General features: G+C 37.5%; 5 protein-coding genes, 1 long non-coding RNA gene and 1 pseudogene across 6 annotated transcripts; 4 read left to right on the top strand and 3 right to left on the bottom strand.

The window, feature by feature from the left end:
- Positions 1-37,042: 37,042 nt before the first annotated feature.
- On the top strand, positions 37,043-53,185 carry LOC104235087 (dihydrolipoyllysine-residue acetyltransferase component 1 of pyruvate dehydrogenase complex, mitochondrial). Its single transcript, XM_009788765.2, has 23 exons — positions 37,043-37,284; positions 39,190-39,240; positions 41,675-41,723; positions 41,800-41,833; positions 43,137-43,186; positions 43,282-43,326; positions 43,470-43,543; positions 43,780-43,849; positions 45,385-45,576; positions 45,674-45,718; positions 45,837-45,910; positions 46,318-46,387; positions 46,592-46,993; positions 48,842-48,902; positions 49,008-49,052; positions 49,138-49,221; positions 51,117-51,193; positions 51,266-51,328; positions 51,639-51,709; positions 51,794-51,854; positions 52,109-52,169; positions 52,309-52,389; positions 52,804-53,185. The coding sequence occupies exons 1-23, from the start codon at positions 37,169-37,171 to the stop codon at positions 52,860-52,862; spliced, it is 1,935 nt and encodes a 644-aa protein (XP_009787067.1). The 5' UTR covers positions 37,043-37,168; the 3' UTR covers positions 52,863-53,185.
- A 949-nt stretch (positions 53,186-54,134) lies between these two features.
- On the bottom strand, positions 54,135-57,862 carry LOC104235088 (uncharacterized). The gene is made up of 4 exons (XM_009788768.2): positions 57,524-57,862; positions 57,269-57,388; positions 55,747-55,977; positions 54,135-54,874 (listed from the first exon to the last, which is right to left on the bottom strand). Exons 1-4 carry the CDS (start codon positions 57,701-57,703, stop codon positions 54,509-54,511), a joined length of 897 nt encoding a protein of 298 aa, XP_009787070.1. The 5' UTR covers positions 57,704-57,862; the 3' UTR covers positions 54,135-54,508.
- Positions 57,863-66,271: 8,409 nt separating this feature from the next.
- On the top strand, positions 66,272-72,355 carry LOC104235089 (mRNA cap guanine-N7 methyltransferase 2). Its single transcript, XM_009788769.2, has 11 exons — positions 66,272-66,530; positions 66,666-66,744; positions 67,459-67,553; positions 68,155-68,226; positions 68,314-68,423; positions 69,239-69,361; positions 69,455-69,547; positions 69,993-70,061; positions 70,952-71,040; positions 71,140-71,237; positions 71,879-72,355. The coding sequence occupies exons 1-11, from the start codon at positions 66,429-66,431 to the stop codon at positions 72,017-72,019; spliced, it is 1,071 nt and encodes a 356-aa protein (XP_009787071.1). The 5' UTR covers positions 66,272-66,428; the 3' UTR covers positions 72,020-72,355.
- A 5,399-nt stretch (positions 72,356-77,754) lies between these two features.
- LOC138891135 (uncharacterized) lies at positions 77,755-79,215 on the bottom strand. The gene is made up of 2 exons (XR_011407456.1): positions 78,646-79,215; positions 77,755-78,572 (listed from the first exon to the last, which is right to left on the bottom strand). It is a non-coding gene; the product is annotated as an uncharacterized lncRNA (long non-coding RNA).
- Positions 79,216-79,928: 713 nt separating this feature from the next.
- Positions 79,929-83,125, top strand: LOC104235092 (uncharacterized; annotated as a pseudogene).
- LOC104235091 (pyruvate kinase 1, cytosolic-like) lies at positions 82,745-93,639 on the bottom strand. The gene is made up of 16 exons (XM_009788770.2): positions 93,466-93,639; positions 93,182-93,278; positions 92,072-92,169; positions 91,800-91,955; positions 91,024-91,101; positions 90,432-90,563; positions 90,046-90,126; positions 89,825-89,896; positions 89,629-89,718; positions 88,083-88,227; positions 87,835-87,923; positions 86,626-86,721; positions 86,438-86,505; positions 85,225-85,324; positions 84,240-84,299; positions 82,745-83,128 (listed from the first exon to the last, which is right to left on the bottom strand). Exons 1-16 carry the CDS (start codon positions 93,532-93,534, stop codon positions 82,976-82,978), a joined length of 1,584 nt encoding a protein of 527 aa, XP_009787072.1. The 5' UTR covers positions 93,535-93,639; the 3' UTR covers positions 82,745-82,975.
- Positions 93,640-96,203: 2,564 nt separating this feature from the next.
- Positions 96,204-98,990, top strand: LOC138869603 (uncharacterized). Its single transcript, XM_070147233.1, has 4 exons — positions 96,204-96,538; positions 97,166-97,716; positions 97,987-98,358; positions 98,689-98,990. The coding sequence occupies exons 1-4, from the start codon at positions 96,204-96,206 to the stop codon at positions 98,988-98,990; spliced, it is 1,560 nt and encodes a 519-aa protein (XP_070003334.1).
- Positions 98,991-144,179: the final 45,189 nt, after the last annotated feature.

Below are 144,179 nucleotides of genomic sequence, written 5' to 3'. Positions count from 1 at the left end.
AATATGAGGCTATGATTGCAGGTCTAAAATTGGCTAAAAGCCTGAGGGCTGAGGTTATCGAAGCCAAGTATGATTCCTTCCTCGTTATTAACCAGGTCAATGGAACATTCGAAGTCAAAGAAGACCAAATGTGTAGGTACTTAGATAAATTTCTAGTGGTGTTACACCGATTCAAAAATGGACGCTATAGCACGTGCCTCAAGATTCAGAATAGTGAGGCCGATGCATTGGCTAATTTGGTATCTTCAGTAGACTTCGAAGAATTTAATTCCGAAATGGTGGTGCAATTAATGAGCTCAGTAATAGAGGTCGGTCATGCTGAGGTAAAATCAACAAGTTTAAACTAGGATTGGTAGAACAAATACTTGGGCTACCTTCAAAAGGGGAAACTACCATCATACCCTAAAAAAGCAAGGGCCCTTCGGATTAAAGCTGCCAGGTTTTGCTTGGTTGATGGCTAACTGTATCGAAAATTATTTTTCGGACCACTAGAAAGATGTTTGGGCCTCGATGAAATTGATTACGCGATAAGAGAAGTCCACGAGGGGACTTGCGGAAACCATTCGGGATCGAAATTATTGGTCCAGAAACTGATAAGGCCGGGTATTATTGGAACGAAATGGAGAAGGATGCAAAAGACTTCATCTAAAAGTGTGACAAATGTCAGAGGCATGCCCCGATGATATATCAGCATGGGGAGCTACTTCACCCGGTCATTTACCCTTGGCCGTTCATAAAGTGGGGAATGGATATTGTAGTTCCTTTACCATGGGCATTCGATAAGGATCAATACATTTTTCTTATGACTAATTACTTCTCCAAGTGGGTTGAAGCACAGGCGTTTGAGAAAATTAGAGAGAAGGAGGTTATTGATTTCATTTGGGATCACATAATCTGCATGTTCGGGATACCAACCGAAATTGCATGTGACAATGGGAGATAATTCATCAGCAACAAGGTCAATAAGTTCTTTTAAGATCACAAAATCAAAAAGGTTTTATCAACCCCTTATCACCCACGGGCAAATGAACAAGCGGAGTCGACAAATAAGACTATAATGCAGAACCCGAAGAAAAGATTAACCGATTCAAAACGAAGGTGGAAAGAAATTCTGCATGAGGTCCTATGGGAGTATTGAACAACCTCGGGGCCGAGTACCGGTGAGATACCGTTTTCTCTAGTCTACGACGGAGATGATTTGATTCTAGTAGAAGTGAGGGAACCAAGCTCGAGGTTTAAATATGCTACAAAAATATCAAGCGACGAGGCCATGACCACAATTCTAAATTTAGCAAACAAACGGCGAGAAGTTGCCTTGGTCTGAGAACCCGAACGACGGGAAACTACCGAATTGGGAAGGACTATATATAGTCACCGGTATAACCTGAAGAGGCTCATACCATCTTGATTCTGAAAGTGGCATGCAACTGCAAAACAATTAGAATGTGGCACACCTAAAGCAGTAGTACTGCTAAGGTATGAATACCCAATTTTCTTTGAGGTTTATTATCCTGTGAGTTAACTCGTGCATGTACTCAATCTAAGTCAAGTCCAAGAATTAGGTCCGAAAGCACGTGTTGCACTTTTTTCCCTTAGACCGATTTTTTTCCGAAGTGGGTTTTATGGCAAGGTTTTTAACGAGGCAACAGGAAGCTTGCTACTTTAGTTTTGAAGACCAGTCTAGGACCGGGGACTGCTGGCATGGGTCATAGTACTCGAGCCCTCAAAATTCGGCCTCAAGTACTCGGAGACTATCACACCCCAAATCAAGATTCGAAGATCTGAGTTCAAAAATTTCGAAGACAATTTTATTCGACATCGAAAGCAGAGGCTTGAATAATAGGATTTATTGTAAGGTTCAAATGGTTAAATGAATCATACCCGGATAGTTCATTCTCGCCGTGGTGGATAGTTTTTGTATCTTCGATTATTTACATTATATTTGAAGTAATAAGGTGAGAAATTTACCTTCTATACTTCATCGGTTAACGCTTACATAAGCAACATTATAATTAAGTCACTTACAATAAAAATATTTGGGTTCAAAATTTTCTAAGCCCAAGGGCCATCATTAACCGGGAACATGAAATCCCAAAGGCAGTAAGAGTCCACGAGACCATGCCCAATCATTTAAAGACCCCTAAGCCGACAGGTCGCCTTAAATCGGGACTTCCGTATGACAAAAAGACTGGGTAAATCAGGTTACTAAATCCCAAAGGCACCAAGCCCATGAGGTAAGGCCTAAATATGAAAGGCTACTGCCAACTTAAGGTCGAAAACCATTGGATCTTCAACATCAATGTATAAACGACTCGAAGACGTCTGAGTTCGTAAGTATAAAAAGTAAGGTCCTTACACATTTTAAGTCTATAAAGATTATGTCCGATCTGATCAAATCAATTAGTTTCGAATTATGGCCAAGGAAAAGGCCACATTCGGCAAAGATTAACTGTGTCCTAATAAATCATTCAAATACCTAAAACTAAGACTTCATTTCATTTTTGTCAGATCCTTCGAAATCAAAGCAACTCGAAGCCATTGTTTGACCCGGACCTTATTTGGGCTTTAGAAGTCAAATGATTTAAGCGATGACAAAATTTATGCTAAGGCATTAATGATATATTAGTTATACTGAATCCGAGACACAAGTTATATATTCTAAGTCCTAAGCAAAAGCAAGTGCGAAAAAGTTAAAGGACACAATATATAGCCGAAGGGTAATTTCATATATTCATCAAAAAATATTTATATAGGCACGAGAAAATGGCCCCATACAAAATATACAAGTACAAAAAAAACAAAAAATAACACAAACTAACTAAGGCATTCCGTGCCAAATCTTCACCAAAGCCCAACTCAATATCTGATCCTTAGGGCTGGTACTTTTCTTTGGCCTCGGCTTTGAACCTCTTGGCCTCCTCAATCTTGGCCGCTACATCGACCTCCCCGACTTGGATCTCCTCGAAAGCTCCCTCCAAGATAGACACTTCACGTACTAGGCCTTCGTTATAATCCGGGCTTCTGCTATCTCGACATCAATCTTATACTGGGCCAGCATATTTGATAAGTGGAGATTTTGACTACTTATTAGCGCCTTTTAGCTTTTGTTTTAGTCTAAAACTGTTTAATTATGTTCGCGAAAACTGATGAAATATGCTTAATTGCAGGAATATTGGAAGATGAACTTCCGAGATAAAATCCAACTCAAGAAGGAGTATTCTGAACTCAAAAACACAAAAGGCATAGAAGCTCAGAAGTGCGGACCGCAAAATATCATTTGCGGCCGCAGATTATGAAGGAAAGATCAGTAGAGAAAGATGCAAAGTGCGGTCCGCACATACACTATGCGGCCGCAATAGCTAGGCCAGGAGCAAAGTTTAGAAAATGTGCATTCCAAGTCCATCAAGAGTGCAGACCGCACAAGAATTGTACGACCGCAGAAGAAGTGCTATGTGGCCGCATATGTAAAAGTGCAGACCGCAGAAGGGCAAGATGCGACCGCAGCTACAAATCTGCAGTCCGCAGAAAGAGTGTCTTGCGTCTGCAGATTAGAATCATGCGGCCAGAGATTTCTAGTCCTGACAAAGTTGAAGAATTTTGCAAACCGCATATGGAATTGTGCGGCCGCAGAACCTCCCCAAGGGTATTTTTGTCCGAAATTTCTATCCCTGTATAAATAGATGAGTTTCACATTTTTAGGTTAACTTTTGACATCATCAGCTACAGTAGCCGTTTCTCTTTACTTCTTTTAGTAATTTTTCATATTTTGGGATATTTTAACATAGATTTTATCATTTTAATTTTGCAATATGAGTTTAATAGCATTTCTTCTTCTATTTATTCAATTTCAAGCATGAGTAGCTATATTTTTACAAGGATTATGACCCAACCCTGATATGTAAACCTAATGGGTGATTAAGTTTATGCTTTTTTATGAATGGGTGTGTGTTATTTAGCTTGATTTATGCTTTATTTGTGGAATTAGTGGTTGCAAACATTAATTCATGTCTATTTGACTTAGTCTCTTCTTGAGAAAGAGAGATTTAGTCTAGGTTAACCTAGCTAACAAGGAATTGGGTCAATTGTAAAATTGACTAATCCAATTAAAGGGTTCAACCTAGAGATATTAACAACCCGACTTGACTCTTATCAACTGCTTTGGTAGATACCCATTTGGTCTTGAGAAAGCCAAATTGGGCAAACCCACTCTTTGATCGAGAAGTATTGAGTGGGCAACACAGTGTTGTAAGATATAATACACCCCAATCAAGTTTTTATCCCATTAGGTAAACACCTAGGTTATGGTCACAACCCTAAGCCTTTTTATATCCTTGAAAAACATCAAGGACAATTTCTTAGTTTTTCTTCTTAATCTTGCAATCTTAGTTTAAAATAGACATAGAGACAACCCAAATTTGTGGAAGTGTAACTTGAGATAGTTCAAGCTCATACATTACAATATATACTCCTTACTCCCACACATAGCTCCCTGTGAAATTCGACCCCAGCTCCTTGTTGGGTATTACAATTGTAATCGACCATTTCATAACCTTGATTTGAGGTGTAAATTGGACGAGTTCAATTTTTGGCGTCGTTGCCGGGAAGCTAAAAAACGGATTTAGTTATATATTTAGTTTTATGTGTGAATTATCTTTTTTTCCTTCTGTGTTATTGATTTTTGTGAATCAATTATAGGTACTACAATGGCAAACAATAACGATCAACTCGGAAACATGCCTTTGGGAGATGGGGACATTGATGATGACTAAGTTGATGAGGTTCCTCTTTAACCTCAAGCAAATAGAAGAGGTCGGTCGCCTCAAGACAACGTCCTAATTCCACCCCACCTCCATGAAGAGCGGATCCACACCGGGTGTTGCCGAATGAAAGGTATTCAAGTGCCATAGTCCCGCCCCACATTAGGGCGGGGCAACTTTCAAATCACAAATATAATGCTCAGATTTCTAAAGCAATGGGGATTCTTCTCCGGGAGTTCGAGTCAAAATGCATACAAGCACTTGAAAGGGTTTTTGGACACTTGTTGGGGGAGTAAACAGACAAACATCTCTGAGGATGATTTAAGGTTAAATCTATTTCCCTGCTCTGTATGGGGAAAATCCTTAGATTGGTTGGAGAGATTACCAAACCATTCCATCCATATGTGAGACGAGTTGGCGGAAAAATTTATTTCCAAGTTCTTTTCTCCCGGGCATATGGCTACTCTTAGAGAAGGGATTCTAGCATTCAAACAAGAGCACAATGAGCTGTTACATGAGATATGGGAGCAGTATAGGACAATGGTCAAAGAGTGCCCCAATAATGACATGACGGAAGCTATGATTCAATAAACTTTCTATCGGGGGATCAACACGACCAATCAGTGCGTGGTAAAACAACTTGCCGGAGGAAGTTTCATGACAACGCCATATGAAGAAGCTTGTGAGATTTTAGATGAAATGGTGGATACCTCCTCGACATGGCAAAGTCGGGCAAATGTTTCTCAAGATGATCCAATGTAATTCACCTCCATAAAGAGTTGCATGATCATGGACAAGCCATTGCTGAATTGACCACCACAATAAATCAATTAGCAAAGTCTCAACTTCAACAAGTGCAAGGTCCTAAGCAAGTCAATGTCATGGAGGGAGTAAACATGATGGTGAACAAAAGAAGCACCAAAGGTCCGCAAGTGCAAAGCCGAGTAGAGAATTATGTGCAAGAAGATAGTGGATTTGATCAAGATGAATTTTACAATGAACAAGAAGAGTAAGTGAAATATGTGAATAACTTTCAAGGGCAACGAAACAACTTCCAAGGACCAAGTCAACAATAATGACAACCTCAAAACAACCAAGGCAATTGGAATTCTAACAACCAAGGTAATTGGAATGGTGGGAACAATCAAGGGAATTGGCATAACAATAGCAATCAAGGAAATTAGAGTGGTAACAATTAAGGAAATTGGGGAGGTAATAATCAAGGCGGATGGACCAATAATCAAGGAAATCGGGGGTCAAGTTTTCAAAGGCCCTCGATGTATCAAAAATTGAGCAACCCGCCTCCTTATCCTTCCCATGGCCCAAGTTCTTCCAAAAATGAAATGGGGCGTATTGAAAATATGTTCAAACAAATGATGGAGAAGAATGCCGATTCCGATGTCCAACTTGCCTCCCATAATACATCTATTCGTAACTTGGAAGTTCAAATAGGGCAATTCTCTCAAGCTCTAAATACCCGTCCTAAGGGGGCACTACCAAGTGACACGGTGGTGCACCCAAAGGGTGGGAACAACACGGGACATGCCATGAATGTTATTACAAGGAGTGGAAAAGGTGGGAATGTACCCACCTCTAGTCAAAGGAAACTTGTGGATAATGAGAAAGTGGTATAAGAAGATGAGACCCCAAACAATGTGGTGCAACCAAGTGATGAATTGCGGATTGATATTGAGGACAATGTGGAAGAGACTCAAGAGTAAGTAAACCCGTCTAGGGATCACGTTGTTGACATACCGGAACCGGTAGTGTAAAAGGCTAAGGCACCATTGCCTAAGCCTCCTCCTTCATATCCTCAAAGGCTTGCCAAGCAAAATGGCGAGAATCAATTCAAAAAGTTCATTGACATGATGAAGAGTCTATCCATCAATGTGCCATTGGTTGAAGATTTGGAGAAAATGCCCGGTTATGCAAAGTTCATGGAGGTTTTAGTGACAAAGAAGCGGTTGATAAATTTGAAACTATCAAAGTCACTCGTCAAGTGAGCACAATTATGCATTTAATGGCTCCTAAATTAGAAGATCCCGATGCTTTCAAAATCCCTTATACCATTGGAAGTGCCGAGTTTTCTAAAGCTCTTTGTGATTTTGGGGAAAGTATCAATTTGATGCCCTATTAGGTTTTCAAGACTTTGGGAATTGGGCAACCAAGACCCACATCTATGAGATTACAAATGGCCGATCGTACCACGAAGAGACCCTTGGGAGTGATTGAGGATGTTTTGGTTTGTGTTGATAAATTCATTCTCCCGGCGGATTTTGTCATTATAGATTGTGAGGTTGACTATGAGGTGCCAATTATTCTTGGTGGACCTTTCCTTGCTACGAGGAAGGCTCTTGTTGATGTGGAAGTCGGAGAACTTACTTTCCGGGTTGGTGATGAAAAAGTGGTTTTCCATGTGTGCAAGTCCATGAGGCAACCCAATAGCAATGAGGTGTGTTCTTTTGTGGATTTGGTGACCGATATGATTGTGGATGAAACAAGTGTTGTGATAAATGTTGATGATACATTGGAGGTCGTCTTGGTCAACCTTGATGATAACGAGATGGATGGTTTTGTGGAATGTATGAACTCTTTGCAAGGAATGGGGTCGTATACTTATGAACCTTGCAAATTGTCCTTGGATCTTGAAAATAGGATAACTCTTCCTACAAAGCCTTCAATTGAAGAGACTCCTATCTTGGAGTTGAAGCCATTGCCTCCACATCTTTGGTATGAATTTCTTGGCTCTTCTTCTACTTTACCGGTTATTCTTTCCTCTTGTTTGACTAACGTGCAGGTAGACTCTACATTGGCGGTGCTATAAAAGAGAAAGAAGGCTATCAGATGGACATTGGTGGATATTCAGGGGATAGGCCCCACATTTTGCATGCACAAGATTAATTTGGAGGAAGGTGCCAAACCATCTATTGAACATCAAAAGAGACTCAATGAAGCTATGCAATAGGTTTTCAAAAAGGAGATCATCAAGTGGTTGGATGTCGGGGTTTTCTACCCCATTTCTGATAGTTTGTGGACTTCTCTGGTTCAATATGTCCCAAAGAAAGAGGGCATGATAGTGGTCACCAGTGACAAGAATGAGTTGATTTTTACAAGAACGGTGACCGGGTAGAGAGTGTGTATGGACTATCGTAAGCTCAACAAAGTCACAAGGAATGACCATTTTCCACTTCTCTTCCTAGATCAAATGCTTGATAGTTTGGTCGGTCATGCTTTCTATTGTTTCCTTGATGGTATTTCGGCTGCAACCAAATTCTTATTGCTCCGAAGGATCAAGAGAAAACTACATTTACATGTCCTTATGGTGCTTTCGCCTTCAAGCGGATGCCAAATGGGTTGTGCAATGCACTGACGACTTTTCAAAGGTGTATGATGACGATATTCACAGACATGGTAGAGGATTACCTTGAAGTCTTCATGGATGACTTCTCGGTGGTCGGGAATTCTTTTGATGATCGTCTTGAAAACTTGGATAAAGTGTTGGCAAGATGTGAAGAAATAAATTTGGTGCTAAATTGGGAGAAATGTCATTTTATGGTTGAGGAAGGCATTATCCTTGGCCACAAGGTCTCAAAGGATGGCATTGAAGTCGACAAGGCAAAGATTGAGGTGATTTCTAAACTTCCACCTCCAACTTTGGTGAAGGGCGTGCAGAGTTTCTTAGGCCACGCGTGGTTTTACCGGTGTTTCATTAAGGATTTCTCTAAAGTGGTGAACCAGTTGTGCAAGCTTTTGGAGAAAGATACTAAGTTCCACTTCAATGATGATTGCATGAGATCTTTTGAATTGCTAAAGTTCAAGTTGACTACTAGTCCCATTATCACCGCTCCAAATTGGAGTGTTCCTTTTGAGCTCATGTGCGATCCAAGTGATGTAGCGGTTGGGGCTGTTTGGGGGAAACGTATCAACAAGATTTTTCATCCAGTCTACTATGCTAGTAAAACCATGAATAGTGCCCAAGTCAACTATACTGTTACAAAGAAAGAGCTCATTGCCATTGTATTTGCTATTGAGAAGTTTCGCCCGTACTTGATGGGTACAAAAGTGATTGTCCACACGGATCATGCAACACTTTGTTATCTTATGAGCAAGAAAGATTCCAAAGACCAATTGATGAGATGGGTGCTTTTATTGCTAGAGTTTGATATTAACATCCAATATCGAAAAGGAAGTGAAAACCAAGTGGTTGGCCATTTGTCTCGTTTGGAGGAGGAGGGGAGGCTGCATGATGGCCTTGAAATCAACAACTCCTTCCCTGATGAGCAACTTTTGGCTATTTCAATAAAGGAGGTTCCATGGTTCGCGGATCTAGCAAATTTTCTTGTGAGTGGTATCATCCTTGTTGAGTTCTCTTCAAACCAAAATAAGGAGCTCAAAATTGTCAAGACTATAATTGGGATGAACCGTACCTTTTTCGGATTTATACAGATGGGGTGATTAGAAGATGTGTACTGGATCAGGAGCAAGGTGAAATACTTGGAGGTCGTCATTCTTTGCCATAGGATGGTCATCATGGTGAAGCAAGAACGACAACCAAAATGCTAATTTGAGATTTCTATTAGCCCACTCTATACAAGGATGCAAGTAATTTTGTCAAGCGGTGTGATGAATGTCAAAGGGCCGGCGGAATCTCAAAGAAAAATGAAATGTCTCTCACCACTATTTTGGAGATCAATATTTTTGATGTGTGGGGTATTGACTTCATGGGCCCTTTTGTGAGTTCATGTGGGAACTCCTACATCTTGGTCTCGTTTGACTATGTGTCCAAATGGGTTGAGGCCATTGCTCTACCCAACAAATGAGGTGAGAAGTGTGGTGGCATTCTTGAAGAATAATATTTTCACAAACGGGCTATCATAAGTGATGGGGGGGGTCACATTTTTGCGACAAAGCCTTTGATACATTACTCGTCAAGTATGGTGTCACTGATAAAGTCACGACTCCTATCATCCACAAACAAGCGGTCAAGTAGAAGTCTCCAACCGGGAGATAAAGAGTATTTTGTCCAAAACAGTGAATGTTAACCGGACGGATTGGTCCAAGAAACTTGATGATGCTTTATGGGCTTAGTGAATGTCTCCATACCGGTTGGTGTTTGGCAAAACTTGTCATCTTCCGGTGGAACTTGAGCACAAAGCCATGTGGGCTCTAAAGAAGTTGAATCTTGATTGGGATGTCGCTGCAAACTTGAGGGTGGCACATTTGAGTGAGTTGATAAGTTCCGGTACCATGCCTACGTAAGTTCGTCCTTATACAAAGAGAAGATGAAATATCTTCATGACAAGTACATTTGGAACAAAGAGTTCAAAGAGGATGATCTTGTGTTGTTGTTCAATTCATGGTTGAAGATGTTTCTCGAGAAGGTAAAGTCTAAATGGAATGGTCCGTTTGAAATTGTGGGTGTGACACCCTTTGGTGAATTGGACTTGAAGAACAAAAATGATGAGGTGTTTCGAGTCAATGGTCACCGGGGAGAGCATCATTTGGGAAAAGTAGGTGATGGCCACGTTGTGGCGGTGAGTCATTTCAAGTGTTGGTAGTCAGCATCGTGTTGTGATATTAAATCAGGCGCTTTTTGGGAGGTAACCCATGTTTCTTTTTCTTTTTCTTTTCTTCTTTTGTAGATAGGTATTATATTTGTGCTAACTAAATTTGAAGTGTGTTGCAAGGATGAGTGTGCTTTACAGGAACTGTGCTTCGAAAATTGGCTAAGTATGGAAAGAAGTGTGGACCGCACAATTGTGATTGTTATAGCAAAAGGGAAATACGGCCACAAAATTGCAGCGCGGACAACACAAATTAGAAAGGGAAACTGCAAACTCTCTGAAGTTTGGTTTGTTAGATAAATGGCCAAAGTGCGGTCGCACATCAAAATATGTGGTCCGCATCAGAAATCTACGACCGCACCACAAATTGTGCGGATCGCAGACCACCAAAGGCTTTTGAGCCCCAAGTAACGGAGTGCGGACCGTAGGAGGAATTCTGCAGCCTCACTCATCCTCTTGTCCCTTAGCCAGACCCATTTCATATAAATAGGAGGCCTAGGTCACTGTACAATTTTTTTCCCTCTCTGAGCTCTCAAAGTCCTAAAAAAAATTGAAATCTCTTGTTAAAGTTGTTGCTCACAAGCCTAACATCTATTGATCATGCATCTATTGCATTCTTTCATCTTTGGTATGCATCATAATTTTGATTAACTTCTTTAAATCTTTAGATTTCTAGTAGAATTTTGAACCAGTTGTCTATGAATTTATTTGAACAATGTTGTGGGGTGAATATGTTGTGGGTATACTCATAATTGTTTGGGGGTGGGTGAATTGATGTTCAAGCTCAATTATAAATACCATGTCGAATTTTGCTAAAATTAAAAACCCTAAGAACTCTGTTCGTTAAAGTTTTGAAATCTGCGATTGCACAAGAAATTGTGTGGTCCGCAGAAGTGGATATTAAGGGCATTGGTCAAGCATGAATCTGCGGACCGCACTTGAAATTGTGTGAACCACAGAAATTTCACTGCGACCGCAGAAAAGTGAGTGCGTCCGAAAAACAGCCTAATCTTTGTCATCAGAGAGTTGGCAATTTTGGGATATCTGATATGCGGCTGTAATGATAAAAGTGCAGACCGCACTCCAGTTATAGGTCGCACTAACAATTGTGCGGACCGTAGTTCCAGTTTTGCGGCCGCAAGATCAAATTGTGCGGTTCGCACAGCCCAGTTTGCGGTCGCACTTGTAATTGTGCGGACCACACTTCCCCACCCTGCAAGCTTATCTTACACTGTGTTCACTGTTTGTTTGAACTTGAACTACAACTAACACCTGCTGCTGCTTGTTACCAATAATGGTTAGATATCGAGGTCGTGGAAATACTTCAAAGGGGAGGGATAAACCTTCTAGGGGCTGAGGCAAAAGTACTTTACCCCTTGCCCTCCAAAAGATTATAACCAAGAAGGTTGCAGTCGGCCAAGCTAGAAATGCAGATCCTGCCGAATCCAATTCTTATGCCCCATCTAGGGAAGCATCAGAGGGCAACTCGGTTGAAGAGCAGTCAATTGTCCAGTCAAAGCCTCTAAGAAGGTATCAACTATGGGACGAGCCTTCTACATCTCAAAGCTATTTAGAGGGGTCAAAGAGTGACAGTCATGCTTTAGAGCCCTGCTCTACACCTGCCCCTGAGGCACCAGTGACCTTAGTTGATGATATTCCAGATGACGGCCGCGAGGGAGATACTATAGTTGCTGTCATTGAGAGGTCGAAGAAGAAAGAAGTCTGGAAGGACCGGTTCGTCAGTCTAGCTGCCTTCACTAGCTTTTGAGAGTGGTGACCGATGAGATCGCTCACTCTTGAGCGACAGTTCCAACTGAAATACCTTGACAAGTACAATCCGATATTCTTGAAACAATTCCGAGAGTGGAAGGGGTGGATGTGGTTCATCCAGAGTGTGGTGGACGCAAAAGAGTATCTGGTCCATAAATTCTACGCCAATGTGGCGCGTATAAAGAAAGGGACCAAAGTGACAAATCTAAAGGTGAGGTTTGACCAGCACACACTAAGCTCCTACTTGGGTTTTGAGGATGTTGAGCCTACACATTACCTGGAGAAGTGTGCACTTGGAGATGCAGCTCGCCCATAACTAGCTGAGATTCTAGCAGCCCCGGGGCTACCACCATCATGGATCACAACAGGGTTTCCTATTTAGCGGAACACCCTGAACTTCGAGGCAAAGGGATGGAAAACTTTTGTATGCAGCAGACCAGACTCGTGCCAAAATGAAACAAACCTTCCTATTCCACGGGCCATTCTAATCGCCTGCATCATGGCCGTGTACCTGATCAATATGGGTGTCGTGATATCAGCCAACATGTCTGTGGTTGCCAGGCTAGATGACACCTCCTACTTGTATCCCAACACCATCACTGAGTACCTTATAGATGCACGGGTGGAGCCAAAAGATTTTGATACAAAGGTGAGGGCGAAGAAGCCCTTCTCATGGTGATGGATGCACACAACCCTAAGAGAAAGGGTAAGCCTACTACCACTATTAGCCAGTTTGATGAGCCATTAATGGTACCTATACAGACAACCGATATGCCATTCACTTCAATAGAGCCTTCGGCCAATACAGTTGTCATGCCCCCACCTTCAACCTCAGTACCTTCCACCTCGGCTTTAAAGCCTGTGCCTATGCCCACTCATCCACTATCTGTGCTACGAGTGTCCTAGATATTGACGAGCCTCAACAACTGGATGCAGACAGCCACTGCAAAGCTATCTGACATATCCAATACTGTTGCAATGCAGTCATCTATTACGGCACCCCAGATTCATCCGACAGTGGAGGAGACTTTGAAGAAGCTCTTGGAGAACCAGACCATCATAATGAACATCTTGGTAGAGCATGGATTGGTGATTGAGGAGCTGGGAAAACAAGTAAAGAAAATGAGGAAATTCCAGGCGTCCAAGAAATCAATTGACAGGCTGCGGACAGAGGTGATCAAGATTGCAGCAGCTGGAGATCTTTCATTTGACATGTTGATAGATCTAGCTCTTTCAGCACCAGTAGTTACAGTGTCACCAGCTGGCTAGTCTGAGGAGCCAGACCTGGCTGCCGACACTGCTGAGGCGGTACGCTAGATGTTCACCAATCCAGATACTCCCTAATTCGAGAATAATGAGATCCATTTATAGGAGACTGAGGGCGGTGACACTGTTGTGGACACAGAGATGTCCAAGGCAACATAGGGAGTTTTCTTCACTCTTACCCTTCCTTACTCTTATTTTGTTAAGCATTGGGGACAATGCTTATTTTTATTCGGGGGGGGGGGGAGTTTATTTGATCTATTTGGATGATTTTGAGACATTTGGTTTGTAATAACTGATAGTATTTTTTTCTCCTTATTCTGTATATATTCTCTCGTTTTTCTCATGATGTATATATTCTCTCTTTTCCTCTCTCATTATGTGTATTTGTTACGCTTTCAGTAGTTTGCTTTGTAGCTTATTTATTTTGTTTTCTTATTAGTTAGTGTTTAATTTAGTAGATTCTTTTTAATTTAATAGCTTCTTTTTATGTTTTAGTGTGCAATAAGCCTTTGGTTTTCTTAATGTAACGGTTCTTATCAAAGGTAGTTTTTGTGTGAACCGGGTGACTCTTCCCAGCAATAGATGGTGTGACAACCTTCTTAAGGGATTGAGTTCGTCTTTGATGTCTAGTTATTAATAGTGTAATAATAAATTAAAAGACCTGATTAAGTCAAACTCGAAGAGTCAAACATGATTCATTTGGCACCAACACATTTAACTACGTGCTTATGGTTAGAGACAATGATTTTTAATAGAAAATTAAATAGCTCTAGTTAGTGACATTGTGACTCTTGTGTTGACTTTGATATCATTAAGTGGTCTAATTGGACCATAGTGATCTTCAATCTTGAATGTGGTCGTTGTGGGCCCTCGACTCTATCCTCTTTAACAATCTAGCTGTGTGAGGGGTGTGATACTTTGTTGCTAGTCCGAGTACTTGTGCGGAAGGTCTAGAACTTGCCCCAAATATTTTTTAAGGCGAAATTGTAAGTTTTGCTTGGCTTGAGAAGTGATTATAGGCTTTCCCTGGCTTGTTTGAGTTTTCTACTGCCTACCAATGATGTCATCCCTAGTCAAATCCTTCGAGCCTTTAGCCTTTCTCCTTTGGAAACCATGTTACAAGCCTTTGCCCGTTCTATAGTGACCTTCTTTTGGCACCCGAGCTTTCCTTAACACTCATGTGAAATAATTAGCTAAAAACGTAAGTTTGGGGGAGAGATGAGGAAATTTAAAGAGGGTATTAAGTCACAAAAAGAGAAAAAGGAACGACGAGAAGGAAAGGCAAAGAAAAGAAAATAACAAAAAAAGAATGCAAAAAATGAATAAATGAAAGAGTTGAAGGGATTCAAAGAAAAAGCAATGATCCCAAACATGGAGGAATATGAATGAAATGATCAATAAAGAGTGATGTTAAGTCTCTCTAGTCCCCAAGGAAAAGAAAAATGCCTCAAGGAATCGGTAAAGTGTGAGCCGAGAATTGAAAGATGGAGTTCTTAAGGAAGGTGTAACCACTTATCTATATTGTATCAATTCCTAATCCAAAAGCCTTCATTACATCCTGAAAGAAATCCTACTTGATCGAGCCGAGTGAGCTACATTAGTGGTGATTTACATGAGGGACAAGCTTATGGTACCGGAAGCCGTACTTGTGACATTTTCTTGAGAGAGATGAGTGAACCTTTCGTAAATATTTGAATTGAGTGCTAAATTCTTAAGTGAGCTTGGCAAATGGAGAGTAGAGGAGGAGAGATTTGGGATCCACCATGACCTAGAAGATATAGCGAAAGTACTTGATGAGCTAAGTCAACCCTTGATGCTTGAATGTCACATTAGAACTATATGTGCATAAATGTTTAACTTGTTTCCTTGTCAATAATGCATGAGTGGTATGGGTAATTGTTAGTCCCAACTAAGGTGTGAATGATTCACTCGTGGTCGACTACAATGTCCTTTAACTTTTGGAGGTGGGAACTATTTTATTTGCTTTAGGACAAAGACTTAAGTTTGGGGGAGTTGATAAGTGGGGATTTTGACTACTTATTAGCGCCTTTTAGCTTTTGTTTTAGTCTAAAAGTGTTTAATTGTGTTCCCGAAAACTGATGAAATGTGCATAATTGCAGGAATATTGGAAGATGAACTCCCGAGATGAAATCTAACTCAAGAAGGAGTAATCTGAACTCAAGGACACAAAAGGCACAGAAGCTCAGAAGTGCGGACCGCAGAATATCATCTGTGGCCACAGATTATCATTTGCAGCCGCAAATTATGAAGGAAAGGTCAACAGAGAAAGATGCAAAGTGTGGTCTGCACATGAATTGTGCGGCCGCAAAAGCTAGGCCAGGAGCAAAGTTCAGAAAGTGTCCATTCCAAGTCCATCAAGAGTGCGAACTGCACAAGAATTGTGCGGCCGCAGAAGAAGTGTTATGTGGCCACAAATGTAAAAGTGCGGACCGTAGTTACAAATCTGCGGTCCGCAGAAAGAGTGCCTTGCGGCCGCAGATCACAATCATATGGCCGCAGACTTCCAGTCCTGACAAAGTTGAAGAATTCTATTGACCGCACATGGAATTGTGCGACTGCAGAACCTCCCCAAGGGCATTTTTGTCCGAAATTTCTAGCCCTGTTTAAATAGACGAGTTTCACATTTTTAGGGTAACTTTGGACATCAGCAGCTACAATAGCCGTTTTTAACTTATTTTAGTAGTTTTTCATATTTTGGGATAATTAACATAGATTTTATCATTTTAATTTTGTAATATGAGTTTAATTAGCATTTCTTCTCTATTTCTTCAATTTCAAGCATGAATAGCTAAATTTTTACTAGGGTTGTCACCCAACCCTAGTGTGTAAACCTAATGGGTGATTAACTTTATGATTGTTTATGAATGGATGTGTGTTATTTAGCTTAGTTTTTGCTTTATTTGTGAATTTAGTGGTTGCAAACATTAATTCATGCCTATTTGACTTAGTCTCTTCTTGAGAAAGAGGGACTTAGTCTAGGTCAACCAAGCTAATAAGGAATTAGTTCAATTGAGAAATTGGCTAACCCAATTAAAGGGTTCAACAGATAGTAACAACCCGATTTGATCTCTTATCAACCTCTTTGGTAGATATCCATTTGGTCTTGAGAAAGCCAAATTAGGCAAACCCACTCTTTAACCGAGAGGATTGAGTGGGCAACATAGTGTTGTGAGCTATAATACACCCTAGTAAATAAAATGAGTGTAAAAGTCTAAATCCCATTAGGCAAACACCTAGGTTGTGGTAACAACCCTAGGCCTTTTTATATCCTTGAAAAACAACAAAAATAATTTCTTAGTTTCATTTCTTAATCTTGTAATCTTAGTTTAAATAGACATAGAAACAACCCGAATTTGTGGAAGTGCAAATTGAGATAGTTCAAGCTCATACACTACAATATATACTCCTAACTCCCATGCATAACTCCCTGTAGAATTTGAGTCCGACTCCTTGTTGGGTATTACTATTGCAATCGACCGTTTCATAACCTTATTATGATGTGTGAATTGGACGAGATCAATATCCCAGACCTCTGAGATCTCATTTGAAGAAACTTCCAATTTGGACTTCAAAGTAATATACTCATGGCTAAGAGTGCCACGCTCTGCAACAGCTGAGGCGAGTTGTGCTTGGAGCTTCTCGTTCAGCCGAGACTATTATTCGGCTTTGTCTTTCATCACTCGGAGTTGTACTTTGGTCGACGCCAAGTCCTCTTTGGTGGCATCCCACTCCAATACTAGGCGATCCATTTTGACTCTCATTTTATCGGCTGAAGCCTTGACCTCATTTATCTCAGACTTAAGTTGGTCGATCAAATTTATCTTTTCCTGGACATGTAAGGTTGCAGCGTTAGCATTGGCATTTAACCTCTCATTATCAATCTCGAGCACTCTTACCATATCAACTAGAATGGCAGGGTCCTGTTTTACTTTTGAGGCCTCCTTCTAGGCCTTCTCCAGTTCGGCCTGAAGGGCAAAGAGGTTGGCCATATCCCTAAGGACTTTATCTTTTTGCTCATCGAAAGCTTTGTACATATCTGTTTGCCAGACTTGTTCCTTGAGCTCGAATTCAAGATGGCTCACCTCCATCTTGGTTCGGTGGGAACTCTCGTGATGAAGTACCGAGGAATAAGATATGGAAAGAAAACCGTTAAAATAGTTATGGCAACGGGAACTTGTTGAAATAAAAAGGGAAGAGGATATACCCGATTCAGCGTCTGCTGAGCCTCATTGAAAAGGCTTGGCCCGTCTACCTCGTTCATCTGCATTTGGTCTTATTTGGTTACCAAGGAACAGAGATAGTTGGCCACTTCGACCGGCCTAGATAACATGCTAGTATCCACCGGCTCCGAGAACATGCTTGTCTTCTTTCGCTTGGGATCCTTACTTGGGGTGGAAAATTGCTTCTCAAGCATGGAGGTCGAACTCGTCCCACCTGATTCTGGCTGCACGAGCCTTCTCGGGATCTCCAGGTGGCCAAAGCCAGAGTATTCCTCTAACATACCAAAGTCCACGCCCTCGAAAAATGAGTTGATGGCATCGTCCACAGCCTGAGACGTTTCAGTCGGCTTCTCTTCGGTGGCCCGAGATTCATTTAAAGTGGCCTCCATACGAGGTGGTGACTCTTGAATGTGGATAACAACGTCATCTTCAAAAATGTCTCATCTCGGGATCGGAGAGGCTTCTTGCGAAACATCAGCCGCATGTTCTTCTTCGGGCCCCCGAGCTAAGAGGGATTCAACCTTATGAGCATTCCCCTCAGGGGTCACCAACTCTTGGTCAGCATCAATCAGCTCTTGAGTCACCAATTCCATGTCCTCGTCATCCTCGAGAAAATCCTGGAGCTGACGAAGAGCTTCGGAATTTGGGACCCGGGCATCCGAAGTATTTTTAATGCTTTTCCTGACCCTGAGCATGATTTTTTTTCTTGACCTCGGGAGGAGAGTACGAGGAGTTGGGGATCTCTTATTCTTCGTTTTTTCCTCCTTCTCTGCAGCAACTTTGGCAATTGGCTGTAGAGAGGTGGAGGGTTTCAAAGACGGGGCCGAGACCATAGTATCGGTGATTTCATGAAACTTGGTGGTCTTTGGCAAACCTGTGAAAGAGGAAATGGGATATGTCAATGATGGAATAAAGAACGACAAGTAAAAAAATCAACCAGAGAAAAGCACTCACCACGGGAAAGAGCCTTTCACTTGCCTTTGGAGGGATTATACCACTTACGCTTGGAATAGGTGAGTTGCTTGCATATACCCTCGATCCACTCCCTCCAATGCGAGATCACACTGGGGACTCAAGGGACAACTGCATATCAAATTAGAATGACTACGTCCTTGCCTTCCCATTTGCAGTCCTCCCAGACAGCCTTGAGCACCTCCTCGATGATGGAACAAACATACCTCCATGCCTCCTCACCCTGATCTCCTTGTGCAGGGGCTTTCTCGACTTTGAAGTTATTATCTATGGAGCAACCATCGAGGATAAAATCTCTAAGGGGAGGTCCCAAGGCTACCACCGGAGGCACTGCCTCGATGTCGGAGGCCGAAGAAGAAGTCGTCGGTGCAGTGTTTTGAGGTACCAATCTTGAGGTTTTCGCTATTTCTACCTGAAAATATGAAGATTTGAAAACTTTATATGAAGATTTGGTATGAATATTTGAAGGTAAGGTATGAAGGTTTGAAGATGAACTATGAAGATATGAAGAACAAGTTATGAAGATTTGAAGGATCGATGAACGGATGAAGATATGAGAAACTCGAGGATAACTTAAGGAAATTAAAGTCAGCAAGTAAAAAAGTGAAAGTGAGAAACCAAAATGTTATAGGGAAAGAGTAATAATTATGAGACCTTTCGAATTCGGTAACTAACAGGGGTGTTCAACTGACGACCGACGCGTGTACAAAGTCAGAGCAAAGTGACTGATGGGACGTTTCGGTTCGTCAGCTTGCACATGATTTACGAGAGAATGAACTGTGGTCAATTAGTCCCTTCTCATCGGTCCAATAATTTACTCTCCAAGAAGTGATGGGACTATTTGTGTACGGGTAAAATCAAGGATAGAGTTACCCTCGATCTCCCATTGTGAAACGAGGAACGACATTACTTGTTACTGGCTCGAGCGATACCGAAGATACCCATAGATTGGAACCAGGGATGGATGAACGATACAACGGGTCTCGAGCATGGCCAAACCCGGAAAGAATCAAGCTTGAGTGAGATGAACATCGAGGGTAAAAGAAAGATAGTTAAAGGAGACAAACGGGGAGTCGAAATATCCTCCATCAGCCGGATATTGCGGCGTGGATCACGCTCGGTATTGGATGCTGATCATATTTTCGTGGGAGAGAAGAAAGGAAAAGATTTTTACCTTATTTAGACTTGTATTAGGTTAAATTCCTCTACTATATAAAGAGGAGGACCCCTTTATTTTTTGGCGCTATTTGCATGCATATTCAAGGCAATAAAATTCACTTTGGCTATCTGCAATTGTTTTAAGTATTCTTCAGTTGTTCTCTGGTTTAGCCGGATCCGAGCTATATCTCAAGTGCTTGATTGTGACCGATTGTTAGCATTTAAGCTGAATACAAGGCTTAATTACTACATCACTTTGGTTTGATCGTTTTATTTTATTTCAATTCAATTATTTATTGTTCTTTGATCATTTGTGTTAAATTAAACCATATATCCTTTAAACTGCGTACAAATTTAATTGTTAGAGGCAGCTTCAAGTACCTTGGCTTGGTTATCTAGGGGGAGGGGAGATCGACGAGGATGTCACACATCGTATTGGGGTATGATGGATGAAGTGGAGGTTAGCATCTAGAGTCCTCTGTGACAAGAGAGTGTCACTGATACTCAAAGGTAAGTCCTATAAAGCAGTGGTTAGACCGGTCATGATGTATGAGGCTAAGTGTTGGCCTGTTAAGAACTCACATATCCAGAAGATGAAAGTAGCAGAAATGAGGATGTTGAGGTAGATGTGCGGGCACACTAGGATGTATAAGATTATGAATGATGATATTCGGGAGAAGGTGCACGTGACTCCTATTGATGACAAGATGCGGGAAGCGAGGCTCAGATGGTTCGGGCATGTTCAGAGGAGAAGCCCAGATGCTCCGGTAAGGAGGTGTGAGTGACTGGTTGTGGAGGACACGAGAAGTGGTAGAGGGCGGCTTAAGAAGTATTGGGGAGAGGTGATCAGGCAGGATATGACGGGACTTCAGATTTCCGAGGACATGACACTTGATAGGAAGATGTGGAGGTCGAGTATTAGGGTTGTAGGTTAGGAGGTAGTTGAGTCTTGCCTTACTTCGTACCTTTACGAGACTAGTCTCGTAGGATTTTTGTCTAAGATAGCTAGTGGCAATGTTGTGTCTTACTATTTCGCTTTTCAGTGCATGGCCTATTTACTAGCTATCGCTTTTGCTTTGCATCTTTCTTCTGAATTTCATGTTGTTTCTATTTTTCCTATGATTTCTCTGGTAATACTAATGTTGTCTCCTTTTGTTTTTTTGTTTTCTTGAGCCGAGGGTCTTTCCGAAATAACCTCTCTACTCCTTCAGGGTAGGGATAAGGTATGCGTACACACTACTCTCCACAGACCTTACTAGTGAGATTTTACTGGGTTGTTGTTGTTTAGGGGTAAACAGTGTAGCAGCAGTATATCATCATATTCTACTAGATCATGAACCAAATCCAACTATCCTTTATTCAAATTCTTCGGAGAATTTTACAAACTCTAAAGATAAACAAGAATATAAAATGCAAATGAAACTAAAGGAAATTCAAAATAAGAAGAGTAAGATACTAAGACGTGCTAAAGTAGAGAAGGATTACAGTTTTTTACTTATATATTTGTAGTTTTTTCATTTTTTCCCTTTATCATAGTTTATGTAGAAATGTTATTTGAACACCAGTATTTTCTAAAATCCAGCGGAGATGTCACAATCCAAAAGCTATTGACTCAGACATGATTGTCGAAATTGGTTGGTGGTCTTGGTTTTGGCGTTTTCGAAATTAAAAGTTGACAACTTTAAATGTTTTGTTTAAATTTCATTTGAAAATATATATCTTAATGATTTAGCCTGCCATATTTTGGGGTGCCTTTTGACGACTTGATGGGGTATTTCTGTCACGTGCGAGAATCTCATTTTTATATGAAGCATCTGAAATGCAGTTTTTTAGGGTTGTTTGATCGAGTTCAGAGGTATGGATGAAATCTCGTAAAGTATAAAGACGAAATCATAAAACATAACAAATACAAATATTTATTAGACTATTTCATCTTTTTAAAATAGTAATGAATTGCTTGGACGAAAATGCAATTATCTAATCATATAAAATATTTGTTACTTTTCATAAATCTCCCGATCTCCAATCGTTACACCTATAAAACCAAATGAAACAATTCCATCAAGTGATTTTCCTGAACTAGATATTGCAAACGCAATCTACCAAAGCATTCGATATATTACTGAGTTTTTCTCTAATCAGGCAGCTAGATACATACTTTTGGTGCCCAAAAATATCGTCGTTTCTTTTATAGTTCTGTTTTTTTTATTTGCATTAGTTCGAGTTTAGAATTTAGCAAGTGTATTTCTATCTCATTGAACGCTAAATTTGTCTTGTTCACTTCCTGTGTTTCTTGTTAAAATTCAGCAGCAAAAACTTATTTATTTGGTTGAGATTAATTTGAGAGATTTACAGGACAACAAAAAGTTTCTAAAGTATTAACTTGAGGTTCCATATTTCTTACCCAAACTCAGCTATTTCACTTTGTTTGACCAAAAAAGCATTGAACCCTTTTGTTAAACTAATTATAAGAGATATACAAGATAAATCTTAGCCAAACATAATTAACTCCATATCTAAATATATTGAGTACAAACATCGAGAAAGAGTAAGAATGTATAATATTTCCTAAAATAATTATCATACATTAACTGTAGATGATAGGCTTACAGGTGTGTGTTTCATAATCGCAGAGACAAAGAAGGAGAAAAGAGGGAATTGTCGATGACCAAGGGGTTTCTCCTGTTGATTCCATGAGGGCAGTTATCGAAGTCTCTTCCTCCATCTGGGCTCAACTCCCCCTATATATATTAACAATTTTCCCTTTATCCAATGGTCTTTGACCAACGTACTTCCTTATGTTTGTACCCTTTATCATTCGCCTGAATAATACGTATGTTCTGTAATGTAAGCTTTCCGACGATTTGATCCCGACAATGACCGAGGTGTTCTTTGCTATCTCGCCCCGTGGACGTGATTATGGCTTGATCGACCCCTTATCGTTCCTCTTAACGGCAACTATCCTATGGTCAAATTTTGACCCATACATACTTCAACTTGGAGGATCCAAAATATAGTCCTTTTGGAAGTAGAGAGTATTGAGAGAGAATTGAATGTGTTTAAGCTGTTCGTTTGTGTAAACCATTGTAAGAGTATATTTTGTGAGATTATTCTTACAAGCTTCTCCGAGGCAAAAAAAAATACTTTTTTTTTCTTCAAAAAAAATATTTTTTTTTTCAAAGTTAGAAGTGTTTGGCCAAGTTTTTAGAAGATATTTTTTTTACCGACAAATCTGTGCTCTAAAATCAAAATATTTGAGCACGGGATTTAATGGTCCAAGTGTATCTTGTCTTTACTACGATTTATTTTCCTTAATTAACAATAATTGTAGTTTTTCTAATATTTGCGGGTTCCTTAATTTTCTTTCTTCCCCATAAAGGAAATAGGATAATTATGTGGTATACTATATGTATATGTATATGTATTTTAGAACTCCTTCTAACGACTTATGCATTTTGTTATCATTTCCAATCGGATGATCCATTAATCCAACTAGTGGAGGATTATAAATGGATCAAACAGTTACTTTTTTATGCATAAAATGATTATTAGTTACTAGTTGGATTTCTTCGGGACATTTCCCACTAAGTGATTTATATGAATCATTAATTTTCATTTCATGGAGCTTCTCCCTTATTCATATAATTCCGTATTTAAAAAAAACGTTTTAATTTTAAGTAAAATAACTGGCCCTAGTAGTAGCAGAAGCAGTTTTGGAGAAGCGAGAAAAAAAATAATTTCTCTCCATACACTTTTTTGAAAATTACTTTTGAAAAAAATACACTTAAAAACACTTTTTAAAAACTTGGCCTAACATTAATTGCTGCCCATAAGTATTTTTAAAATTAATTATCCAAATACAAACTACTCCTCTTCAAAAGTACTTTTAAGAAAAATACTTTAAAGAAAAAATACTTCTCAAAATAAGTTGATTTTAGAATCTTGGCCAAACAGACTAAAGGCTTATCGAATAAACTCCCTTTGTGAAAGTAGATCCACAGTTCCAAAGGATGTCAATTGATAGAAGATAGGGACGATTGGGTGGCAAACAATGGGTCAGGTCGAATATGGGCGGATCGAAAAAGGATAATAGAAAAATGATAAATTATCTGATCTGACCCATATTTAATACGAATAGAAAATTAGTTAACCGACGAATAATATGGATATCCATATTATCCATGGCTTCTTAAATATGATCACTTTTGGAAGATTTTTACTCTCCCAAACTTGAGGAACCCCTAATTTGAGTTTTTACAAATGCAAAAGTTAAACATATTAGTTTTCCATTGTTTATCCATTTTTTAAGTGGATAATATGGTTCTTATCCATATTTGATCCGTTTTTTAAAAGTTAATTATCTAACCCATTTTTTAGTGGATAATATGAATAAATAAATATTTTTTTAATCTATTTTGTCACCACTAGGGAACAAGTTGGAAGAGGGTAAGCTCAACATAAAGGAGTTAAGAATAGTAGGAAGAGACGTTCTTTTTTCATCTAGAAAGTTGTGCTGGAAAAAGGACCGGTATTTGAAAGTATTCAATTCGGAGAAGCTGTACCAGGTATACAATTCCAAAGGGGTTAAGCTAAAAATGTGTGTGAATCAACCAACAAAACTTAGGGTGAAGTGTAGGGATTTATGCAAGCATATATTGGCTCCAAAACAAAGGACGATTTTGTGGTAAAAGCTTGGCCCAATACATAGACAACCTCTTAAAGTTGTCCATCCTTTTTACTTAGATACTTTATTTAAGTCCGTTTCATTTGAACACTCCAACCACAGCTTAAATATATCATTTGAACACAAAATGCTGACATGACAAGGTAAGTGTTTCTCACATTTTCTAAGCGTGTGAAATCCTTCCAAAAAACAAGTTCCACATACAAACTCCACTCGTCCGGTGAAATTTTATTCTTTCCGGCGAAGTCTCATTTTGTTCTCAACAGTTAAACGTGACTTGAATCAGATCCGCCTAGATTCGAGCAGATCTGACCGAAAATAACAAGTTTTGGTAACCTTTTTGCATTGGTGTCTTCTTCTCCTCTTTTTTTCTTTTTCTTTTTGTCTACAGGTTATAGATCTAAAAAAATATGGTGAATTACACCATCTTTAATCCGGTCGGAATTATTTCCCGTATTGTAGTTTTGTCGGATTTTTGTTTTTCCGACAACCTTCATGCTTATGTTCGTTGAATTTATGATTGAGTCTCATCTTTGGTACATTTAGATTGGGTTTGATTTCACTATCCTCAACTATTGCATCATATTCTGTTTGTTTGCCAATGATTTTAATGGTCATTTGTTGCTACATTTTGAAGGGGAAAAAATGGCCAGGGGTTATTGGGGAAGATGACAAACGGATAGGGTTAATATAAAATACACGTGTCTTTGTCTTATTCGTCAATCTAGCATGTGAATTATATGCTCCTTTTGTGTTTGGTTGCCTAAGAATTTTGTGTTCAAATGACACAATTAAGTTGTGCTTGGAGTGTTCAAATAGAACGGGTTTAAGATTGAGTGTCTAAGTGAAAAGAGCAGACAACTTCGAGGATAGTATTTGGCCTAAAAATTTATAACTCAATAAACAAATCATGGGTAATCATGATGTGGAAATTAGAAAAATATTTTGTTATAGAGATTGAAGTGGTAATTAAGGTACTGTTCTGAGAATAAATTATAAATGTGATGTGAAAGTTGGTGATTTGGGAAGTAGATCTTTTTAAGTTTCTTTGATAATTTTTATGAAGGCATTCATTGAGATTGAAGGAAGTGCATGCATTTTGTGACAATTCACAAAATGTTTCTTATTACTCCCTTCATTCACATTAGTTGTCCACTTTAATTTGAACTTTTCACGTCATTTAAGAAATAATAATAAAATATGTATTTTATATTTTTACCCATAATAATGATAGCATTTCCAAAAGTCTTGAAAAATAATTTTGGGAAGGAGAAGTACATAAAACGCCCATTTAAGTTGTCCTCAACGATCAACGGGACACTCAACTGACCTCTTTATTATTTAGACACTTCAAGTGTCTATTAAGTAGATCGAATAAATACCCCAATGCAATAAATAATATACGTGAGTTACACTTGCCGATGACGTGTCAAATAAGCCAATTAGTGAACGACACATGTAATTTATAATAAAATCTTAACACATATATAATTAACCAAAAAAGAAAATGAATTTAAAGAAGGGAAAAAACTCTTTCCCCTCAGTTTAACCAAAGCAGCGCTCCCCTTCCCCCCAAGCTTTATCTTCTTCATTCCACCCAAAACCAGTGTCAACCCCCCCCCCCCCACGCACACACACCCCTGCATTCATCTTCTTCCTTCTGCCCCTCTTCTCCGTCCCCATCAACTTCATCTTCTTCTCGTTCTTCTTTCCACCTTCTTCTCCCACACACCCTACACAAAATTTACCCATGTATATTCAAAATCTAAAATCTTTCCATAAAACTAATACAAATATGAAACAACAAAGAATAACCAAAACAGAGAACCCACTTGTAACACTCCTCAAATTTATAAAAAAAGTTTCGAGACACGCTAATTATAGAATTTCCTTCTTGCCTATAGTGAATATATATATATATATATATACACCCACTTAAATAATTGGATATATAATTAAGGAAATATTAATAATTTTAATATTATTAATTATTAAATGTGGGTATCATTAATTATTAGTTAAATTAAAAAAAAAGGTGGGGGGGGGGGGAAGGGCCTAAAGCCCATAAGATGGGCACTTAAAAACAAAGGCTTTTCAAGCCTTAACCAAAACACTGCCATCGTGAAAGTAGAAAGCGGAAGCCACGAAAAAAAACAGAACACTAAGTTCTGTTCGCTCACGAAACCAAGCACGCAGGCAACGAAAAATACTAGGGTTCTTCATAACTCACTTATTCTTGAACTCGGGTATGTAAAATCCCCTATTGTCAATTACCCTACATTAATAATAGGTAAAAATTGAATAGCTAATTCCCTTCTTCCTCTATATCATCAATAAATTTCATAATTAGGTGCAGTACTTTAAAATTGATCAAAATGCACTGGTTGTTGTAGAATCGATTGTTTGACTGGTGTCAATTGGACTGGGGTCTACATATTGGCTCAAGGAGTATTGAGGTGAGTTGATATAATCCTTTACTAAAGTGGTTCAACTCACAAAAGCACACACACAAGGTGTTTGATGAATTGTATAAAAGAGTTAATATATACTTAATTGGAGTAGTAAGTACCTATTAGCTTAGAATTATTTTCTAGCTAAAGTTTAGATGACTATTTGGATATATGTGCATAAATTTCAGATTTGTATATCATTCTTACATGCCATTTTCATGTTGAAAATTCACGAAGGATCAAGAAAGTCATCTCCTCTTTACTACGTATTATTATTAGGTTATCAAGTTAACTATGTTATATGGACTAGCTATGAACGAAATAAAAACCAATCTAGGTTTGTGCAACAGTATTGTTTAGTATGGTACTTGCGCAGATTTTACTAAAGTTTTGTGTATGTAAACAATGTAGGACGTAACATTTGATGAGTATGAATATAAAGAAGAATTCAGACAAAACATTTTTAAGGTTTTAGATGCCAGTGTTTTATTATATCATTTTATAATGGCGGTATTTGAGTCAATTTGTACCTATTTCTATTATTTTATTATTGAATATTTAATTCATTCCTATGTCATGCCTTACATTTAAGGATACCGGTATGATTATCTGTAAAAAAAAAAATTAGACTTGAAAAGTCGCAAGGAGAAGTTTTAGAAAGAGAAGATTTTTGGAAGTATCCTTTATTTTGAGAAGGGGGTCATCGTCCAGGCCGAGGGTCCTGACCAAGGCGTTGACTTCCTGAAACTACTTGTGCCAAAGTAGGGAGCACACGAGCCGAGGGTCTCGTTGCTGAGAATTTACTTAGTCATGCTAAGAAGCTATGATACATGAGCGCTGAGAACCATGAAGCGAGTGACACCTCGTGGATTGGGCCTATTCGATCAGGTTGGGATCGAACTTGTGCCGATCATACGGTGACTGAGACAGAATTAAGTCAGGATAGTTGGAACTCCCAAAGTATAAAGAGAAGTAATTTTTTTGAAAAAAGAAAAGAATGTTTTTTATAATATTCATAAACTGCTATTATGCAATTATTTAGAACTACTCTTATAAGCTTTACGTTTTACATGCATTTAGAACCTTTGCTCATAATGTATATGTTATTAAAGTTTCGCCCCATGTTGTTGAGACTCACTGAGTACAATGGATGGTACTGACGTTCTCTTTTGGGAACCTACGTTGGTCTGCGGTACAAAGTAGGAACCGGATTTGCAGGCGAGCAGGCCACGAGTTAGGACTTCCTTCTCTTCCAGTGCTATTGGTGAGATCCGCTTTTGTTCGTGGAGTATTCCTTAGAGTCATCTTTATTTAGTTGTTTCTTTGTTACTTAGAGAACTGGCCAGGAAATCTCATGTCCTGAGCAGTGCGTCAGTTTATCAGTAGAGGCTTCATAGATATAGTCGTTGGGTTAAGATTCAGATGTTTTTGATAATAACTTAGCAGTATTTCATTGGTTACTATGAATAAAATTTTGGAGCTGATTAATTTAAATATTTAAATTAATCAAAAGTATTTGGTTAGAGTATTGCCTTGTTGCATATAAAGTTTGGAGTTATAACAGATTTGATAAGCAGAGATGGTTCGCTCAGTCATGTTTAGTGATCGAGTGCCGGTCCCGGCTTATTCAGAAAATGGGTCGTGACACCACTAAAGAATCATTGACGGACCTTGTCGGAAAAAGCTCATCTCTTTCGCCGAAAGAGAAGAATGGATTTGGTTAGTACGAAGTACCAAAAAAACAAATCTGAATCAGATGGAATTAAGCCGATTTTGTGCTTTGTTTAAGATAGTAATAGTTAGTAATAGTCAATAAACTAAATTAAAATTTGGCTGAAAGCGTTGTGAAGCTTCTGTCCATAAAATGGAACTGATTATAAACCCCAACCAAATCCTCATCCTGTCCAAGAACCTCCATTTTGAATAATATTTCAAATTGTTTAATTGGTGTGATAATATATTTGGTAATTTTGTTATTTTGTAATGGAGGCAAAGGTGATTTAGGGTAGAGGAGGGTGTTGAACGGTGGAGGAGAGAATTGGAGGAGAAGGGGATGTGAAAATTAAGTGGGGTCCACATTATTTTAGGAAAAAAAAGAAAAAATATAATTTTAGGTAAACAATTCGCATCTGAGAGAGTGCATTTCACGCAATGGGGGCTGACATGGTCGGTTGTTTAGTTGATCTTCTTTTGTGAATAAATAAAGTGTCTAGCTGAAAATGGTCTCAGTTGAGGTGTTCAGATCGTTGAGTACAACTTAAAGGGGTTGTTTATATATTTCGCCTTTTGGGAACGAGTAGTTTATGATAAGAGTAAAACAGGAAAAAAATAGTTTTTCTCTTGATTTAGTATAATGGATAAACACTACTAGAAATCCGGAAAAAAACGAACACAAAAAACGACCAAAGTTGGTCGCTTATGGCCCAAAAAGCGACCAAAAAGCGACCAAACACGCCTGGTAGCTATATTGATGGTCCCTTTTATTTAGCGACCAACTTTGGTCTCTAAGCTAAAAGGGCCAAATATTCTGATTTTGACTTTAGTGACCAACTTTGGTCGCTATATTAATTTAATAATATAAATTTGGCGACCAAAGTTGGTCTCTACATATGAAATACATTGTTTTTAATTTATCATTAATCATTAGAAAGCGACCAACTTTGGTCTCTAATCCAAATATTATATTTTAAAATCTGGACAATAGAGACCAAAGTTGGTCGCTAAATTCAAGAATTTAATTTTTTTTTAAAGATAAGCGACCAACATTTGTCACTATATTTCCATAAATTGTATTTTTTTAATAGAAATCTGGGCAGGTAGCGACCAAGGTTGGTCTCTATTGCCCAGAAAATTATTTTTTTATAGTGAAAAGCGACCAAATAGAGACCAAAGTTGGTCGCTTTTCTTGGTATATTTTTGGCAGAAACTGTCTGTTTTGGCAGCTACACCACCTGCCAGCTTACCAAACATCCTAAACAGGCATTTTATGCCAGCAACAACAACAACAACAATTAAAAGCAACAATCAATAGAACTAACACATTAAGCTAACAAAACTAAGTTAACGCTTATTACAAGCCCATTCGAACTAAAAAGAACTAACACAATAGAACTAAATTTTTTTGTCTAGTTCAAAGTATATAAAGTACTCAAGGAGTGTTCTTTCAGCATCCTCGTCCGAAAGTTGGATTGCCTCGCCCGATTCATTAGGTGGTTGACTGCGTATGAATTCCCCCACGTCAGCTGCATGTGAAGCGAACCTATATGAAAAATTATATATATTGAATTAGTATTTCAAAATTTATATAAAAGTAAATCAAAATACTTAATGAAAAGTAAAAAACTTACATGTATATAGTCGAGGCTCGACCCTCCTTTCTGAATCAGTCTCTTTCTTCTTCTTTACAATACGAGTTTCATTGAATAGCTCATCTTACTTCATTGGCATCATAAAGTTGTCTGGTGGCTTTGGTGATTATCCTCATGGTACTATTACTCGGGATGAACTTGGATACAGAGAATAACCTGGATACAATACTTGACAAGGTGTGTCTTTGATCAATTGTTGATCTCTATAGCTACAATGATAATGAGAAGGCAACGACGTGTGTTTCAAAATAGTGATGGTGTAGGTAGGATTTTAACATTTCCTAAGTAGATAAAAGAGGTTATAGAGGAATTCTGTACTTCATTTTCCATGAAGAAAAGAAGTTTAATTGAGAGTGACAAGGTTGATGAAGACGGAATGTTTTCCGTTGGTCATGGCAGTTCCCATAAAATGGGGATCATAAGACTCTATGATGACAGAGATTATAGGAAGTTTTGTTCTAAATTTTCTTTCAAATCTGATTCGTACAAGCTTAATGTGATATTGGTGACATTTCTTCGGATTCAGACAATGATTTGACCGACAAAAGTATGTAAATGCTCTTAAAAAGAATTAAAGGTAAAATCTTTTCAGCATCCTTCTCTACCAAGAAAACGTTTTACATTCTTTTTAAGAGCATTTCTATACTTTTGTCGGTCAAATCATTGTCTGAATCCGAAGAAATATCACCAATATCACATTAAGATTGTACGGATCATACTTGGAAGAAAGTTTAGAACAAAACTTCCTATAATCTTTGTCATCATAGAGTCTTATGATCCTCGCTTTATGGGAACTGCCACGACCAACGGAAAACATTCCGTCTTCATCAACGTTGTCACTATCAATCAAACTTCTTTTCCTCATGGAAAATGAAGTACAGAATTACTCTATAAGCTCTTCTTTTATCTACTTAGGAAATACTAAATTCCTACCTACACCATCACAATTTGAAACACTTGCCATTGTCTTCTCATCATCATTGTCGCTAATGAGAAGAACAATTAAAGGCACACTTTGCCAGGTACTGTGTCTTAGTTATTCTTGGTGGAAGTTCTATAGCATGTCTAATAACGTCATCAACCTCTTCTAATAATCCTCCGGCAATCTAAAATTCCAAAACATAAACTAAAAGTTCAATTCATATTCTAAACCTTCAATTCATATCCACAAAAGTTCAAGTCATATCCTAAAGGTTCAACTCATATCCTAAAAAGTTCAAGTCATATCGTAAAATTTCAATTTATATCGTACAAGTTCAATTCACAAGAACAAAACCTAAAAACTAAAAGTTCATCAATTCTTATCCTACGAGTTTAAACATAAACTAAAAGTTCAATTTATATCCTAAAGGTTCAATTCATATCCACAAAAGTTCAAGTCATATCCTAAAATTTCTATTTCATATCCTAAAAATTCAACTCATATCCTAAAATTTCAATTTATATCCTACAAGTTCAATTCACAAGAACAAAACCTAAAAACTAAAAGTTATATTCATATCCTACGAGTTTAAACATAAACTAAAAGTTCAAGTCATATCCTAAAGGTTCAATACATATGCTAAAGGTTCAATTTATTTCCTAAAAGTTCAACTCATATCCTAAAAGTTTCAATTCATATCCTAAAAATTCAACTCATATCCTAAAATTTCAATTTATATCCTACAAGTTCAATTCACAAGAACAAAACCTAAAAACTAAAAGTTATATTCATATCATACGAGTTTAAACATAAACTAAAAGTTCAAGTCATATCCTAAAGGTTCAATACATATGCTAAAGGTTCAATTTATTTCCTAAAAGTTCAACTCATATCCTAAAAGTTTCAATTCATATCCTAAAAATTCAACTCATATCCTAAAATTTCAATTTATATCCTACAAGTTCAATTCACAAGAACAAAACCTAAAAACTAAAAGTTATATTCATATCCTACGAGTTTAAACATAAACTAAAAGTTCAAGTCATATAAAATTCAACTCATATCCTAAAAGTTTCAATTTATATCCTAGATTTCTATAAACCCTAGATTTTTATAAAATGTTAAATAATGATAAATACAACCTAAACCCTAGGTTTCTATAAAATACAATGTTAAATAATCAATTGAAACACTAGTCATTTGAAACTAATTCATAGCTAATAAACAAAACATTATAAGCTTACACAAAAGATATAAATTGTAATTCTAACCTAGAATTTTTATGAGGTGGAGAAGGAGAGAGACGCAACAACGGCAGAGGCGACGACGACGGGGCGACGGCAGCTGGGCGGTGGTCGTTGGTGGCGTGGGTGGGCCTCTGGTGCTGGGAGTTGGAAGGGGGGGGGGGGAGTGTGAGAGAGAAAAGAGAGATTTTGGGAAAATTTTAGAAAGAATGGGAGGGAATCCCGATTTTGACAGTCTGGAATTAAAAATAGCGACCACAGTTGGTCGCAATTTTGGTAGGTAAATCAGTTTTGAATTTTTAGAAATAGCGACCAAAGTTGGTCGCTATTTCTAAAAAAATTATATTACTCTTAATTCAATTTAAAATTATATATATATGTAGTATAAATTTAGGATTTTAATTCAATTTAAGCTATATATATATATATATATATATATATATATATATATATATATATATAATACAATTTAAAATTATGTACATATGTAGTATAAATTTAGGATTTTAATTCTATTTAAGCTATATATATATATATATATAATACTACCTAATACACTTATATTACATATATATATAAGCTATATTCGATATAATACTACCTAATACACTTATACTTAGTGCATAGTATAGCGTAAGTATATATATTATATATATATAAGCTATATTCGATACAGTATTACCTAATACACTTATACTTAGTGCATAGTATAGCGTAAGTATATATATATATTATATATATATATATATATAAGCTATATTCGATACAGTATGACCTAATACACTTATACTCAGTGCATAGTATAGCGTAAGTATATATATTATATATATAAGCTATATTCGATATAATACTACCTAATACACTTATACTTAGTGCATAGTATAGCGTAAGTATATATATTATATATATATATATATATATATATATATATATATATATATATATAAGTTATATTCGATACAGTATTACCTAATACACTTATACTTAGTGCATAGTATAGTGTAAGTATATATATATATATATATATATATATATATATATATAAGCTATATTCGATACAATATTACCTAATACACTTATACTTAGTGCATAGTATAGCGTAAGTATATATATATATTATATATATATATATATATATATATAGCTATATTCGATACAGTATTATCTAATACACTTATACTTAGTGCATAGTATAGCGTAAGTATATATATTATATATATATATAAGCTATATTCGATATAATATTACCTAATAGACTTATACTCAGTGCATAATATAGCGTAAGTATATATATATAAGTTATATTCGATATAATATTAGCTAATAGACTTATACTCAGTGCATAATATAGCGTAAGTATATATATATATATATTTACCTAACCTGTCCAGGACGTACCTGCAGTCAATTAGCATAGTACTAGCACATACAGGTACTTTCAAGACTTCTTCAGGAAGTTTTTGTAAATCCCAAGACTACTTTTAAATAAAAGATAACACATTAATTTTGAAAAGAAAAGGCTACAGATTGAATACACACACACACACACACACACACATATATATATATAGATAGATAGATAGATATATATATATATATATAGAGAGAGAGAGAGAGAGAGAGAGACGCACGATTCGTAGTACTATTCATCCCTTGTATTACAAAAGTATTAACGGCTTACATTTATATTATTTAGATAGTAAATACAAAAGTGATTTTTAATTTTGACCATTGTTGACCTGAATAGAGACCAACTTTGGTCGCTATTTATTCAAGAATTTAGTTTAGCGACCAAAGTTTGTCGCTATATTTAAATCAGATTTAATTATATTTCATATAATATTTAAATTAATAATATAATTATTAAAATTGTATAACCGTGTCCCATTTAAGCGACCAAAGTTGGACGGTATCTTCCTACTCTTTAAGTTGCGACCAACGTTGGTCGCAATTTTTATATTATATATATTTATATTTTATAATATTTTTAAAATAATAATATAATTATTAAAATTTTGTAGGTGGGTCCCACTTTAGCGACCAACATTGGTCATTAATCTCAGTAAATGTTTGACCAAGAAAGTCTGACCAGTCCAGTCAACATTTTGACTAATATTGCGACCAAGTAGCGACCAACCTTGGTCGCTATTTTGTTTCTTTTATTTATTTTATTATTTTCGCTAGTTTAGCGACCAACTTTGGTCTCTTTTTCCCACAGACCAACTTTGGTCGCTAAATTTTGGTCGGTTTTTTCCGGATTTCTAGTAGTGAAATAAAAATAAAAATATATTTTTAATATAGTGGACAAATAAAAGTGAACGGAATGAGTACTTATCTTGTGGTTAAATATTTAGAACTTAGTTTGACTTTGTTGAAGACGGACTTTGATCTAAGATACAACAAATACCTAACTTTAGTTACAACATGCAAAAAGTATATCGCTCCTCCCATTAAGATCAAAGTTATTGTCATCGTAAGGGCCAGAATGGGAGTTGGTGCCCAAGAAATGATTAGCATTGAATATGCAAACATGATTAGCAAAAACAAATATGCAAACATGAAGACAAAACCCTCAAATATTAATTCATGATAGGAATTAGGGGTGTCAATGGTTCGGTTCGGTCGATTATTTTATAAAATCTATACCATATTAATTTTTCGGTTATTCTATTATGTATAACTAAAATTAGACTTTTCGAAACCGTCCCAATCATGTCGGTTTCTCTTCGGTATCGGTACGGTTTGGTTAATTTTCGGTATTTTTTTAATATCATGTAAAATTCACCAGTAGAAGTAGAATTGCAATAACGTACGTTCTTTTATAGGACTTAGCAAAACTCTCTAGACATTTTTACTGTTTAAAGGGTGATGAATTAAAAAAATAATATGGCTAGAGTATAGATCCATCAGCTATTCTACAACAGCGTAAAAGAAATCAAACAAATGCAAAGAAAATATTAATCACACGAGTTGAAAGATATACCAAGCTGGGACTCAAGAATAAAGTCTATAGAAGATTAAATATTCAAAAAGATAAATCTAAATTATATGAAAGGAAACATATTCAATACATTGTAGTTTGCTACTCATAATTGCTAGAATACTTTGTGTCTTGCTAATAAATATACTTGAAATAACTTAGTTTAAGTAGATAATAGGTTTTACAGCTTGTTGGGATGGTTGTTACATATCATTTCATAATGTATCGTATTGTATTGTATTGTATTGTATTGTATTGTATTGTATTGTATCGTTTGATGAATACAATGTTTGGATGGATTGTGTCGTTTTGCCGTCGTTTCATGGTATCATGCACCAGTAATATGATGAATAAACTTGCAATATTATAAAGAAAAATTATGAGATGGTATATAAAAAGATAGGGTAAATGATAAAATAAAATTATTTAATAATAATGAAGGGTGAGATTGAGAGAAAAACACAAGGAAACGACGCGACCACACCAAATCGGTCGTTACATAAAGTGGCACATTCTATCGTTACGTAACGACAAGTTTAACGATACGATACAATAAAATTTAAGTAACAATCAAAACAAACATTGTATTTAAAGTAACAATACGATACGATACAACTGGTAACAACCATCCAAACAAGCTGTTAGGAATTAGTATTTTGAGTTTAATTACTTGTTGGCTTGTAATAGTTTTCATAATTCCAAGGCTCAAAGAAAATTTAATGCATTGTTATTTTTAAACTTACTAAATAAATATATTTTCTACATGTAAAATTTATTCGGTACGGTTCAGATTTTTTTCGGTTTATTTTTATAAAATAAAAAACCTACCCTAATTATCGGTGCTGTTATTAATTTATATTAAAACATACGGTTTCTTAAAAAGAAACCTAAAAATCGGTTCGGTGCTGTACGATTCGGTCGATTTAATCGGTTTTCGAATACCCATTAACACCTCTAATAGGAATGGGGCATGAAACATTAAACACAAGTAAAATTAGTTACAATTGTTTAAACTCCAATTACTTTTTCTCACTTTATGTTTATTTTGTGTCAAACTTGCAACAAAAGTGGACCAAATTATGAAATCCCAAAGGCATCAAAATCAGACCAAAGAATCGATGCCCACCAAACCTCTACTTTTTCCCAGCCTACCATTCTCATCGTCGGACCATTACTTTTCCATTTCCGAACTCAAAGAAAAAATAAAAATAACAAAAAACAGAAAAAAGATCTAAAAAAGCTAATTATGTATCCATAAGTAGAGATTTATTCGCACTTGATGTTTATATTTATTCATATTATATTATATTTCTTTTGATCTATCCAAGCTGGATAAAGTTATTTGGTACCTATTATTGATGAGACGTAGCATGTATCCCATAAAATTATTCAACACCAACAATAAGATCAATGTAATGCCACGAACGGGTTATGTGGAGGGTAGTGTACACACTTACCTTGTGAATATAAAAAGATTATTTTCGAGCAATAAAATCAAAGTCATATCAGTATTAAAAAAAAATACAATAATGATATCATATGAAATTAGTCGATTGTTATTAAAAAATAAAAAGTCATAGTAATAAATTATAATGGATAAATTATAAATTAAGGTTAGAATATAGTTTCATCAACTATAGTTTATGGCTAGTAAGTCTTTTAGTGAGGCGAGAAGCCAAAAAATTAGAAGAAAAAACAAGTTTGTGTGTGTTGAATCAACATATTCATAGCGGGATACAATAGGGATATATAGAGAAGTTGAAGAAAGGAAGCGTGGATCTGCGAACGATCGATGGCGCTTTCCAGACTTCGTCATCCGGTGATTCTCCGAGCTCCTTCTCTTCTCCGTGCTCGCCGTCTTCTCGCCGCCGGCCCATCCAACTCTTCCACTTTCCGATCCCTCCATCAGTACGTTTTTCTCTTTACATTTTTGTCCATTTTTTGAATTCTAGCTCGTATATTAAGAATTACAAATTGCTGAATGTTTTCGTGGATTATAGAGATTGGTAGATGAGAAAAGTTAATCTGTGTGTGTTCAAATTCTGGCAATACGTATTTGAGATTGACAAGTCTCGCAAGCACTTAGTCTATTGCTTTTTTTTTTTTTCTTTTATATTATTCATTTGCTCTTTTATTTTGGTGCTTTCGCATTTTAGTTGATCAAGGAAATGGACACCTGTTGAAATTAAAAATAACGAAGAAGCTATAGGGGATGAGTTGAGGACAAAAATGCATTTTTTGGTAGTTTAGGCATGCTTTAGATTAGAAATAGCTAGTGCAGCGGCCAGCGCATACATGGTGGGTTCAACCGCCTACTGGTCTTTGTGGCATACATGCCTAATGCATTGCTCAAATGATAATACTTTGTTCCATTTTGACGAACCTTACTGAACTGTTTGAGACCTCAAATTTGATAGATTTATGTCCTAAGTTACTCTTTTTTTCCTGTTACTGTTTAAGTAATTTGAAGATGTTCGTCTTGTCGATCGACAAATCTTTAAGAAGAATCTGAGGAGAAAGCGGATTTTCCTTCATCTAACATGTTCCAAAGTTTCTATCCAATGTTGTCAAAGGCTCATTTGAGGTGTGCTTAAGCCCTGAAGCTCGGAGAAGGTGAGGGTAGGCTCTTCGGCCACTTAGGCTGCACTACAATGTAGGCAAAGCACTATGGCATGCACCTCATTGCCCATAAAATTCTATCTTGAATAGAACAGTAGTAAACAATAAATATATCTGGAAAAAAAGATATATTAACTGTTAAAGAAATCATTATGAATGAGGCTGTGACTTTTTTCTTGCATTGCATATACATTTTTATATTTTCCTTTGTTGCGCCATTTTCAACAAAAGCTCTCACTTTGCTCGTGCTTTGCGCTTAATGCCCAATAGACTTGGTGCGCTTTTTAACGCTCTTCGGCTTTGACAACACTGCTTCTATCTTCATTTGGAGGGTGAGGATTGGGGTTCATTATGGTGGAAAATTTCAGTCGTGAAAGAAGAGGATTATGTTGTTTTTAGGGCGTGTGCAAGAGTCATTTCATTTAATATCCAGTCAGATTAAGGGTATCTAATGCAATTCAAGAAGCACGCCAATTAGTTTGACTATTATATAACTATGTATCGTGGGAAAAGTGGCTTGCAATATTGGTTGTAGTTTGGCAGAAATAAAATGAATATGGGTGTCTGTTTGGGTGCAGAATCACGAGTAACTGAATGTTGTACTTTGCATAGAAGACAAGATATCAAAGATAAAGTAGTAAAAGGAGTTACAAGAAAAGCAAGCTAAAATAGTAACAACAATGGAAAGGTTTCATGAGTGCTCTAAACTTGAAAAGGATTTGGCACACAAGACAATTAAGTTTAGTTTAAAAATAAGGAAAGGTTTTCCATCTGTTGATCTTTCTGTTTCCTTTCCTCATTAACTTTTTTTGATATACATATATCAAGGTCCTTTGTTATCCATATTGATTTGATAGGTCAAATACTTTGAATTTTAGGTTTTCTTATTGTTGAGGTAAATCCAAGGCAACATTTGGGATTGCACCCCTTCAATGTAGTTAAGTTATGTTCATTATTTTAAAGAAAAAGTGGAGTGATGCACCAACTTTCTAGTACTCTTCGTAATGTACAAGGGTTGTGTACCTGTTTCTGTTTGAATATCAATCATTTTAGCTTCAGAAATTTGTACAAGAGCCTCACTTTTCATTTAATTTCAAACCATTGATTGTAATAGGTGTTCAAACTTATTGAGAAGCTTTCTTTTTAAGCACTTCACCTGGATAAAGTGTGCATTGTGATGTTCATTATTTGCAGTGTTTCTGGGGTGCTGAATCAAATTCCTGATGTGGATGCTACGTCATTAAGGTTTGGATGTTAAGAATTTTTGTCCGTCCATTTTAGTGCTTAATGAATTGGAATATGCCGTCCCACTTCAAATTTCTCCATATAATGGGACAAGTTTAACTGACATAACTTTGCTAGAGAACTATCATAAAAGATGAATGAATATGTAGAACTTCTTCTATTAGCTAGTCATTGTTTTTCCATTTTTTCAAATATTATCATGGTCTAAGTGGTTGTCTTAGATCTAATGCCAAGTCAAAAGCATCAATAAAGCATTAAGCTAGGTAAGCATCTTTTCTGGGGCCTTTGAGTCTCAATCATAGTCCAACCAAAGTCAACCCAATTTTCCAGATTTCATGTAGTCTAGTTGGGCTGTTGAGAAATGATGGATACATTGCCCTAGAGGGGCTTATCATAATGACTCATTGCGTTTTACCCTCACTATCATGCCTATGGATGCATGAATCCCACATTGACATGTTTATGCTAGTGAAAAACACTTGTAGGGCCAACATAAGCATACTAGTACCCTTGTTAAGATACATCCGACAATATAAATCTTTTTTTTTTTGGCGCAACGGCAAAAAGTTGCCACCTTATGACCAGGAGGTCACGGGTTCAAGTCGCGGAAACAACTTCTTGTAGAAATACAAGATAGGGTTGCGTACATCAGACCCGATGTTGTCCGACCCTTCCTCGTACCCCATCATAGGGGAGCTTAGTGCATCGAGCTTTCCTTTCTTTTTTACAAGTTCAAGATGCTGGAGGCGCACCAACTTTTTTTACAGATTTACGTCAATGGGGATGATACTCCCTCGATCTCAAAGAAAAACTTTACTCCCTCGATCTCAAAGAAAAACTTTCTCCCTAAACTTCTTGTTTTGTTTTTGAAATCTTCTTGAAAAATAGAAGGTTGTTTAAGGAATTATTTTCTTTGAAATTAAAATGAAAGGACATTGCAATGATGCAAAGTTACAAGGAGATGGAAAAGTAATAATAAAAGCTTCACCAAAGTAGTTATGGATCCTAAGACCTGACTCATTAACTCCTAATGTTTGATAAGAAGCTGATTTATCAAGTAAACTTGTCTACTAATTTTGTTGTCAATTATGTCGAGAAAGATACACGCTTCCCAATGATGGCCATAAGTCTTCTGTATCCACGTCCCGGATTTTAGAGAATCGAGTCTCTCTCTATCTCTCTCTTTCTTCCTCTCTCCACGATCAAAGATCAAGCAAGCAGATGCAATCAAAGAGCATCACCACTTTCTCCATATTAGACTTTTTCGACTATTGATACATGATACAGACTATCTCATTTTTTATTCTATTCTATTTCCGAAAGGAAAAAAGAAGGTGACTCAACTTTTCGAGGAGGGACTTCATTTCACTTTCATTGAAGAAAGCAAGTTTGAGGTTACGTAGGTAATAACTGGCTTATACAAAGGTTAATGAAACTGAACCCATATGGCAGAAAGCAGAAGCAGTGGATCGAATTCGCTCTTCAAGAAACTGCTCGTTCCATATCTTCTGCCTGTCTCATATGTGTGGAACCTGGTCTTTTTCGGTTCCAGCCTCTCCCTCAAATACATGGGTAGGTAGGGGCTGGGTGAGAAATGGTTCCCTCTTGCCAATAGAGCAGAGAGCTTACCTTTTCTTTCTATTAGAGTCGCGAGCTTGTTGTAGTCGGTCCTAGGGAGAACCTTGCTGCTTACTTGCTACCTCGATAGAAGGAGGGATTTTTATCCTCAAACTCAAAGGCCGTTGTTGGATGCTTTCTACACTATGTTGTTGTCTGACTGGGACATATGTTGTGATTAAGATGATGCGCATCTTCATAAATTGGCGGCAATGAAAGTGATAAAGTTCTAGAGACTCCTTAATAAATTCTTCTATTCTTACTATGGGCGCTAATCGGGTTTCTCATATCATATGCAAAGTAAATAAAATTCCGAGAGATTGAAATTTTGACTATATAATGACCAACTAAAGTTTGACTTTCTGCTGTGGTTTTTATTTTGCGGTGCCTATAGTAGCATAGTTTCTTGGTTAGTCCTCTGTCTTGCATATTACACTCTTGGGATGTGTCATACTGGTGGCAGAGCCGGAATTTTCACCAAGGGGTCTCAAAATATAAAAAATTAGATACACCGAAAAGTTTAGGGGAATCAACGTATAGTATATATAATATACAGAAAACAGAAAAATTTATCTAGCAATACAATGTAATTTTCTGACGAAGGGGTTGAATGTGGCTCCGCCACTGATGGTTTAGCAGAAAACCAACTCAATGGACTAATAAGGATAGACAAGATTCTTTGCATGGAGATGATATGGTTCCTTGACGGATTAAGTTGCATCAATATTAATTATTAATCAGTTGACGGTAGATTAATCTTCTCTGTAATTGTTTTTCCTCAAACTTTGTGGGTTCACTAACTATGAAGTTCCGCCAGGCCTTTACATTTCCGTCTGCTCAGTAGAGTTCATGACATACCATCTAAGGTTAGTTGCAATACTTGTCTGCCAATTAAATTTCATTATTTTATGTTTTTCTGATTTAATGTTGAAAATGTTGCAGTTACAAAGTGGTGTTCGGTGTCTATCGTCAGCTGGTAAGTACATTATACAAATGATGTTGCTCCTACTTTATGCCATTATCTTTCCAATATGCGTAGATTGCCTTTAGTAGCTTCTACTGTCGTATCTTGACTCACAAGTGCCAAGACTGAATGAAATCAATAAGTTGTGCATTGGAAAAGAGCATATAAAAAGAGAAGTAGAGTACAGCTTTAGAATTAGAAATTCTTTCAACTTCTGTCATCTAAGAGAAATTGAAGAAAACTTGGAGATAGGTCCTTTAAAGTTGGTGCTTTTTGTAACATTTGTTTGTAGGAGACCATTGTTTTGCTGACGTGCTTATCTCTTGTCTCTCATTTATACTATTTTTTCTATGAAAAATAATGCCCCCATATCATCATTTTATTACATAAATAGGTATGTGCTTCTTGTAACTTCCATGTTATTGGATAAATTGAATGATAAAGAGATAGAATAGTATATATCTACCAAAAAAAAAAGAGAGATGGAATAGTAGTTCATTTTCTATGACCTGATGTGTAAATCTGGTGTTTTGGAGGCCGTAGATTTAGCTGTGTTTACTTCTAGGTACCTTCGTATCTTGTACTTAGAATATAGTGGCTGCTCCATCACACTTATTCATTTGGAAAGACGTCTGTCCCTTCTAGATATATACATGTATGTCTTATGTGCTAAACACTTGTGACCTTCTCACATGGGACAGATAGAGAAGCCTAACAAGGCAATTTTGGTCCTAGGTGGTGCAACTAAAATCTAAGGTGTTTCCTTTCCAGCAAGTGTTTGGTTACTATGTGTGTATCTTGTGTACTCCAAATATTTGATTTCGCCATCCTCTTATCAGTTTAATATATGCTTTGTGCCCATTGGCCCACATGATATTAACTCAATTCCTTATCATACGGTTAAGAGCCCAAAGATAGCAGTGGTGCATTAGCTTGTAACGTAATGCATGAATTTTGAAGAGCAGTTAAAGTCTTCAACTTATATATGGGATAGGGTAGTCTTCTTAGTTTCATAAGGTGTTAGGCACAATATCCTCTCGAAGATGTAGGCTTTAGGTGTGTAGTCTCTTGGAGAGACCGTCTTGTCCGATAAAGCTGTGATGCTACTTTCCCCATAAGTGAATCTGTTTTCTATTTGAGAAAGAAAGTGGAAAGATATTTGGTGCCCTTTGTACACGTTAAAAAAATGAAAAATATTTCATTTTTATACAACTTATATTTGAACAATGTGAAAATTTACTGATAATATGAGATTTATGAGGCAGAAATGAGGGCTTTGTTAAATGTTGTAATACTCAATTTCCCATTATTGCAGAGGCTCCTTTGCATACAGAGGTGGCAATGCCAGCTTTGTCCCCTACAATGGTAATGGCATTATTTCTATGAATGATGAAGTGTTCTGCTTGCTATTTCCTTATTATTGTGGTAATTCTTAACTTGCCTGTTCATCTCATTGCCAGACTCAAGGTAATATAGCAAAGTGGAGAAAGAAAGAGGGGGACAAGGTCAGTTGCTTTTCATGGTTACCTGAAGTTAAAGTCATATCTCAAGTTCACGTTAAAACAGAGATAATGCCATCTAAAGTTTAAGGTTCAACAATTTGAAGTTCTTTGTTATTACACTCAGTTGAATTCTGATTTCCTAACAGATTGAAGTGGGGGACATACTATGTGAGATAGAGACTGATAAAGCAACACTTGAGTTTGAAAGTCTTGAAGAAGGGTAAGCCTATATTCCAGTTGTGCTGTATTTATTTATAATTTATCTGATGTTCTTTTTACAAGGTAAATAATGCTCTTTTCTGCTGTCATCATTTTCTTTAGTTTTGTATGTAATTAGTGATCTTTACTGATTCTTTTGCTGTTCCTAAATGCCATAATGACTCACTCTAATCATCAGATTAACCAGTGCACCTCTTTAATGTTTTTGCTTTTGTTGTTTTGGGATATCATTTGCAGTTTCCTAGCAAAGATATTGGTCCCTGAAGGAACAAAAGATGTACCAGTGGGGCAGGCTATAGCAATTACGGTATTAAGAGCTCTCAGATATTTCTCCTGCCACTTTTCCTCTTCAATTTCTCTCCTGTGATTATCTCCTGTCAGTCAAGCACAACGGAAATATAATTGAAGTGATAATGCTGCAGTTTTCTTTTCTCGCTTTTCCTCTGAAGTTCTTTGGTGCAAAATGAAAAAAGAAGTCTGTGTTAACTCAAGAATTTTCATTGTCCATTTTATTTGCACAAACAGCAAGGGAACTTAAAAATCTCATTTTGGGAAGTGTGTATTCTCTCTGAAAAGTTTGTTCAATTCTTCCCCTTTCAGAAGAAAAGAAGCATGGGCTTCTTTCGTAGAAGAACTTTATTGTCTTGGTTCAAATTCAATATCTTTTCTTTCACTTGTATTTTTGATTTAAATTTTCCTATTCGTAGCTATAGCTGGATATATATTTTGAAAGCTTAGTATCATACTCTATAAAATTGAAACCATTGGTTAGAAATTCAATTAAAAGTTCTTGATTTATAAAAAAAAAGTTCCGTTTTCCCCAAAAGATAAGTATGAGAAAGATAAGTGCCGGAGAATTTTGATGGAGTAGGATACCTCCTTCCTTCCCCTGTACTAGAAAGCGAATGGTATAAAGGATCTCATATTCAAGTGTCGAACTTGGAGGAGAAAGTAATGTTTGAAATAAATTGATAGTGTCCTACCTAGAGAGAAGCGATAAATTTGGTTCTTGGTCTTCTCTATCTTTATTTGGAGAACATAACTGTTTCAAAGTTCCTTATCAAAAAAGAAATTAAAAAGCCAGAATTGTTTCTAAGTTATTCTTGACTAAATTTAACTCCATTTTCGTAGTTGCAGACCAACTGTACTAAGGAGCAATTTAGTGTTCTTTCTTTCGATGTTTCTAAATTTTGAAAGAGTTACCAACTTAGAGCTTCTTTATTTGTCAAGTGAACCTTACTGGGTGAACTTGAGAAGGATTTCCCCTACACGGTTGAGATCAAACAAAAATAGCGAAGACCAGAATGTCGGCAAGTATTGTAATCTCAAAAGAAGATCAATAGGAGAGAGTGTTCAATAGGAGAGGTAAACTCAGGTGGAAACAATACAAACTTTTAACAGAAGTGGGCAATCCCCATTTGGAAGGATTGTGTATAGTCTCCCTAGTCCTTTATCTATTCGAATCAGATCCCTTTTTCTGTTTTAATTTATTTTTGCAAAAAGTGTAGCTATAAAGGCAATAACCATCTTATAACTAAGACATGAAGATGTCGTATTAAATGTTTTAGGAGTCTATTAAAAAGTTCTTGTCTTTTTTACGTTCCTCAATTGGCAGCTTATTTTGCTATTCTGATGGTTGAATTGTAACCAATCTCTACCTTAGTGTGACCCAAAATCCATTACCTGTGAAATTCAGGATGACTGTCGCCTTTATTGCTTAATTCTGGCAATGTTCTTCAGCCTAACTAGATTGGATGTCTCATTTCCGACATGCTTCTAAACGGCTTATATGAACTGCCATTTACATCTGGTTATTGTAAACATTTTCTGCTAATTGAGTAGGTGGAAGAAGCAGATGACATACAAAAAGTCCCTGCTACTGTTGCTGGTGCATCAGAGGTTAAAAATCAGGTATCGTCTCAAACAGATGCAGCAACGGGAGACAAGGTTCCAGAAGCCAGTCCTGTGAATATCAGCACATCTGAACTTCCTCCTCATTTGGTCCTTGATATGCCAGCTTTGTCCCCAACCATGGTATGGACAATTCATAATGGACTCTTGAATTTCCACACTATACTTGTTTATTTTTCCTTTCAGTGCTGATAATCTTTCTTTGAACTTTTACTTATAGAGCCAAGGTAACATCGCTAAATGGAGGAAAAAGGAAGGTGACAAGGTTGGTGTTGCATGATATGAGGCTAATGAATTTATCACTAAAATACAATGACCCAGACATCAGGCAGTGATGATTAAATTGCATATGCGAATAGTATCTTATTTTTCTTTTGATACAGATAGCGGTTGGTGATGTTCTCTGTGAGATAGAAACTGACAAAGCGACCCTCGAGTTTGAAAGTCTCGAAGAAGGGTAAATTTCCTATCACATTTTAGATAAGACATTTCATTGCATGAGAATATGATGCCTTTAGAGATTTCTGTTATCTTTTACTGTACTCTATGAAGAAATTTTCATTATCCGAAAAAGCAGCCTTAAAATATTGAAGGAAGAGTCCTTCCTGCACTGTTCGTATTAACATTACATAATAGACAAGGCCTTCCTAGTTATATATTAATTTTTGGGAGGAACACATGAGGTTGTTCATTATGGTTCTCATATTTCCGAGTCTTCAAAGTAGGGGACATTACATTCCATCTGTATCCTTATTGCGCTTGCAGATTGTGAAAATTTCTTCCTCTGATTTAATATTGGTTTTACAATTTCATATGTTCATTTTGATGCCCTCAAAAAATTATTTTTATTTGGTATAAATGCAGATTCTTGGCAAAAATAGTGGCACCTGAAGGTTCAAAAGATGTGGCTGTTGGGCAGCCTATTGCAATCACAGTAAGTTGCTAATGCTCCTCTCTTTTCACCAACTGAGAAAAGTTACCGAACTTTTTTGTTGTCTTAACAATTAGAAGATGCAAATCAGTCGGTACAGATATGGGTAGGGACTTGTCTTAGTTCTTCTTGTTAATTTGACCGGTTAAAGTTACTTTCTAGGCATTATAATCCTTTTGTATGGAATTAATTCTTTTGTTTTGCAAGGTTGAGGATGAAAATGATATTGAAGCAGTGAGGACATCAATCAGCAGCAACAGTGTCGTCAAGGAAGAAAAGGCGATCGGTCTGGATGCCACAGCGAAACCTAGAACTCAGACGACGGGTTTCAACAGAATCAGTCCAGCTGCAAAGATGTTAATCATGGAACATGGTTTAGATGCATCATCAATTCCAGCATCTGGTCCTCGTGGTACCCTGTTAAAGGGAGATGTTCTCGCTGCATTGAAGTCTGGAAAGGGATCAACCAAAATTTCGTCAACGAAGAAGGCAACTCCATCTCCCCCTATGGTCGACCAACAAGCTACTCCAACAGAGTCACTTGGGTTGAAATCTGATGAACAACAAAAAGATGCTTATGAAGATTTACCCAATAGTCAAATTCGCAAGGTACTACGAACTACGATCAACTGTTATCTAATCCTGTATCCTATAGTACTTCTTAGATAATAGAGCTTTAATTTTGTTGCATAAGTTATACTCTATCATATTTGCTAACACATTGGGAAGAAATGTAAGGAAGATCTTAACTCGTGGACAAGACTCAGTTTCATCTATCTATAAAAAATAGAGTCTCTTCAATTCTAAAACGTGGGTCAGAAAATAAGAGATGAGAAAGGATTTATTAATGATTGATAATTTGATGAATACAGGACACACCAACTTAAAGGTTTAAACACAATACACATTTTATTTGCCCATTGTAAGACTATCTTTTTTCAATTTAATAAAGTAATAAAATTTTATTAATGAAGGGCATACATACGCGTTTACAAGAAATATACCAAAAGGTAGAGAAGCCTCAGAAAAAAATATGGTTCTCTATGAATAGCACCCGATCTTCTATTGTTTAAGGAATCTCGCGGGTGCACCAAACACAGGTAGGGAAAAGAGGCTACTCATCAGATGTACAAAGTCCTTCTCTACTCCAGCAAAAGCTCTCCTAGTTCTCTCTCTCCAAATGGTCCATGTAAGTGCAAGTGGAGTGATATCCGAAGCCCCGCGTCTTCTTCTCCATCTTCTGAAAGTCCAGCTAAAGAATACTTCTTTAATCGTGCCTGTATCACCCATTGAAGGCCGAACCAGCCCTGTATTTCCCACCACAAGCGAGATGCAATCTGACAATGTAAAAGGAGGGAAAGACAATATCTAACTAAAAAACTTAACTCTTCCCACATTCTAACTCTTAACTTGTTGCACTAACACTTAACAATCTAAAACACCTCTTCAACTTAACAAATTCCTCCCTGCTCACTCCTAGGGCTGGACATCTGGCCGGCAAACTAATACAGGGTTCCAACATTATAGCAAGAATAGAAATTTGTTTAGCTCTGATGCCATGCTAAGCATTGGACCTTTTGCCAAACTCAACCCCAAAAGCTAGCTCAATAGGTGAGGATATCTAAGACTTTATCAGGAGATGACAACCCATTTCCTCCACCAATGTTGGACACTTAACAAATTTAACACTTCGAAGATAAATGGTGAACATACAAATATGGAGGGGAAAAGGTGAATAGTAAAAGATAAAAATAACTTGTACAAGAAATTGAGAGTCGAAGTGATAACATTTAGAAGTTTGTGTGTTATTATGGAAGTAATTTTGGTTTTTTTGTTTTTTGGGAAAAGTTTTGTTTTATTTGGAGAAAGCAGTTGTGTCTTGTTAACCAAATAAATGTGATAAACCTTTTTAAAAAACTTGTAGTGGCCTAAAAAATTTAAGATGGCAGTAATAATGAAAGTAGAATTTCAGAATTCAGTGTTCTTAGATATCATTGCACCTCTAGACCTACTGAGTTTTCCTTCTTGAACGAGTATTCCTTAAGAATAACAAATTGATCTGTGAGATCTGAACTTAGAAGGTTCAGTTTGCAAGTCATCCAAGGAGAAGTTGAAATATGAAGAAATATTTTCACATTTAGAAGATTCAACATATTACGACTTAAAATAAAAAATATGCTAACAAATCAGTTGCTCAAACAAGGACGCCAGGTAGGGTATTAGCTTTTCTTTTTCCCTCTTTTCTGCTGAATTGGTCAAAAGTATGTTCATTGTGGTTTTTGCTTTATTCTTGGGCTCCGCTTTCTACTGGGCTTATGCGTCTACATCGTTCTTATTTTTCACTATGCATAGGTCCCATTCTCTTCTTGATGCTTCTACATGTTCTTCTACTTGCTTTATCAATGTATTTTTCAAGTGGAGTTCCCATTCTCGTTGCTCAATCCTTATCTTTTGCAGGTGATAGCAGCAAGGTTATTGGAATCTAAGCAATCTACCCCTCATTTGTATTTGTCCACAGGTTCTGTCGATCGTCAAGTTCGAAGTGCTTTAAAGTAGTACCCTTAGTAATTTACTTGTGTCTAACATGTGGAACTTTTATCAAATTAATTGTCATTTCTAGCAGATGTTATATTGGATTCCCTTCTCTCCTTCAGAAAGGAGCTTAAAGGTATAGAATTAAAGTGTTTAATTTGCCTTGTTGCTTTTGCTGATATTCCTTCATAATTTGTTTGGCACATTTTTAACTTGTGCAGATAACTATGATGTTAAAGTCTCGGTGAATGACATTGTCATCAAAGTGGTTGCAACAGCATTAAGAAATGTACCAGAAGCAAATGGTGAGATAATATTAATATTTCATTGCTAATTAAAGTTCTTAACTTATTTCATATTAACAACTAGAATGTAGGACGATGTGAAGCATAATTATATATGAAGCCTAATTGCAAACTCATTTAGTATGTGGAAGCAAGTTTTCTAGCTTTGTTAGAGGAATGGCCATATCTTTTTTCTCCATTTTGATATTTCCCTATCAGTTCCATTTAGTTTTTCCATGTCAGGGAAAGACCATGTGATCCCTGAAAGGAGGTGTAGGCGGGAGAAAAGATAGGTTTTCTGGTAAATGCGGTTGGTATCTGTTGCAACATGCACTTAGATATCCTAAAAGTCTTTTACAAACTTATATTTGTCGTGTTCTGTTTTAAGTACTTCAGAAAATTAAGAGTTGTATTTCGGTGTAGTAATGAAGATTGATAATGTTGCATTAACGATAATTTACTTGTCTTTTTTCCCTTTGCCACAAATGCTTAAGGAGTATCAAAAAATTTCTTATTCGGTAAGTCCAGAAATGAATATTGACCTTTTGAAGTGAAGCTATAAATGTATGTATTTCTATTAATATAAATGAAGCATGCTAGCTCTCTTATTTTCAAAGGTTGATCTCCTACCATGTTTACAGAGAAGCACTTAGATGAGAAGCTTAACCATTAGGCTTCATCCTAATATGTGAAACTATTACCTTCCACAACAAAATCATGTACTACCGCTGCAGTCGGGAGTGAAGCCTCTTAACAGTTCAACTTTTCTTTGCGGGAAAGAGTACTCACTTTGTAAAGTAGAAACTCTTTCTCATTGTTCCAAACTTTTTTCCTCACGAAGTAGGAGACTTTTCTAGTTACAAATTACAGTATGCTCTATTAATATTAGCAGATGCTACTGTTACAAACTAACAGCTCTCTATGAACACTTGTTCTCTCTTTGTTCCTCTTCTTATAACTCAAAAGTTATCTATCCATTGACTTTAATACTGTGGAAAGTCAAAATTGTTAGTCAGACGGGCTCAAGAATTCTCCAGAGATATTCTCTCATTTTGGTATATTTTGTAACTTGTTGTGGAAAGAGTTGAATGAGTTTACAGTCTACCTGTTCCTTTAGAGTTAAACTGTCATAGCACCCAAGGGTGTGATCAGTGAAGTGGGTTGAGAACCATAAGATCTTAGGTTCAAATCCCAGCGAAGGCAAAAACACTAGGTGATTTTTTCTCATCTGTCCAAGCCTTGCTAGACAGAGTTACCCGGTACTTGTGCTGGTGGAGGGTTGCAGGTACCCATTGAAATTAGTCGAGGTGTGTGCAAGCTGGCCCGGAGACCATGGTTAAAAAAATAAAAATGAGACCACTACTTCCATGAAAGTTTTGTAGTTTTGGGTCTTCTCCCCAGCATACATAATAACTTTTGATGTCGATGTCCATCTATTGGTGTTTGTCTAGGATACTGTAAAATGGTAACTTGACATTTTCTCCCATTTATCTCCGTACATCATGATACCATCTATACCAGCAATTGAGAGTATAACAGTTTTGCTGAACTTTTCTTCTCACAATACCCTTTGGCACTCCCTTACAAGCAAGAAAAGCTGAAAAGGTTGGGGAGGTCACTATATTTAATTGATGGCTATTTTCTTCAAATATAGTCTCCCGCTATCCCAGATTGATTAATTCCCAATCTATGCTTGTTCTTCCTTGAATTTTACTAGTAAACTTTAAATTATCAGCTCGCTATATGAGGTCCCCTGTACCTAGTGAATTCTATTATTTCCTGTCACTGGGTATTTTCATTGTATGATCTCCAATAGATAGCTAGAACAATTACTTCCTGATGACTAGCTCACTAAGGAAGCTTTCTCCCCTGAAATGTTAGTTCCCTGAAAAGGTTAATCTGTAAATCCATGACAGCTTACTGGGATGTTGGAAAAGGAGAGGTGGTGTTTTGTGATTCTGTTGACATATCAGTTGCGGTTGCCACTGAAAAGGTATGCAACATACTACAATTTCTTTGGACCTCATACAAATCTTGTTCTCATCCCATTCTCTTTGAGTTACAGGGCTTGATGACCCCAATCATCAGGAATGCTGATCAGAAATCCATATCCTCAATTTCTGCGGAGGTAAAAATGGATATAGTGTTGAACCGTTTTAATGCTAGCCACAGTATTTACTTTTAAGTTGGGGATATTGAAATTCTGCGGTATGTCTAAACTATAGAATTATGACGCTTTGAAAGAAAGTGCATTTTTGCTCTCAGAAGTTAGCACTAGAAATATGGTACTTTCTGCTGTTCTTAGAAGTTAGCACTAGAAATAATGTAATTTCTGCTGCATGTATAAACTGTTTTTCACCCATTTTTATTTAGGAGTCTAATATCTCAGCTTATTCTGGTATCTTACCTTCTAATTATCGTATGCTTGTGCATGAAAGATCAAGGAGCTTGCTGAAAAGGCACGGGCTGGAAAGCTTAAACCTAATGAATTCCAAGGCGGCACTTTCAGGTGAATAATCGACCTTGGGTACTATGTATTGTATAGAGACAATTTCCTTGGTCAGGCGTTATATCTTCTCTGTTCTTTATGCAGCATCTCAAACTTGGGCATGTTTCCAGTGGATCGGTTTTGTGCAATTATCAACCCCCCTCAGGTTCTTATACTTTTCTGCGTTAACATGCGGGAACACTCCTGCATGAAAGATATATTTTATCTGCTTTCCCTTGACTCAATAGATTAGATTTCCCATATTGCCCTCCCCTGAACTGTTAAAAGTCCTAAACTTGATGCATTAGATTTTATAACTTAAGCTTAATAGGTCCGTCAGAACAGGTCATTTCTGCCACTGCTCATAAATCTGCTTTGCCATTAGCTTGGAATCCATAACATCGTAATGTCTTTCCTCAGGCTGGTATACTTGCTGTTGGTAGGGGAAATAAAGTTGTTGAAGCAGTGGTTGGCGCTGACGGTAAAGTTCTGACTGAAAATTCTTCTGGCACAATTGTTTCTCTACTGCAATTTGTTGAGCATTGCCAACCCAACTAGTTTGGAATTGAAACATAGTAGTAGCAGTTGTTGTTTGTTGATCTTTGCTTCTTTCTTTCCAGGAATTGAGAAGCCAGCTGTAGTTAACAAAATGAGTTTGACTTTATCTGCCGATCATCGTGTCTTTGATGGAAAGGTTGGAGGTAAGTGCAAACATTTGATCTCTTAAACCTTGTAAACTGATAGTTGACAGAGGTTGGCATTACTACTTGTTGCGTGTTTGCACTTAATCTTGCAAATCATCGCCAAATAATTTCAGGTCCTAAGTTGATTGTACCATCAGTCTTGACTATCCAAAGTTCGTAGTTGTACATTTAATAGATGAGCATGCAAGATCAACCAAAGTTTTGTTGTTTGTAACGTCCTCTAGTTATCCTTGGTTGTCAAGGCACCAGACGCTAAAATCTTCTTACAGTATATTGTGTTTCTTTTGTGTCTTTTGATAATTAAGGAGTGTATTCAGTTGCCATCCAAGTGGAGTTTATCTTCTTTTTTGTTTCTTTCTTCTTTGCTGTTGCGTGCTGATGGGTGAAAGCAAATATGGATCAATCTTGCAGGTGCTTTCATTTCGGCATTGTCTTCTAACTTCAGTGACATCAAGAGGCTTCTAGTGTAATACAATTGAAATTTACTTTCAAGTCTGGGAACAAAATATACTACAGGACAACCTGTGCAGGCGGCATAGATCTTTCAGATTTGCCTTTTTCAGATCTCAAGCTTTCTTGTATTTACTGGTGCCATTTTTGTTCTTGAGGATGAGAATGATTTGAGGTCCATAAAATTGGACTAGTTTCAATACGAGTGACAACACCGTTTCTTCAGTGATATTCTCGACAAAGTTTATGACAATGTCATACTCCTATCTGCTTTTCCTGTAAAGTTGTACAATAAAGTGCCTCAGTATTCTTTACCAAAATAAAGAGCTGCTGATTCTTTTTCCCCCCTTCTGGCTTGGTAGAGTTTTCAAGTTGTTCCTTTTTTTTCTTTTGTTTGTACGAGTATATATGGTGTACTGGCTTTGATATTGGCGCTTTTAGAACAGAAGCTTCTAGTCGTGGTTGTATCAGCCGATCTTTTTCCAGAAGGATCAAGTTTTAATAGTCTTTTTGGCCAAGCTTCTAAAATCATAAGCATTGTGAGAAGCATTGTTTTTGGCTAACTAATTCAAAAAACACTTTTGAGTAGCAAGTAGTATTTGGCCAAATTTTTAAAAGTATTTATAAGTATATTTTTCTCAAAAGTGCTTTTGAAAGAATGCTTTTGCACTTTCTCAAAAAGTGCTTATGCTTTACTCAAAAACACGTTTTTCCACTCTAAAAGCTGTTTTTCCTCCCTAAAACCTTAGCCAAACATTCTAACTTATGAAAAAGGCATTTTTGGCCCCACACAAAAAAATAACTTTTGACTAAAAAAGAAGCTTGGTTTCCCAAGAAAAGGAAAACAAAAAAAGAAGAGTAATTTGAACTGTATTAGTAAATATAGTTGTTTTCCAATTTTGGAGTGAACTCTACTTAATCACGGAGTACTTGCTATATATACCTTTAAAATGGAAATATAAAACCACAACGGTGCAATCAAATCGAACAACCTAAACATGCGCAAGAATATGGGAGCTAACAAGCGAACTAAGAGGATAAGAAAAGTTAAAAATCGAACCAGAACTAGGTCGTCATGATTCAACCAAAGTGGCCACGTTTCTCGTGGGCATTTGCCATTGCCTGACTGATGGCAGGGACTGAAAATTTACTACTTTGCCCCTCTAAACAGCCCTCGAGATGGCTGTCAGAGAAATTCCTGGGAATTATTTTAGTTCAATGCCACGAGACCGTATGTGAGCTTCGATTATAATATTAGAGCTGAGAAAACATGTGTCACAAGACGAGCAACGTACAACAGCAACCAAAATCTCTTGCTATATCACCAAACAGCAGTTCAAAGAAAAGAATATTGGTTGTCAAGTTCGGTCATAATGACCTTCCAAAGCTTCCAATTTTAACTGTCAGTTCGATATAAAATTTTAAATTAAATACAACACCTGATAATGAGAAGGATCCAAAGAATTGCTGCTATGGTATTGTCCCTTGCAGTTGAGGGTCCAGTTAGAAGTGTCCTCCTAACACTGAAGTTATAATAATCCACTGTAACAGGTGCTCTTAATATCATGAAAATTGGAAACAAAGACAAACTTCCCTAACCAGAGTCCAATTTCCCTCCTGTAGCCTTTAAGCATCATAAATTATAGAAACCAGAGAAGAAGTACCTTTATTCCATTGTGTAGTCTTTAATGGCAAGAGGTTCATACCATTGTGGACCGAATCCAGCAGCTTTTCGTGCTTGCTCATTAAAAGGAGGCTTTAAAGGCCCTCTGAAATGTGTCCTTACTGTGGAGTGGAACCTTTGAATGACTTCATTGTCTACATCCATGGTGTCACTGTTTTCTTGTGACGGGAGGTCGTCTGGATTTGGATTTCTTGATCTCAAGCAAAGATACTTGAACCATTTTACTCCAGCAGCACAGTGAGTTATTTCTTCGGGATAAACCACATTCTCTAATAATTCAGCTGTCTGATTATCACCGCCATTGCGGAAACGGGATATTGTTGTTGGTATCACATCAAGTCCTCTGGCCTACATTCTCAAAAAGTGTGAAGTCAGCAGTCTGGTATGGAAAAGTGAAAGCAATGCTACAAAATAGAATGACGATGAACTGCATAAAACAAGCTTTTGATCAATACCACTGTTGAGAAACTTGTTGATATATAAGATATATTGGAAGTCCACACTATTCATTTAAGTTTTGCTAATACTTCAATTCTGTCTAAGACATGCATATCCATCACAGATGCCTTAAATATGTCTAACTGCGTGAAATCACTTTATTACACCCCTGTTTTCATGTTAAGCTGGAAACTGCTCAAGGATCACTAGTGTTAGCGATGAATGTTATGTATGGAAGAAAAGAATAACTGAGGTAATAATGATATCGCAATGCAAAATTCAGCAGTTTGTTAATATCTCAGCTTGTAATGATCATGAATCTGATCTATTGGCACCAGATTGATATAGCTTGCTGACCATTCAATTATAATCACATTATAATTGATATGTTACATAAAATGAAATTGAAGTGACAATAAATAGTTGAAAAAGATCATGAACGAGGGAAACTTAAATTCTTCCTTTTGTTCAATTTTTGGTTGTTTCATATATGATTATCATACATAAACTATAAAGTTACAGTGAGCTCTTGCATTATGAATGTTTCGCATTTGAATGGATAAACTGCATAATGCAAATGAATTTTCTGGAATGAACTCTTATCAGAGGGCTTATGAATTTTTTATCAAAACTATTGACAAAATTAAGACATAAAAACTTGGTTCAAAAGCCAGTGACTTCCAATGAACTCAATCGAGACTCCACAAAGAAAATGTCTTTTTGTTACTTCATTCATGAATATCCTGATTTCTTTTATCGTGTGCAAGAGATGGAGATAAAACCTCATGAACACAGTGTTCAATAGCCAAACGAGCCAATAGATCTTTGGAAGTTGCAATGGCTGAATCCCACAGGCCATCATGAGCGGGTAAAGCTCCATAGAAAGATCCGAGTTCCTTAAGCCGTGCAGCAAGCAGAGTAAAATGCCGCCCTTCATCTTGTGCAACTTTTACAAAATCAGTGAAAAATTCTCTTGGCATCGACTCTTGCTTGCCAAATCGAGCAATTATATCCTGTTGAACGACCAATGGAATATATAATCATACTGGGAAAGCTAATACGTTAATTGCATTTGAGAAGTAACTGGTATTCAAAAATGCATATATCCAACAATGAATCATCAAATAGAGGTGTACCATCCACCACGCTAGGTCACAACAGCGCTAACAACCTTGTTTGATGTTCACTATCCATGAGAAATCGTATGGTGAAGCAGGCCCATTTTCTTCAACTTAAGCTATAGAAACACACACACACACACACTAAGTTTCAATCTGGTTGTCACAGAGAAACTTGTGAGTGCAGTGGTAAACCCCACTCTTGTTCCCGTTTCTAGTGCAAAACAACCCATTCCGCCTGAGAAACTATATCTAGTCTACCATTTTCTGAACCAAGTACTATATCCATTAGAATCAAGCGTATTACCATCATACCAAAAGCTACATCTGATAGCAAGAGTGCAACTTATTTCTTAACCAAAGCCTTCAAGCAAGCGCCATGTGCAATCACGAGTACGACCCGGGCCATCCCTGACCAATCATTTGGGCCTTGCCATAGGCAGGATGTTGGCGTTACCCAGCAATATCTAGAAATCTCAGCATTCATTAACTTGCTCTATTACTAATTTATCTTATCAGCAAAGACCCTACGAATGTCTTCACAAGCTAATAAAGACTAAGAGCCCGTTTGGACATACATTTTTTTTGCTTTTTTTCAAAAAAAAAATTGAAAACAATGTTTGGACATACAATTCTTATCATTTTTTCCTTTTTCACTTGAAAATCTATTTTCAAATTTGAAAAAGTGGTTCTCACCACTTTTTCAATTCAAAATGGGAATTTTCAAGTTTTTAGATTTACAAATTTACCCCATATTTTTAAACAATAGCATTTTGATTGTTTATGATATATCTTTTGTTGATTTTTTGGGTTGCTACTTCTTTTTCTTTGTAACATCTGCATCTTCTTGATGCCTTTGGCTAATAATATTCACTTACTTCATCAAAAGCAAAAAAAAAAAAAAATTAGCATTTTGATTGTTTATTTCAAGTAGGATAATCAAATTGGGGTGGTTTTGATATTTTTTACAAGTTGTGGGGTATTAATCATGTTTTATGGTTTTGAAAAAAAAGACATCCAAATATGTTGCAAATTTTTTACTGAAATTCCAAATTTGAAATTTTTTTTTGGAATCATGTCCAAACGCCTACTAAATGCTTGTTTCCCCAAAAACTAAAATATACCTGGGAATACATAACAGAAGCAAAAAATAGAGGAACTCAAGAAATGAGGTGCTTTTTATTACCCAAGACAAGTCAATAGCCCAGCTTTCAGTGTGAACAAGACTGTGTACAATGGCCTGTCTACTCTGCAAGCTTCCCGCTTTCCCAAGCTTTGGCATGAGACTTGGCGACACCAACTTCACCTATTCAGCATTATAAGCATTTCCCAGTAAATTTCACGCACAAAAATAGCAAAACAAGCATTTAGCTCTTAGACATTTCATCGAACAGGTGGTAGGCATAGGAAACAATAATTCGAGCAACACAAAAAACATTACATTTGTGAGACGGGCTGGGCGATCAGGAACAGGGAGTTCAACAGAATGATTATAAGGCAGAGAAATGAGGCCTTTTAGCCATCTGTTGGCTACTTCATCGCCGATACGAGCCTTCTCGACTGGGTCAGCTGTGTTCAGAATTCGCAGTGCAGCTTCAACGAGAGTCTCTTCTGTGCTCATTACTCGTTATTTCTCTTGTTTGGTTTTTGATTGTAATACGAAAGGAAAATATGGCAAATAGAAGAATTTTCTGACCTTTTGATTGGAAGTCAGGAACCGGTTGGAAATGGAAAAGCAAGAAAAAGTACAAAAATCATTGAATATCATTGACCAGTTTCTATATTTAGTTTTATTTCAGGTTAATATTATAGTACAAAATAACAATAAAAAAAATAGAAAGCATATGATTTAAAGTAGACATACTAAGGGGTCGTTTGGTAGGGTGTATAAGAATAGTGCGGAATAAGGTATATTAGTAATGCATGAGTTAGTAATACAATCATTAGTTATGCACATAGTAATTCTTATCTACTGTTTGGTGTGGTGTATTAAAATTATAATGCATTGCATAATTTTTAAGAAAAATAATTGTTTACAAAATGCCCTCCATATTCTCTAGCTTTAAGGGACTTTAAGGATAATTTTTTCTTTAACCATACTAGTGCATGCATTAATTGCCTTGGTATTATTAGTGTCATGGTTTTCTATGCATTACTTATATATATGGTAATACCAAGTATGATATATAACTAATACAAATATTAGTTATATACAAATTAAAGAAATGTACCAAACAAGGTATTAATAATGCATAAAGATAATACTTGCATTAGTTTTACTAATACCTCCTGCTAAACGACTCCTAACATACTAAAGACATATTCTCAACCATTGCTGTTGCATATACAATCTTTTCTTCCATTACATTTTATATATTGTTTAAAATTATATAGTTTCCGAGATAACTTTTTTTTTGTATACAATATTAGGCATATTTCGTCTCTTTAATCATCTGGTGCAGGGTTGACGGTAATGTCCTCATGATGTGTATCCATGGTCTGCCAAGCAATGCATTATACCTTATGTCGCCATTGAGGACTTGCAACTTTGTGTTCTAAACAATGCCGGACATGTCGATTGGAAGGGTGATTTCTCCTTTTGTTACTTTGCCGGTCATGTTGAAGCCGTGGAAGATCCGGGAAGCGGGTATGATCTGATCGAGCAAGCCAAGCCGTTCTACTACCCCTGACCTGATCACGTTGGCCGAGCTGCCTAGATCCACAAGCACACGTTTAACTTGAATGTTGTTTAAAAGAAATGAGATTACCAGCGCGTCATTGTGTGGTTCTGTCAAGGTCTCGAGATCCTCTTTGCTGAACGCGAGGGTGTCTTTGGCCATGCGGTCTCGGATCGGCCCTTCCATTGTGGCAGATATTTTTGTCCGCATGATCATGGGCCCTTGGGGAATGTCGATCCCTCCAATAATCATATGGACGACATGCCGAGGAATCTTTTTTGTACCCAGGTTGGGACAACCACACCATTTTCTTCTTGGTTTTCGAGGTAGTTGTTTTCATCTCTATTTACTGTGTTAGGCATTTCGACCTAAAATTTGAAGATCTTGGACAAGAACAGGTGTGAAAGATAACTTGTGTTATGTGGCGAAACCAGCAAGAAAATAATCACTATTATTTTTAGCCCCACGGTGGGCGCCAAACTGTTTACCGTGAAAATGGTAATAATAATTAAATTTGATTGTGGAACTCAAAAAATATGTGATCTATTTTTATGCTAGTTGTTAAGCAGTTGATGCTATGTATGTGAGACTTAGAAATGAAATGAGAGTTAGGAATAAGGTGATAATTAAACCGATAGGTTGACAGTCGGGGCCTCGAGGTCGATTCCGGAGCTCGGCTGGGAGCTATCGAGGGGGGTCGAAGTGTGGCTAACAATTATAGTAAAATCAACGAAGGCTCTTTATAGCTAGAAATAAATGATGAACAACAATGCAGATAATAAATAGATGCAATAATATCAGGAGAATGTGTTAGGGAGCAAAGAGAATATTCTTGTTTATTTAGTATGGAGCAATCAATCCTTACAATGTGGTAAGGACCCCCTTTGTGTAGTAAAATGAGGGATCCTATCATAGTACATACGCATTTATTATAAAGATATAGAGATGAGACAACTAATCGACGTCATGATGCGGACTTAGACTAGCCTGACAGACTTTGTCGGCTCTAGCTGTACCCTTTGGGAAATCCCCTCTTTTCCAATATAGCCGTTGGCCTGCGTTGCCCCGAGGTCGAGCATCGACAGCCCTCGAAGGTGTACCTCGACCCCAGTATGGAGCCTTGGGAAGTATGTTCGCGGGGCATCATAATGACGAGGAAATTGGTCCCCCGATTTCACCGTGCACAAATACGACAGTAATAGTAATTATATTTTTATCTTTAATTTGTAATGAAGGATAAAATTAAACAAAACTCGATAATTGAAGAGTAAATTTAGATATTTTTATTATTTTCATCATTTTTTAAATATAAAATGCTAAGGGAATAAATCCAGAGCACGAGTGACAATCAGTATATTTAATTTGTAATATAAATATAAACTTTGATTTTTGAAAATTTTATCAAAAATTATACAATTGAAACAAACTGTTTGATGTCACTATTTTTGTAGTTAGAAATATACAAAAAAAAGGTAATTGAAAAAAATCTAATTAATAAAACTGTTATGAAACAATAAAAGAAGAAGAGTATTGCAGAGAAAAAAAGAGAGGAAATTCTTATTGAATTTTTGGGATAATTTACAATGGGGTAAGACCCCTCTATTTATAGGAAAAAAATGACTTAGCCACAAAATAAAACTCTCTACAAGATAGACATTCACTCTAAATAGAATTCTATTCATAACACTCCCCCTTGAATGTCTACTTGATAAGTAATGTGCCTCGTTAAAACCTTAACTAAAATAAAACCCAATGGGAAAAAAATTTCTAGAATAGGAAAAAGAGTACACATATCTAATAATATACCTTTTGGTTGTCTCGTTAAAAACCTTTTAAGGAAAACCCAGTGGGACAAAACCTAGTAAGAGAAAAAGAGTGCAACGCGCATTAACTCCCCCTGATGAGATCATCAATTCACATCCTTGAGTCTTCGCATCCCGATTTTGTACACTAGTTTCTTGAAGGTTGACGTTGGTAGAGATTTTGTGAACAAATCAGCCATATTATCACTTGAACGAATCTGTTGCACATTGATATCACCATTCTTTTGAAGATCATGTGTGAAAAATAACTTTGGTGGAATGTGCTTTGTTCTATCTCCTTTTATGAATCCTACCTTCAGTTGAGCTATGCATGCTGCATTATCTTCATACAAAATGTGGGTAACTTGTCACATTTCAAACCACATTTGTCTCGAATAAGATGTATTATAGACCTCAACCACACACACTCTCAACTTGCTTCATGAATAACAATTATCTCAGCATGATTAGATGAAGTAGCCACAATTGATTGCTTAGTCGATCGCCAAGATATGGCAGTGCCTCCACAGGTAAATACATAACATGTTTGAGATCGTGCCTTTTGTGGGTCAGATAAATACCCAACATCAGCATAACCAACCAGATCGGGACTGCAATTGTTACCATAAAATAAGCCCATATCGGTAGTCCCTTTTAGATACCACAATATGTGTTTGATTACATTCCAATGTCTCCTTGTAGGAGCAGAGCTATATCTTGCTAAGATATTAATTTAAAAAGTTATGTCAGGCTTTGTAGTATTAACAAGATACATTAGTGCACAAATTGCACTAAGATATGGTACTTTAGGACCAAGTAGCTCTTCATTCTCTTCTTGAGGCCGGAATGGATCCTTATTCACATCAAGTGATCGAACAACCATCAGAGTACTTAATGGATGTGCTCCATCCATGTAAAACCGTTTCAATACCTTTTCTATGTAGGAAGATTGATAAATAAAAATTCCTTTTGCCAAATGTTTAATTTGCAAACCAAGACATAATTTTGTCTTTCCGAGATCTTTCATCTCAAATTCCTTCTTTAAATAATCAATTGCCTTTTGGAGTTCTATAGGAGTTCCAATAAGATTTATGTCATCAACATATACGGCTAGTACAACAAATTCCGATGTTGTTTTCTTTATAAAAATACATGGGCAAATGACATCATTTATATAGTCTTCCTTTAATAAATACTCACTAAGACGATTATACCACATTCGTCCTGATTGCTTTAGACCATACAATGATCTTTGCAATTTGATTTGAAAACATTTTCCGGGACTTTGAATTATTTGCGTTTGGTATTTTAAATCCATCGGGAATTTTCATAGATATCTCATTATCAAGTGAACCATAAAGGTAGGCAGTAACCACATCCATTAAATGCATGTCAAGCTTTTCATGGACAACAACACTAATGAGATAGCGGAAAGTTATAGCATCCATAACGGGTGAATATGTCTCTTCATAATCGACACCAAGCCTTTGTGAAAATCCTTGTGCAACAAGGCGTGCCTTATATCTTTGTACCTCGTTTTTTTCATTTCTTTTGTGTACAAAAACCCATTTATAGCCAACAGGCTTAACACCATTAGGTGTTTGGACTACAGGCCCAAAAATTTCACATTTTGCAAGTGAGTTCAACTCTGATTGGATTGCTTCTTGCCATTTTGGCCAATCAAGTCTTTGTCGACGTTCTCCAACAGATTGAGGTTCAAGATCCTCGCTTTCTTGCATAATGCTAGATGCAACATTATATGCAAAGACATAATCCACCATTATATCCACTTGATTCAACTTTGTCTCAATATCGATTGGATTTATTGATAGTTCCTTATTTTCTTGAGCCTCGGACTTAGTGGATTCCTCATGAATCTCAGAATTTATTAAATCGTGGATTTCTTCATGAGGTTCTTTAGTAGTGTCATTTTGATCATTTGTTTTCCTTTTTCTAGGATTTCGATCTTTGGAACCTAATGGTCTGCCACGTTTTAGGTGTGCTTTTGACTCATTAGCTATGACACTAGAAGATTGTCCAATAGGGACATCAATACGGATTGGAACATTCTCTGCAGGGATATGTGATTTTATTATCCTTTTCAAATCCGTAAATGCATCTGGCATTTGATTTGCAATTCTTTGCAATTGGATAATCTTTTTCACCTCTTTTTCACAAATAGAGGCACGTGGATCAAGATGAGATAATGATAGGTTTTTCCACAAAATTTCCCGTTTGGTTTCACCAACTTCTCCCCCTAATTTTGGGAAAAGTGTCTCATCGAATCGACAGTCTGCAAATCATGCAGTAAACAAATCCCCCGTCAATGTTTCTAAGTAGCGAATGATGGAGAGCGATTCAAACCCAACATATATTCCTAACCTTCTTTGCGGACCCATTTTGGTGCTATATGGCGGTGCTACAGGCACATATACTGCGCATCCAAAAATTCTTAAAATGGGATATATTAGGTTCATGACCCAAAACTAGTTGCAACGGAGAATATTTATGATAATTTGTCGGTCTGAGACGAACTAGCATTGCTGCATGCAAAATGGCATGACCCCAAACAGAAGTGGGCAGCCTCGTTTTCATGAGTAATGGTCTTGCTATCAATTGCAGACGTTTAATTAAAGACTCTGCAAGACCATTTTGAGTGTGAACATGAGCTACAGGATATTCCACTTTTATCCCAATTGATAAGCAATAATCATTAAATGCTTGGGATGAAAACTCAGCAGCATTATCAAGTCTAATAGACTTAATTGGATTATCGGGAAATTGTGCCCGTAATCGAATTATTTGTGCCATTAATTTTGCAAACGCGAGGTTGCGAGATGACAATAGGCACACATGGGACCATCTAGAAGATGCATCTATTAAGACCATAAAATATCTCAACGACCTACTATGTGGGTGAATAGGTCCACAAATATCCCCTTGTATACGTTCCAAAAACGCAGGGGGCTCAATTCCAACCTTTGTTGGTGATGGTCTAATAATTAACTTGCCTTGATAACAAGAAGTGCAAGAAAATTCATCATTTAAAAGAATCTTTAAATTCTTTAATGGATTCCCATTTGAGTTTTCTATAATTCGTCTCATCATAATCGATCCAGGGTGTCCCAATCAATCATGCTAAAGTACAAAAGTATTGGAATCAATAACCTTTTGGTTTACAATAGAATGTGCCTCAATTGCACTAATTTTTGTCCAATACATGCCACAAGATAAAGATGAGAACTTCTCAATAACCCTCTTTTGGCCAGAGACATTCTTGGTAATGATGAGATATTCAAGATTATTCTCATCTATTGTCTCGATATGATATCCATTTTGACGGATATCTTTAAAACTCAACAAGTTCCTCTTGGACTTGGAGGAGAACATTGCATTCTCTATGATAAGTATTGTTCCCTTAGGCAGAGTTATAGTAGCTCTTCCAGAGCCTTCAATTAATTTACTACTACCAGAAATTGTAGTAACATCTGCCTTACACATATTTAAATGAGAGAAATATTTCTTTTCTTTGAATATTGTATGTATCGTACATGAATCAATTAAACAAATATTTTTACAATTGAACTTTGATCCAAGTTTGCGATGTGAGATATCCATATTTGCTTCCCAAATAATCAATGCAATTAGTGTATGCTAAAGTTATAATGTAAAGGATATTGATATAAGAAAATCGACTTTTACATTTGAACTATTATTTGTCTTATTAAGTTTCTGTAACTTATTATCCCTTAATACTCAAATTATAACTTGAGTATTAAATAAGCCACTAATTAATGTATTATGGGTTTTACCCATAAAGAAACGTATGTATGATAAATTCTTTTGAAATCACGCCCGTATATTGATAGCTCTAAAGAAAACGTATTAACCTCTGCTATACTCTCAACAATGCCAATTGGATCCATTTAGATTCATAGACTTTCTTTCATCAGCTTTTCTAAAGTAGGACACATTTGTAGACGGGTGGAACTCAGTTGATTAGAGTTCGTGCTGATAACGTGTGATAAAACAATAAAAGTAGAAGAACAATATTGCATCTTATGTGGTATACATGGCAAGTGAATGGGCCCATATTCACTTTTGATATTTCTAGCGTTTATGGGATTCAATCCCAATTTTAGTTGGTCTACTAATTAATGAGAACAAACAACCTAGGAAAATTCGTGAAGAACTTTCTAGTTCTTTAATGTTTACTCATTTGAATTATCTTTTATTTTTGCACATCATACTTAAATTGATATGACTAAATCACCTATGCCAACTGGATATCAATAAACTCCAAGTTTATTATGATATGAGTTTTATATCAATAAAGTTCTACTTTATTGTGGCATTCTTTTATTTGTGTAGTACAAACTGAAGAATAAAGCGGGTAACTTTTCACATACATATTACCCCGCTACAAGTTGTAGTAATAGAAGATATTAAACCTTTCCTTTATTTATAGTCTCAGTATGACCAACCGCTTTCGCGAATACTTTAGAAACTAAATAAATTTCTTTGAGACTTACTACAACACAATATCTTATTGATAATCAATTTTATTTCTCCAAAATAGTGGTAATTGGCTCTTCCAGAGCTCTCAATTAATTTTGTACTACCATATATTTATCAACATCCATACGGTCATATATCTCTTTCAAGGAGAAAGTTATACTATTATGGTCATGGTCAAAATTATATGCAAGATATGTTTCTTGCATTATTGTTGCCCTTTAATAATTACATTGCCAAAATATTTTGGCGTACAATAGGTACGTGACCAATGACCATTCATGCCATAATATCGGTATTATTTTCTTGTATCATCTCAAACCTCCTTCTAGAGGTGAGTGTGGTATATTCGCTACCACTAACACGTTCATATTCTTTGAAGAATGAATATATATCCATAAATCAGATGTTGTCACATTCACATCATGAATGGACCATAATCATCTATATATGCTTTATAAAATCTTATGTCAAATCAATGACAAATATTACTTTCACAAAGTGAAAGATTATTTTGAGAATCCTTATTATTCCCATTATCACAATGATGACGATTATAATTTCGTCTATTGCCACGTCCACATCCATTGATACCTTCACGGTAATAATTTTGTCTTCTTTAGACTTATCACATATTGCTATCACATTCTCTTAAGGGAATGAGAATGTAGCAAATTCAATGGGACGAGTTTCCAATTTTTTGCCCACAATCATACATGAATTTGATCATGGCAAGGCATAGAAATTTTACCACTTTGGGTGGTTATAATTTCTTTCAAACTCCATTAGAGTTACAATCAAAATTTATCGTCTTTCTTTGTATTTAAAATCAAATTGTAGAATGTCAAGAATTTGAAAGAGAAAAGTAAAATGCTTAACTTAAATCCAGAATTTAATCATGAAGGAAGTTCATGGAACAATTGACAATCATTATGCTCAATCCCAAAGCTTCTACTCAATTGGTTAGAGTCTCGTGCTGATAACGTGTTATGAAACAATAAAAGAAGAAGAGTATTACAGAGAAAAAAAGAAAGGAAATTCTTATTGAATTTTTGGGATGGTTTATAATGGGGTAAGACCCCTCTATTTATAGAGAAAAAATAACTTATGCACAAGGTAAAACTCTCTACACACGTTCGCTCTGAAATAGAATTCTATTCCTAACAAACACCACTTTTTTTTTTTTTTTTTTTAAATCTCGACATAAGACATTTTATTTGATTGTTCATGTTAATAGTGTCATTCGTGAAACAAAAGTAGTCCTAGAATTCACAATTTCACTGCCTATTTCCGAGCTAGCTACTGAATCAGAGAGTATTGAATAGGGTTTTGTGTAGGAGAGGTTTTGGAGATGACGATGGCGAGTCACAGACTCGGTGAGTCCACTCACCATCGACTACTCGACTTCGTTAAAACAGCGCTTATCAAAATCTTCGTCTCCCCTTATGCCACTGTATGAAATCTACTCTCTCTCTCGTTCATCACACTGTTTATTATGCTTGCCCAATTGTTGAATGTTACATATAATACATTTATGTAAATAAGGAAATTTCTGATTTAGTGTTTTTTACACACACATGATATGTAGGTATGTGATATGTATTGTGGAAAAGTAGCTGATGTGGAGAAGTGGGATGAAGCTCGAATTGGTCACTACATCGGTATTGGTATGATCAGTATTACTCACTCTGTTTTGAATTATTTTCTTCTTTTCTGAGATACACAACACACACACGCATAGTATATATATTTGCAAACAAACACACACAAACCAGCAGCCCTAAGATACTATTAGCATAGTGTGAAACTGTCTTGCTTTGGGTCATGCCCTATGCTTTTTGGTAAAAGGCCTCACACGATTACGAGTATTCCTACATCTTATATGTAGCTTCGTCTTCTTTTCACTACCAATGCTAGTTACCAATGTTGGACTTTTGTTTATACATCACATATATACCCATACATAATATATTTGTTTTATTTATTTTATTAGACACTCTTCCTTTTTCTTTCTTCCTAAACGATTGACATACTTAAACATTTAGAGACTTTAATTTTAACATTTCCACTTTATCCTTAGTAAAATACTACACTAATAGCGTAAGAACAAGATTCTAAGCCTATGTTTGGTATATATTTAGCTTATATGTCAAAGGTTATGTTGCTTGGACTCTCCGAAAATGTCTCCGGTGCGTGTCGGATCCTTCAAAAGTAGTGTATTATTTGAGGATCCGACACGGGTGCGACAACATTTTGGAGAGTCCGCGCAACATAGTACTCAAAGGTCCCCTGTCAAACACCTTCATATAAACTGAAGCAGAAAGAGTAATACATTAACACACAACGTTCATATATAAAAATTTGAGCTTTGTGTTGAATAGATGTGGCAACGTCGGGGGTGAACGAAGTGAAGGAAGCGTGGGAAAGTCAGCGGAAGGCGTACACATCTGAGTTCATTGAACTTGACCCTTGTATTGTGAGTCCAACAATTGTTTCTTTTTTTTTTTTTTTTTTTGGTATAATTTACTTGGTGTATGCTTATTTAATTTATGAATCCGGGATTGTGTTGGTTTTCTTTATTAGGTTCTGTTTGGAATGTGGGTTACTGTTTTGTAATTTACTTGCTTGATCAATTTCTGTCGTCTGTTTGAATGACCAAGACTGTTGATGTGATATCTAGCTCCAAGGTTGAAATAAATTTTATCTGAAAAGATTGAATCTTCCTGCCTTCCTGCTTTACTTTTATAGTTTGTATTTCAAGTAGTCAATGTGCAAGTACCTTTTTAGTCTCTTGCCCTTCCTTCTGTTTCGCTAGGCATTTTTTTTAGTGCCTTAGTTCTTCTTTTCTCCTTCTCCTTATTTGTGTGATTGGTTGCTGTTCAGCAACACAAAGCAAATTGTTGTTTAGTTAAATGTTTTATCCAATTAATATTGCTTTTATTGTGGGGGTGTCATTTCCCTCTCTTGTCCGAGATGGTTACTGAGTTCTCAGCCATTTTGTTGTATGTTTCTTTATGTTAAATTGCATGACTGGTGTAGTTGACATTTAATTGCATGCCAGTACATTTGTTATGCAGGAAGATATAGACTCCTATTGGCAGGACAAGGAAAAGCAAGCCGATATTGTTTTCTGCATGCACAATTTACAGGTTACCTGCTCTTGTACTTGTGTCTTTTTTATGTACACTTCTATCACCTATTAGTATCATTAAATTTAATCTGATATTTACTTGCAGGTGTGCTTTGATAGTGAAGAGAAAGCAAGGAGGCTATTGCATAATGTATCATCTTTGCTTAAACCTGGGGGTTACTTTCTTGGTATTACTCCTGACTCATCTACTATATGGTATGAAACTAAAACCGCATGGTTGACTTACATTGTTGTAGTCTTTTTTCTTTTCATCTTGCTGAAGTGGGGTGTCTTTTTAATGCTTAAAATAGCTTATTTTATTTTGGCTCAAGTTTCCGCTTAGTCTTGTTTGGTTGTTTGCACCCATGTGACCTTGTGGTTGTTGTAAGGGAAAATACCAGAAGAATGTTGAAACATACCATAGTAGGAGCCCATAGGACTTCCAAATTTAACTGTCTCAGCTGTAAATTAGGGTTGTTGTACTCTCATATTTCTTGAAGAGATGAATGGAGAATAACAGAATGTCTAGTTGTATGCACATTTTAGTAAGTCACTAAGTCATGATTCTTCATAGTGAAAATTCACATTATTCAACAAACTGAGAAAGGAAAAAGTTTTCTTCTGTATTTACCTTGATTTTTTATATTCACATTATTTAGATCTACTGGATGAAGTATGTCATATAAGTTAGAGGCGGACATAAGAATCTATAGGTGTTTATTTGTTGTGCTTTCTTTTATCTATTTTCTAGTCTTTTTTTTTTTCTCTTGGGGGGGGGGGGAGTTTAAAGAAAATTAGGGCTCTATAAATAAAAGACCATTCCAGGCGGTCGAAAGTTTTTTCCCCTCTTATATGACATCGATATGCATTTATTTTCAGTAATATAAGGATACAACATATGTAGCTTGGGGACTTTTCTTGTGTTCAAGGCCTTGTTGGGACTTAATTGATGCTGGTTCCCTATTTATGCTATTTTTCTGTTTAGTCTTGTTTGGTTGTTTGCACTTCATTTGACCATCTGGTTGTTGTAGGGCAAAATACCAGAAGAATGTTGAAGCATACCATAATAGGAGCGGGGCGATGAAACCAAACATTGTACCTAATTGCATTAGATCAGAAAATTACATGATTTCTTTTGAGGTTGAGGAAGAGAAGTATGTAAGCCACTTAGTGTTCAGTTTTGTTTCATCCTACTTTGTATCGCTTTTGAGGCGATTGATTATGCCCCCTTGTGAATTGGATTTCAGGTTTCCTTTCTTTGGCAAGAAGTACCAATTGAAGTTTGCAAGTGACATCTCTGCTGAAACCTATTGCTTGGTTCATTTCCCTAGCCTGCTTAGGTTCATGTCTTTCAACATCCTCTTTTAAATTTCGACTTTGTTTTGCTGTTTCCTTTTACCTTCGCCCCGCCCCTTATCTCTATCTATAGCTCTCTTAGGACCCTGTGTCCAATCCCCGCCTCTTCCCATGATCCACAATCAAACTTATGTGATCAAATGTTCATCCATAAAATCATTCTTTTTCTGGACATGGGAATAACCAAACCTGTTCTCTCTCTTTCTCCTCTCTTGATATGAATCTGGGTATTCTATTCCAAAGTTTTACGAACATCATAGGCTATCTGTCTGTTTCTTTGATTTGTTTGGTTCAATTTTTTGAGCTTCAGATGCCAACATTTTTATCTTGCACTTCCAAGATGAGAAGAAATAGTTTAGCTTTTCTCATTTTCTTATCCTTCCAATGTAGATAAATCCTGTAATTAACTTGTGAAGTCATATTTCTCAGGTTGGCCAGAGAGGCTGGTCTTGAGTACACGGAAATTCAGAACTTGACAGATTTTTATGATGATAACAGGTAATAAATCGTAATCTACAACTTCACCATCATGCCTCTTTCATTCACTTGTTCAACATCTTAATCTATCATGAAATTTACCGAAATGTTTAGCACATAATTGATGAAGCACGTAATCCGTTACCTTTTTAGTAAACTGATGAACTTAATATGTACCAGTTAACGAGCACTTCTGTATTCTAAGTCTTTTAAAGCTAAACTTTTAAATCTTATAATTTTTAGGTAGGGAAAGTATGTACTCCATAGCAACACTCATTATGTCAAAAAGTAGTTTATACATGCCTTGAGTACTCACGGAGCACTCAGGTGGATCTAATACAACTTGTGTACATCAGAGCAACTCTCTTCATGTTATGAAATGCTTTGTACTTGTCTCACCAAGTGTACATAGTATTTCCTAGTAAATGCGAAAGAAAATGGTTAGCCATCACTTCAACCTTTTTCCATCGTTTTACAAATATAATGGGTCGTTGATTGCATGGTAGTTTTCTCTTTCTCATTGTAACTTTTTTCCCTACCTTGGTCTTTTTGATTTTCTCTTAAATTTCGTTCTTCCTTGTAGAAGGTTTATGTGAGGGTGGTTATCTGGATGGGAATAACTGAGCAAACAGTGGATAAACCTCTGTGCAACCTGGTATTAGTGCTTGAATTAAGTTTTAGCATGACACGGTTTTATTTGTTTCAGAGGGAATAACTGATTATGTGATAAAGATGCATCTATTTAGCCTTTTCAATCTCGTTTTCTTAGATTATTAAAAGTGTCTGTTTATTTAGACCATTGTTTCAAGCGTCTTTAGGCTCCATAGATAAAGTTCTTGTCTTGCAAATATGATCTGATAAATTACTTTATCAGAAGAGCTGATTCTTCCTTCATTTTACTTCGTTCATAGAGCACAAGTTCTTGGGATGCTACAAGATGCAGGTCATAACATTATTGATCCCAGGGGAAGACTTCTTCCCAGATCATATGATGTTTTAGGTAATCAGTCTGTTCACTGCATTGACCATTTACTAAAAACTGGTCATATTCCTACATTTTTCACTCATATACCATCCTTGTGGTGTTTTTCTTATGCAGGTCTGTTCACCACATTCATATTTCAAAAGCCTGATCCAGATATTGCACCTCCACTTACGACTCCCTTTTTGCCTGTTGGAAGCCACAATCCTGATGAGGTAAGTTACCTTTAACTTCAGGATAAACAACAACTAATTCTCAGTCCCAAACAAGTTGGGGTGAGCTATATGAATACTCATTTCTCCATTTAAGCTCAACTCATGTCATCATCATATCAAATAAAATAGAAGTGAAAAATAAGTCTTAACTATAAACATATAGATACTAGTAATAACAATAATAATACTAGAAGTTCTCTAACAAGTCTAAAGCCTATTCCCAATTAGTAGATATCACCTGTATGGATCTCAGTCTTCCATTGTATCCTATCTTTTGCCAAGTCTGCATTGATTCCAAGGATTTGTAGGTTTTTCTAGAGTCTACAATCTACATTAACTTCAGGATAGGACTAAAATTTCTGTCCACCTTTAAAGCCTTTGTTCAACTTCATAAGATCTTTAAACTGTGTTTAAAAAACATAATCATTCATGGAAATTCCACTTAATTTGTTTTTGGAAGTGAACGATTTGGGTTATTGTTCGACTTAGCAGCATCTCGGTTATATATTGCCATTGTTGCAATGTTATTCCTAGTGGTTTATTGGCAGAGAACATCTCTGTCTTTTGCTATTTAATATTGCCATTGTTGCAATGTTATTCCTAGTGGTCTAGTGGTTAACTAAAATCTCCTCATGTTTCAGATGGATTGGCAAGTCATTGGGTGGAATGAAGAGGAGAAGAGTGGACTGACTGATCCATCTATAGGGTTGGGCAAGATAACTGAACAAAAAGGGATTTTAGGTCCTGGTCCGCCCGAATTACGATTCCCTGAAGCTATTTGATGTGATTGGTGTAGACATTGGATAGCAGTTGGAAGGACCGTGTCGGTTTCAGTCATTTCATCTCGTTCATTTTGTTCGACCAGGGATAGAAATTTTGGTTTGTTGATTGGCAAGATGTTAACGTGAGTATTATTTTGTTGTACCATGGATAGACATTTTGGTTAGTGATTGGCCTGATGTATATAGATCCCTTTCGGGAACTAGATAGTTTCGATGTAATTAACAATTGAAGATTCATCTTCACTGGCTTCACAAATATGTAGAAATGACACCAGGTAGCCACTCTAAAGGGCTACTATTTAGGAATTAGCCAATGCATCTTGATTTTCAGTTAAATTTTTCGGAACTATCCTGAATTTAAGATTTTTAGTCTAAAATTTCTGGACAAAATAAGTACTTGCTAATTCTTAAATGGCAGCCCTAAGAATGGTTGTTGGTGCACTTCGCTGACAACAATTGATCTGCCCCTACTTTGTATGTGGACTAATATGATACGGGCCTTAAATACATAGATGTTATGCAGTCGTATTAGCAGATGATAAGTGATTTCGAGGTTGCAGTTGTTGACTGAAAATATTTCTCAAATTTGTTGATAATTTGAACATTTGAATTGGCACTAAGTTCTGGATCAGTAAACACACACACACACACACACAAAATTGTTTGAGTTCTGTTTGCCCGAATGCTGAAAAAATGCAGATTTTTCACCACTTTATTCGTTGTGAATGTTGATTTTCCCGTTTGGGTTTTTCTTCCTTTTCCGGCATAACCATATTGAAGAAATGTAATGCATAGCTCATATTTTGTTGACAAGTTAATTGATTTTTTCATTTCTCAAAAACTTTGATTCTCATAAATGGAGTCTCTTCTCATTTATTTTGTGACAAATGTGTAAAAGATAACTATAACAGGTTTACCAAATAGCACTGCGATTGACGTAAAAAGAGAAAACTATTGACAAAATGATATACGCCCGGCGGACTCGAAGCCACAATCTCCTGATTAGAAGTCAGGCGCCTTATCCATTAGGCCGCGAGCGCTTCACGTGTCCCAGAACTGGACTTAAAGTTCTGTCGAATTTATGTATTGAGTCCGTTCCGAATTCAAGAAAAAATGATTTTTTTTAAACTTATGGCCATAATATTTGTGTGAGTATAAGATTTTGAAATTAATGACTTTAAATATACAATAATATTTGTGTGATTATACAAGTTTCTCAATAAGGATAACATGAGAAGTGTATAGATAGTTGATTGTAATTTTAAAAGTGCATCACTCTTTTTTGGAACGGCGTAAGAAAGAAAATGTGTCACATACAAAAAGATCTAATATAGTTTTTAGAGAGTTCTGACACCTCTCAACTTATAGTAGGACTAGTTTGTCTATATCATTTTCGGAAACAAAAATGATGTCTATATCTATACCTTAGTATCGTACAAAAGATTTCACATATTTGGACAATGGAGACAATTTTCTTTTCCTATAACGCTATGCATGTTTACATTTTTCAAGTCATTATTTCTTAATCATTTAAAAGTTCTTCGAGGAATTTATTCAATTACAAGATTAAGCATGACATTTTTCTTAAACAGGGATTTAGCATATGGCATATAACATGCAAACTAAGAATTCGTAAAGTACAACCAGAATTTCAAGGTTATTTATAAGGTTCATCTTGTTAGTAAACTGTATTTGTAAAATAATTCTGAAAAATATAAATAAACATAAACAGAAATGAAAAACAGAAATAGAATTCTAATCCGAGCCCACTGAGTTCACAGTGTTTCCTTAAGGAATTTAATCCCCTCCTAGTACCCAAGGTTGTGGATTATTTCCTTCCAGGATAGAACGAATTACACACTGGTGTAGTGATACTTTAAACCCTAGTGTTTCAGCGAACACAAAGTTCGGTAGCAAATCACACTTACTGTTGCTTTGTTTGATGTTAAAAGTATGCAGAAGAAGGAGGAGAATCGTATGGAAATTCTGAGCAAAATAGTCTTGTATTTATAGCCAAAGTTGGGCTGAAATCTAAAGAGGTGCAACTCTTTAGAATGACTATTTATGCAAAACGACCACAACATAAATGTCATAACATAAATGGCTATTTACTCAACAATAAAGAGGGAAATAAAGAAGGAAAATTGAAGAGGGTAGTTTAATTTTCAGATACACAACTGAAAAACAGATTGGATTTAATATTAATATTTATTTTAATATTAATATTCTGTTATTAAAACAAATATTTAATAATATTTCTATTAATATTTGCTAGTAACAAATAAATTTGGTCCAAAAAATTAATCAATCAATCGATCATTTGACCAAATCCAAATCCGAAGCCGAGCCGAGCGACGACGACGACGACGCGAGGCTTGCATTCTTCTCAACTCGTTAAGAGCTAGAAGAAGAGCAATTTCTTATATACCCATAAAAAACCTTCTTCTCTTCCAATATGGGACAATGTCTCTTTGCCAAGAGGGGAAACTTAAAATTTCACTCAAAAATTTCATTTCCCTCCATTTCTCATTCACCCTATTTTAAGCATATCATATACTTAAAATCCCAACCCCCCACATGAATGGGGAATGGCTATATCACGAAAACATGCATGAAAAACTGTGTGATTCGCAAGCAAGGATTAATTGCATCTGGCTAAGTAGGTTTATCTTTGAACTTTCCGTAGTGAACTTATGTCGGATATACTCGGTCAATCGGTAGATTTGATATTTTTGAACCGTCGAACTTTGGTGTATACCTAGACAATCATAAGTCACACAAACAACCCTTAACCGTCTTTGGTTCTCATTGTTGTGTTCGTTTCAGCCATGAACACCGCCTGATTTCATATGTGCGTGGAGAACTGGCCTTACAAGGTTCTCCTTGAAGCGGCTAACACTTCACACTTACATAGGTGATTCTTAAACGTGTCATCCCGTAGATACACTATTTGATATACCCCATATCAAATTTAGAAATCATTAAAAAGCCTTAATGTTTTATCCTTGGTACTGAACATTGTCTCATCACGAAAATGGACCAAAAGTTTAGTTGACAATGTTGAATCGTCATTAATGACTTTGTTTGATCTCCTTGAACCTCTAGATATTGGGATCTCTAGTCTTCATGGTAGAGTTACCGCCACTATGACTTGTTCTCGGCCACAGTCTCATTCTCTTTGATGATTTCTCAACTACCTCTCTAGTTAGGCCTTTTGTAAGTGGATCCGACACATTATCACTTGACTTTACATAATCAATCGTGATAATTCCTCTAGAGAGTAATTGCCTAACGGTTTTATGTCTTCGTCGTACATAACGAGATTTACCTTTATACATAATGCTCCCAGCCCTTCCAATTGTCGTTTGACTATCGCAATGTATGCATATTGGTGCCAACAGTTTGAGCTAAAATGGAATATCTTCCAAGAAATTCCGGAGCTATCCAGCTTCTTCACCGGCTTTATCTAAGGCTATGAATTCAGCCTCCATTGTAGAGCGGGCAATACAAGTTTGTTTGGACGACTTCCAAGATACCGCTCCTCCACCAATAGTGAATACATATCCACTTGTGGACTTGGAATCAATTGATTCGGTGATCCAATTTGTATCACAGTATCCCTCAATGACCGCAGGATATTTACTGTAGTGCAAAACAAAGTCCTGGGTATGTACTAAATACCCCAAAACTCGTTTCATGGCCATCCAATGAGATTGACTTGGATTGCTCGTATATTGACTCAATTTACTTATAGCACAAGCTTTATCTGGCCGTGTACAATTCATGATGCACATTAAGCAACCCAACACACGAGCATAATCCAATTGTGATATGCTTTGGCCTTTGTTCTATGTTAATGCAAGATTCACGTCAATTGGAATCTTTGCAACTTTAAAGACCAAGTGCTTGAATTTTTCAAGTACTGTCTTAATATAATGAGATTGTGACAATGCCAGACCTTGAGAAGTCTTATGGATTTTAATTCCCAGAATTAAATCAGCAACTCCCAAGTCTTTCATATCAAACTTGCCAGTTAGCATGCGCTTAGTCACATTTATATTGGCAATGTCATTACTCATTATCAGCATATCATCCACATATAAACAAACAATGACTATGTGATTTGGAACATTTTTAATGTACACACATTTATCACATTCATTTATTTTAAAATCATTTGACAATATTGTTTGGTCAAATTTCGCATGCCATTATTTGGGTGCTTGTTTTAGTCCGTAAAGGGACTTAACAAATCTACATACCTTCTGTTCTTTACCCGGAACCACAAACCCTTCAGGTTGTTCCATGTAAATTTCTTCCTCCAACTCTCCATTTAAGAAGGCTGTCTTAACATCCATTTGATGAATTTCAAGACCATAAACTGCAGCTAACGCTACTAACGTTCGTATGGACGTAATTCTTGTAACTAGAGAGTATGTATCGAAATAGTCAAGACCTTCTCGTTGTCTATACCCTTTGACCACAAGTCTTGCCTTAAATTTGTCAATATTGCCATCATCTTTCATTTTCCTCTTAAAGATCCATTTAGAACCCAACAGTTTATTTCTAGGAGAAAGATCAACCAATTCCTATGTATGGTTGTTCAGTATGGATTCTATTTTACTATTGACTACCTCTTTCCAAAACAATGATTTCGAAGAAGACATAGCTTCTTTAAATGTTTGAGGCTCATTTTCCAATAAGAAAGTCACAAAATCTGGTCCAAATGAAGTAGACGTTCTTTGACGTTTACTACGTCTTGGATCCTCCTGGTTAAGTGTGTTTTCTTTTGTTTCTTCCCGAGGTCGTTTAGATCCTTCACCAATCAACTCACATTCCTTTTTATACGAATATATATTTTCAAAGAACTCAACATTATCTGATTCTATAACCGTATTATTATGAATGTCGGGATTTTCTGATTTATGAACTAGAAATCAATATGCTTTACTATTAGTCGTATATTCAATGAAAACACAATCAACGGTTTTCGGTCCTATTTTTACCCTTTTGGGTTTAGGAACTTGCATTTTTGCCAAACACCCCCCTCACTTTAAAATAATTCAAGTTGGGCTTCATTCCTTTACATTTTTCATATGGAATAGATTGTGTTTTGCTATGGGGTACTCGATTTAGTATTTGGCTAGCCGTAAGAACGGTTTCCCCTCACAAGTTCTGTGGCAAATCAGAACTTATCAATAATGCGTTCATCATCTCCTTTAATGAATGATTCTTTCTTTCTGCAATCTCATTGGATTGGGGCGTGTAAGGAGCCATTGTTTGATGAATAATTCTATATTCTAAACATATTTGTTCAAAAGGAGATTCATATTCACCACCCCTATCACTTCTTATCATTTTGATTTTCTTGTTAAGTTGTGTTTCAACTTCATTTTTGTATCGCTTGAATGTGTCTATTGCTTCATCTTTACTATTAAGTATAAACATAGCAATATCGAGTATTATCGTCAATAAAAGTTATGAAATACTTATTTCCACCGTGAAATGGTATTGACTTCATATCACAAATATCTGTGTGAATTAAGTCTAAAGGATCTGAATTCCTTTCAACTGACTTATAAGGATGTTTAACATACTTAGATTCCACACATATTTGACATTTTGATTTGTCGCATTCAAATTTAGGCAATACTTCCAAATTAATAATTTTCTGCAAGGTTTTATAATTAACATGACCCAAACGTATATGTCATAATTCATTTGGCTCAAGTAAGTAAGATGAAGCTGAAATTTTATTATTATTTTCAACAACCATTACATTCAGCTTGAAAAGGCCCTCAATGAGGTAACCTTTTCCTACAAACATTTCGTTCTTACTTATTACAAACTTATCGGAAACAAAAACACATTTAAAATCATTCTTAACAAGAAGTCCAGCAGAGACTAAATTCTTCCTAATCTCGGGGAACATGAAGGACGTTGTTCAAAGTCACCACTTTGTCGGAAGTCATTTTGAGAAATATCTTCCCACATCCTTCAATCTTGGCCTTTGCAGCATTTCTCATAGAAAACGTCTCATCGGGGCAACAGGAGCATAAGTAGCAAAAGCTTCTCTAACAGCACAAACATGGCGAGTGGCTCCAGAATCAATCCACCATTCTTTAGGATTGCCCACCAAGTTGCATTCAGAAAGCATGACACATAAGTCATCAACATCATCATGCTTTTCAACCATGTTTGCTTGACCCTTCTTCTTGTCTTTTTTGGAGCATGACACTCCGTAGATTTGTGTTCGGCTTTTTCACAGTTGTAGCAATTTCCATTGAACTGCTTCTTGCTTGGGTTGTATTTTGGTCCAGAAGCCTTCTTCCTCTTTTTGTTCTCTTTAACAATATTTGCTCCCATTATTGTTGAGTTTCCACAGCCTCTCTTTTCAGCAGCTTTGTTGTCCTATTCGATTCTCAACCGAACAATGAGATCTTCAAGGGACATTTCCTTGTGTTTGTGTTTCAAGTAGTTTTTGAAGTCCTTCCACAAAGGAGGCAACTTCTCAATCATCGATGCTACTTGGAATGCTTCATTGATGACAAGACTTTCAATGAAATTTCTGTTAGTAAAAATACTAAGATTACTACTTTCAACATCAGTATTAATTTGATTTATACCTTCAGCAAGGAGATCGTGAATAATCACTTGCAATTCCTAAACTTGGGTAATAACAAACTTGCTATCTACCATTTTGTAGTCCAAAAACTTTGCAACAACGAACTTCTTCAACCCGACATCTTCGGTTTTGTATTTCTTTTCAAGCGCAGTCCACATTTCTTTTGACGTTTCCACGCCACTGTAAACGTTATACAAAGCATCCTCCAGCCCGCTTAGAATATAATTCTTGCACAAAAAATCTGAATGCTTCCACGCCTCAATCACGAGAAAGCATTCAGTTTCTGGAGTTTCATCGAAGAACACAGGAACATCTTCCTTGATGCTTCTGGAGACTTAGAGTAGTCAAATAGAAGAACATCTTTTGCTGCCAGCGCTTGAAATCAATCCCGGAAAATTTTTCAGGTTTGTCCGCTAGTGCCAATGCTGCCGGTGTTGTTCGGCTCGTTGAGGCATTGATAGTCACCATTAGAACAGCTTGGTTCACATTATCATTAGTCATTTCTGTAAAAGAATGACACAAGCGTTAAAATCACGTAGATTTTAATCTCCAATAGAGTACAAAACCACAAAGGTTTTACTCTCCAGAAACAAAGAGTACAAATACAGAAAATATATTAAATTCCTTAGTAAACTGTATTTGTAAAATAATTCTGGAAAATATAAATGAACATAAACAGAAATAAAAAACAGAAACAGAATTTTAATCCAAGCCCACTGAATTCACAGTGTTTCCTTAAGGAATTTAATCCCCTTCTAGTACCCAAGATTGTGGATTATTTCCTTCGAGGATAGAACGAATTACACACTGGTGTAGTGGTACTTCAAACCCCAGTGTTTCAGCAAACACAAAGTTCGGTAGCAAATCACACTTACTGTTGCTTTGTTTGATGTTAAAAGTATACAGAAGAAGGAGAAACTCATAAAATCGTATGAAAATTCTGAGCAGAATAGTCTTGTATTTATAGCCAAAGGTGGGCTGAAATCTGAAGAGGTGCAACTCTTCAGAATGGCTGTTTATGCAAAACGGCCACAACATAAATGGCTATTTACTCAACAATAAACAGGGAAAATTGAAGAGGGTAATTTAATTTTCAATTACACAACTGAAAAACAGATTGGATTTAATATTAATATTTATTTTAATATTAATATTCTGTTATTAAGACAAATATTTAATAATATTTCTATTAATATTTTACTATTAACAAATAAATTTGGTCCAAAAAATTAATCAATCAATCATTTGACCAAATCCAAATCCGAAGGCGAGCCGAGCGACGACGACATGAGGCTTGCCTTCTTCAACTCTTTAAGAGCTAGAAGAAGAGCAATTGCTTATATATCCATAAAAAACTTCTTCCTCTTCTAATATGGGACAATGTCCCTTTGTCAAGGGGGGAAACTTAAAATTTCACTCAAAATTTTTATTTTCCTCCATTTCCAATTCACCCTATTTTAAGCATATCATATACTTAAAATCCCAACACATCTATAGTCTAGAATAAGATGTACTGCCTTATTTCATTATTGTTTTGTCAAATCAATTCTATTTCTTAAGCTCTCTTCCTTTTTTGAAAAAAAAAAATTAAAAAATTAGAGCACTCTTCCTATCGTAATGTACGATTTCCTTCAAGTTCTTTTTTTCCTTTTTCCTTTTTGTGGGCTAAGAGTATTCTAATAGAATCTTTTCAAACTCTCCAACCGACTCTTCTCCTCTTTCTTAGTTATTGACCGTGCAAAGCAAGTAAATAAAAACACAAAAAAAGTAAGAAACTAAACTTCATATCTTGTAACTTCCCCGTAATTTAACTCTAATTATCCAAAAACAAAATCCTAAGTCGGTTACAAATTGTGTAGCCACCAAGTAAACCATCATTACATATATAGTAATCCAAAACAAAATTTCAAATCAAAATAGTTCTCACTTCACTGTGCATGGCCCTAAACGTCACTTCATCATAATCACCTTAATTCCTCCTTCAACGTTAGTATCAATTACCTCAACCCTTAGTATCAATAATGGCTCCTCCTCCAATAACAAAAACAACGCCTCAGTACCAAACAAATTGAAATTGTGCATGCGCATACCAAACAAGTTGGAAATGCTCGTGTGCATGGGAATGCGCACGCGAATGCCAAACAAGCGCATGTGAATCCTCACCACAACAAAAACCAATATTATTTTCTCCAATGGGTCTCACAGAGAATTTTTCAGCAACTTCTCTGTCTACTGGAAACCCATGTTTAGATTTCTTCTTTCACGTTGTCCCTAACACCCCACCTCAAGAATTATTGAAAAGATTGGAACTTTCTTGGAAACGTGATGCTTTGACAACCCTTAAGCTTATTTGCAATTTAAGGGGTGTTAGAGGCACTGGCAAATCAGACAAAGAAGGGTTTTATACTGCTTCTTTATGGCTTCACAATTACCATCCTAAAACCCTAGCATGCAATATTAAAGCCATTGCCGATTTCGGGTATTTTAAGGATGTGTTGGAGATTTTGTATAGAATTCTTGAGGGTCATGAAGGTAGAAAGAATGAAAAAGCAGAGTGGATGGAAAAGAAAAGAATTGGTTTTTTGGAGGGTTTAAAGGAGAAAAAAGATAGGGTTCCTAAGGGAAAGGACCAAAGAATTCGACTGAAAAAGACTATGGCTAAGGCAAAGAAATAATTGGACAGATGCACACAAGATTCTGATTTTGAATTCTTGTATGATAGTGTCTCTGGTTTCTTTGCTGATGCTTTGTTGGAAGTAATGAAGTTGTACAATGAGGGGAAGCTTTATGAGCTTAGCCTCGCGGCTAAGTGGTGTCCATCTCTTGATTCATCATATGATAAGTCATTGCTAATGTGTGGAAGTGTTGGAAGAAAATTATTTCCTCGCGATGACTACATTGAATACCAAGATCTTGAAGACGCGCATTATGCTTATCGAGTGAGGGATAGATCGAGGAAAGAAGTACTCGTGCCACTCCACAAGGCATTGGAGATTCCAGAGGTTTATATTTGCGCGAATAAGTGGGAAGAGCTTCCTTATAAACGCGTACCCTCCGTGGCCATGAAATTGTACAAGAATTTGTTCTACAAGCACGATCAAGAACGCTTTCAGCAGTATCTTGAAGATGTGAAGAGTGGGAAAACAACAATAGCTGCTGGTGCTCTGCTTCCACATGAGATAATTGCCTCGTTGAAAGATTCCACGGGGCCGGAAGTTGCAGAGCTTCAATGGAAAAGAATGGTTGATGACTTGGCAAAGAAGGGCAAATTAACAAATTGCATGGCAATTTGTGACGTCTCAGCAAGCATGAATGGAACCCCAATGGAGGTTTGTGTGGCTTTGGGGCTACTTATTTCTGAACTTAGTGAAGAACCTTGGAAAGGAAAATTAATCACATTTAGTAGTAATCCAGAATTACATAAGGTGAAAGGGAAAATTTTGTCAGCGAAGACAAATTTTATTAGGAGAATGGACTGGGGTGGTAATACAGATTTTCAGAAAGTGTTTGATAAGATTCTTGAAGTTGCTGTGAGGGGGAATTTGAGCGAGGACGCGATGATAAAGAGGCTATTTGTTTTCAGTGACATGGAATTTGATGAGGCTTCACCAAGTCCATGGGTGACGGATTATATAGTGATACAAAGTAAGTTTAAGAAAAAAGGCTATAATAAGGTGCCCGAAATTGTGTTTTGGAATTTGAGGGATTCAAAGGCAACACTAGTTCCTAGTAACCAAGAAGGAGTGGCACTTGTGAGTGGATTTTCAAAGAATCTCGTGCCTTTGTTCTTGGAGGAAGGTGGGATTTTGAGCCCAGAAGCTGTAATGATGCAAGCTATTTCTGGTGAAGAGTATCAAAAGCTTCTAGTCTTTGATTGAATTGTTAAAAAAAAGAATTTGAGATTGTGATAAGATGTGCTCTTTAATTTCTATCTATTAATAAGAAATTCAGAGTTCCTATATAGTTGTGTTCATCTTCATGTATTTCGTTTTATTTTCCTTTGACTATTCCTTCTCAGCAAGATTTAAACTGGAAAATATTTCTGTTCCATATAATTGTACTACTGTTATACTAGTTTCCATATTTACACAACATACGGATAAGAAAAAAATGAGATTTATTGAAGAGGAAATCTCCTTAAAAGATAATATTCTTACCATGCAAATTGGTAAATATTACTTACAGTTGATTAGTTCTGTTACAGGAGCAATTATTATAGCCACAGCTCAACCTGGTTTTATAGCTCCAGCAGATAATTTTCATGCATTCTATTAAGCTAAGAATGCTTCTGATGTTATGCAGCCGATTGAAAGATACAAAGATGTACAAACCTAATTCTCAAGCTCAATAATCTTCACCACAGATGAGTCACCAACTTTCTGGAAAACAACAACTCGGTCATGCGGCTTTATAACACCTGCTGTTTTCCCATGGTCCAGTGCAACCTTCAATACTGACTCATCGGTTGCATTTGTGGACTCAGCCTGCAGAAGGAAAGGACAAAGTCAATATTTCGGCCACGACATACCGAACATTCTAACATTAAGAAAGAATGTTACAATAACTATGAAGTTAAGAAGGTCAGAAGGAAGATTATGCACTTCTCAAAGTTTTTTCCCTCTTGTGAACTTTTCCCTTTCTTGATTAAATATAAGTTGATTATATATTACACTTCTAATTTGTATGCTTATCAACCTCTTTCTACATTATCTTTCTTCCTGTTATACTTTTTCTCAGCATAAGTAAACTTTCATTCACCTTTTTCCCTTTCTTTTATTCTTTTACTATTTTTAGCCTTTTTAATTGACCGTTCTGTTAGCTTCACCCTTATATCCGGTGACTGATCCAGTGATACTTGTCTCTTTTCGGTGACTATTCTAGCAGCACGCACACCTCTTTCCGGTGAGTGATCTAGTCAAACTATGCTTTTTCCTAGGGACCGTTCTGACGGCACCACTTTTTTCAAGCCTTTTTCAATCAATAATCAAGTCATTGTTCCACCAGTCAAGTGTTTGTTAGAGCGTGAAATGCTTATGAAGATAATTCCAAATACAAAATCTACATCATCTCTGACAACTACAACTGTCTCACGTATTCCACAGTTAACAAATGAAATCCATGCAGACTTAGCAAAATACAAAACACAATGGAAGATAAAAGATCCATGTAGGCAATATATATACTAACTAGCTGAGATTAAGTCTTACCAATGTTGTTGCATACACATTAGGTGTAAAGTTTGTTAGGAGTCTTTTTAATCTTGTTAAAGATTTGTATATCAATAAAAAATGTAGAGAATTTCAAGTGTTAAAGAACCTAAATATTCAATATTGGAATGAAACGGGTCAACATGGAGCGAAATACATAGTAAGGATTCATAGCCAATCCCAACTAACTTGAATGATGTGTTAGTTGTCGTTCTATTCTCTTACCTTTAATATTTTTCTCACAAGCTCACATAATAATACAGAAACATTTTTAATCACACTTCACAATTTCATGTTTGTTAACGTCATCTTTTAATCAGAATACAGACCTGCAGTAGCTCTAGAAAGAAATCACTTATTTAGGGAGGAACAAAAGAAAAAATCATACTGGATGTCTTGGATCAGCAAGGATGGGGAAAAGCCCTCTGACAATAAGAGACTGCCTAGCCTGTCATTTGAAGTCATCAATGCAATAGCCAAACAAAATCAGTTTCATTTTCTATTTGACAATGATAAAATCATCAATAATAATATGAATTAAAGAATGAAAAAAGAAAAATAAAGCATCAGAAGAAGAGCTTTATTGGCATTGCAAGAAACCTTTTCTTACACTAAGTGTCAGTCTGTGTGATTAAGAAATAGAAGAGAAAAGTTTGCGGTCTAACAGGATTCCACTACTTGCCTCACATCAGAATTAGTGGGTATCTGTTTGAAACGGAGTTCTTGCAAAAGAACAAAAAGTTCTTGCAAACACTTAGAGCCCGTTTGGACATGATAATTTTTTCACTTTTTTTTGAAATCAGTGTCTTGCCCGTAAAATTTTCAATTTTCACTTGAAACTGAATTTTGGAATTTTTCAAAAATTTGAAAAACTCCAAAAAGCTTTTTTTCAAAATTTTCATTCAGATCACTCACAAAACTTCAAAAACAACCCAAAATTATATTCATGTCCAAACACAACTCTAATTTTCAAATACCATTTTTTGAAATTTTACAATTCTTATGTCCAAACGCCCACTTAGTTTCAATTTTTCAAGCAAACACCATCTTAGCATATGGCACATTCATAGAAGGTAGAATGAATCAGATCCATCCTAATATGGATGTCATTATTGAACCATCTAGGAGAAGAATAACATATCATCAATGAGTGAAAGCAGATGCACTATATTTTGTTGGCAACGAATCCATAGAGCAGGAGCTTGACTTGTGATATGATAGGTATAATAAGATGCAGACTTGCTGATATATATAGGTATAATAAGATGCACCTTAATTAAATTCAGTTTGGTCGGGTAACATGATGAGAAAAACTATTTACATATAAGTTGAAAAATACCTAAAAAGAAAGTCCTTTATGAAACATTGATTACCTGAAATGCACCACTGAATGTCCACCGAAGCTGGTTCGTCTTGAGACGAGGGATGACAACAGACAATACTGGCATCGGTGGCCTATACTTAGCTATCAATCTGCGTTATCAGTAAAAGGTTATCAATTAAATTTCTTGCACCATACAAAGTGGCATGCTTTTGCTGGCTTGTGGTTAAAGAGGCTGTTCTAACACATGACAGTCTGATGCAGAGTGATACAATTGTGTTCTAAATGCTTTTTGTGTGGGAGTGACATGGAAACAAATAGTCATCTGTTTATCCATGGCAGAGTTACCAGTACTCTGTGGCAACTCTTTATGAGTATGAAAGGACTCAGATGCCTAGGAAAACTGCCGAGTTGTTAGCATGCTGGAATGATCCAGACAATTTGTGAGACAGAAAAGATGGTGGAGAATTATCCCAGCATGCATCTGGTGGACAATATGGAGGGAAAGAAATTCAAGGTGTTTCGAAGATTTAGCTAACTCCGAACAGAAGATCTAGATGAATTGTATATTTTTGTTTCACTTTTGGTGAAAAGAGACCCTAGTAGAAGATGTAGATTCAGTAATTGACATCATTGGGGCATTGTAACTAGTACAGGACTAGGTTTTGCCTTTTGGGTTTCCTGTATTTGGTTCCTCTTAGCAGAGTCTTTGTGTTTATAACTTGTTTGGCCAAGCTGCAAAAATCAACTTATTTTGAGAAGTGCTTTTCTCAAAAGGACTTTTGGGGAGAAGCAGTTTGTGTTTGGATAATTAATTTGAAAAGCATTTCTGAGCAGCAATTAGTGTTTCGCCAAGCTTTTAAAAACTGCTTCTATTTTCTCAAAAGTGCTTTTCAAAAAAGTGCTTTTGGAGAGAAGTTACTTTTCTGCTTCTCAAAAAAGCTTCTGCTTCTACTCAAAAACACTTTTTTTTTCTTCTTAAAGCTTGGCCAAACACTTCAATTTTCGGAAAAAAATACTTTTAAAAAAAAAAAGTGCTTTTGGCTTAGGAGAAGCTTGGCCAAACAGGCTATTACTCTTTTGAAAATTTATATAAAATCTGTTACCTTCTTCCAAAAAAGAAAAGTGACGCCATTCTCTGGTGAGAAGGCCTGGTAGAGATGTCTTTGACAAGAAACATAATTTGCATCAAAGCATAGCAAATATGATGGTCGGGGAGAGGGAGGGAGAGAGAGAGAGAGAGAGAGAGAGAGAGAGAGAGAGACCTCGCAGCTCTCCCTGAAGAAGTGAAGCAGATAATAACAGACGCCTTGACCTTGATGGCAGCACGTACCTGAATCAAACAAAAGTAGTGCAGACAGTATTCATGTCAATACCAGAGTCTTGAAGTCTATGACACTGTTTCCCTCCAGCCTAACGAAAAGGCTCAATATGAGCAGTAGAAACAACATACCGCAGAGGAAGCAATAGATTCCAAGTGAGTCATTGGTTCTCCAACATACTTAACAGCCCTCTTAAAGTAGACATCTTGATTATAAACCTTTTCCGCCTGGAAAAAGGAACTAACGTGAGCAGCAAAATTTACAAAAGAATCTCAGAATTATCATCTGACTACATTGGAATCAACAAGACATCGCCTTTGGATGGCATAGGGTGCATTTTAAGGCAAATATGAACCGAAAAGAAAAGATTATGCCGCAATATCAGCCTTAACACCGATTGCTTACGGATTTGTTCCTCTCCCGTGCCATTTTGGCTAAATACAAACCCGACTAGAAAAAACGTACTGGCTTAACCAGCAAACCATTAACCAGACTCACAACCTATAGTTAGTTCATTCATCTCCTCCCCGACAAAATGTGGTAGAAAATACACTCGAACCATGGTTCCAAGTTTGAAATTGAGCTTCTTTCAGTATTTCTCTTATTTGGAAAGTGAAATTCATCACTGAAGAGGTCCTTAAAAGACAATTAGATGGTGAATATATGTCCCTGTAAATACATTTCCTAATTCATAATTTCTTCCATAGCTGCATGCCTAATTCACATCATGACAGCAACCGATCCCAAAACTTGCACCGAGCAAGGGCTATTTAAGATTATTTACTGGTTATATGGCCCATGTTTATGCTGGAAAAATAGATGTGCATGTGAACCTATCCATGTAACTTTGATGTTAAGTCTTTTCCGCTTATGAACTGAAATCCTATCAAACATCTGGAACTTCCGCTGTACATGATCAAAGTGATCATGGCGCACTCAATATCACTTTCGGCCGTTAGGGGGATATGCTTTAGAATATTAATCCGACCTTCAAAAGGAATATAACTTCAACCATTCCACCAATAAAGAATAAACATTGAATTCAACATAATTGTGCTTGCTGTGCGGTAAAATCAAGATCAAGTCAACATAGCTTTTACTTTTTATGGCATCAATACAGCCGAAAAGATACAGTAGTCTATTAACTATTATTTCTGATATTAGATGTACTTTGCACTCCATAAATATCACTTCTTAAATCTTACCAAAAATGTGAGATCAAGTCAGAAGATTTCAGTAGAAATTGTACTCCAAAGGTAGATCAGGGTGTCCATCGACAATTAAAATATTCAAAATGGTGGCATAAGCCATGTGTAGAACAGCAACGAGGTAAGACTTACCTCTGCACAAATTTTACCAACAATAGAAATAGTCTCAACAGGATATAGGCCTCTCAAGGTCTCTGCACCTAGAAGAATTGCATCACTACCTGGGATGAAAAAAAAATGATAAGAAGAATCTCACATACGAGGCCAAAAAGATACGTTTATACCTGCCACAAGTATTTAGCATATATCCAATGTTGTTCACATAGGAATCTAGTATATCAAATTAATGTGATAATAGGCTTGTCAAAGACAGAAGCTACCATCCAATACAGCGTTGGCAACATCTGTTGCCTCAGCACGAGTGGGTCGCAAGTTATCAGTCATACTGTCCACAACACGAGTTACCACAGCAGGCTTCCCAGCCATATTGCACTTGTGAACAGCTGCCTTTTGAAATAGGAACACCTGGTAATTAATAGAATTTGGTTAGAATAAAAGGAGTCCATACTATGATAACTGCAAAAGTGACACAATCAATGGAAAGGGCAGCATCAATCTAATGAAACAAAGAAAAATGCAACACTAGACCCATCAGGCACTATTCAATTGCACGTAATTATTCAAATATATCGTGAGCCCCCGTATAGTTCTGCAAAAGGACTTTCTTTTAATGTGCATCGCCTCATCTCTTCTCTATCTTGAAAATAGTAGCAAATCAGTGGTCGACCTTTATATAGCATAAAACGTTTTATGAGGCTCACCATTACTCTTCTTGATACAACTTTTCCATATTCTATTCCCGATAAGAACTCCATATTACTCATTCAAGCTAGTATTTGATTATAGAAAATGTGTGATAATGAGCTAACTTCGATGAATTAAAGTCAAGCTCCATCAATAGAGAATTTGAATTCCAGCTTGTTATTAGGTGCAACAACTGTTCCCTATTGTAATAAATGAGAAGAAAACACAAATTGACGATGTTGTTTTGGCTTGGCTTTGTTAGATGTCATTCTCTAATGTAACTACAAGTTGAACCTCTCCCCCACTCCATATATAGTGAATGTCACTGAAAACATCAACTATAACAACTACCAAGAAGCAAGAGTGACCTCCTCGAGAATTCTGCAAGTGGAAAGATGAAAGGTATCTGGGAATTAAGAGTCAGGAATGGAAGATTCTGACACCAAACTATCAATCATTACATGTTATTAAGATACTATTCAGGAGTCGTTTTGCTCCATTTTTTACCCAGAAAACACATTAAAATTATATAACCGGCTCATTATATGTTGCCTCAACATTTCAGAATGTGTTCGGATATTATGGCTTAAATGGGAGCCTTTGGTCATTTAGCCCGCTTGTTGAACACCGTTTGGCTTTTTTTTTTTTTTTTTTTGTGGGGGGTGGGGGGGGGGGGGTTTCAACCTTTGATTTGAAGTTTGAGTGCAAAACATTTTTATGGTAGATTATAACATTTTTCTTGAATCGATAACAAAAAAGGAGTCATGGATAATCGCCCTCTCTAGGAAAGAGATTGGTGCAGATGAAACAGTGTGACATCTAAGCACAGATCAATTCATTAAACTATCTGAAGGCATAACATATTTTAGTATTCTACTTTAGAGAATAGTGACTCATGGATATACCATCAAAAAGGCCCCCACTCATAATCCAAAATATTACTTTTCATCCCTACTGGACAATTCACTCACATCCACCCAAAACATTCTCTGTACCATTTGGTGTTTGAATTAGTAGATCGTTTAAATGTCCATTAATGGTATGCCACTTTAATGAGGGGCCTGTTTATTGTCGGCAACAATATCATATGTCATCGAAAAGACTGAGGAGAATTAACTGGACCTTCTCAGGCGGTAGATCTATCCCTAAATTTCCACGAGATAGAATGATGCCATCAGCTTCTCTGAGAATCTCGTCAAAGTTGGCCATTCCCTACAAGCAAATGCAAGGGAAATTTTACACGAACTGCAATATCAAATCAATACTACCATGCAGTTTTTTCTATGAATAAATCCCAAAGTATCCAACGGGTACTGACCTCCACATTTTCTATCTTCGCAAAAATCTGTGTTTGATTTAGATCACCCAACTTAGATAGAAATTCACGAGCCTGAACAAGAACATGAAGAACCGCTAGATTGTTATAGATATATTTATTCACTTCTGAAGCAATAGCATCGGATAAGTCTAGATCTTACATAGGCAAGGGAAATGCTGAAAGTAATAAAGCGAAAAGTAGAACTTTATAAATGGCCTTACATGTCGAACATCTTCGGCATGTCGTGTGTATGACAGTGAAAGGATATCTATTTTGTTCCGAAACGCCCAGGTGCTTATAACCTAAAATTATTGCAGGATATCCAGCAGAAAATTTACAGTCAGATTGACTAGAGAATATCATAGTTCTAAAAGAAATTTGGCCAATAAGTTCTGCAGAGTTGATTTTTAAACTGGACAATGTGAACCTAAACGAGCAAACAAATTTCCATTTGCCATTCCCAAAGTAACCATAAGCATTTGCTTTTTCTTACTGCCTACACAAAATATACTTGGAGTCTCTCAGGCCAATTTGATGTGGCATAAACTTAAAAAGTGTGAAAGGCTAATTGGAGAATGATAGTCTTTGATATTAGGTAACAACAGACCTTCTTATCTTTGTCAGTGAGAGTTGGCAAATCAATACGGATCTGGGAGACATGTAACGTGTACAATGGTCCGGCCAAGGTTGCAGAATTTTTAATCAAGCAAATGACATCCTCTCCTTTCACCTCTGTAACCTGCAAAATGGGGAACTCTTAAGATCAGAAATTACCTAGTTTAACATCGGCCACATGCTGCACATCTCTTTCACAAGGATTCCTGCATCAGCAGAAAGTCTAAATGGAAGGCCCATGTAACTCTATGAATACCAACACTATGCTGTCACAAGTGAAAGCAAAGTACCATACTGTGTAGCATTGGCGCTCTCTCTCTCTCTCTCTCTCTCTCTCTCTCACGCACATAGATGCACGCTCTCACACATACACACACAATATTTTTCATTTTGTTGAATTGATACAAGGCATGCTGTTTCCACACACACACACATTATTTTGGTGTTGTTGTGTGTTGCGGAAAGGGGTAGAGGGGAATGCACAGTGATCAGTGACAAAGTTTTCTCAATTTTCTGAAATGAAATAAAAAAGATCATCTCGCGGGTTCAAACATTTTAAAAATTATTCGTCAAGGCCGCCTCACCTCTAGCCATACTGAGGTAGTCTCACTTCCCGTAAACAAGTACTGACCAATGAAAATAGTATCTCCATTCTTCACTGACTGCAAAGATATGAAAATTTAGCATCAGAACATGTCATGGTTCATGCAAACAAATGCAAAGACGTGAACTAAAATAAAGATGCTTCTACGTTTATGGTCTCAGATGTATTTTCCAGCTACCACTCTAACTTTTGAGGTTGGATTTTATGCTTGATCCACGCGCCATCAGTTGATTCTCCAATTCTGCAAAATCCTCGGCCTCCTTAATCCAATATGTCTCTTGATCACTAACCCCTAGGGATAATACTACATCCTTGGTTTAGGTCCACAATGCTAACCTCCATCCAAATTAACAGACCCCATCTGCTGATGTTCACAAAAGGGATCACCTAACCTAAATTTCCGTGGATACAAACAACAACAACAACAAACCCAGTGTAATCCCACAAAGTGAGGTCTGGGAGGGGTAGAGTGTACGCAGACCTTACCTCTACCTTGTGAAGGTAGAGAGGTTGTTTCCGTTAGACCTCAGACTAAATTTCTGTGGATAAAAAGTAAAAAGTCCCAATGTTAGAATTAACATGATGTGAATGGAACCAGTCTAAAATCTTCTCCTCCTGCTATTGTTTCCCGTAAAAATCAATTCAATCTCTATTGTAGTGTAATATATGTAGTGCCAAAGGAAACCTGGGAGATGCAGTTCCAATAAACTTCCAAAAAAGGACACATGTAGTCTCTTTTGCCTCTGTGAAATTCACCTTTGATAGGCCACTAAAATTTATAGGCAGTAGATTTGAAGTAGCCTCTTTATCTTGATCAGGTGTCAGGACAACTAAGGAATCTGCCTGAAGTGAAATTGGGTTTTCGCTCTTATTGACAACTTGTAGTTCAGGACCACCAGTGTCTAGCATAACCTGAAAAGAGAAGGAGAATAGTTGACCATAACCAATTTTAGAAGTTAAAATATTTATGGTCATATATAAAACAGAGAAGTTCAACTTGGTATGAATAGCAGGAGCAATGAGCTTACTGCACAGAGCTTCTTTGAGCTTTTGATAGCTGCCTTTAGATTTTCCAATGTCTCTTGGTGAAATTCTGCATCACCCCATGAAAAGTCGAATCGTGCCACTAATATACACAACAAGAAAAGTATTTGCTCAGTGGTTCAATGGTCTTGATCAGCTTAGTTCCAACCATTCAGCTTCTTTCAAGCTGAAGGAGCACATGAAAGGCTACTAAACAAGCTTTTGGAAAACACCAATTTCCTATATATTCTACCAATCAGTTCAGAGCTGACCTATATGACTAGTTATATTTCCCTTCCCTGAATCATATCTAACCGTACGTGGTAGGATGTAAGAAGCAAGTATGTTTACAAATGTAAAGCAGGTAACTTGTGAGAATATTATCCATAGTTTTACTTACATTACAGAGAAATCCTTTCATTTATCAGATAAAAACAACTATAACAACAACAACATCAACAACAATATTTTTGTTTATACAATATATAAAATGCCAAAGTCTAAGCAACCAAGGGTGTGGCATATTGGTAGGCCCTTTAGTGTCAACCTCTCACACCTCCTCACCGGGACGTCTGTGCTCTCCTCCTTACATGACCAAACCACCTAAGCCACGCTTCCCGCATCTTGTTCTCAATAGGGGCCACAACCACCTTGTCGCGAATAACCTCATTTCTAATCGTATCTAACCTGGTAAGCCCGCATATCCATCTCAACATCCTGATCTCTGCTACCTTTATCTTCTGGACATGAGCGATCTTGACTGGCCAACACTCAGCCCTATGACTTGCTATTTTCTTTGTTTTTGGAGTTCTTTTTAATTTCAATTATTTCATCAAAAATATTCATTTTAATTACTCAAATTGCCAATTTAACACTACATACGCATCAACTCTGCCACCATAGCTAGTGATAAATATGATATGCTTCCTTTTCATTTCATGTAAATCCATTTGACTAATCATAGGGTTTAAGAAAGAAATGAACACTTTTGAAACTTTTGGTCTTAAATATGAGAAGTACAATTTAAACTGTTTTCAAATTTAAAAATGAAAAATGATCATTCTTTTTATTAAAAAGGAAATATGGTCACATAAACGGAATGGAGGGAGTAGTACCAGACATTCCTGCTTTGAGGCAACAAGAGATAATCTCTACCGAACGTGATTTCGGACCAAGCGTGCCGACAATTTTTGTCATTGCTGGAAAAAAAGTCTGCAAAAAACAATAATCACTTCAATCTCATATCCTCCACAGCACATTATGGAAAAAAATAATTCTCGGAATAAACACAAATTCTACAACTAAAGAGCTTCATAAAACCTAAATTAACCAATATTATGAAGTTACAGAAAATCAATTAATCAAACAAGTCAAAATTCTAATAGTAGAATTTACTCACAGGCTTCGATGGCTCGAGAATTGAAGCCATCCGAATAGGTTCTTCTAGAAGCAAGTTCGTGGAATGCATTTTTTCCGGTAGCCGGTCACTGCAACTGAGCTTAGAGAGCTTAGAGTACAGTACAATAATGGAGGTACAGAAAATAGTACAATAATGGTAGCAAAAATGCTTTTGGAAAGAGAGGACGGGAAATGGATATTTAAATAACTTTTCGACTTCTCAAAGGCCATTTTAGATTCAATTTTTTTTTTTTTTTGAAAAAACAAAGCCAAAATATATGGTAAAACAGAAGCTTTTAACTTTTTTTTAAATAAAATATATATTTAAACATAATTTTAATTTTAAAAAATTATTTTTTTTCAAGTTTCAATTAAATCTATGTTCAAATACTAACTTAGTTTTTTTTTATAGTGAAGTGTAATATATCTTTTTAGACTATCGATATATTTTAAATATGTAATAACAAATTAGTGTAGTATTATTTTTTATTAGGTAGTTAAATTCAAGATTTAAACTTAATGAGTTAAGCTTTTAAGATTCTTAGAAGTTCTCAATACCAAAATTATGTGTTTATATTTAATATTTATTAAGATTTTAGTAAATCATATATATATTCCGTGTCGAAAGTATTTCAGATAAATTCGTAACTAAAAGGCTACATCCGACTCTGAGTAGTTATTAGTTTTGTTAGGTTTTTAATAGTATTTATTATAAGAATTTACTTAATTAATTTATGAGTGATCTGATATATTTAATAGTATATTTTAATACACAATATACATAAAAATAAAAAGTAATTTTTGGAGGAAAATATGTGGAATTAACATGGTTGGAGCTATGTGGCCACTGATGTAGGTGGAGTTAGCACCTGTCACTATTCAGGACAGATTGTGGGCTCACGCTACTCTATAAATGCTTTTATTTTTTTCCTTAAGATAGCAAATAAGGAATCCTTTGTGTGATGTGTAATAAAAGTCGTGCTCTTGAAAGGTGAAGAAACTGCTTTCCATTTTTAGTACAAAGTTATGCAAAACATCATAAATAAATAAATAAAACACACGGTTTTATTGCGAATGGTTTTGAATAAGGAAAGTTCGATACGAGCATAATAGGAGGTGAACGACTAAATACTTGTTTGTTTATATCAACTTTATAAATACATGACATATGTCTTTACAAATATATATATTCTGGCCTTATTTTATTATTTAACCATGATAAATTAGTTTGTTAGATGTAAATATCTGGTGTGAATAAATTTTTATCTTAGTCATATCGACCTTCTTAGATTCAGGGGCGGATGCAGTGTTTGATTACGGGTTCAATTAAATCCATAACTTTCAACGCAGAGTAAAAATTTATAGTGAAAATTCATTAAAATTACAACAAAAAAAAGTAGATATGAACTCATAACTTTAAAAATATAATAGGTTCAATGCTAAAAACCTTAAAAATTGAACTCATAGGATTTAAATCTTGGATTCGCGCCGAGCAAATAAAGCATTTGCTTTTGGGGCCCCAAAAAATTAGTTTTCCAGTAATTAATTTTTTAGCTTAATCTTTTAATAGAAAATATTGGATTTGGTAGTGAAAAGAGTACAAAACTTTTATAAGAAAGGAAAGAAGTGGCCAAAAAGGACAAGTTCTAAAAGGAGATACGGATATTACATTTCGTTTTCATTTTTAAGGTCATATTTTCCTAATTTCTCTTTGTAATTATGCCTTTTCTCTTCTTTTCATATATGCGCTACATATTTGTCAAACAGAAAAATTAAAGCACGTTGAATAACTTGAACTGCAATTCTATTTCATTCTTTTGAAAGTTCTCAAGCATATCAAAGTAAACAAAGTAAAATTAACTTATTTTGTTATCAATTATCAACTTCTAAAATTAGATTTTATTATTATAACTTTTATTGTCTTTTTAATGTGATATTTTTATTTTCTATATGTCTATTTCATAGGTATATATTATTATTTTATTATATAATAAAGTAGAATTTAAATATGTGAACAAGAAAAACTGAATCACGTGCATCTCAAAACTCAAAAAAAAATTAAAAAATTGAAACTTTGATATAATTACCACAAATGTGTTATTGGTAATTTTTAACAAACAATAAAATACTAAATTAAAAAATATAGACTGTCTTTTTAAAATAAACATGTCCTTATTCATTTGAGTTAAATGATAATGAATCCAAAAAGGAGAAAAAGAAAAAAAAATATATAAAAGGATTAACCTTACTATCAATTAATAAATTATTATTAGAAAAAAAGTTTGATTATATTTCAACTTTTGACCCAAAAAGCAAGAAAAATGTAGAGCAAACTTCATTTGTAGCCACTAGGGCCAAACTTATATCACCCGATAGTCACAAAATAACCCCTTACAAGTAATAGCCTCAAAACAATAACAAAGGCTAGCAACTGACAAAGCTGCAACTATACGCTCAACGCAAACGAAAGGAAAGCAGTCCTAATCGATTTTGTATCCTAAATTCAAGCGTTCAGTATGGGATCTTCAACCTCCAAACACTATAAAAGTCGCCCAATTATTCACATTGTGAAAAAAAATTCTAGGGTTTCTGAAGATTAAATCCAGAGAAGAGCTCCCAAAATTCACGCTGAAATTCAAAGTTTTTGCACAATTGCTGCCTACAATCAGCTTAATAGAGCTGAGATTTTGTTCTTAAATTATGAAATTGATACAAAATCGACAAAGTCAACTAATGTCTATGGAGATTGTGAATGTTGGAACTACCGTTCCAACTTTGATTCCGATTTTACTTCAATACAGTGGTGAATGGGTAAGTGAGAGTAAATTTGTTAATTTCCTTATTAATGGTGTGTTGATCAATTCGGACTGTAGCTATGATTATTTTGTTGATGAGATATACAAGCAATTGGGTAAAGATTCAATTACGAGTGCAATGGAGATAAAATATACAGTGAAGGATGGCTATATAGCAATTCCAATATACAATGATATGAGTGTGCGCTTGTATATGGAGATGAAAAAGAAAAACCTGGATATCACTGAATATCCATTATGCATAACATTGAAAATTGTGTATTCAAGTGTTGAATGCTCATATTCAAGTTCATACTTGGGTGACAACTTACTCGCAATCAGTTAGAAACTTACTCGCAACAACTTCAGTTGGTTTACAATGTCAGAACGTAGAAGAAGTATACAGAACTAATATTGTTGAGATGATGGATAATCATGTAAAGGAAGACAAAATTGAGATATTGAAGGGAAATTGTATAATAAACAATCCACAACATGAAGAAATTACAAAAGGTCAGTTGTATTGGGACAAAGATACACTCATTAGTGTAATGAAGCACTACGCAATACGAGAAAAATGTTAATTTATAGTGGATAAATCATCTACAACAAGGTATGATTTCTACTTATGAGATTGCACTTCTCTGTAATTTTTTGTATACAGATCTGTATAAAAAATGTATAATTATTGTATAGTGAGATTGCACTTCTTTGTAATTTTTTATATACAGATCTGTATAATATATAGTGAGATTGCACTTCTCTGTATTTTTTTGTATACTGATCTGTATAAAAAAATGTATAATTATTGTATAGTGAGATTGCATATGTATACTGCTTGTTTATTTGAGACACAAGTGTAAAAATCTGAAGGAATGCATTATCATAACACTATATTTTAAATAGGTATTGTCTTACATGCGTGGATGAAAGTTGCAAATGGAGTCTTAGATCTTCAAGTCTACACAAATCAAATGTCTTTAAGGTTAGACAGTTCAATCATGTTCACACTTGCCCAGAGATGAGTAGACTATTTTCACAACGTCATGCTACTTCGTCAGCCATTACAAAAATGATTTGCAATAAATATGCCAATCTAAAAACAATATACACTTCGGCAGACATCATGAGCGACATGAAACAACAGTATGGGTTTAATATGAGTTACGTAAAAGCTTATAGAACAAAAGAAAAGGTGCTTGAACTACTAAGAGGGATACCACGCGAATCTTATAGAAAACTGTCGGGTCACTTGTATATGATAAATATGACAAATCCTGGTTCTGTCACAATGTTACATAAATCAGAGGACAGGCGCTTCATGTATGTTTTTGTCGCACTAAATGCATCAATTATAGGATGGAAATATTGTTACCCTATTGTAGTGGTTGATGGGACATTCCTCAAATTATCACACAGAGGAACAATGTTAACAGCTAGCGCACAAGATGCGGCAGGTGAATATATTGCAGACTCGTATAATAATTATATATGGTATATATAGTTCTTATCTGTGTATAACAAAAATAACATGTGGATGCTTTCTTATTTGCTTAACCAGGTAAAATTTTTACACTAGCATACGCTGTTGTAGATTTTGAAAATGATGCTTCTTGGGAATGGTTTTTTTGAAATGTTTAGATAGGCTTTTGGGGAAAGGGAAAGGATGTGCATCGTATCGGATCGCCATGCAAGCATATTGAGGGGTGCTTCGATTGTGTATTCAGGGGTATCTCACTGTGTATGCATCTTTCATCTTTGGAATAACATAAAGAAGCAGTTCAAGAAGAACTATGACCGGCTGAGGGAAGTATTTTTTGCAATGGCCAGAGCATACAAAATTGAAGATTTTAATCGCCTCATGCAAGATATGAACAACATTGATAAGAGGGTAAGGGGTTACCTATTCCAAGTTGGTTATGAAAAGTGGTCTATAGTGCATTCTACTGTTAATAGATCCATGGTGATGACTTCAAATATTGCCGAATCATTCAATGCAAGGAACAGAGAGGCAAGAGAGCTACCAATCATGAGTTTGCTAGATTATATGATGAATTTAGTTATGGAATGGAATAATACAAATAGAATAACTGCAATGAGTACATTTATTGGCATAGGAAAAAAATATCATGAAGTACTGAAGGAAAATAGCTATTTGTCGCAGAAGATGACTGTAAATATTCTTTTATCATGTCTTACTTCATACGCCGGAGTAACATACTTTGACAAAAAATGCTTTAATACTTGTCATATCCCTGTTTTAGTTTTACTAGTGATATCTATTTAAATTTAGGTGAAGCCTTCAACCGATTATGTATATGTAGTAATGGATGTTGAACAAAGGCGGAACATAGTCTGCATGCAAAAAAGAGAATGCTCGTGCAAATGATTTCAAGTGGATGAGATTCCTTGTCCACATGCTATGGCAGTATTGGACTACACACACATGGAAGCACCCAAATATTGTTCTGCCTATTACACCAAGGAATACTTCAATAAGACATATGAAGTGTCAGTTAATCCACTTCCTGATGAAACTACATGGGACCTTCCAATAGAGATGTTAGATAATGTGGTCCTACCACCGATAGTGAAGGGCAAATCAGGAAGACCGACGAAGTCGCGACGCAAAGGACTTTATGAATATCTGTATATTGAAACTGTTACAAGTAGACTGTGTGGAAAACAAGGACATAACAGAAGAACATGTAGGAATGCTCAAGACAACTAGTAGATGCTGCTACATTGATTTAGTATTTTGTAACATTTTTTTTGAATATTACAATTAAAATATTGGGAAAATAATGAGATTTGCAATCAGATTCTCTCTGATGTATGAATTAAGATGCTACTTTTTGTCATAATGAAAGTATTGGTAGAAGTTTTATTTCAAATACTATTATGGATGTCACTATACAAAAAAATATAGAAAATAGATGATAATATACAAAAAAAGACTGTTACTATACAAAAATATACAAAATAGATTGTCACTATACAATTTATATGTAATATTTTGTTCCTATACAAAAAAAAAATACAAAATAAACTATAGATATACAAAAAATATACAAAATAGATGTCACTATACAAAAACTATAAAAAAAGAGGGATTACCAATTAAATATACAAAATAGAAATTGTATATTTATACAATTTACATACAATAGACTGTGACTATCCAAAATATTATACAGATAGATATCACTTTACAAAATAGACCGTCGCTATACAGTTTATATACAGTTAGCTGCCCCCAAAACATCATTCACAAAACTTCCTGTAGCAACTTAGCAACACCAGCTAAATTTGCAAAATCTGTCGAAAATGCAAAAGCTGTCGAAACAGATTAAACTGTATAAATTACAAAACTAAAACTGTAGAAAAGTCAAAACTACACAAAATCTGAAATTTTTATAATTTTACTATTAACTGAAAACTACACAACAAGTCGCAATTAAAAGTAATATTCAACATTAGCATTTCAAACATATTGTTCAAAGACATCCCAAACAAAAAGCATAAAACATGATATAAGTATGCAACTGTATCCAATCATAGACAATATCAGAACCAAACTACTTTCATCTTAAAACTACATGCGCATTTTCTGTTAAACTATCCCAAACTACTTCATCTTGCCCTTCAACTTGCCCTTTTTCTTGATATCCTTCAAAGTCTCGTCATCACCAACATCATGCAACTTGCTCTTTTTTTTGATATCCTTCAAAGTCTTGTTATCACAAACGGCATGCGTTTTGCCATTTTTCTTGTTATCGTTCAAAGACTTGTCATCAACAACGGAATGTGACTTGCTCTTTTTTTCATGTTATCCTTTTTTATCTGGTCCTTCAATCTACCAGTAGACTCATCATCACTAGCTGCATGTCCTCTTTGTTTCTTCATTCCATAATCCCATAGCAATATACCATATTGGTTCCGTATCCCATCAATATCAATAGCTTTAGGAATACTGCTGCCTTGAATGATGTACTCAGCAAATGCAGCAACATAAACACCACAATCACTACATACAAGGTAACACATAAACATTGAATAAAAGTTAGGATAATATCCAAATAGGAATTCATATACAAAAACTGAATAAGAATCAGAAATATTCAATAATAATTTACGTGTTATCTTGCATTGGCAACCCATCAACGACATGAATCTCAAAAGGATCATTGGCGGGGATTCCCATAGGATTCTCCTTTGTGTCCCAAAAACCAATACGATGAAGGAAATATGGGAGCAACACTGAGTATGGATCAACTGATCTCCAAACTGCACTATTCTGTCGCGCGCCACTCATGGAATCTTATACATAAATGCGCAGATCTTTGAATGACAATCGCACCAATATCCAGTGCCACTTATCAGATAGATTTATAGGGAAAAGGACTTCATCAATAGTATACCAAGGAACATTACATCTTAAAAAATACCCAAGTATATACTCAGCAATTGGATCTGTTTCAGTAATCAAACTCATGTCTCTGTTTTTCTCCAAAACTCCTTGTACAAATTCGAAATCAAGTAGTTAAATCAACAGTCAGTAGTTGTGAATCTTACTGGAACATCAACACCGTACTTCCCTTTCTTTCTCAAATAGTAAAAAATTACATCAATATGCTGAAATATGAAGAATATACACACATAATCAGAAAATTACAGTATGAGAAAACTAAAAATGTATATCACCAGTTTATATTTTACAGTTAAAGCGTTGACTTACTGAATCACACAAGGGTAGGCCGGGATATGCAAATGTGAAAACCCATTTTTTTCTCCAATATCATCAACTCCAAATTCAAAGATTTGATTTAGCTTATTGCTAGCCTCTGTATAAACACCGTCCCTGATGAATCATGATAAAAAGATATGGTTTATAACACGAAACACGAAAATAAACAAGAAAAAAAAATAAAAAATAAAAAAATGAAACATAAAACTTACGACGCATGAGTCCTTAAGCTTATATTAATGAAAGTGTTCCACTTACACAATACTCTGAAATCAACAGGATTGTCAATATTTCCCTGAAAGGATACTTTATAGTCAAGATGGGCTTCTTTGACTTAGTTGGCTTATTTTCAACAACTTGGATGGTGCCACCAGAGTCAAATGTGTTCATGAATAGTGACTTCATGACCCCTGCCGGTTTCCTTTCTCTAGGGTTCATTTCAGGTGTGTCATGATCAACAACAACTATACAATCTTCCTGCATAGTAGCAATGTTTTTTTCCACTCCTAAACAATCACCATGTACAATATTTTGATTGAAATACTTTTAGGTGATTGCAGTTATTTGAGCCTCAGCATCACTACTCCAGCTATTGTCCTCACCAACTTCCTCACAACTATTTTTACCAAGTTGTACAGAATCATCCACCAAACTCCCCATATTAGTAGTATTTTTGTCACAAAACTGCTGGGTGATTGCAGTGATTTCAAGCTCGGCATCCTCAATCCAGGCTTCGTCATCACCAACTCCTTCACTATTTTTACCATCTTGTATAGAATCCTTCACCACACCCTCCATAACATTAACAGTTTGCTCTAGACTTACCTCATTGTCAATATTTTTCTTTACAACTTCTTCAATGCCAATATTTTTCTCCATAACTTCCTCACTACCAAAATTATTCTTTGAAACTTCCTTATCATGATGGTTGTCATCTTTTCGATTACTTTGTTCAGAAAAAATATACAAAAAGTTGTAAAATTATACTCCCTCCGTTTCAATTTATATGAACCTATTTCCTTTTTGGTCCGTGCCAAAAAAAATGACCCCTTTCTTTATTTGGAAACAATTTACCTTTATGCAATGATTTATAGCCACACAAAATATATGTGCCTCATTTTACACCACAAGTTCAAAAGTCTTCTCTCTTTTCTTAAATTTCGTGCCCAGTCAAATGGGTTCACATAAATTGAAACGGAGGGAGTAGTAAAAGGTAAAAATAACAAATAAGCATAGTCATGAGAATACCTTTGAAGCATCGCGTTCACCTAGAGCTTTAAAAAACTTTTCAAATGAGGAAATCATTAAGTTCTCCAAAGATGAAACCTTGTCGTTTACCTATAAAAGGAAAAGTGAAACCAAATATCAATTAAGTTGTCAGAACTGCTCAAAGACAAAATAGAATTATACCTTCTTGATTTCGCTTCTCAGAAGTTTCAGCTCTTTCTCGCTTGAATTCAAGTTACTGGCATGTGGATTCGGATTCTCATTGTTGATAGATTGTGATTCCGGCTTATTTTTGGAGTGCTTCTTAGCATTTGTTTTAACTTCAGCCACAACTCCAGATTCAATATGAATCTCATTTTTATCTTCACAAACCGAGATAAAGTCATGCAATTGAAGCCTTGTTTGTTCATCATTTGTTGGGGAAATGTTACCAAACACCAACTACAAATAAATAAATAAAAGTTAGCAATCATGATTTTTTTTAATAAAAAAGACAAATTATGTATCAGAAATTCATAATTAATGTATTAGAACTGTATTAGAATGCATAATTCATGTATCAGAAATGTATCAGAAATGCATAATTCATGTATCAGAAATGTATATTTTTTACCTGCTCCTGACTTAAAAGAAAAAACTCTTTCCTCAACCTCTTAAACGTCACCTTCTTCGTTACTTTCCAATTAAGTATGCGTGGCACAAGATCTCCAATCCGGTACAACATTCATAAAACCAATACTGGAATGCCAAAGGCAAACCACCATATCGGTACATTTCTCTCCTGCTACGAACCTTATCATTCATTGACTCCAACGTAGCATTAAAAATCACTTTTCCCCAAGGGAAAGTCTCAAAATCACCAGATTCAACCAACAGAAAATCATTCTTTGTTATCAAATCACCATTCGTAATAGAAAACAGGAAACTGTGAATGAAATACAATACTACAATCTTTAATGCATCCTCATCAGATTTCCACATCTTTTTTAAGAAACAGTCAGTTAACAATTTCTTAGACACTTTCGACATGCTTGAAAAGTACAATTCCATCCACCAACTCCACTGGATAGATTCATAATCCTTATTGGGATCACCATTACACTTTAAACCTGTGATAATAGAAAACTCTGCAAGTCCAAAGCGCAACTTGGTACTATTCACTTTAATCCATAACTCATTATCTTTAAGTGACACTACTTCCCTAAGAAATAGTGAATGGATAAGTTGGTTCTGTATAAAAAATTCGGGCAAGTCCACAAAATAACCAAAACATGTTCTTCTAAACATCTCAATCTGCTGATCATCCAAATTATCTTTCAAATGTTTTACTATACTGCAGTTTGTATACACACTGATACAGGTATTATAATGATCACCCAAAGAAATATAGTAATCCCAAAGCTGCAAACAACACAAAAATATAAATATATATAAGCTTCATAACAATCACAAATACGCACTTTAAACATTACTTATACAATATGTGGATAGATGATACACTTTATATACAAAAGTTGCACATTACTTAGTGACTTGATACACATTATATACAATATGAAAAAGAATGATACATTTTATATACAAATCTGAAATATAACTGCTATATTGGTTAAATTTCTACATATTAAAATAAACTAAGTGCACACAAGTCAAAGTTATATCATTAGAAAATACCTTCAAATCAGATGAGCTAGAACAATTTTGATCAACATGAACTTTTCTCTTTTTTGATGGAACATCATCCCCGTTACTTTTAGCCTTCCTTTTAGAACCTTTACCCTTATCCTTCACAACATCCTTTCCCACTATTTTAATCTTTCTTTTTGAACTTGTGCCTTTTTCAACAACTACATGCTGAGCAGTGTGTGACCTCGTTACTCTATCGCTGGGAGTCCCGCTATGAGAACGAGTCCTTCTATGAACAGGGGTATTTTGCTTTCTTCATTAGGGGTATTTTGCATTGCTTCAACAGATTTATGGGTTGCATGTCCCAAATTGCACCCAAATTCTGGTAAATCTTCAAAATCGTCATCGTCGTTGCTAATGAAATTAGGGGTATATTTCACTAATTGACTGACTAATTTCAGAGAATTTGGAGATGCCTTCATCTTCCTTTTTTTCTTCAAAGACTTCTTTTCCCCCGTGACCAGTTGTTGAACTCCTCCTAGGTGTAATCATATCCCAGACCGAAAGTAGTGCCATATTTCTTGAGCTTTATAGGCTTAGCGATTCCTTGGAGGTTCTTGCCGAGCCCTTTGCCAGGTTCGTACCCACTCCAATTCAGTATACTCTCGATCTTGTTATCCCACCATTTATCCTTGTCAACAGCATTTACCCGTTCGATGTGATGGTAAGTCTCTCCACCTAACTTCCTTCTTCTTTCGATTGACGGAATAGTCTGGTGACTATAGATAGGGTTGCTACCGTCGCCGTGAATAATCACCTATTGGTGATTCCATTCGAATTTTATTGCCTGATGCAGTGTTGATGCTACGGCCCCAGTAGCATGAATCCATGCCCGTCATAACAGCAAGTTGTAAGATGCTGGAACGTCTATCACCTGGAAATCAACATCGAACCATGGTGGTCCCATTTGCAAGCATAGGACAACCTCACCAATGGGGGACCTTTGAGAACCATCGAGAGCTTTCACATTGATTGCTCCATCCTTTATCTCGTGCAATCCTTTACCCAACTTCTTGATTGGACAAATGTTGAGACTAGAACCTCCATCAATCAGGATTCTGGTGATAAAATAGTCCTCGTATTGCACGGTGATGTGCAGTGCCTTGTTGTGCCCCAAACATTCAGGTGGCAGCTCGTCCTCATGAAAGGTGATCTTATGGCTCTCCAACACTTGTCCTACCATGTTAGCCATTTCCCCACCAGTGATGTTGCTTGGTATGTATGCTTCACTCAGCACCTTCAGCAGAGCATTCTTGTGTGCCTTGGAATTTTGTAGCAAAGCAAGAATGGAGATTTGCGCTGGTGTTTTGTTCAACTGGTCGATGACCGAGTATTCCTTAGCCTGTATCTTTCTCCAAAGATTGTATGGACCTGTCTTAATGAGGGGTGGCCAATTGGAGGCCTGCTCGCTTGACTCAGCTAGATGTTTAGGGGTATAGACTACCCTGTGCTGCAATAGTCTCTTCGAACCAAACCTTGCCTTTTCTCCTCGCCTCGGCTGTATAGTCCCAAGGTACAGCTTTTGTATGGAATGGTGTCATAGTCGACACTGCCACTGGGATCGGCATGGCTATCCTTACTCCGAACAAAGCACGTGCCTTGGGTGGTAAAACTGTGACTTCAAATGGTGTGGGTGCATTTGTTGGAGACACAAATTCAACCTCAATTGGTGTTGGTGTTTTTGCAGATGACGTTGCTTCAAACTCAAGTGGCACAGACATATTCACCTCAGCATCCTCAAATGGTTGAATCTGGACTATGATCGGATTAAGGGTAACTATTGGCTTCTTTGGGCTATCACCTTCTGCGATCAACCCGATTAATCCCTTGGGATCCCAGTTATCTTCTATTTCAATCATGTGGATACCTCCACCCTTATGGTCTGGCAAAAGGTTGTTGTGGACATTTCAAGCGGGTTCCTTTGCCACAATAATCTTATTATCAGTTAAAGACTGGATCTTGTCTTCAAGGAACGACATTCATCGATGGTGTGCCCTTTCATACCGGAGTGGTATGCACAGGATTTGTTTGGGTTAACCCACTAAGAAGGGTTCTTAGGGGTTGCAGCAAGGATGGAGGTGACATAAACAGCGGCTTTGAGTCTCTCATACAACTGGTCAATGGGTTCAGCAACTGCTGTATATTATTTTGGAGGTCTGCGGTCAAAATTAGGTCGGGGTCTAGGGAAGTTTTGGTGCACAGGAGGTGATTGGTAATGGGATGGTTGAGCATTATAGGTTTAGTATACATGAGCGGGTTGGGAGTATCTGGGTGAAGTAGGCTGATATATGGGAGGTGGAGGTGATTGATAAGTTGGTGGTGGAGCTTGGTATGAGGGTGAAGGTGCTTGGTAATTTGGGGTTGGTTGATATATAAGTGGAGGTGTTGGGTAAGTTTGGTATTTGAGGGGAAATTTGGTCCTTTGTGCAACCATCACAGCCCCTACGTCCCTTTTCTTGGACACACCACCAGACTGTAAGGCCTTATTTGTAGCTTGCAAGGCCTCGAAGTTTGAAACCATACCGCTTTTGATACCCTCTTCAATTCTATCACCCAGTTTGATAATGTCAGAGAATTTGTGGTTCTCGATCATCATCAGTCGTTCATAATATTGCGAGTCCTGAGCCTGGACAAAGAATTTGTTCATCTGTTCCTCCTCTAAGGCAGGTCTGACCTTAGCAAATTCGGACCTCCAGCGAGTAGCATACTCGTGAAACGTTTCTGTAGGCTTCTTCTTTAGATTTTGAATATAGAACAAATCTGGCACATTCTTTGTATTAAACCTGAACCTGTCCATAAAGTCGGACGCCATGCTTACCTAGCTTGACCACTTCTTTGGATCTTGGCTGATGTGCCAGGATAACGCATCTCCTTTCAGACTCCTCATGAACAGCTTCATGCAGATTCTCTTGTCTTTCTCTACTCCAACCAGCTTGTCGCAGTATGTCCTCAAATGTACCATCAAACATTTCGAACTTCGGAGGTTTGTACCCCTCAGGCAGTTCGATATCGGGCTGTATGCAAATATCTTCATAGTTCAGCCCCTCGATTCCTTTACTTCCTTCAACGTCCTGAATCCGGCTAGTTAATTTCTTAAGTTCCTCAGTCAGGTTTCTGATGAGCAAGTCTTTTTCATCAGACTCAGGTGTGATTGAGATTGGTTGGGTGGAGTGTGGCATGGTCTCCACGTAGATAGGGTGTTATGGTGGGTGTGAGAGTGGTCAATTGGGAAGTTTTGGAGTTCTGGGATGAGTAGTGGAGTGTTGTTTAGGGTATGGTAGGTGTTGCATTGGGTCTTTGGTGGAATAGTGTGAGGAGGGGGATGATACTGTTGCTTTGGGATATTTTGAGGCGGTGTAGGGTTTTGGGTATTGGGAAAGGTGATATCTGGGGTGTTGAGGGAAAATGACAGGCTTGCCAGATTCCGAACCTGATCGAGCTCTTCTTGGAATTTCAGCAATTTCTGTTCAAGTCGGGATACATTTTTCTTAGGAACCTGAGTACCATAGCCGTTGGTGGTCTCTACCCGTTCAGTTGAATTCTCCTTTCTGACGTTGTTCAAATCTTCCATTTTGCCTTTGTTCTTATTTTTGACAGGACTAAGAGGAGGAGTGAGTGGAAGGCCCCTGGATCTCGTGGAATAAGATGATATTGCCAGAGTGCACGAACTAACCTTTGGGGAAGGGAATAATACAACAAAAATAAAACAAAAGGTAATCATGTCAGTGAGGATTGTAAAAAGTATTGCAATATTTAAACACATAGTGCAAGAAGGTAAAGCGTGTCCTAATTTGGGAACCTCTTGTGCCCGAGGTAGGCCTAGTGACAAATTGATTTGGAGAACTTAGAATGCTAAATGCCTCATTTTAGTGACAGAAATAGATGAATCCCAAAACGACACTAAATAAACAAGAAATAAAAGTCATTAATGGCCATTAGCCTTATTACATCCATAAAGCGAAAAAAGTAAACTTCTATCTACTTGGTCCCAGAAGGACCTTCCTCAGGTTGAATTCTCTCGTTAATCAAATCCTCCAGTTCACGTAGGTTCACCAGTAAAAATGGCTTTGCCAGTCGTTCTCCTTCGTTTCCCTCAGTGTTTTGGCAGTCGGTGACTCTCTTCCTCACTTTTTCTTCCAATTCCAGCAGACTGTATTCCAGATATTCCAACTTTTCGCGAGCTTTGGCGGCCCTCTCCTTCCACTCATTGATTTGGTCATTCGATGGAAGACTCCTCCACCAGTCTAGAAAGAGTAAGGGTGTGCTAACCATACCGAAGCTGGGGACCTCGTTCTTCATTTTTTGCAAAACAAAAGGGTTAAGATCATACCCCCGCCGGACTCGACTATTTAATATCAACAATTAGCATGAAGCATTTAGTTCTCCAAATAAGTGCACAGAATGTGGTGATGTCCGTTTGGGTTTAGGGAAACCTAGTGGACTTTGGACAAGGCTATCTTAAAGGATCATTATGTGGACAACATAACTGACCCGGCTAGGTTTGACCATGATGCATGCACAATTTGAACAGAGTAAGGTTTCTATGGGATTTTAGACTGGTACCCTTGAGCGGACAACTCAAGTGGGAAGGAACGGAACCCTCAACTGCACCGCTGATCGATTGGTTTTACCGTAAATATGCCTTTCCGAATTTAGGGGTAATAATATAGGAAGAGCGCAACCACTCATTATAAGCGTTGCTATGGTATTTGTTTGGCACGAGCGAAGTATGATGTTGAGCATGATTATGCAATAATTAAAAGCATGTTGGCACGTATTTGCACGTTAAGAAAGCGATAAATACAACAGTTTCATAATTTAAAGCAGTAATAAAGGAAAGAAACGAAGAAGATAAGTCAGTTTTGCTTTTTGAAAAGAAATTAAATGCTTAAAGGAGTTAACCAAGTAATTGCACATAAGGGAGGGTACAAATTCACAAGAACAATCTGAAGTGGTAAACGTCTAAGTATCCCCAGCAGAGTCGCCACGCTGTCGCGCCCCTTTTTTTCTCTCTTTGCATCGGAAAATTGGGTTTATGACATTTTGGGTATAGGGCAACTCATTCCTTTTGGGAACGGGGTTTTGCATTTGAAAAGTCGCCACCTAATGATTTAAGGTACATTAGGACACCTATAAAGTTCACTTCTAAGATTGTTTGATAACCAGAGATAGGGTAAGGGCTTGAAATTATCCTAAGGGGACCCCTCAGGATCCACTAGTATGGTTCCCGGCCAGATGGTTTTTGTGAATTTGTATACTTAGCAAATAGACAAGTATAGGCTCAAATAGTAGGGGATTTAGGCTTAAACACATAAGAGTTTGAAAGAACAATTATTAAAAGACGAATTTTTTAAGAGAAGTCATAGTTCCACAAATACTTGAAAATAGAAAAAGGGGAGAGGGGTCCTAGGTTTATTTATAATATGGATCACATCAATGCGATACCCGGTATGAAACTCCTCAGAAGAGGGGATACACGTGGTATTAGCGCACCGGTCATCATATCCATATCTATCCTTCCCACCTCGTTAAGGTATTAAAGCGCGGATTGATCTCGACCTCTATTGCATGCTATTACCCGTCCCATTCCTATCAGTCCCGGAGGAATTTAGGACTACTATTCCCATAAGAGGGAGGATTTTAGGCTGCCTCTTAGGTTTTAAAGGTCGAAAAGACTATGGCGACATTCAAAACACATAGGACTGCATATTAGGGGAAACATGTAAGCAACTAAGAGGCTCATATATACCTCCTCAAGTAAAGCACATACATAGCATGACTTAAACACATTTAGGGTCAGAATTTAAGGTACTAAGGCAGGGGAGTTTTAGTTGTTGAGGCAGACCAGTTTATTACATAACTCAGATAAGAAGTCTGATTCACTTTTGTTGTTATCACCTAAGGCTTGCTTAAGTGTGTTTGGTGAGATCCAATAAACATGATGCCTATTACTGATTAGGAGTGTAGCAAAGTAGTGACAGTTTTAAACGAGCGATTTGGGATCCTATAGGCATGCTTTCTAAACCGTATTAATAAAAAGAGTAGGTTGTTAAGACTGATTCAGAACAGTACGAGTCAAACTGATTTTAAACTAGACTGGTTTCAGATCCTATAGGCATGATCTCTATTATTGCTGATTTTTAATTCTTATAGACATGATATCTAGTTAAACGTGAAACGAAGCAGGAAGGATTTACTTGAAATTCCTATGGGCATGATTTCTATGAAAAGTACTTATTTTAACCTTATGAACATGATGTCTAATTATAGTCGTTTAGATCCTATAGGCATGGTATCTAAGTGTTGTAATAAAACATGCAGAATTTAAAACAGGTCTTATAGGCATGTTATCTACATAGAATTGAAACATGCAGAATTTAAAGGAACAGGTCCTATAGGCATGTTATCTGGATGTAAAATTAAAACATGCAGAATTTAAAGAAACAGATCCTATAGGCATGTTCTCTACCCTTCTAATAGCTAAACATGCATAATTACCCATCCTCTTTTCACTAGCCAACCCCAATATTTGTTACAAATTATTACAGACCAAATACTGAATTACATCAGAAAGTATAAAATAAGAAGTTACAACTGGAGGAAGCCTGATTCTTGACTTCCTCTCTGAGTTATGGAATAAACCACCTCAAGCACCACTTGTTTCAAAGCCTTTCTCAGACCTGGGTGTGTCAAAGTTCCCTAAGGGTCTCAAGGGACCCCGGGCAGTGCTTACACCCAGGCTTACATAACCAGATAGAGATGAGTGTAGTGTGAAAGGGCCAGCCCTTATGTGTCCAAGTTCATAGGGAGCTCAAGGGTCCCAAGGCAAGGCTCAGACAAGAGGGGAAGAACCTAAGTTCTAAGAGTATAGTGAAAGTGCAGAAACAGAGATTTATTTAAAACTGGGTTGAGAATAGTAAGGGGTAAGGGTGATTTGAAAACAGTAGTAGTAAAACTTAAATTACACAGAATCAGTAATTGCACAAAGGGGTCAGGTTTGGGACATGCACAACAATAGATGATGCTGGCATGCCCACAAACCGGCCAGAGAACACAAGTACATAGGGGATATGGGGGTTTGGGATTCATAAGTCAGTAAATCATATAACAAGTGACTGACAGAGTACATGCATAAGGGAAAACATTAATTTAGAAGGGGAGGGAGTAGATTATAACATGTTTAGTAATATAACTTGATTGCATAAGCAAAAGCAGGCAAGAGTGAAGGAAACCGAAACAGTTAAGGAAACATGTTGTTGTTGATGCTTGAAGATTAACTAGGACATACCAGTAAGAAGCAAAGTGCAGAAAGAAAAAGAGAAAATTTCCACAGCCTAGCCTTGGCGTTCAGCCGGCTAGACAAGGCAGTAGCATAAGTAGTAAATAGAGAGTTTTGAGTGAAGTGTGTGTTCTGAACTCAGATGGTTTATGTGTTTAGAAGAAAAGAGGGCGGGTATTTATAATTTTGAAAACAGGTGAAGAGTAAGGTAATACGCAAAGTATTAACACAAACATGAAAGCAATCACAAGTCTGAATCAATTAACCCAAGTGATTTCCCTTTAATTAAGGAATCATTGTTTAACGGGTAGTAGTAGGTCCAATTAAGGAAAGAAAATCAAATTGAAGACAGACTGATTATTGCCATAAAAGGGATAGTAAAAGCATGAAGGAAACAATTAAGTCTAAGTACAAAAATATGCTTATTTTGGAAAAGATTCAGTAAGATAAAATATCATAGTAAAGGAAAGGAATCAATTAACTTTAAACAGATGAGTAGAAAATTAGGGCTCGTAAGAAAACTTTTTTGCAATCAGTCACAATATCAAGATCAATCAAGGAAGATCAATAAATACATAAATAGAGTGAACAGAAGCATCAAACATGCGAGGCAAGCACATTGGCAGAAGAAACAACATGCAAGAGTAGCAGAAATAAGCATAGGATTCAGTAGTAAGAAAAATATTCAAAACATAGCAGTCAAGTATGACAGGTAGTCACATGGAATCACCAGTGAAGAAATCATAGCAACACGTAAAGAGAATCGGAAACAAATAAAGGTCTCACAGCAACAAGTGAGGAAACCTTTTGAGAAATTAGGGTTTCAACCATAGTCGAGTAAAACTCGGAATCAGATAAGTCACATAAAGAAAAGAGGGTATGAAATAAAGAACCTTTAATCGAGTCAAGTATACTTTCAAACAAACAGTCTCAGACCAAAAGACCTAGGGTTTTCCACAATAAACGAGTCTAAAAGTTGGTAAAACTCAGAATCAAATAAGTCAAACAAGAACGAAGAACTTAATCAAACCAGTACACATTTAAACATGCAGTTCAGAACTCGGGTGAGACAAAAAAGGAACTAGGATTTTAACATGATGACTCAGATAGAATAACAACATGAGCGAAACATAGCAAAATCACAAACAACATCGAGAATAAGAGAAGAGATCTTTTGAAAACTTAAAGGAAAACCTTAACGAAAAGTCGTTTTGAAAGAAAAGCTGAAGAACTTTCGAGAAAAACACTAAAAACAATCATACCAAGTACAGATCTAAAGTAGATCTGAACGAAAATCATAAGATCTTAAAGATTAGGGTTTCGCAAAATCCAGAAAAGGTGAGAAAGACCTTGAAAGTTTTCGATCTAACTAGGAAAGTCAAGGATCTGCCTTGAAAGGCCATGAATGGCCGGAGAAAGGTCGTGGATGGCCGGAGAAAAGCCATGAACAGTAGTTTGAGCAGGGACTGGACCAGATTCCTTTGAGGACTTTCCATGAAACCACAGAAACAAACACCCAATAGTCATGGGAGGCTGATACATGCCTCCAATGGCCATGGGAGGCCATGGATTAGGCAGGGTTTAGGGTGGATTAGGGTTCATAAGAGGTTGCAGAGAGAATTGGGAGGGAAAGGGATTCAAAGGCGGCGTTTGGTAAAGAATGAGGTAGGGTAAGGTGTCGTTTGAGGTTAAAAAGGAAAGGGGGAACGGTGGTCGTTAATCTAAATGATCAACGACCTGAATTTAAACGGTTAGGTGGGGATCCGGGTTTGGGTAGGTTTAGTTAGGTTAGGGGTCGGGTTTAAATGAAATTGGGCCAGGGGAAATTGGGTCTGATTTGGGGTTCAAATTAGGCTACAATTGAAATGAAATTGAGCTATTATTTAAATAGCCAATTTTCCCTATTTATTTTACAAAAAAAAAAGTAAATTAATTTCTGGAAATAAATTGAAAGTACTAAAATGATTTATAATATATAATTATCAATTTAAAAATACTGTACTTAATTTTTATGAATGTAAACGCAATAAAATCTTAAAAGAGACTAATATTGCAATTATATGCAATTTAGCTTTAAAAATACTAAATAAATTTGTAAAAATATGCAAAAATTACTTTAGCTATATTTTATCATAAATATAAAATTCCAATAAATGAATTACCAAAAATAATAATTTTTGGAAATAATTATCGGGTTTTTATGGGTAAAATAGGGGGATAAATTGATTTAAAAACCTTTAAAAATTAAGAAAAAATAATAAAACATTTGGACGTACTTATATATGCATGCATATGCTATTTTGAAGTTATTTTGCATATTAAAAATATATAGGGAAAAATTGGGTATCAACACCTATAGATGCCCAAAAGGACATCTTGTCAAGCTCTGTATATGTTTAGAAATTAGGCCTAGAGATTGGCCAAAAGTTGGAGGAAAAGGGGGAGAAGAGTCATATAGGCGCACTTACAATGTCAAAGTCGTACAGGATGCATGATAGAAGGTAACAACAGTTACGAGATTGGAAGAATTCTAACCTTGATAAAGAGGCCTAATAGGGGGAATGCCCTGACCTTTGGAATTATTCACAGAACAGTTGCCTAGATGGCTAGGAGAGTACTAAATTATTCGGAAGGCATAAGTTATGAAAATGATAAGTGCATCAGTCAACATTCGAGGATGAATGTTCCAAAGGGGAGGAATGATGTTACACCCCATATTTTCGTACGTGAATGTGTTTCATAAGTAAATTGATGAAAGCTCAGAAACTAAAATGTTACATCCTCCATTTTCGTATGTTAAAGTTTCGTCTTTAGTGTGATGACCCAAAAGGTCATCACTTATTTTAAAAATAAATTCTGTGTTCCGAGGCCTAAAAAACCTCTTTCTGTCTCACCTCGATTTGCATGCGCAGTCCAGGCGCGTAGCCGAAAAGCCATTATGTGAAAATCTGTGGAAAATGATAAATTTTGCCTTTAAAATGAGTTTAAGTTGACTTCGATCAACATTTTAGGTAAATGGACCTGGACTCGTGATTTGACGGTCTCGGAGGGTCCGTAGGAAAATGGGGGACTTGGGCGTATGCCCGGAATCAAATTCCGAGGTCCCAAGCCCGAGAAATGAATTTTTAAAGAAAATTGTTTTCTAGAATATTATTGAGTGTTTGGAAATGATACGTGTTTAGAACTTGATGATATCGGGCCCGTATTTTGGTTCTGGCACCCGATACCGGTCTTATATGTGATTTAAGATAAGTCTGTGAAATTTGGTAATAAACGGACTTGAGATGACGTGAATCGGATCGTATTTGAGAAAATTGGAAAATTTGAAGTTCTTAAGAAATTTCATGATTTTGATGTTAAATTCATAGTTGTTGATGTTATTTTGGTGATTTAAATACACGAGCGAGTCCTTATGATGCTTTTAGGTTGGTGTGCATGTTTGGTTTGGAGCCTCGAGGGCTCGGGTAAGTTTTGGATAGGCAACGGGTGGATTTTAGACTTGGGAAATTGCAGGTTTCAGCTGTACTATTGCAGGCCTGCAGGCTTCGCATTTCTGAAGCTTGGCTCGCAAATGCGAGTTCGCAAATGTGAGGGCTGAGTTGCAAATGCGAAACAGCCGAGGCCAGCCCTTCCTCGCAAATGCGAGATTTTTCTTCGCAAATGCGATAGCTCCCCATTTGGGCCTGTCTTCACAAATGCGACCGGATGTTTGCAAATCTGACTTCGCAAATGCGAAAGTTGCTTCACAAATGCGAGCTTAGCAGAGCCTGGGTTCGCAATTGCGAACCCTGATCGCAATTGCGATACCTGCAACCTGTAAGTTCATAACTTAGACGCATTTTCAATCATTTTTCACATCTTCTCAAAACATAGGCTTGGCCAGATTTTTTCTAACTAATTTTCTTCAATCTTTAACATCTTTTCACATGATTTCAACTCAAAATCAATGTTTTCATGGGGGAAATTGGGTGTTTTGGGTAGAACTTAGGTTTTTCAAAATTGGGGATTTGGACTTTGATTTGAGGTCCGATTTCAAAACAAATTATATATTTGAGTTCGTGGGGGAATGGATAATCGGGTTTTGACCATGTGGGCCCGGGGGCGATTTTTGACTTTTTTGGGAAAAACTTTAGAAAACTTATTTCCATGCATTATAAATGATTCATTTAGCACTTATTAATATTATTAAGTAACTTGTGGCTAGATACGAGCGAGTTTGTGGTAGAATCAAGAGGTAAAGCGATAGTTGAGGCTTGAATTGTGTTCGTGGCATCGAGGTAAGTGTTTGGTCTAACCTTAGCTTGAGGGATTAGGAGTTGTGTCCTATTTGTTACATGTTACTTGTTGAGTACAACGTATAGGCATGGTGACGAGTATCTATACATTGGTGTCAAGCATGACCGTGAGTCTTAAATTGAAATTGTTGTGTTCTTAATAAATACTACGAATGCTTAAGTTGTTGATTCTCCGTGTTGATCAAGGATTATGAATATTCTCATGGGAATTACTTATGATTGAGTATTGGTGCTAGTTGAGGTAGTTAGATGTGGGAACAAGTTTGGTTATAGCCGATTTTCCCTTGTCGGGACGTATTTACTTATACTGTCGATTCCCTTGCCGGGATAGTATTGTTTCTTTATTGATCCCTTGCTGGAACTCTTGTTGTTATTAGTGCTGAACTGTATATGTGTATCGGGTTGCGCACCGCAACAATATTATATTTGGATAGGGTTGCACGCCGCAACAATATTATATTTGGATCAGGTTGCACGCCACAACAATATTAAATTTGGATCGGGTTGCACGCCATAATAATATTATAATTGGATCGGGTTGCACGCCGCAACAATGATATAATTGGATCGGGTTGCACGACGTAACAATAATATAATTGGATCGGGTTTCACGCCGCAACGGTGATAAATAATATGGGAGAGGATTGCACACCTGCAACAAGATATGTGAAATAGGAGCGGGTTGCATGCCTGCAATAAGATATATGAAATGGGAACGGGTTGCATCCGGAGGGGGTTGCACGCCTGCAACGTGATATATGAAATGGGAACGGGTTGCACGCCTGCAACGAGACACACGAAATGGGATCGGTTTGCACGCCTGCAACAAGATGTGAAATGAAAGTGAATTCTGCATTTGTTTTCCTTATCCTTGTTAATAATTGGATTTTGGTTTCTTTATATTCTCTTGATATTCTGTTGTTATCCGTTATTCCCCGAAGCATGTTTCCCCTACCCAATTTTAATTGTAATTATCTGCTTCTATTTCCGTTGTATATGATATAAGTGCACAGGTTTATTTGGCAGTCTGGTCCTAGCCTCGTCACTACTTCGCCGAGGTTAGGCTAGACACTTACCAGCACATGGGGTCAGTTATGCTGATACTACACTCTGAATTGTGTGCATATATTAATATTGGAGCATTTGGACCACAGTGAGGTTGTTGCCTTCAATCTAACAGGCGACCTGAGGTAGTCCTGCAGACGTCCACAGGCCTTGGCGTCACCTCCTATCTTTCCTCCTTCTGTTTTTACTTATTCAGAGACAGACTTATGTATTTCATTCAGACTTTGTTTGTAGTGTTCTTAGACTGTCTGTGAAGTTGTGACTCCAGTTCTAGGTAGTATTGTACTTCAAATTATGTAGCAGCGTTCGGTTGGAATATTAAGTTTCGGCTTCCACATTTTCCGCTTGTTTAATCTTATTCCGTTGTTTAACTACTTAGTATTTTACATTGTTTAAAATGTTTAAATAAAAAGGGAGAGAAATTTGCAATATTCGACTTGCCTAGCTTCCATGAGTAGGCGCCATCACGACTCCCGAAGGTGGGAAATCCGGGTCGTGACAAGTTGGTATCAGAGCTCTAGGTTACATGGGTCTCACAGTTCACAAACAAGCTTAGTAGAGTCTGAGGGATCGGTATAGAGATGTCTGTATTTACCCCCAAAGGCTACGGAGTTAGGAAAAGTTTCACTTCTATTCTTCTCTGTCGTGTGGTTTTGTTCTCTCACTGTTAAATTGAAACCTCTACTCTTGTCCTTTCGCGAATGGCGAAGTCACGTGTCGCTTCTTCAGCTGAGCAGCAACACAGACCGGTGATAGATCAACTATGTCTACGGAGGCTTTGTGGAGGTTGGATAGGTTTCACCAAGCTCTTCACTACCACTTTTAGCGGTGCATCTTCTGAAGATCCCCAGGATTATCTAGACAGCTGTCATGAGGTTCTTAGGAACGTGGGTATAATGGAGACCAATGGGGTCGATTTTACTACTTTTCGCTTGTCTAGTTCTACCAAGACTTGGTGGAGGGATTATTGTTTGGCTAGACCAACCGGATCACCAGCCTTGACTTGGGAGCAGTTTACTCAGCTATTTCTAGAGAAGTTTCTCCCCATCACTCAAAGAGAGATCTATCGGAGGGAGTTTGAGCATCTCTAGCAGGGTTCTATGACCGTTACTCAGTATGAGACCAGATTCATCGACTTGGCCTGTCATGCTTTTATCATACTTCCCACCGAGAGAGAGAGGGTGAGGAGGTTCATTGAGGGACTTATCCAGCCTATTCGACTTCAGATGGCTAGGGAGACAAGGAGTGAGATTTCTTTTCAGGAGGTGGACAATATGGCCAGGAGACTGGAGATAGTTCTGTCGCAGGGAGGTGGTCAGGGGTCTAACAAGAGGCCTCGTCATTCAAGCAGATTCAGTGGCACCTTATTTGGAGGCAGGGATTCGTATGGTAGAGGCCATCCTCCTAGGCCTTTTTAGTCGGCACTTTAGGTTTCTCACGGTGCTTCAGGTGGCCGTGGTTCTCATATGCAGTATTCTGATTAGCAGTCCTATAGTGCACCATCATCTCCTATTAGTGCACATCCGCTTCAAAGTCTTCAGGGTCGTCAGCCCCAGCAGCCGAGGGCCTATTTTACTTGTGGCGACACAAGGCACATTGCTAGATATTGCCCTCGAGCACCGAGCAGTACTCAGCATCAGGGTTCCCATGCCATAGTTCAGGCACCGAGTGTTCCACAGCTCGTCCAGCTTGCTAGAGGTGGGGGTAGAGGTGCTAGAGGTGGAGGTAGATGTATTAGAGGTGGAGCTCAGACCGTTAGAGGTGGAGGCCAGCCAGCGGTAGGCCAACCTAGAGATGTAGTCTAGGGTGGTGGGGCCCAGCCCCGATGCTATGCTCTTCCAGCCAGGCCTAATGTTGAGGCTTCTGATGCATTTATCACAGGTATTGTTCTGGTTTATAGCAGAAATACTTCAGTTTTATTTGATCCAGGATCTACATACTCCTATGTGTCGTCTTATTTTGCACGGTATTTGGTCATGCCTAGTGATTCTTTGAGTGCTCATGTTTATGTGTCCACACCGGTAGGTGATTCTATTGCAGTAGATCGAGTCTATCATTCATGTATAGTTGTGATTGGGGGTCTTGAGACTCGTGTGGACTTATTACTTCTGGACATGGTTTATTTTGATGTCATATTGGGGATGGATTGGTTATCACCTTACCATGCTATCTTGGACTGTCATGCCAAGATTGTGACCTTAGCCTTGTCGGGTTTACCTCGTTTGGAGTAGAGAGGGACTTCTGATCATTCCACTCGTAGTGTAATCTCTTATATGAAGGCTCGGTGTATGGTCGAGAAGGGGTGTTTGGCCTATTTGGCCTATGTTCGTGATTCTAGTGCCGAGGTTCCTTCTATTGATTTTGTGCCTGTTGTTCATGAGTTTCCTAAGGTATTTCCTTTAGACCTGCCGGGTATGCTACCCGACAGGTATATTGACTTTTGCATTAATTTGGCTTCGATCACTCAGCCCATTTCTATTCCGTCGTATCGTATGGCCCCGCCTGAGTTGAATGAGCAGTTGTAAAACTTGCTTGAAAAAGGTTTCATTAGACCTAGTGTTTCGCCTTGGGGTGCGCTGGTGTTGTTTGTCAAGAAGAAGGACGGATCGATGAGGATGCGTATAGATTACCGATAGTTGAACAAGGTTACAATCAAGAATAAGTATCCATTGTCGAGGATTGATGATTTGTTTGATCAGCTTCAAGGTGCCAAGGTATTTTTGAAGATTAACTTGAGATCTAGCTACCATTAGTGGAGGATTAGGGCATCTGATGTCCCTAAGACAGCTTTCCGCACTCGGTACGGGCATTATGAGTTCTTGGTGATGTCCTTTGGGTTGACAAATGCCCCAACATCTTTTATGGATTTGATGAACCGAGTGTTCAAGCCTTACTTGGATTCATTTATGATAGTCTTCATTGATGATATTTTAATTTATTCCCGCAGTCGGGAGGAGCATGAGCAACATCTGAGAGTGGTTCTTCAGACTTTGAGAGATAGTTGGTGGTATGCTAAGTTTTCGAAGTGTGAGTTCTGGTTGAGTTCGGTTGCATTCCTGGGTCATATTGTATCAACAGAGGGTATTCAGGTTGATCCGAAGAAGATTGAGGTAGTCAAGAACTGGCCTAGACCAGCATCAGCTACAGAGATCCGGAATTTCTTGGGATTGGCTGACTACTATCGTCGATTTGTGGAGGGGTTTTCATCTATCGCAACCTCAATAACCCAGAAGGGTGCCCAGTTCAGATGGTCGAACGAGTGTGAGGCGAGCTTTCAGAAGCTTAAGGCAACTCCGACTACGGCATCGGTGTTGGTTTTGCCCACAGGTTCCGGGCCTTATACAGTTTATTGTGATGCATCTCGTATTGGACTTGGTGCGGTGTTGTTGTAGGATGGCAAGGTCATTGCCTATGCTTCGCGGCAGTTGAAGATTTATGAGAAGAATTATCCGGTTCATGATTTGGAGTTGGCAGCCATTGTTCACGCGTTGAAGATTTGGAGGCATTATCTGTATGCCATGGCATGTGAGGTGTTCACGGATCACAAGAGTCTGCAGTATTTGTTCAAGCAGAAGGAGCTAAATTTGAGGCAGAGAAGGTAGTTGGAGCTATTAAAGGACTATGATATCACCATCTTATATCATCCGGGAAAGGCCAATGTGGTGGCCGATGCTTTGAGTAAGAAGTCAGTTAATATGGGCAGTCTTGCTTATATTCTGATCGGTGAGAGACCACTTGCTTTGGATGTTCAGGCTTTGGCCAATCAGTTCATAAGGTTGGATGTTTCTGATCTCAATCATGTGTTAGCTTGCACAATCGCTCGTTCTTCTTTATTGGAGCGTATCCGAGATCGGCAGTATGATGATCCTTATTTGTGTGTCCTAAGAGACACAGTGCAGCACGGAGGTGCCAAGCAGGTTACCTTAGGAGATGATGGAGTTTTGAGAATGCAGGGTCGAGTTTGTGTGCCTAATGTGGATAGACTTTGAGAGTTGATTTTAGAAGAGGCCCATAGTTACCGGTACTCTATTCATACGGGCGCCACGAATATATATCAGGATTTGCGGCAGCATTATTGGTGGAGAAGAATAAAGAAGGACATCGTTGCATATGTGGCTCGATGTTTGAATTGTCAGCAGGTTAAGTACGAGCATCAGAGACCTGGTGGTTTGTTCCAGAAGATTGAGATTCCTGAGTCGAAGAGGGAGCGTATCACTATGGACTTCGTTGTTGGACTCCCACGGACTCAGAGGAAGTTTGATGCAGTGTGGGTTATTGTTGATAGGCTGACCAAGTCAGCACATTTCATTCTTGTAGCAGTCTCCTGCTCTTCCGAGAGGTTAGCTGAGATCTATATTTGGGAGATTGTCCGTCTTCATGGTGTGCCTGTGTCTATCATTTCGGACCGAGGTACGCAATTTACCTCAAATTTCTGGAGAGCAGTTCAGTGAGAGTTGGGCACACATGTTGAGTTGAGCACAACATTTCATCCTCAAACGGACGGGCAGTCTGAGTGGGCCATTCAAATTTTGGAGGATATGCTCCGAGCTTGTATCATTGACTTTGGAGGCTCGTGGGATCAGTTTTTGCCTTTAGCAGAGTTTGCCTACAACAACAGCTACCAATCGAGTATCTAGATGGCTCCTTATGAGGCTTTGTATGGTAGGCGGTATCGGTCGCCGGTTGGATGGTTCGAGCTGAGGGAGGCTCGGTTGTTGGGTACAGATTTGGTTCAGGATGCCTTGGACAAGGTCAAGATTATTCAGGATAGGCTTCGTACAGCTCAGTCCAGGCAAAAGAGTTATGTTGACTGTAAGGTTCGTGATTTGGCATTTATGGTCAGTGAGCGGGTATCGCTTCGAGTGTCATCTATGAAGGGCGTGATGAGATTTGGGAATAAGGGCAAGCTTAGACCTAGGTTCATTGGCCCGTTTGATATTCTTGATCGAGTGGGAGAGGTGGCTTACAGACTTGTATTACCGTCGAGCTTATCAACCATGCATCCAGTGTTCCATGTGTCCATGCTTCAGAAATATCACGGCGATCCATCCCACGTGTTAGATTTCAGCACTATCCAGTTGGACAAGGACTTGTCTTACGAGGAGGAGCCAGTAGCTATTCTAGACCGGCAGGTTCGTCAGTTGAGATTGAAGAGTTTTCCTTCTGTTCGTGTTCAGTGGAGAGGTCAGCCTGCTGAGGCATCGACCTAGGAGTCTGAGTCTGATATGTGGAGCCGTTATCCCCATCTTTTCCCCAATTCAGGTACTTCCTTCTTATGTCCGTTCGAGGTCGAACGGTTATTTTAGAGGTGGAGAATGTGATGACTCAAAAGGTCATCACTTATTTTAAAAATGAATTATGTGTTCTAAGGCCTTAAAACCCTCTTTCTGTCTTACCTCAATTTGCGTGCATAGTCCGGGCGCGTAGCCGGAAAGCCATTATGTGAAAATATGTGAAAAATGATGAATTTTGCCTTTAAAATGAGTTTAAGTTGACTTCGGTCAACATTTTGGGTAAACGGATCCGGACCCGTGATTTGACGGTCCTGGAGGGTCCGTAAGAAAATATGGGACTTGGGCGTATGCCCGGAATCAAATTTCGAGATCCCAAGCCCGAGAAATGAATTTTTAAAGAAAATTATTCTGGAATATTATTGAGTTTTTGGAAATGATACGTGTTTAGAACTTGATGGTATCGGGCCCGTATTTTGGTTCCGGCGCCCGGTACGGGTCATATATGTGATTTAAGATAAGTCTGTGAAATTTGGTAATAAACGGACTTGAGATGACGTGAATCGGATCGTATTTGAGAAAATTGGAAAATTTTGAAGTTCTTAAGAAATTTCATGATTTTGATGCTAAATTCATAGTTGTTGATGTTATTTTGGTGATTTGAATGCACGAGCGAGTCTGTATGATGTTTTTAGGTTGGTGTGCATGTTTGGTTTGGAGCCCCGCGGGATCGGGTAAGTTTTGGATAGGCCACGGGGTGGATTTTAGACTTGGGAAATTGCAGGGTTTAGCTGTTCTATTGCAGGCCTGCAGGCTCGTAAATGCGAGTTCGCAAATGCGAGGGCTGAGTTGCAAATGCGAGGGCTGAGTTGCAAATGCGAAACAACCCAGGCCAGCCCTTCCTCGCAAATGCGAGATTTTTCTTCGCAAATGTGATAGCTCCCATTTGGGCCTATCTTCGCAAATGCGACTGGATGTTCGCAAATCCGACTTCGTTAATGCGAAAGTTGTTTCGCAAATGCGAGCTTAGCAGAGCCTGGGTTCGCAATTGCGAACCCTGATCGCAATTGCGATACCTGCAACCTGTAAGTTCATAACTTAGATGCATTTTCAATCATTTTTCACATCTTCTCAAAACATAAACTCTCTAGGGCGATTTTTCAAAGGCAACTTCTCTTCCAAATCGATTATAGGTGATTTCTAGCTAATTTTCTTCAATATTTAACATCTTTTCACATGATTTCAACTCAAAATCAATGATTTTCATGGGGGAAATTGGGTGTTTTAGGTAGAACCTAGGTTTTTCAAAATTGGGAATTTGGACCTCGATTTGAGGTCCGATTTCAAAACAAATTATATATTTGAGTTCGTGGGGGAATGGGTAATCGGGTTTTGACCATGTGGGTCCGGGGGCGATTTTTGACTTTTTGGGAAAAACTTTAGAAAACTTATTTCCATGCATTAGAAATGATTCATTTAGCACTTATTAATATTATTAAGTAACTTGTGGCTAGATACGAGCGAGTTGGTGGTGGAATCAAGAGGTAAAGCGATAGTTGAGGCTTGAATTGTGTTCGTGGCATCGAGGTAAGTGTTTGGTCTAACCTTAGCTTGAGGGATTAGGAGTTGTGTCCTATTTGCTACATGTTACTTATTGAGTACAATGTATAGGCATGGTGACGAGTATCTATACATTGGTGTCAAGCACGACCGTGAGTCTTAAATTGAAATTGTTGTGTTCTTAATAAATACTACGAATGCCTAAGTTGTTGATTCTCAGTGTTGAGCAAGGATTATGAATACTCTCGTGGGAATTACTTATGATTGAGTAATGGTGCTAGTTGTGGTAGTTAGATGTGGGAACAAGTTTGGTTATAGTTGATTTTCCCTTGCCAGGACGTATTTACTTATACTGTCGATTCCCTTGCCGGGATAGTATTGTTTCTTTATTGATCCCTTGCTGGGACTATTGTTGTAATTAGTGCTGAACTGTATATGTGGATCGGGTTGCGCGCTGCAACAATATTATATTTGGATTGGGTTGCACGCCGCAACAATATTATATTTAGATCAGGTTGCACGCCACAACAATATTAAATTTGGATCGGGTTGCACGCCACAACAATATTATAATTGGATCGGGTTGCATGCCGCAACAATGATATAATTGGATCAGGTTGCCCGATGCAACAATAATATAATTGGATCGGGTTTCACGCCGCAACAGTGATAAATAATATGGGAGAGGGTTGCACGCCTGCAACAAGATATGTGAAATGGGAGCGGGTTGCATGCCTGCAATAAGATATATGAAATGGGAGCGGGTTGCACGCCTACAACATGATATATGAAATGGAAACGGGTTGCACTCCTGCAACGAGACACACGAAATGGGATCGGGTTGCACGCCTGCAACAAGATGTGAAATGAAAGTGAATTCTGCATTTGTTTTCCTTATCCTTGTTAGTAATTGGATTTTGGTTTCTTTATAATCTCTTGATATTCTTTTGTTATCCGTTATTCCCCGAATCATGTTTTCCCTGCCCAATTTTAATTGTAATTATCTACTTCTATTTTTGCTGTCTATGATATAATTGTACAGGTTTATTTGGTAGTCTGGTCCTAGCCTCATCACTACTTCGTCGAGGTAAGGCTAGACACTTACCAGCACATGGGGTCGGTTGTGCTGATACTACACTCTGCATTGTGTGCAGATACTAATATCGGTGCGTTTTGACCACAGTAAGGTTGATGCCTTCAGTCCAACAGGCGACCCGAGGTAGTCCTACAGACGTCCTCGGGGCCTTGGCGTCACCTCCTATCTTTCCTCATTCTGTTTTTACTTATTCAGAGACAGACTTATGTATTTCATTGAGACTTTGTTTGTAGTGTTCTTAGACTGTCTGTGAAGCTGTGACTCCAGTTTTGGGTAGTATTGTACTTCAAATTATGTAGCAATGTTTAGTTGGAATATTAAGTTTCGGCTTCCGCATTTTCTGCTTGTTTAATCTTATTCTGTTGTTTAACTACTTAGTACTTTACATTGTTTAAAATGTTTAAATAAAATGGGAGAGAAATTTGCAATATTCGGATTGCCTAGCTTCCACGAGTATGCACCATCACGACTCCCGAGGGTGGAATATCTGGGTCGTGACATTCAGTTAATCGACGTAGACTCGGGGATGAGACTATTTTGAGGTTGTACACATTTATGCTATTTATAATAAGCGATAAGTAAGTGTCGTGAAGCATAAAGGGTAAACAAATCAAAGAAAATGAGTTTCGTTGAAGGTTGTCGATTTGGAATAAAATATGATCTGATCCATAATACCCAGTATTTATGGACTAGTGTCATACAAGGTACCCCATGACCACGATAGTAGGGTACGTAAAGTGTATTAAAAGTGAGCATTATTTTAAGTAATTTAAAATAATTCTTATTATGTGGATTATTGGTTAATGGGGGAATTAACAAGTTAATTGAAATTAGTTGGTAATTAATTAATAACCTTGGGATAAGACTTAACCCCCTCCCCCCAAAACGTGGCAAGCCTTCATTACCTATCTAGTGACTATTGATTAAATTGGAAAGGTGTCACACTTTGAGAAAGAAAAGTGACACCATGCATGGAATGTGGGGCCTACCCAAAAAGTTAAAGATAGCATTCATAATTCAATAATAATTCCTAATCTCTTAAGAAAAGTTTCTGCCAAGCTTTCAGACTTTCCATTACATATACATAGTAACGTTAACTCTAAAATCTCTTGAAAAAAGAGTTTCAAAGATGCAACATTTTCTAATCTCCTGAAGAGTTTCTACCAAGCTTTCAAGCTTTCTATTACATATACATAGTAACGTAATTCTAAAATCTCTTGAGAAAGAGTTTCAACAAAGACAATTTTGCAATAGCAATGTTATTGCTTTGAGCATTTCATACGGATTGTTCCCTAATTCAATCTCACAGTTACGTGTTTTATCGCAATTAACGTATGTTAAAGGGATCGTCAAGAGAATCGACACAGGTATGTTAAGGCTATCCCTTCTTTCTTTTGGCATGATCTATACGATATGAACGAAACGAGAAAATGCACAACTTCCATAAATGATTCTATTCATAGAAATGCTAGGGGTGTCTATATTCCTGATTCCCCATGTGAATTATTATTATTATATCTTTTGTTCATGGGTCTCAGAAAAATACGTATTTGATAAAGTTTATCCGAAAGGTATATTGATTTTTATGGCATTCCGAGAAGATTTTATTAACGTATTTCATATGCATTTCATGCATTTATACATGCACATTGACTCATAACCATATGGCGTTACATATGCGTATATATATATATATATATATATATATATATATATATATATATATATATATATATATATATATGGGGTATGCGAAAGGTTATGGCGTTATATATGCACCACCACCTGATCAGTTGGTATACGTTAATGATTTGCCCAGAGTGGACGATATGATATGATGGGATGCCCTCAGAGGCGTGATGATGTTATGAAATATGTACCTATGCACGACATGACATTCATACACATATGCATGACACTATAATTATTTCATGATTTACAGAGTTATCCAGACTTACAGGTTGAGTCATTTACTCTATAATTCTTCCATGTTTGTTATGTACTTATTTATGTGCCTATATACTCGGTACATTATTCATACTGTACATCCCTTTTGCCTGGGGACACTGCGTTTCATACCTGTAGGTCCCGATAGACAGGTCGAGAGCCCTCCAATTAGTATGCTCCATTTGCTTCGGAGTTTCTTTTTTGGTTAGTATGATTTAGATGTGTATTCTTACAGGCTTGTAGACAAATGTCATGCACGTAAGTTTGTATGACCTTGTTGGCCTATGTTCAGTTTACTAGTGGTTATTTTGGCCTTATAGGCCCGTATGTCTTATATATAAGTTGGATTCACATGTTGTATTCTACTTATCTCATGGCAGCCTTCCAGCTCAGTTATCCATAATAGTATGACATGAAAAGATATGTTATGTTGGTACTCGGTTGAGTAAGGTACCGGGTGTCCGTCGTGGCCTATCGGTTTGGGCTGTGACATCATAGAACCTAGATTGAGCGCTGAGGGGCTGGCCTCCACCTCTAGGAGAGCCCCTACCCACCTGACCTTCGCCTCTGGGCGACCAGACGATTGGTGCGATAGTTGGCGTTGTAATGATAGGCTAAGAATACCCACTGGATGAACCCTAAATAGCTGGTGGACGGTATGAGCTCTCTGGAATGACACTGAAATAGGGCTACACTAGAGCACCCCGAGGAGGTGGCAGTACTGGAATAGGCCTGCTAGACTGACCCCTCATGAACTAACCTCCGCCCCCAGACGGGGCGCCACTGAGCCCTATAGAATATCGAAACCACTTGTCCCGTGGCATCTGTTCTCAGCTCCGCTGACGAACACCCTCGATCCTCTGAGCTATCTCCACAACCAGCTTGTAAGAAGTCCCCATCTTAACCTCTCGGGCCATAGTGGCCTGGATACTTGAATGCAAACCCGCAAAGAACCTCCGCGATATCTCTACATCAGTAGGAAGTATCATAAGTGCATGGTGAGATGACTCTGAGCATCTCGCCTCATAGTCGGTCACTTACATCTGAACCTGCTAGAGTTGCTCGAACTGAAACCGCAACTCTTCCCTCTGAGAGGGTGGAATATACTTATCCAGAAAGACACGTGTGAGCTTCTCCCATGTCAAGGGTGGGGAACCTACTGGTCTGCCAAGAAGATAGGACTTCCACTATTTACGGGCCCTGCCCTCCAACTGAAAGGTGATAATGTCCACCCCGTGGGACTCCAATATCCTCATGTTGTGTAGTCTGTCCCTGCACTGATCAATAAAGCCTTGGGGGTCCTCAAGTTGCTCACCTCCAAAAACAGGAGGATGTAGTCTGGTCCATCAATCCAAGAGCTTATGCGGCTCACCGACCGCAGCTGGTTTGGGCTCAGGTATAGCTTCTACAACTGGCTGGGCTCCGTCCACGGTAGTGCGCCCGGGGTCTGGTACACAATAGCTACATACCCTGGAGCCTGAGAGGTAGGGGTATGTGCTCTTTCTCCTGCCTGAGATGTGGCTGGGTCCGCTAGAAATAAACTAGCATGAGTCATAAAATCCATAAACTGCAGCATACAGCCCATGACCTCCTGGAAACCTGGCGCGAACATGAAATCCACTAGGGCTTCCCCCGTCACTGGCACCTCACCCTGCTCCTCAATGACAGGATCATCTACTGGATCAAATGGTGGTGCAACTGGAGCAACTCTAGGACGCCCTCGTCTTGTGCCTTGGGCAGGAGCCTTCCCTTTGCCTCAGCCTCAACCTCTAGCAGTAGGGGAAATAGCCCCTCCATGATTGGGTACATCAGCCACGTGCGTTCTCACCATCTATGAGAGAATAAAAGAAAGATACTTAGTACAACATAACCTACATGATAGGAGATGAAGAAAGATTGGTTTCCTAACACTCTATACCCGCTCGAAGATAAGTACAGACGTCTCTGCACTGATCTGCAGGACTCTATTAGTCCTGCTCATAACTTGTGAGACCTACGCGAACCTAGTGCTCTGATACTATGTTGTCATGCCCCATTTCTCCTATAGGTCGTGATGGCGCCCAATGTTGCCGCTAGGCAAGACAATAGTGAATTAATCATGCAATTTCTCTATTTAATAAATTTCCAAGTATTTAAATTCCATTTATTAAGAAAATAAAGAGTAGAGAATTTAATAAAGTAAACGAAGACTAATGAGTCAGCAATAACTGTGAAATAACTACTCCACAACCATAAAGTCTACTAGTAGGTGTTCCAAGACCTGATATTATAAGTGTATGAACAACTAGTAGAATATACAAAACTCTTACTACTATCTGCAATGAAGTAGACAGAAACTAAATGCAAAATAGAGACTATGGGTGCTACAGAACATCTCAGGAAGCAGCTCACCACTAGGCCTTAGAGTATTGGTGGTACACACCGGTATGACCGCCAGATGCACCTACCTAAGATCCTGCACGGTTAGTGCAGAAGTGTAGCGTGAGTACATAAATAACATGTACCCAGTAAGTATCTAGTCTAACCTCGAAGAAATAGTGACGAGGGATCGACTTCGACACTTACTACGGGCCAATAATAAAATACAGAAATTCTAATAGACATGGGGTACATAGATAACAACAATTGATAATAACATGATAGCTACTTCAACAATTTCAGGCCATTAAATAAATTATAACCTCTTAAGTTATAAAAGTAATATCAAGTGTATTCGGGCTCCAAACATTATCACGCACGATTTATGTATTCGGGCTCCAAACATTATCATGCACGATTTATGCTGAGGTCGTACTGCCCGATCCAGAATAATGTGTACACTGTCGAGGGTCTAGCGGCACGAACCATGGATGCAACTATTCTACTACCGAGGCGTTCGGCCTGCTCCACAAGAAGAGAGGATATTCTAGGAATAACCAATTTAATTTTATCACGAAGTTTATACACAAGGGAATACAATTTCCATTAACGGTCAAGTAACCCGCCAAAGTTCAAGGTAAGTGAAGTTTGGTCTTTACGAATTCTTTATCAATTTTCAAAATAAAAATTTAGGCACTTTAATTAACAATTAGGGTCTGAACATTACAAGTATTTCATGGTTTGGGTCATATACTACCCGAACATAAGCATAATTAGTAGCTACGTATGGACTCTCGTCACCTCGTGTGTACGTAGCCCCCACAATTAGGAGCAGATAGTAATTTAAATTACCTATGGGGTAAATTCCCTCTTACAAAGTTAGGCAAGAGACTTACCTTGTCTTAGAGTTCACAAATTAGTTCTAAAGCTTCAACTCGGTGCTGAACAATTCGAAACTAGTCAAATGTTACATAAATTAATCAATACATGTCCAAAAGTTCATAATTTAACTATTAGAGTAATTACCCAACCCAAATTGGAAGATTCTTAGATTTCACCACTGGGCCCACGTGCCTGAATTCTGAAAATTTTCACCCAAGATAATTATTACCCATAACCTCACCAACTCAATTATATAATTTTCACCCAATTTCATAATCACTTTCGTGGTTAAATCCCATTTTTATCAAAGCCTAAGTTTTTCAGCTAAACAAATAATTTTCACAATTTTACATGTTACGATCTACCCATAATCTTGTTTTAAACTTTTATTGGGTAGGAATTACTTACCTTCCATGGCTAGGTTGAAACCCTCTCTACAAAGCTCCAAAATCACCCAAGAAATGAAATAAATGAACTAAAATGGCCTAAGTCCCGAAATTAAAAGACCTCACTCCCTCGAGTGATTCCGTTTATGCGGACCTTGGGCCGCACCTGTTGCGCCGCTTATGCGGACAAAGGTTCACTTCTGCGGAATGCACCAAACCCAGCACTGGACGCACTTGTGGCAATACGTTGCACCTACGAGCCCCCTTTTGTGGCTCGCGTATCGCACCTGCGACCTCACCCATGCTGGCCTTCTCCGCACCTGCGATCCCCACATCGCAGAAGCGAGTCCGCATCTACGAAAGAATCTTTGCTTCTGCGGACACTGATACCCCCTCCTCTTTTCACTTTTGTGATCCAGGCACCACACCTGCGAGCTCACACCTACGGCTAGCTCCTCGCATGTGCAATTTCACCAGAAGCCCTGCTATTTCAGCCATTCGTCCAAGTCAAAATTTGATCCGGGCATCGTTCGAATAGCACCCGAGTCCCCCGGAGCCTCGCCCAAACATACCAACAAGTTCATAAACATAAGGCGGACTTGCTTGAATCCTTGGAACACGTAAAACAACATTAAAATGAAGATTCACACTCCAAACCAATTCGAATCAACTCATGAACTTTAAGTTCTTCCAATTTACTACGAACGCGCCGAATCATACTTAGACTACTCGGAACAACACCAAATTTTGTGTGCAAGTCTTAAATTACTATATGGAACTATTTCCAGGCTCAGAATCCCAAACGAACATTGATAACATTAAATCCTACTTCAAACCAAATTTAAAGGACTCTAAAACCTTCAATGTGCTAACTTTCATTATTAAGCGCCGAAATACTCAGGGGTCATCAAAAACTCAATCCAAATATACACCCAAGTCTAGAATCATCATACGAACCTATTGGGACTGTCAAATCCCAATTTCGAGGTCGTTTACTAAAAATATTGACTCAAGTCAAACTTAGCCATTTTTATCCAATATTAAGGAACTAAGTGTTCCGATTTCAACCCAAACCCTTCCAAACCCGAACCAACCATCCTCGCAAGTCATAAAATAGAAAAATCACATATAGGGAGTCTTATTTATGGGAATAGGGATCTAGAAATTAAAATAACTGGTTGGGTCATTACACTCTTAAGCTCCAAATTCTCGTCCTAGGGGGCACTACCAAGTGACACGGTAGTAAACCCAAAGGGTGAAAAAAACACTGGGCATACCATGGACACTACTACAAAAAGTGAAAGATGTGGGAACACACCCACCTCAAGTCAAAGGAAACTTGTGGATGATGAGCAAGTGGTGCAAGAAGAAGAGGTCCCGAACAATATAGTGCAATTGAATGATGAGGTTCGTATTGATATTGATGATAGTGTGGAAGAGACTCAAGAGGAGGTGAACCCGGCCCGTCTAGGTATCACATAATTTACATACCAGAGGCGGTAGTGCAAAAGGCTAAGGTACCATTACCTAAGACTCCGCCTCCATATCGTTAAAGACTTGCCAAGCAAAATGGTGAGAATCAATTCAAGAAGTTCATTCAAATAATGAAGAGTCTCTCAATCAATATGCCATTAGTTGAAGATTTAGAGCAAATGCCCGGTTATGCAAAGTTTATGAAGGATATCATGACGAAGAAGCGGTCAATGAATTTTGAAATCATCAAAGTCACTTATCAAGTGAGTGCAATTATGCATTCAATGGCTCCTAAGTTGGAGGATCCCGGTGCTTTCATGATTCCTTGTATAATCTGAAGTGCCAAGTTTGCTAAAGCTCTTTGTGATCTTGGGGCAAGTATCAATTTGATGCCCTATTCGATTTCAAGACTTTGGAAATTGGGCAACCAAGACCCACCTCTATGAGATTGTAAATGGCCGATCAAACTATGAAGAGACCCTTGGGGGTGATTGAAGATGTCTTGGTTCGTGTTAATAAATTTATTCTTCTAGTGGATTTTGTCATCTTAGATTGTGAAGTTGATTATGAGGTGCCGATTATTCTTGGGAGACCTTTCCTTGCTACAGGAAAGGCTCTTTGTGATGTTGAAGCAGGAGAACTTACCTTATAGGTTGGTGATGCAAAAGTGGTTTTCCATGTATGTAAGTCAATGCGACAACCAAATAGCAATGAGGTGTGCTCGTTTTTGGACTTGGTGACCGATGTTATTGTTGATGAAACAAGTGCTATGATCAATGTGGGTGATATGTTAGAGGTCGTCTTGCTCAACTTTGATGATGACGAGATGGATGGCTTCATGGAATGTGTGAACTCTTTGCAAGGAATGGGGTCGTACAACTATGCACCGCAGAAATTGTCCTCAGATCTTGAAAATAAGACAACTCCTCCTACAAAGCCTTCTATTGAAGAGCCTCCTACCTTGGAGTTGAAGATATTGCCTCCACATCTTTGGTATAAATTTATTGGTCCTTGTTCTACTTTACTGGTTATTCTTTCCTCTTGTTTGATTAACGTGCATTTGGATTCCATTTTGGCGGTGCTACAAAAGAGGAAGAAGGCTATTGGGTGGACCTTGGCAGATATTTGAGGGATAAGCCACACATTTTGCATGCATAAGATCAACTAAGAGGAAGGCGCCAAACCATCTATTGAGCATCAAAAGAGACTCAATGAGGCTATGCAAGAAGTTGTCAAAAAGGAGATTATCAAGTGGTTGGATGCCAGGGTTGTCTATTCCATCTCCAATAGTTCGTGGACTTCTCCGGTTTAATGTATCCCAAAGAAGGGGGCATGACGGTGGTCACCAATGCAATAATGAATTAATTCCTACAAGAACGTTGACCGGTTGGAGAGTGTGTATGGACTATCGCAAGCTCAATAAAGTCACAAGGAAGGATCACTTTCCACTTTCTTTCTTAGATCAAATTCTCGATAGGTTGGCCGGTGTGCTGTCTATTGCTTTCTTGATGGGTATTTAGAGATACAACAGAATTCTGATTGCTCCAGAAGATCAAGAGAAAACAACCTTTACATGTCCCTACGGTACTTTTGCTTTCAAACGGATGCCATTTGATTTATACAATGCACTGGCGACTTTTCAAAGGTGTATGATGGCTATTTTCACGGACATGGTGGAGGACTACCTTGAAGTTTTCATGGATGACTTCTCAGTGGTTGGAGATTCTTTTGATGATTGTATTGCAAATTTGGCTAAATTGTTGGCAAGATGTGAAGAAACAAATTTGGTGCTCAATTGGGAGAAGTGTCATTTCATGGTCAAGGAGGGCATTGTCCTTGGCCACAAAATCTCAAAGAATGGAATTGATGTTGACAAGGCAAATATTGAGGTGATTTCTAAATTTCCACCTCCAACTTCGGTGAAGGGTGTGCGGAGTTTCTTAGGCCACACGGGTTTTTAACGGCGTTTCATCAAAGATTTCTCTAAGGTGGTGAACCCATTGTTCAAGCTTCTCAAGACGGATGCTAAGTTTAACTTCAATGATGATTGCATGAGAGATTTTGAATTGTTAAGGTTTAAGTTGACAACTACTCCCATCATCACCGCTCCAAATTGGAGTGTCCCTTTTAAACTCATGTGCGATGCAAGTAACGTAGATATTGGAGTTGTTTTGGGGCAACATATCAACAAGATTTTTCATCTGGTCTACTATTCTGGTAAGACCATGAATAGTGCCCAAGTCAACTATATCGTTACGGAGAAATAGCTCATTGCCATTGTGTTTGCAATTGAGAAGTTCCGCCCGTATTTGATGGATGCAAAAGTCATTGTCCACACGGATCATGTGGCGCTTCATTATATTATGAGCAAGAAGGACTCCAAAGCTCGGTTGATGATATGGGTGCTTTTGTTGCAAGAGTTTGATATTGACATCCAAGATAGAAAAGGGAGTGAAAATCGAGTGGCAGACCACTTGTCTCGTTTGGAGGAAGAGGGGAGGCCGTATGATGGCCTTAAAATCAATGGCTCATTCCCTGATGAGCAACTCTTGGCTATTTCAATGAAGAGGTGCCATGTTTCGCGAATCTAGCAAATTTTCATGCTTGTGGAATCATTTCGGATGAGTTTTTGTAACGACCCGACAAGTCGTTTTGAGCTTTTGCACTTTGCTCTCCAGTTCTCAGGCATGACTTGCCCCATGTGATGGATTATGACTTATGTAAATTGTTAGTTTTGGTTTTCAGGGTAATCGGAATGAATTTGGAAGAACAGTTCTCAGTTTGAAGCTTGAAATTTGAAAAGTTAGACCAAGATTTGACTTGTTGGTACATAATCTCGGATCAGAATTTTTATGATTTGGTTAGCTCCGTTAGGTAATTTAGGATTTAGGAGCATGATCGGAATGCATTTTGGAAGTCCGTGAAAGATTTAGGCTTGAGTTGGTGAAATTGAGATTTCGGCATTTTTCGATTGATAGGCGAGATTTTGATATAGCGGTTGGAATGGAATTCCGAAAGTTGTAGTAGTTCCGTTGTGATATTTGGGATGTGTGTGCAAAATTTGGTCATTCGGACGTGGTTTGGTTGAGTTTTTTATCAAAAGCGGAATTCAGAAGATTTTGGGAATCCTAGGCTTGAATTTGATGTGATTTTGGTGTTTTAATGTTGTTTTGAGCATTCTGAAGGTTAGGATGAGTTTGAATAAAGTTATGTGACTTGTTTGTATTTTTTGGTTGAGGTCCCGGGGGCCTCGGAATGATTTCGGATAGTTTTCGGGAAGGTTGAACTTGAGAAAATGCAGCTGATGTTGATGCTTCTGTCATATCCGCATCTGCGGATCGGGGACCGCAGGTGCGAGCTACGCAGGAGCGGAAGAAAATCGTAGGTGCAAGAAGGACCGTAGGTGCAGCTTGATAACCGCATCTGCGATACTGCAAGAGCAATGAGGCGACCGCAGATGCGAGGCCTGGTGACATATGTGAAATCCACAAAAGCGGATGTTATTCCGCAGAAGCGGAAGCGAGATGCACTTATGGGATCGCAGATGCAAAAGTGCTGGGTAGAATGTATAAAAAGGTCCCTTCGCTATTTTCAATCATTTGTTCATCATTTTTGTGTGATTTTGGAATTCCAAATTGTGATTTCAAGAGGGAATCAAGTGTCGATAGAGAGGTAAGCTGCTTGGGCTTTGTATCTTGGGTTTATGGTGATTATTTCATTGTTTAATCATGAAATTTGGGGGAAAAATTAGAGAAAGAGTTGAGAAAATTAGGGCTTGAAATTGGAAAGTTTAGATAGGGGATTTGTGGGGCCATTTGAGGTCCGATTTTGATGTTCTTGATATTTATAGACTTGTGGGAGGATGAGGATTATATTGATGTGATTTTTGTCGGATTCTGAGACTTGGGCCCGGAGGCCGGGTTTGAGCAATTTCGGTATTTGTTATCTAAATTGGATATTTTCGAGTGGGCTTTATTCCCTTAGCATATTTTAATGATTATGTATTGATTGTGGCTAGATTTGGAGCATTCAGAGGTCGATTCGTGAGGGCAAAGGCATCGCGGGCTAGAGTTTGGACCGGATCGAGGTGAGTAATGATTCTAAATGATATTCTGAGAGTATGAAATCCCGGATTGCATATCGTTGTGCTATATTGAGGTGACACACACGCTAGATGACGAGCGTGGGGTCGTGCACTGTTGAGGATTGTGACGTAGTCCATCCCGAATGACTGTTTTACTGCGTATTTGATTGAAAACAATTTGCTATCATCATGTTTTGGGCTGAATGCCATATTTGGGCCTCGTGCCAACTATGTGAACCCTTCGGAGATTTTTATTAATATTTTCTCACTGTTTTGACTTTAAACTTGTACTCAATCATGCTATATTCTACTATTTTCAAAACTCAACCATGTTCACTCTGCTTTAATACTTGAAATGATATTTTAAATAATATTTTGGGCTGAGCATCATGTTTTACTGTTGCCCGAGTGGCTTATGCGATTTTGACTGAGTAAGGCCGAGGGCCTGTGTTGTGAGGATACTTTTGGGTCGAGCTGCACGCCCCAACGGTGATACACTGATTATGATTATAAGGCCTAGGGCATGAGTTTTGTACGCCAAGAGGTGGCTTGTTGATATGAGGCCGAGAGCCTAGTGATGATGCCACGAGATAGCTTGATATTGCGCTTGGGCCGTAAGGAGCCCCTCCAGGAGTCTACACACCCCCAGTGAGAGCGGGTACCCATTGTGATGTGAGATATAGCCCGAGGGGATGGTATTGTTCTGAGATATTGCCCGAGGGGCAAACCTTTATGTGTTTATCTTTCTTATTTGCCTGTCGTCTACCTATTTAATTGTGTAGTTATGCCCGAGGGGCGGATTTTCTGTGCTTATCTATTCTAATTGCTTTGCATTCAATTGCTTAACTGTTAAAAAGTCATTTTTAAAGAATTTTAAACTGAGCTAAGCTGCTTTAAAAGATTTCACAGCTTTATTGCTTTCTTACTAGTTTTGTACTACTCTATACAGCACGTTGATGTATTTTTCGTGATTTTCTATCACTCAGTCTTTAGTTATGATTATTACTCACTGAGTCGGAGTACTCACTTTACTTCCTGCACCTTGTGTGCAGATTCAAGTATTTCTGAACCCGGTAGCGGGTATTGGTTGATCGGAGGCAGAGTCATCAGAGTTTAGCAAGGTAGCTGCCGGCGTTCGCAGCACTACTTTTCTCCCTCTTGATTCCATTAGACTGTATTTAGTATATTTCAGACTTTTCCATTGTATTTAGACCCTAGTAGATGCTCGTGACTTGTGACACCCCGATGTCGGGCTGTATTTATTTCCGCACTTATTTATTTTGCTAAATCTATACTTGTTAGGGATTTATCCCTATAAATGACTTAAATTGACTTACTAAACTGTTAAAACTGAATTTGGGAATTGTGTTGGCTGTCCTTATCTTCACGAGAGGTGCCATCATGATCGGACCCGGTTTGGGGGTCGTGACAGTTTTCTTTAAACTAAAGAAAGAAGCTCAAACGGGATTGTCAATATTATTATTGATATAAGCCATACCTCTTCCAGATTTGTACAGATGGGGTGGTTAGAAGATGTGTACCGGAATAAGAGCAAGGTGAAATTCTTGGGGCTTGTCATTCTTTGCCATATGGTGGTCATCATGGTGGAGCAAGAACGACGTCCAAAGTATTTAGTTTCGGCTTATATTGGCCCACTCTTTACAAGGATGCAAGTGAGTTAGTAAAAAAATGTGATGAATGTTAACAAGCTAGTGGAATCTCAAAGAAAATGAAATGCCTCTCACTACCATTTTGGAGATTGATATTTTTGATGTGTGGGGTATTGACTTCATGGGTCCTTTTATGAGTTCTTGTGGAAACACTTACATCTTGATCGCGATTGATTATGTCTCCAAATGGGTTGAGGTCGTTGCTCTACCCAACAACGAGGCGAGAAGTGTGGTGGCATTCTTGAAGAAGAATATTTTCACAAGGTTGGTATTCTACGGGCTATTATAAGCGATGGGGGGTCATATTTGCAACAAAGCTTTCGACACTTTACTTAGCAAGTATGGAGTTGTTCATAAAGTCATGACTCCCTATCATCCACAAGCTAGCAGTCAAGTGGAAGTCTCCAACCGGGAGATAAAGAGTATTTTGTCCCGAACGGTGAATGCTAATCGGATGGATTGGTCTAAGAAGCTTGATGATGCATTATGGGCTTACCGGACGGCTTACAAAACACCTATCGGAATGTCACCATACCAGTTGGTGTTCGAGAAAGCTTGTCACCTTCCGGTGGAATTTGAGCACAAGGCCATTTGGATCTAAAGAAGTTGAATCTTGATTGTGATGTAGCCACTAACTTGAGGGTTGCACATTTGAATGAATTGTATGAGTTCCGGTACCATGCTTATGTAAGTTTTTCCCTGTACAAAGAAAAAATGAAATATCTTCATGGCAAATACATTTGGAACAAAGAGTTCAAGGTGAGTGATCTTGTATTGTTGTTTAACTCAAGGTTGAGGATGTTTCCCATAAAGGTAAAGTCTAAATGGAGTGGTCCTTTTGAAATTGTGGGTGTGACACATTTTGGTGCATTAGACTTGAAGAACGAAACAATGAAGTATTTCGAGTCAATGGTCACCGGGTGAAGCACTACTTGGGAAAAGTTGGAGATGCCACATTGTGGTGGTCATTCATTTCAGTTGATGGTATTCTGCGTCGTGTCGCGACATTAAATCAAGCGCTTCTTGGGAGGCAACCCATGTTTCTTTTCCTTTTTCTTTGATAGTTAGGTGTTATTTTTGTTCTAAACTGATTTGAAGTGTGCTACAGGGCTGAGTGTGACTTACCAGAATTGTGGACAAAAATCTAGCTAAATGTTGCAGGAATTGCGGACCATGCATTTATGGTTGCTGCAACAAAAGTGAAATGCGGCCACATAATTAGCTTACGGACCGCACAAATGAGAGGTTGAAAATGTCAACTCTCTGAAGTTTAATTTGTCAGAGAAAGGGTCGATGTGCAACCGCACAAGAAATCTGCGGCCGCAACATGAAATCTGCGGCCGCACATAAAATTTTGCGGACCGCAAATGGAAAATTAAAATGAGGCCCCAGGTAACAAACTACGGACCACACATGAAAATGTGCAGCCGCACTCGACATTCTTTCCCTTTTGTAGACCATAAGTATAAATATAAGAGTAGAGGCTAGAATTACATTTTTTTCATCTTCTAAACAAAAATTTGTGCATTGTAAAATAATTCCTTGGTGATTCTATTTGTCCACACACATAGCCAACGTAATCTTTCACTCATTACACTCATTCATCTGGTATGCTTCAATTTCTCGTTAATCTTTTTTTTTTAATTTGTAGCTCTTTAGTCATTTTTATGTCATTTGTCATTAGAATTCAATTGTGTATCCATGTGGGGGTAAATCTGTAATGGGTTAACTAATACATGCACTATGGGGACTGGGTCAACATATTTTCATGCCTTTATGATGTTACCATGTCAAATTTTGCACAAAATTTCAAAACCTATATAGAAAAAAACTAGACTATTCGTAATTTTTGAATTCTGTGGTCGCACCTGAAATTGTGTGTTCTGTAGATTGTGATTTTAGGGCAACATAGTGAAATAAGGGATCTGTGGCCGCAAGATAAAATATGCGTACCACAAATTTCCCACCGCGGCCTTAGAACAACCCTTTTACTATCATCAGAGAGTCCACACTTTTTGACTTAAATATACGGCCGCAGGTCTAATTGTGCGGACTATAGAAAATAGGTTGCGACCACATATCAGCCAATTATCTATCATCAGAGAGTTGGCACTTTTTAAGATTCAAAGGTGCAGCCGTAAGTGAAATTATATGGACTGCACTTCAATTTTGCGGCCGCAAGACAAAATTTTGCGGTCCGCAAGTCCTTATGTGCGGCGGCGAGAAAAATTATGCAGACCGTAGAACATTCCCCTGAAAGCATGTTCTCATTGTGTACCCTCACTGTATCTTCTGGTTTATAGCTTACTTACATATCTCCTGTGTATGTCTGAACATTGAATTGCAACTAACAATCGCCTTTGATTGATACAGACAATGGTTCGATCTAGAGGACGCAGAGACACATATAAAGGAAGAGGTGAACCTTCTCGGGGACGAGGCAAAAGGGCCTTACACCTTGCCCAACAAAAGAAAATTAGAAAAAAGACTATAGCCGGGAGAGGGAGAGGTGCAGACCTCTCCGAGACGAGTTCATATGCCCTGTATGGGGAAGCATCAAAGGTCAATTCAGCCTCCTAGAGCAGTCGGCCGTACAGTCAAGGCTACAAGGGATATTTTAACTTAGGGACAAGCCATCCTCATATCACAGCACTTCCGAAGGATCAAAAAGTGCTAGTCAGGCTTTTGAGCCTTCGGCCGCACCAGTCCCTACGACACAGGATACACCCATCCAGGATATCCCCGATGATGGCAGAGAGGGAGGTACTACAGCTACCAGGCTTGAAAGAACAAAAAATAAAGAGGTTTGGGAGGACCGATTCGTTAGCCTGGCAGCTTTCACTAGCTTCTACACATGGTGGCCAGCGAGGTCGCTAACACTTGAGAAACAGTTCTTAATGATAGATTTGGAGAGGTACAACCCATCCGTGTTGAGACAGTTCGGGGAATGCAAGGGTGGATGTGGTTTACTCAGAGCGTAGTGGATGCCAAGGAGTACCTTGTCCGGGAATTCTACGCCAATATGGTGCATATCAAAAAGGGGACAAAGGTAACCAAAGTGCGTAAACTAAAAGTGAGATTTGATAAGCATACACTCAACACATACTTGGGGTTCGAAGATGTTGAGCCGAAGGAATATTTGGAGAAGTATGAAATGGGAGATGCAACCTGTCCTTGGTTAGCAGAGATTCTAGCAGCATCAAGGCCACCACCACCATGGATCAACGTGGGGGTTCCTATCCACCAGAACTAGGTCCGTTCAAAATCAAACCAAAATTGTTAACTGAACCGAACCGATAACTTATTGGCTTATTGGTATCGAATTATCGGGGTAATATATGATGAACGGATTAAGATTTTATAATTAATGGCTTAACAATTTGGGGGCGGATTACGCGATTTTCTTATCGGGTAATCCATTAACCTGTTAAGAATTTTTATATTTATACTTTTACTCCTATCTATATAAACTTGTTACTACATTGTTGCATAAGTAGTTTTATTTAGAATGATAAAACTGTCTGTAGCTAATGGCACTCCTCTTTGGCTTCCCGTGAATTATGAGTGGACATGAATTGAATTCCTCCCTAGGCCATTTTACTTAAGTGGGGTTTCTTTCATTACTTCACTTACAATTAGAGTTTGAAGTGTGTCTATAAGTGGGGTTTTCTAATTATTTTGTGGATAACAATGTTAATGGTATTGATTGTTCAAAAATTAACAGAGACAGTTTGAACTATGCATTTGGTCGTTTGGTATTGAATTGTTCAAAAAAATTTTATTTGGTTTAGCCGATAAACCGCCCGATAATCATTAATCCGTTACCAATCCATCTGTTGTCTTATGGATGGCTAGTGGATTACTATATTTGTAATTTGATATCCGATAAGCCAAACCGTTAAGCGTAATTATCTGCCTGATCCGCGTAATAAGCACCCCTAACCATAACTCCTTGAGCTTTGAGGCAAAGGGGTGGCAGACATTTGTGTGCAGCAGAGTAGACCCGAGCCAAAATGAGACTCACCTACCGATCCCTCGGGCAGTTTTGGTTGCTTCTATTATGGTCGGGTACCCTATCAATATAGGTGTCGTGATGTCGGCCAACATCTTTGTGATTGCTCAGCAAGATGACTCATCCTACCTGTATCCTAACACTATCACATAATATCTCACCGATGCATGGGTAGAGTCGAGGGATTATGATACAAAGGTGAGGCCAAAGAAGCCTTTCTCTTGGTACTTACTGATGGATGCGAACAACCCGAAACGTAAAGGTCAGACTTCTACCACCACAAACTAGTCTGATGAGCTAGCTGTGGTAGTAGCAAAGACAGTTGATGTTCTATCTACTTCGGCCGAGCCTTCCTCCAGTGCCGCAGCTATGCCTCCACCATCATCTACAGCCCTTACTACAGTTCCTTCCACAGCTTCCACCTCAGCTTTGAAGAAGGTGCACATGCCTACTGCCCCATTTTCTGCCCTACAAGTCTCCCAAACATTGGCGAGCCTCGATAACTAGATGCAGATAGCCACTACAAAGCTATTTGACTTGTCCAGTACTATTGCAGCATAGTTTTCTATTCAGGCACCTCAGTTTCCCCCGGCTGTTGAAGAGACATTGAAGAAGCTCCTAGAGAACCAGAACACTATTATGGCTACCTTGGTACAATACGGGTCAGTGATAGAAGAGCTGGGAAAGGAAGTAAAGAAGATGCAAAAATCCCAGGCCAGCAAGAAGTTAGTGGATAAGCTCCGGAAAGAGGTGCACGGAATTGCTACATCCGGAGATCTTCTATTTGACATGTTATTTGACTCGCATTAGTCAGCATCAGATCCTGCAGCACCATCTGCACCGGTAGCACTAGCTGGCCAGTCTGATGAGCCAGACCTTGCTGCCAGCACTGCTGAGGCATTGTGCGAGATGTTCGCCAACCCCACCACACCCAGAGTCGAGGATGATGAGATCCAGTTGGCTGAGCCAGAGGGTGATGACATTGCTGGGGACACAGAGATGTCCAAGGAGCTGTACGGAGTTTTCTTCACTCTTTCCTATCTTTTACTCTTATTTTGTTAAACATTAGGGACAATGCTTATTTTTATTTGAGGGGTGGAGTTTATTTGTTATATTTGATACATTTTGAGACATTTGGTCTGTAATAACTTGATATTATTCTCTCTTTTCTTATTATGTATATATTTTGTCTCTCTCTCTCTCTCTATCTCTATCTCTCTCTCTCTCTCTCACACTCATTATGCATATTCATTCTATCTTCAGTAGTTTTGCTTACTAGCTTCTTTATTTTTGTTTCGTTATTAGTTCTTTGTTTGATTTATGTTTTAGTAGATAATAAGCCTTTGGTTTTCTTAATATCACGATTCTTTCTAAAGGTAGTTATTGTGTGAATCGGGTGACTCGTCCTAACGATGGATGGCGTGATAACCTTCTTAAGGGAATGAGTCCGTTTTATGTTTAGGTAATAATAGTAGTAGTGAATAAAAAGACCTGATTAAGTCATGCTCGAAGAGTCAAACATACTTCATTTGGAACCAACACACTAACTACGTGCTTATGGTTAGAGACAAGGTTTTTAAAAGAAATAGCTCTAGTTAGTAACTTTGTGACTCTTATGTTGACTTTAGCAATCATTGAGTGGTTTAATTGAACCATAGTGATCTTTAAAATTGAATGTGGTCGTTGTGAGCCCTCGACTCTATCCTCTTTTACAATCTAGTTGCGTAAGGGGTGAGATAAATTGTTGCTAGTCCAAGTATCCGTGCGAAGGGTCTAGAACTTGACCCGAATGTGTTTTAAGGTGAAATCCTAAGTTTTGCTTGCTTTGAGAAGTGATTGTAGACTTTTCTTGGACCGTTTGAGTTTTCTATTGCCAACCAATGTCATTATCCCTAATTAACCCCTTCGATCCTCTAGCCTTTTCTTGGACCGTTTGAGTTTTCTATTGCCAACCAATGTCATTATCCCTAATTAACCCCTTCGAGCCTCTAGCCTTTCTCATTTGATAACCATGTTACAAGTCTTTATCTGTTTTATCGTGACCCTCTCTTGGCACCCGAGCTTTCCTTAACACGCTTGTGAAACAAATGGCTTAAAACGTAAGTTTGGGGGAGAGATGAGGAAGTTTAAAAAGGTATCAAGCATAAAAAGAGAAAAGAAATGACCACTATGAGAAGAGAAGGCAAGAAAAGAAAATAGCAAAAAAAATGTAAAAAGTGAATAAGTGAAAGAGTTGAATGGATTCAAAAAGAGGTAATGATCCTAAGCATTGAGAAATCAAAAAGGGGACACAGAGAATGAAATGATCAAGAAAGAGTGATGTTAAGTCTCTCTAGTTCCCAATGAAAAGCAAGTGCCTCTAAGAATTGGCAAGTGTGAGCCGAGAAATGAAAGATGGAGTACTTAAGGAAAGGTGTAACCACTTACCCATACTGTATCCGACCCTAATCCAAAAGCCTTCATTATATCCCAAAAGAATTCCTACTTGATTTCAAGCCGAGTGAGCTTATATTAGTGGCGATCTACATGAGGGGCAAACCTATAGTACTTGAAACCGTACTTGTGACATTCTCTTGTGAGGGATGAGTGAACCCTTCATAAATATTTGGATTGAGTGCTAAATTTCTTAAGTGCGCTTGGAAAATGGAAGGTAGAGGGGGAAGAGTTTGGAGTCCACCATGGCCTACATGATAGATCAAGAGTCCTTGATGAGTAAAGTCAGTTCTTGAAGTTTAGATGTCATATAAGAACTATATGTGCATGAATATTTGACTTGTCGCCTTGTTGAGTAGTGTGGGTAATTGTTGGTCCCAACTGATGTGTGAATGGCTCACTTTTGACTCGCTTAAATGACCCTTAACTTTTGAAGGTGGGAACTAATTTATTTGCTTGAGAACAAGCAAAGACTTAAATTTGGGGGAG

The sequence above is a fragment of the Nicotiana sylvestris genome, chromosome 5 (genome assembly GCF_000393655.2).
Source record: "Nicotiana sylvestris chromosome 5, ASM39365v2, whole genome shotgun sequence".
In the NCBI taxonomy this organism is placed as follows: Eukaryota; Viridiplantae; Streptophyta; class Magnoliopsida; order Solanales; family Solanaceae; genus Nicotiana; species Nicotiana sylvestris.
Note: the sequence above shows the minus strand (reverse complement) of the source record. Positions and strands in the feature narration are given on the sequence as shown.

Excerpts from the sequence above, each read along its gene's own strand:
- LOC104235087 (XM_009788765.2), top strand. The coding sequence starts at position 37,169 with ATGGCGCTTTCCAGACTTCGTCATCCGGTGATTCTCCGAGCTCCTTCT. Across the intron at positions 41,834-43,136 it reads TCGGTGTCTATCGTCAGCTG|AGGCTCCTTTGCATACAGAG; the intron begins GTAAGTACATTA and ends CCATTATTGCAG. Across the intron at positions 48,903-49,007 it reads TCATTTGTATTTGTCCACAG|ATGTTATATTGGATTCCCTT; the intron begins GTTCTGTCGATC and ends CATTTCTAGCAG.
- LOC104235088 (XM_009788768.2), bottom strand. The coding sequence starts at position 57,703 with ATGAGCACAGAAGAGACTCTCGTTGAAGCTGCACTGCGAATTCTGAAC. Across the intron at positions 55,978-57,268 it reads GGGCTATTGACTTGTCTTGG|GATATAATTGCTCGATTTGG; the intron begins GTAATAAAAAGC and ends GTCGTTCAACAG. Across the intron at positions 54,875-55,746 it reads TTGAACACTGTGTTCATGAG|GCCAGAGGACTTGATGTGAT; the intron begins GTTTTATCTCCA and ends TTGAGAATGTAG.
- LOC104235089 (XM_009788769.2), top strand. The coding sequence starts at position 66,429 with ATGACGATGGCGAGTCACAGACTCGGTGAGTCCACTCACCATCGACTA. Across the intron at positions 70,062-70,951 it reads GATTTTTATGATGATAACAG|AGCACAAGTTCTTGGGATGC; the intron begins GTAATAAATCGT and ends CTTCGTTCATAG. Across the intron at positions 71,238-71,878 it reads GAAGCCACAATCCTGATGAG|ATGGATTGGCAAGTCATTGG; the intron begins GTAAGTTACCTT and ends CTCATGTTTCAG.
- LOC104235091 (XM_009788770.2), bottom strand. The coding sequence starts at position 93,534 with ATGCATTCCACGAACTTGCTTCTAGAAGAACCTATTCGGATGGCTTCA. Across the intron at positions 87,924-88,082 it reads TGCCAACGCTGTATTGGATG|GTAGTGATGCAATTCTTCTA; the intron begins GTAGCTTCTGTC and ends TTTTCATCCCAG. Across the intron at positions 86,722-87,834 it reads TTGGTAAAATTTGTGCAGAG|GCGGAAAAGGTTTATAATCA; the intron begins GTAAGTCTTACC and ends TCCTTTTTCCAG.
- LOC138869603 (XM_070147233.1), top strand. The coding sequence starts at position 96,204 with ATGGAGATTGTGAATGTTGGAACTACCGTTCCAACTTTGATTCCGATT. Across the intron at positions 97,717-97,986 it reads TAGCGCACAAGATGCGGCAG|GGGTATCTCACTGTGTATGC; the intron begins GTGAATATATTG and ends TTGTGTATTCAG. Across the intron at positions 98,359-98,688 it reads AAATAGAATAACTGCAATGA|TATTGGACTACACACACATG; the intron begins GTACATTTATTG and ends ATGCTATGGCAG.